At 41.8% G+C, this 144179-nt stretch overlaps 2 protein-coding genes, 1 long non-coding RNA gene and 3 pseudogenes across 3 annotated transcripts; 3 read left to right on the forward strand and 3 right to left on the reverse strand.

Moving 5' to 3' along the window:
* Window positions 1–2172: 2172 nt before the first annotated feature.
* LOC150039288 (uncharacterized) lies at window positions 2173–6316 on the forward strand. Its single transcript, XR_016534390.1, has 3 exons — window positions 2173–2358; window positions 2917–3002; window positions 6179–6316. It is a non-coding gene; the product is annotated as an uncharacterized LOC150039288 (long non-coding RNA).
* Window positions 6317–38273: 31957 nt separating this feature from the next.
* LOC150039289 (ral guanine nucleotide dissociation stimulator-like) lies at window positions 38274–42531 on the reverse strand. The gene is made up of 3 exons (XM_090327802.1): window positions 42296–42531; window positions 41168–41282; window positions 38274–39184 (listed from the first exon to the last, which is right to left on the reverse strand). The coding sequence occupies exons 1-3, from the start codon at window positions 42494–42496 to the stop codon at window positions 39024–39026; spliced, it is 477 nt and encodes a 158-aa protein (XP_090183928.1). The 5' UTR covers window positions 42497–42531; the 3' UTR covers window positions 38274–39023.
* A 56-nt stretch (window positions 42532–42587) lies between these two features.
* Window positions 42588–48352, reverse strand: LOC150039290 (ral guanine nucleotide dissociation stimulator-like). The gene is made up of 7 exons (XM_090327817.1): window positions 48110–48352; window positions 47291–47506; window positions 46857–46960; window positions 46323–46407; window positions 43431–43552; window positions 43138–43233; window positions 42588–42834 (listed from the first exon to the last, which is right to left on the reverse strand). The coding sequence occupies exons 1-7, from the start codon at window positions 48350–48352 to the stop codon at window positions 42588–42590; spliced, it is 1113 nt and encodes a 370-aa protein (XP_090183943.1).
* Window positions 48353–68106: 19754 nt separating this feature from the next.
* On the forward strand, window positions 68107–69016 carry LOC150039291 (RWD domain-containing protein 3-like; annotated as a pseudogene).
* A 659-nt stretch (window positions 69017–69675) lies between these two features.
* On the forward strand, window positions 69676–85109 carry LOC150039292 (fibroblast growth factor 3-like; annotated as a pseudogene).
* Window positions 85110–100726: 15617 nt separating this feature from the next.
* LOC150039293 (vomeronasal type-2 receptor 116-like) lies at window positions 100727–113183 on the reverse strand (annotated as a pseudogene).
* Between the last annotated feature and the right edge of the window lie 30996 nt (window positions 113184–144179).

Consider the following 144179-nt stretch of genomic DNA (forward strand, 5'->3'; position numbering starts at 1 on the left):
TTCATCAAAGAAACAGCAGATTTGATTAGAAGAAAATGTAGGTTACATGCTTTGTCTTACTGACTTTGTGGTTGAATGAAAGAATTCCTTATCCTCAATCTTCATCTATAATCCTAGAAATTTTCCACAGAACAGAAACAATCATCAAAGGGCAAATAAGAACTTGTATTTCTCCATTTAGTAATTCAATCTTTAAAAATTAATTGCTGTATATTTCCCTATTAGGAAATTTAAATCCTGGGGACTGCTCCTAACTGATTGTACTAAAATAGAATTCCCTTTTCCCATACTCATGTCAGCTTCATGCAAATGGATCTGAGAGTGCCTTTAAAATAAAACCAGCTGGAGTCTCTGCACTTATTTATGAGTCCAGTTTTCTAGGCTTAATTTTGATTTATAACTACTGAAATTACATCAGGCATTTTCACTGCTTCAAAAAGTGGCTCTGATTTTACCAATGTATGAGAGAGACTGGAATTATTTACCAACATATTGAGTTAGGAACATTTCCTCTCGGTACAGGCAAAATCTATAATGTGCCTAGTAATTTATTGTTTTTAGTGTGTGTGTGTGTGTGTGTGTGTGTGTGTGTGTGTGTGTGTGTGTGTGCAAATACTAGGTCTTGAACTTAGCCTGGATGCTTTCTCTTAGCTTTTTTATTCAAGGCTACCACGTAGACCCCAGTTCTGCTTTTCACCTTTGGGTTGTTAGTTTCAGATGAGTTTTATAGACTTTTCTGCCTGGGCTGGCTATGAACCATGATCCTTAGAACTCAGCCCCCAATGGAGCAAAGATTACAATTATGAATCACCAGTGTCTAACTTAGAATATATCTTTATGTCCATGTTGTACTTGAATTTCTAAGTATGATTGTGTTATCTCCAGCAGCTGTGAGTATTAGATTTTTAAAATCCAACTAGAAGGAATCAAATTACTTATTTTCCACCTTTACTAAGTGACTTCAAGGTTATAGCTATTAAGGGTTTCAGATAAACATTTGACATGCCATCTGGTGGCAGTGCGCAAAGGATATACACAAATATCCTTGCTTTATGTTCATGCTGTCTTCACTACAGGTAATCTTCACCCAGTGACATCCTGTTAAGGAGAGCAACAAGTCTTTTGCTTGTAGCCAAAGTCAGTATTCTATTTACCAGATACCAAATTCACAGGAGATTAGTTAAAGATGTTTTGTTTTGGGAAAGGAAGTGGGACATACATAGACCAATTGCTTGCATTTTTTCTCCTAGCAATAACTATAATTACTTAATTAATGGTAAATTGTAATTAATAAAAAGTAAAAGTTATAGGGGACCAAGACATGTGAAAGGGTATCAATGTATGGGAATTAATGCACCATCTATCTGGCAAATATCATGTAACCCTTCTATTAATTACAATAAAAAATATACGAAAAAAGTAAAAGTTGTACAAAAAGTGAAAGTCAACTTTGACTAATAAAATATTCTAAATATGATAGTTTTCAAGAGTTCTGAGACATTGTAAATATTAGTCAACACTGTGGAACTTTTATACCATCTGCTCCCTAAGAGTATAATGGTCCCCTTGGATCCTAATATAGCTGCCCTTATGCAGCTCTTGAAATGTCTTTTTATTTTGCCAGTCCTTTTACTCAGGGCCTAAGCACTGTCCTTGGGCTTTCTCAAGGCTAGAGCTCTACCACTTGAACCACAGCACTACTTCCGGCTTTTTCTATAACATGCTGGCTTCATGCATGCTAGGCAAGCACTCTACCAAAAGGCCAAATTCCAGGCCCTTGAAATCTCTATTTTGTGCAGACTATTTTTTTTTTGGTTGGTCATGTGCATAAACTCTCGGCCTAGGTTCTGTCCCTGAGCTCTTCAGCTCAAGGCTAGCACTCTACTACTTGAGTCCTGGGTTCCTATGAATATAACTTTTTGTGATTAAAGTCACTTGAAGATGTAGTTAATATTATGGATGTGAAAATAAGAAGAGGATCCCACTCTAGTGGGATCCATCTAATGGCACAAAACAGAGAAATGTTTGTGGAGTTCAGAGAGATTCAGAAGGCTATGGAATCAGAGAGATGTAAAGAATAAGAGGATGTTGACTTGTTCATGAGGGCAGGTATGAGAAAGGACATGAAAAGAAAGGAGGGAAAGCAATATGCAGCTACTGATGATTGCCAACAAGAGTGTAGACCTCAAGGTTTAAGTAGACCTTAGGGCCTGAAAGGAACTAAATTTAATCATAAGCTGAATGACGACACAAACTAATATCCACTCCTCATCTCCAGGATGGAACAGCTTTGCCACCATCTTGGTACCAAGAAAGGACCCACCTTAGACACACTGTACCCAGACTTCTGAGAGTGCGGTAATATATTGGTATTGCTTTAAGATATGTTTGTGGACATTTTTATATAAAAAAGCAGGAAAGTAATACATGGTATGTCCTGTCCATAGTATATTATATTCTTGTTTTCCTTATATCAAAGAAAAACAGCCTGTGCTCTAAACTCTACATGGCATTCTTCCAGTCATTTTTTTCTGCTTTCTTTGGTATACCAGTTATACAGATAGTAGGTACATTCTGTGATTAACAAATACAGGCAGTACTTATCATTTAAAAGAATCATTGTTTCCTCACATTTTCTAAAGCATCCTTGAGTATTTCTTTACAATGACTTCTTCATGCTTAAACATTTTGGTTTGGTAAAGTTAGAAGTAGATCCAAAGGAATGACCAAACCTGAAGGCATTTAAGCCATTAATAGCATCAAATGACATTGCTCCTCCTATGCAGCTTTTTGGGAATGTAACAAGCTCTGATATTCCGGTGAGCCTCATGTAATTTAGTTGTCAAAGAGATGAAGCATAACCCTTTTATTTAATTTATACAAAATCAGTATCGACTTGACTGTGTCCTTTGCCAGGCCAATGGCAATTTTTCCCGGACAAGATAGTTGGTAAATGGTGGAGCCAAACAAAGAATAAAAGAAGACTTCAGGGGAGATAAAAGGTAAGATCAAAGGTTCCCTGGGACTCCTAAGTTTAAGCCATCTTTTACCTGCTATTAAGCTCAAAGTTTCTGTGACCTTGCAATACCAATAATAACAGCACCAACTTGAAAAGTCCTTGGAATCCTCCTATTGCAGATACCATTAACTAAGTGCTAGCAGAAAACAGATTTTATTCTCCCTGTATGTCAATTTGTTGGGTAGATCTTGGAATTAAAAAGCAAAGATTGACAAAATGTATTGATCTTTCAGTCTCTTTAGAGAAAAAATATTCAAGAATAAATTCGTATTTTGATGCTTAAACTAAAAGGTACCTGAAGAGCAAGACTCAAGCTAAAAATCGTCTCTCAAATTGTCCAAACCTACCCCTTCCAGTATATTACAGAGAAGAATAAAACCTGGTCCTAACTAAAGATGGCTATTTAAAGCCCAAATCTCACTAAATTAGTGCTAAATAAGCACTTCTTCCTATAGGTAAACTGTCTCAAAGTTATTCATCATAACTGGTATTGCAAAAGAATTTTTTTGGAATAGGGGGAATTTCTAACATCTATAAGGTTTTCTTTTGTATGAAAATACACAGAGAAAAGTTTTTCTCTCATAATTTTTTTATCAGTCCAGGTTTCTTTTTTTTCTTGCCTTACTACCATCCCTTATAATATATATATTTATATATATATTACATATATGCATATATACATATACTCATATATATTATAGTTATTACTATTACTTTCCAGATCTTCAAACACATAAAATTATCTCCAAATGTATTATTGTCATCTTTTTCCAAAGGGAAAGGAAGGCAACAGTAGCTCACACCTGTAATCCTAGTTCAGGAGGCTAAGATCTGAGGATCATAGTTCAAAGCCAGCCCAGGCTTGAAAGCCCACGAGATTTTTTTTTCTTTTTTTTTTTTTTTTGCAAGTCCTGGGCTTGGGCTCAGGGCCTGAGCACTGTCCCTGGATTTTCTCAAGGCTAGGGCTCTACCACTTGAGCCACAGCAACACTTCTGGCTTTTTTTTTTTTTTTTGCTACATATGTGGTACTGAGGAAGCAAACCCGGGTCTTCATGCATGCTTGACAAGCACTCTACCACTAGGCCAAACTCCCGGCCCCAGATATTTTAATTGTGTGTGTGGTTTTTTTTTGTTTTGTTTTTGCCAGTCCTGGGCTTATGCTCAGGGCCTGAGCACTGTCCTTGGATTTTTCTCAAGGCTAGAGCTCTACCACTTGAGCCTCAGCACCACTTCTGGCTTTTTCTAAGTATGTGGTACTAAGGAATCAAACCTGGGTCTTCGTGCAAGCTAGGCAAGCACTCTACCACTAGGCCAAACTCCCGGCCCCCCATGAGATTCTTATTTCCAGTTAACCACCAGATAATTGGAAGTGGTGCTGTGGCTCAAGGGTTAGAGTTTTAGCCTTGAGGTGAAGATTTCAGGGACAGCACCCAGGCCTAGAATTCAAGCACCACAACTGACACAAGAAAAAAAAAAGTGGCAGTTGTTAGGACAATTGCAGAGATTAGGATTCTTAGGTTCAAAAAAATTAAAGAAACTTTCTTCGGTGCCTCTTCAATGATTGAATGCCTCCAGTAAGTCATTAAACCCTGAAGGGAGGAGAACACGATTTTTGCTACCTACCTACCTAATTCTGCTTGATATTACAGTTATACATCTTCCACTTAGAATTTGCATACTGACTGCTCAATCATTTCTACAGAATCTCTCAAAGGATCTCAAGACTTGGTCATGTTTGGATTGTGATATATCTGACAAATAGTTAACATAAAACAAATAATTGCTAATAATGTCTTCAACTGTATAACCAGTGATGGAAAATGATAACTACATTTCCAGAATTCTTTAATCTAGTTTTAAAAAGCCTACACCACAGAAAAGAAAGCCTAATATTATCTTGAAAAAAAGCACCACCTGGTTCCATGACTTTTAGAAAAGGACACATTCTTAGAAACTTACCAAGTCAATGGTGCTGTGGCCCAAGTGGTAGAGCACTAGCTTTGAGCTGAATTACTCAGGGACAGTGCCCAGGCCACGAGTTCAAGCCCTACGACTGGCAAAACAGAAAAAGAAAAAAAACAAAAACAAAAGAAAACTCACCATGTCCACTACCGTTTTGCACAAGCACTAAAATATGAGGAAAGCCACTAGGTCAGTGCTTCTCAAACATACTGTGCATGGAACTTATTTTTCTATTAACATGAAGCCATCCTAGAAGTCATCTTTGTGAATCATTCTACAGTTAAAACTGTCACCAAATATATTTGTCACGAAGGGTACTTCACACTTAAAAGTATTTTTTTTTCAATTGTATCCTGTATGGCTTATAGCACAGACAACAAGAAACATCTGAGAAAACTACAAGCATAGCCAATTCACAAGCTCCACAGAATTATATAGTATAACAGACATGGTTATTTTTCTCTGTGTAATCTATACACATATAGACTTACTGAATTTATGATGATTTAACCTCTATTTTTTCAGACTAATGAATTTTAACCAGTATTTCATACATTTTTCCACAAAACATCCCTTAGGATGAAATCATGCATTCATGTATTGATATTTTACCTATTTATCCACAGATAAATTCACCAGAATATACCATAACCAATATGTTTTACTTGGTGAATAGGACTGTCTTTATGCAACGTACCATATAAAAGTAATATTTATTTATTATCCAAGTTATAATTATTTCCTAAATTTTGAAAATTGTCATTAATTTCTTCTCCAGAATTCCCTATTTTTTTGTCTAATGCCTCTATCAAACCAAGTTAATTCCCTCCACTCCCCAGTTGTAAAAAGGTATAGTAAAGAGATGCCTAAATCTACACTAAAATGAGAAAAAAATTTAAAAGAAGAAGAAAACAAAGACCAACAGTCTCAATCAATATTCTCAAATATTGTGTTAAATCTCTTTATTACAGTTCAGATTGCTCATTTCATTTATTTGTACATAAGGTAGATTTTGCAGCACAGCAAACTAATAATAAGAGATAAATCTTCACAAGGACAGTTTTATGAACAGTGGCTCTTCCATGTAGATGATGAAAGAAAAGCACACAAAACTCCTAAGAGTGAGGATAGACTAGGGGGACAAGAGGAAGACTCAAGTGTACCTGTCAAGAAATTAATCATGTTTTACGCTGCAGGTGAGGATTTTCTGAAGATGGCTACAGTCGTGCATTAGGTTGATTGACTTCTGGACCACAAAGTCTGAAATATCCAGATGGCAGCTCAAGGAATGGGAAAATTGTGGTGCAATAATCAATTTCCAGAAAGGAGGAAAAATAAAGGTAATTTCAAATTGTCTCATACAATTTTGTGAAAGCCTTCTCATAGGGATTGGTTTCATTTGAAAATGAAAATGATTTGTGTTGTTACTAAAATGATAACTTATGAGGAACATTTATTCATCACATATGTGTCTATAAAACACAAACCTCCTATGAAATGATGATTCCTAGCATAATTCTATTATAACTCATAGGTAAATAATTTCTAATGTGCAATAAAATGGTATTTTGATAAAGATATCCAGGTTGTGGAACTTGACCTCTGGACCTGGGTGTTGTCCATGAGCTCTTCAGCCTACCATCTATCAACCTACCATTGAGCCAAGCCCCATTTCATACTTTTCTAGAGGGTAATTGGAGCTAAGAGTCTCAGATCCTTTTGTGCCCAGGCTGGCTTTGAACCTTGATCCTCAGACTCCTGAGAAGCTAGTATTACAGGTGTGAGTCCATAGGTCCAGCTCAATAGAAAATTTAAAAGTCACATTTTGTTTTTTCAAGCCTGCTTGATTTACAGTGTTAATAACCTAAACTTCTAGTGTGTGTGCGTGTGTGTGTGTGTGTGTGTAAGTGAGGGATGTTCCTTGACTTTGATCTCCGGACATGGGTCTGTCCCTGTGCTTTTTTTTTTTTTGCTCAAGGATAGATCAAGAAGCTTGAGCCACAGCTCTACTCCCAAATCTAATTTCTTATTTAATTCATCCTATTCTTTCTGCCTCTGCTTCCACCTCTTCCAACTTTCTTCTTCTTCCTCTCCTCCTCCTCCTCTTTCTCTTCTTTCCTTCTCTTCTTTTGTTTTTTTTAAAGAGTCTCTTTCTGTTATTCAGAATGGCTTCCAGTTGATTCCTGGGCTTAAAAGAACCTCTTGTCTTAATCAACTGGATATCTGGGATTCAGGTATGTGCCATCATGCCTGACAGGTGGTCCTTTAAGCTCTATTTTATTCATAGAAATTAGTGAATAAATCCAATCCTTTCAGTGGATTGCATTGAACCAGACAGATAGTATCAACAGTAATAATAAATTAATCAGGTGATTGAGTAGTTTATGGTATGGATGGTATGTGAGGCTTTACACTGGGACTGGTCTTAATTAACAGTATATTCTTGAAACTGTCCTAAAAATTGAATAAATTGGAGATTTCCCACTTGGTAAACAAACTCTTTTGAAAACATTACTCAAGATGAACATTTATTTTAAAAGCAATTTTCACAAACAATAAACACACACACACATATATATATTCATTGTAGCATATATTCAATATACTAAATATTTAATCTATTTTGGTGTCCCATTATTTAAACATACTTAGTCAAATGTCTAAGTTTCCTATGAAGTCTGTAATATTCCTATAAGTGAGAATGCTATAATGTTTGAATATTTAAAATATCAATGCGATAGCAGATGAAAAAGACATAATGGAACTTAGCTTTTTTTCTTTAAATAAGAAGCAAAGGACCATCAGAAATAATTGTTAGATCAGATTCCACCTATTTTTCTTCATTCGTTAATGTATAGTCATTTTTTTTTCTTTCTTGATAAACCATGAGTTGGTAATAGCCAATTTATTTCATGGCACGTTTCAAATGAAGTTATATGTGGCTTATCTTGTATTTATTTTGCACTGGTGTATTGAACATGTTTTCCATGTTAAATTTGAACTGTCATTCCTACTGAATATGTACTGCTGTCTCTAATGTCTCCCATCTTAAAGCTTTCATTTTATTACCTGAATATTTTCTGAGGAGAGAAAAAAGTAAAATAAGCATGTGTGCATTAGCATGGCTTTACCTTTGAGCTGCCTTGCTGGTTTCATCACCTTTGGAAGGAACTGCATTTCACACTTAAGCTGTTCCACTGCAGAATGATAAGTGAGAACCATCCTGCCAATATTCACAGCTATACAGAAGACATCCAGGTACACCTGTCTTTTGAATCAGAACCTAGCTAGCCCCTCTCACATTTACAGAATTGCTTTGGAGAGGAGTTAAACCTGGATGACTTCCAAGCTAGTTAAAAATAATTCTGGGAGGAAAAGTGCAGTGTTGGTGCTCGGCAATAGAAACATGAGTAATGTTCAACGGCAGCAGATTCCTTTCAGACTGTTAGATGCTCATTTCAACTTCTAAATTTCTTGCAGGAGTTATCTCGTATTTACAGCTTTCTCCTGATAAACATATTGAAAATGCAGTCAAACAGCTTTTTTATCATTTCAAAACTCGAGCTCAAATTTAATCTTGCTGCCCTGATGGAGCCCAGGAAGCTGCTAGGGCACTTCCATTATATCCAGTCCTGACTACAAAACTCCTAGTCATTCTTCACAGCTGTGACAGCATCATTCATTTAGAACAATGGGATCGATCTAGAAAGAAGCCAGGGGCAATGAACTCTGGGTATCCTATAGAAGAGAATATCCTATCTAGTTGACAAATGCTTCCCTCTTCATCCTTTGCCTAGAGATAAAGTATCACATCACTGGGACGTTAGCTTCTAGAAAATATTACAGATTTTCTTGAGGCTATTAAAATTGATTACATTTAAATCTCTATAAACAGGTATATAGCTCATAATCCCTAGCCAACTAGGTTAGAATTGTCTATCATTAATGTGCATCTTATTTCAGAAAATAGATTGCTGAGCACTTAGTTTTGCATAAGAATTTCAGGTGTGGTAAAAAAGTAATCTATTACGCTCTGATTTATATAAGAACAGAAGACCTAGCCAGGCACTGTTTCCTGTAGTTGGTCAGGAAGTGAGATCTGAGGATCGTGGTTTGAAACCAGACAGGACAGAAAATTCTCATGAGACTCGTATTTTCCATTCTCTAAAAAAAAATGAACTGGAGCTGTGGCTCACATGGTACTGTGCTAGTCTTGAGCAAAAAAGCTCAAGGACTGAGCACATGCCCTGAGTTCAAAGTCCAAGACCAGCATTGATACAAAAAATTAAAAAAATAGGAGACTATTTTTTTTTCCTTTTTACTATTAGGGTTTGAACTCTGGGCCTGGGCACTGTCCCTGAGCTCTTCAGCTCAAGGCTAGTGCTCTACCACTTGAGCCACAGCCCACTTCTGGTTTTCTTGTGGATAATTGGAGATAAGGGTCTCATGGACTTTAGTGCCTGGGCTGGCTTTGAACAGCCATCCTCAGATCTTAGGCTCCTAAGTAGCTAGGATTACAGGTATGAATGAGCCACCAGCACCCAACAAGGAGACTCTTAAGATAATCATGATATGGTTAAAAAGTTCTTAGGTTTGCCATGACTCTTGTACATTACAAGTGATATTAATAAAATTGATAAAATTTGATAAAAAGCCTGTAGATTTGAAAGAAAATTAGATATAATGATTCATAGTACAGGTTTCACAAGCCCTTATAGGAAGAATAGGCTTGCATGTCCCTAGATAATTTAATACGATGTTCATAAAAATATCAAAATAAGACTAGAAAATGTTATCTAGAGGAAAGCCTTATTTTCCTGTAGCCAGCCACAGCCTGTAAAGCTGGAAAAAAGGTATGAAGCCATGCCAAGGAGAAAGAAAATCTGTAGTGATGAGCAGGACCTGATCTGCTGTCTCCATTCTACTTCCTGTGCCCTCTTTTCACTTTGCTTTTCTTGACCCCTGATCACTAAAATAAGATACTAGGGTAGGGATGCAAGGTCAGATGGTAAAAAGATTACAGTGGCCAGAGTCAAAACCACTAAGTGGCTTAGCTCAAAGTTAGACAGCCTTCTTAGAATCAGCAATAGATGTGGAGAAATGAATAGACCTAGAACAAATCATGTTAATGGAGGTTAGGCAAGTTCAGAGACCCAAACGACACAACTTGTATCTCACATGGGGAAGCTAGGTCTAAAGTACACTGGGACAAGACTCAAGTCATTCCCACACAGTGAGACAAAGGCAGATAGACTTAAGAACAGAACACAAAGGTACCATGGCCTATGTATCTCTGAGCACATCAAGTTTTTATCTAAGTGAGCTCCAAGAAATGGAAACTAGAGATTCTTTTCTTTGTCGCTGTTTTAAGTTTTCTCTTCTTTTTGTCATATGTTCATTTATATGTCATTGGGAGGGTAAGGAAGTGAACCAGTGCAGCAGTGGTAATCACTAAACACTACGTTGAAAATGAACTAGACAACTTGTGGGTGGGGGTGGGAGGAAAAAACTGAGAGAGAGTGAAGAAAAGGGTGAGATTGTCCAAAAGAAATGTACTCACTATCTGATTTATGTAACTATAATCTCAATTTACATCACCTTTATAATAACAGTAAAAAAACAATCTGTGAGAGGAGTCTGTGCTGTGAATACAAATGCTCTACCAATATTAAATCCTTGGCTAGTTTCAAAGGATTTTCCTCTCAGGAGCCTCTGAGAGAGGACATCATGCCCCCTCTCACTTTCTCACAGCACCTGCAGATGGCACCAGATTTTTCCATGGGTAACTCCTCTAGGCTCCATCATCAAAGGCCTATGGATTTGTTTATTTTTGAACAATGATTGCTAGGCATTGAAGTGCCACCATAACATGTATATTTTTTGCTATTAAGAGGATTACCTTCTAGCAAGAAAAAAATGTGTATATAGTTTTTTAAAAGACCTGCAATTCCAGACATTACAGTAAAGTAGAAACAGATAACCACGTGGAAGAGTACAACAAGGTCTACTACACTCCAAAGCGTCAGAAGACTTTCCTAAAGAAGTGGTTTATTAGGCATGCCAAGGTTATTAATCCCAGTGGAGCACATGAGAGAAGGGCCCACATTGGAAAACAGATTGCCACTAACAAGCATCCACAGGGTAACAAATATAGACCAGAAGTTGGTTAGTCTACCTGGGATCTACAGAAACAAATTGGGAAGAATGAGAACAAGTAAAAATACCTAGGATTACCTCTTACGTGGGATCCTTTTAAAAATTGATCCTGTCTAAATTCTGGACCCATTGGCCAAGGATTATTGTTCTATGGAAAAGGAATGAACTATTGGCCTATGTCCAAATATTACATTACTTAAATATTCCTAGAGGATTCAAGTGCTGGCATCTTGTAGAATACCCTAGAGTGGATAATAAGACCACAAGACTATTAAGAGCTAGGCTAGTATGCTGGCTTGTACATCAGTTGTCCAACAATGAAATTCCAGAAGATAAGATTTGTGTTGATACATCTAAAACCATACTTTCACTGATCAACAACTCTGGAAAAATCTAGGCACTTTAATTTAGAGCTTAGAAATCACCTACTAGAATATTCGCAACAACTAAATGAAGCCCTCCTATTTAATTAAAGGTTATTGAAGCCTGGGAAAGCAGAAAAAGTCAACTGCTAACAAATTTGCACAGTCATAAACAGAATTTCAAAAGGTGTTTGTAGACTTATAGTAACACAGAAGGGCCTTGATAATTGATAAAGCTTCAAAAGTAGAAAATTTTATACTCACACCTTGCTCATGTAATGTATTACCTCTGGGCATCTGAAGAGAACAGTTCAGTTCCCATTGCTATAAATATATATTTCTTCTTTCATGAGGTATCTTCCACCATACACACACACACACACACACACACACACACACAGACACACACACACACACACAGTGCCTTCATTATTTTTCTGTGTTTGTTAGTTATGATCTCTTTACTTCTCAATATACCACATTATTAATATTTTTCTACTATCTTAATCTTAGTAGTTTATTCTTTGAAAAGGATCAGGTTTTTAAATTAATGCCTAGTTGACATTTTTAACCTAAATATACTTCCCCATCATTATAAAAATTTATGAAAAAACATTAAGCTATGCCAAAAATAAAATAAAACATTTTGCTTACATATACTAAAAAATACATTCAATTCTTTTTTGCTGACTGAACAGGAAGGATCATACTTAATTTTTCTATTTTTTTTTGTTTCTCTACTAGTGTTTAGCTGACTGTGTTAGTCTGGTTTAAAAGTTTTAAATAAGTTGTTTTTTTATATCTCCAATTCAGTGTCTTATACCACATCGACTGTGATGACAATCATACCAAACACATTAAATTACAACCAGGAGCACTAAATCTTTGGAATCCTATACCTTGGAAGAATCTGCAATAACAGAGAGTCTCTCTGTGGATGTTGGCATAAACATAATAAAGCAAATAATAACACAAAGCATAACATTATTATGAAAACTTCTATGTACTTGTCTAGCTTGTCTTGACTTAAGACTCCTGCACTCTCCTGTTCAACATCACTTCATAGAAAACACAAGCTTTCCTTGTGACTTTTCTCAAAATTAGTAGGTGTCAACTTTGGTAGGATTCAGCACTGCTTGATACTTAAGGACAATTGAAAGCCCATATCTAAGTCCTACCTCCAGACATCCACCATCGGCCTGAAACATTGTTTCTATGCATGCATGTGACCCCATCCTTCAGACAACACACAGGGATCATCACTTACTGCTTTTCTCTTCTGAGTGTGTCCCCAGAAGTTGTGGTTGGGCAATAATCCCCAAATCAACCCTGTTCTCAGGTGAGCTCTTCAAACTCATAAATGAACTAGTGCTATTATATTTAAAGGTTTACAGAAAAGAAATATGGCATGTTTCTTCTGACACTTGAGCAAATAACATTCCTCCTGGCTTAACCACTCAAAAAATGAAAGTGGAGCTGTGACTCAAAGTGGTAGAGCACTAGCATTGAGCAAAAAAGTCAGGAAAAGCACCCAGGTCTTGAGTTCAAGCCCCATGACTGACAAAAACAAAAACTCTTTCCAAGGGGAAAAAGTGGGAGAAAAATATGGGAAGGGGTAACAATGTTCAAGAATGCACCTTGGGTTGGGAGTTTGGCTTACTGGTAGAGTGCTTGCCTAGCATGCACAAAGACCCGGGTTCAATCCCTCAGTACCACATAAACATAGAAAAAAACATAAATGGGGCTGAGGCTCAAGTGGTAGAGCTTTAGCCTTGAGAAAGTCCAAGGACAGTGCTCAGGCCCTGAGTTCAAGTCCCAGGACTGGCAAAAAAAAAAGAATGTACCCACTACCTGATGAATGTAACTGTAACCCCTCTATACATTACCTCAACTATATTAAGAAAAATCATTTCCACAGGTCAAGTATTTACCATAACATTTTTGTAGTATTAATTCATTTTCCTTTAGAAATAAAGAGCATACAAGGTCTTTGAAATTCTGCTAATATTTACACTCCTTGGATTTCAGTTCTATTAGTATTTAATAATTTTTATTTATTTATTATTTATTTATTTATTTTTGCTAGTCCTGGGCTTGAGCTCAGGGCCTGAGCACTATCCTTGGACTTTCTGAAGGCTAGAGCTCTACCACTTGAGCCTCAGCACCACTTCCAGTTTTTTTTGCCACAGGAGTCCCCTTGAGCAGGCTCCTGGTGCAAGTAGCCACCGCCCCGCCCCCACGCAGGGCGCAAGGGGCGTGGCCCAGGGAAGGGGCGTGGTTTTTTAGTCGCGGGGTGGGTGAGCCCGGAATTCACTCCTCCTGAAGTCAGTTGTCCCAGGCCGGCTCCCCAGTCGTCGGTGCAGCCTGCCGCCCCGCGCCCCATGCCTCGCGCCCCACGCCTAGGAGGTGGTCCGGGTGGACCTGGAGAGCGGGAGGGCCGCCCGCCGCCCCCTCTCCGTCCGGTCCAAAGCCGCGGCCACAGCGACCCGTGCAAGCGCAGCCAGAGGGCAGGTAAGGACTCCGGCACGGCCCCGCGGGCGGGGACTGCCGACCCCGCTCCTGGTGGCGCTGGGCCCAGGCGCCCTGCTCAGGGAAGGCGACTCTCCAGAGTCGGGAAGTTGGGGAGAAACTTCTCCCCTCCCCCGGCCCAGCGGGCGCGTGTCTTCTGCCCGCTCTACCTGCTCGCCGCGGCCGCGGTCCCCGCCCCACCCCGGGCTTCCCGGTCCTTGCTCGCGTCCTCCGGGGCGTCCTGTGCCCACCCCGCCCCCGATGAGGTGTGCGTGTTGGTGGGGGAGGGAGGTTGGGTGGGAAATGTGTGTGTGTGTGAGTGGGGGAGGCGTTGAACCTTCATTCGGATCCCCGAGCCCGATCAGGGGTCGCGGGGAGCGGCTCCTTTCTGCCCTGGAGAGTGGACGGAGGTCCGCGGGCCGCTGAGCTCAGGGGGCCACGGAGCCGTGGCTGGGAGGACCTTGGCGCGGGGACGAGCGGGGGTGGGGGGAGCTCCGGGCGGCCCGGGTTGGATAGAAAACCGCCACCTGTGTTAAGTGTTCCTTTGTTTTGCCTGGGGGTGGGGAGATCCACCCTTCCACGGCCACTCGAGCGGCACCGGGCCGCTCCGCCGCCTCCCCAGGCCAGGCAGAAAAGCCCACCAAATACCATCTCCAAAATTACCAGCAAAAACCTAGACTGGAGACATGGGTCATGTGGTAGAGCACCAGAGGAGAAAGCAAACCAAGCCCAAGTACAAGATGCTAAGTTCAAACCACAGGAAAACAAATAAATAAACAAAACCAACCAACCAAACAAGGCAACAGCAAAACAAAACAATCCTGCTTATTGAAGAAATTTGAGGGTGATATCAGCGGTTATATTACTGTCCTACACTGCTATAGTAAAAGACCACACGTAGGTTGGCTTGAATAACAGAACATTATTTTTTCACTTTGGGAGATTGGAAGTTCAAGATCGACATGGCAGCAAGTTTGGTTTCCTGTGAGGTATCTCTCATAGTAAGGTGAAGAAGACATTTTATTTTTTGGCCAGTCTTGGGTTTGAACTCAGGGCCTGGGCACTGTCCTTGGGCTTTCTCAAGGCTAGTGCTCTACCTCTTGAGCCACAGCACTCTTCCAGCCTTTTCTATGTATGTAGCATTGGGCCTTCGTTCATGTTAGGCAAGCACTCTACCACTGGCCCAGATGACACGTGGCTCTGTCGTTGCTTTTTCTTGTCAGGGTAATATATAGAGGGGTTACAGTTACATTCATCAGGTAGTAGGTACATTACTGCTCTCACATTGACACCCCTTCTCATGTTTTTGTCCCCCTCTCCTTCCCCCCACCATCTTGCTATCTCTTTGTGTGACTTTTCCCACCCTTCATACGCCTGTCTATCTGTCTATCTCTTACTCCTACATATACACAGAGTTGTAAGAGCTCATGCCTGACAATAAATAAATTCTGATGTCTCTTTCTCTTCTTAAAGAAGTTTGATTTCCTTCCTTCCTTCCTTCCTTCCTTCCTTCCTTCCTTCCTTCCTTCCTTCCTTCCTGCCCTGTGCTAGACTCAGTTTCAAACTGTACCTGTTATTTCTGCTCATTGGCTAGCACTCTGTCAATGGAGCCCTATCTCCAATCCCTGGATTATCTTTATTTAGCATTTATTTATGGAGAAATATTGCTTCAGAAAAAAAATGTGAGTTTTTCAGTTTTGGGGATTCAGAGATTAAGAGTAGATTAGTTAGGATAAACTAAGCTATATTGAAGCAACAATTAAAAAAATGAGTATTCATTTACTAGAAGGGTTGTCACTCATTCATCAGCATGGGTCATTTTTCTATCACCATGGTTTAGTTTTTGCCTGTTCCAGAATTTTCTATGAATGGAGCCGTATAATTCACGTTCTTGAGTTTGACTTCTTTTGCTCACATAATGATTTTGAGATCTATCTATCCATCCATCTACCTAGCTATGTATCTCTATCTACCTACCTATCTATCTATCTATCTATCTATCCATTCTTCTGTCCACATCCATCTATCTATCATCTCTATTATTGATATATGTATATATCATTTATCTATCATCTGTCTGGCTGTCTCTATCTCAATCATATAATCTACCTATCTATCCTTTTTCTCTATCATCTATCTCTATGATCTATAGTTCGTTCTTTTCAATTGTTCACGCATAGCATGCATTAATTGCAGAAGAATTAACCCTATGCTTATCATTATAGAGTATGAGTATGATATTAACCTTTGGCTAAAGCTAATGTATGCATGTAATAATTGGGGGATAAACATTTTACAACTGTGTGTGTGTGTGTGTGTGTGTGTGTGTGTGTGTGTGTGGTTATGAAGCAGGAAATGTGAGTCTGCCTGCCTTGTGTAGTAATACTAAGCAGATTTATAGTTTGTACCCAATTTTGGAATCTGGAGCATATTGAATCGACAGTATGAGTCAGAGTTGCCACTGTAATTTGCCTACCTAGCCATCTCACTATAAGAGATTCCTGTTCTGAACTAGCCTTTGGTGCCCTGGTTGCATACACACAAGAGGTGGTTCAAAAACTGGAGACAGACAAAACTGGACAGCTCAGCTCTTCTGGGGACATGAGGTCTGCTCTTACAGTTTTATGACATTTGCCTATAGCAATGTTGTTGCCTGATTATAAACCAAATTTTGTGCACACTTTTAGCAATCAAAACACTTAAGATAATTAACATGTTGTTAGCATAATGGAACAGCATTCCATTGCATGAATATAGTATAATTTGTTTATCTGTTCTCTTTTAGATCAACATTCCAATTTTTGGCTCTCACAGATAATTGTGTTGTGGAAATTCTGGTACAGATCGTTTGTTGTGGATTTAATGCTTTGGGGTTTTGTTTTCCCCTCAGAAAATACAGGGGGAGGGAAATGAGGACAAAAACATGAGACGGGGTATCAATGTGTGAGAAGTAATGCACCTACTACCTGACGAATATAACTGTAACCCCTCTAAACATTACAATTAAAAAAAAAGAAAGAACAAATACAATAATCCTAATTCTTAAAAAAAGAAAATACCTATGAATTTATGTGAGTCATCTATAATGCTAAAACAAGAGTCAGTGGCTTAAGATAATGTGCATTTATTACCCTACTCTTCTGTGGATCAGAAACCTGAGTGTTCCCAAGTGGGTATTCTGCTGGAGAGTTTCTGACATAGCTTTGATATGTCCCCTGCGCATGGGGTCTTATCTGAAAGTTAAATGGAGAAAGATCTACTTCTGTGCTTACACAATTGTTAGCAGGATTGAGTTCCTTGAACGCTATTGACCTAAAGGCCTCTCTGGCAGCTGGCTGGAGGCCAACCTCAGTTCTTGGTCAAATGCACTTCCGTAAGAGGTCAATTTGATTTATGAAGGCATAATGCCAGGAGAGAAGGCCCTAGGGAGAGCCTGTTAGCAGGACGAAAGTGACAATCTCTTGCTAATCTTAGAGGCAATGACTTGTCAATACTGCTGTAGCCTTTTATTAGAAGCTAGTGACTCAAGTGGGGAGGGAATAGTCTCTGAAGACAAGGGATCTTTTTAATGGCTCCCCTGCTATAAGTGTTGATCTTGTAAGTCACAGAGTAGTGTCTCGTAAGGAACTCCATAGAAAAGATTACAAGTCAGAAAACAATAAAGATGCCTACACACTCATGTTCATTGCCACACCATTTACCAGAGCCATGTTAGGGCAAATAGCCCATATGTCCTTTGTTTGCAGGAAAATAGATGAACCTAGAGACAATTATGTTGAGTAAAATAATTCAGGCTCAGAGACGGCATGTTTCTCTCACTTGTAGAAGTTAGATTTAAAAATATGAATGTATATGAAAACACATACGTGGCTACATGCATGTATACTGGGTCAAACTGATTACGGTATGGTATACTTGGGGTGGATTTTTTTTTTATGGTGCATGTGTAAAGACACAATGAAGAGACAGGTAAACAGAAGGAATACCAGAAGCTGATACTCATTTTGTGTGGAAGGACAGCGGGTTAATGAGAAGGGCCCGATGAATGATGAAACGAATGACGGGTGAATTTGGTCATAACATTCACCATATATATATGTAAAAAGCCTGCTGAGTTTTTCCTCTAAAGTATTTTTTTTCTCATTCTCACCAGCAGTGTATGAGAGATCCAGTTGTTCTGTTCTTTCCAATATTTTATATATTTTTTCTTTCTGTTTTTGGTTGGTCATGGGGCTTGAACTCTGGGCCCAGGTGTTTTCCCTAAGCTCTTTTGCTCAAGGCTACCACTTTGAGACACAGCTTTACTTCTGGTTTTCTGGTGGTTCACTGGAGATAAGAGTATCTCAGAACTTCCTTCCTGGGTTGGCTTTGAACTGCTATCCTCTGCTCTCAGCCTCCTAAATAGCTATGATTACAGATAGGTGTGAGCCCACCCGTGCCTGGCAATTTTCTGAAGTTTTAGAATTTCTTTTCTAATGTTGATGAATTCATCACTTCACAATAACTTATTTATCTTCATTTACCTCAACTCATGAAAATAAGTGTTCTAGAAACTTTGCAGTTTGTTTTCTGTTGAGTTGATGTTGAAGTATGATATGAAGAAGAGAGAGAAGGTTTGTTTTTTTTTTAAAAAAGTCTCTTAGGTATCTGGTTATTTGAACACCCTTTATTGGAAAAATTACATGGTATCAAATTCCCTTCACTCTTTGTCAAAAATCAGTCAGTTCAACTGAGCACAGATGGTGGCTCACACCTCTAATCCTAGCTACTCAGGAGGCTGAGATCTGAGGATCATGGTTCAAAGCCAACCCAGGAAAAGTCCATAAGAATCTTATCTCCAAATAACTACCAGAAAACTGGAAGTGGCACTGAGGAAGTGGTAGAGCTCTAGCCTTGAGCTAAAGAGCTCAGGGACAGTGCCCAGGCCCAGAGTTTAAGCCCCACAACAGACAAAAAAAGGAAAGAAAAAACATGTTGAATTAATATTGTAAAAACAAACATCCTTTTCTTTTTCCTTTTTTTCCCCCCTCTGTCTTAGGTTAGAAGTGCAGCATTCTTTGGGGGCTTTTTGAGGACATTGGTTTATGGCATCTCTACCACAAATACTAATGTGTTAGTGCTCAAGTCTGTCATATAAAATGGCTTAATATTTACCTATAATTACGCATTCTCCTGGAATCTGGATATAGAGATATAATTCTGTTCAGCTCCTTCAGTACTACTACATATCTTTCAAGTGTATGAATACCATGGTATTAATTAGATTTTTATAGGTATTCTCAACCAGACTGAGGAAATATTCTAATCTTATAAAGACATGTGTGTGTGTGTGTGTGTGTGTGTGTGTGTGTGTGTGTGTGTGTGTTGGTCTTGGGACTTGAACTCAGGGCTTAGGCGCTGTCTCTGAGCTCTTTTTGCTCAAGGCTAGAGTTTTCACGCCTGGGCTGGCTTTAACCGATGATCCTCAGATCTCAGCTCCTTGAGTAGTTAGGATTCTAGGTGTGAGCCACTAGTGCCTGCCTATTGTGGTTTTTTTTTTTTTTTAGTATCTGCACAATATGAGGAGATGAGTTCTGTGTACTTTTTTAAAAATATAAATCATTGTGTTCTGTTTCTCTCTGTATTATTATGATAAGTGTTTGGTAGTTTCACTTTTCATAAAAAATAGCTTTGGCTCTGTTTAGTTCTCTAGTCTCTGTATTTTAACAAAGTACATTGCCTTCTGTTCTTATCTGTGTAATTGCATCCTGGTAATTTTCAATTTAAATGGTAAGTTTTGATTATAACTGTACACCTTTCTTCTCTTCTAACATAAGCATTTGAAACCACAAATTTATATTGGTAGGAATTGCACAAAGTTCAGTTATGTTGTATTTTTCATGACTTGTTCTTCCATAAAATTCTAAAATTCTATTTTTCCAACTTTTAAAGAATAACTTTTTTTATTTGTCTTTAGTTGTATAAAGGAGTTGCTACTCAACAAAGCAGGTGATGAATTAGTGCATCTTAATCAATGTTATTCCTTTCAACATTCTCACCCACCAGTCTTACCCCACCCCTTCTCTTACTTTTCTCAATTTTGTAGGATATCCATTGATTTTTTTTCTTTTTTGCCACGTAACACAGCTATTTATATTTATGTTTCTTTTATTCCTTTTCCTGGTCTGGGGGCTTGCACTCAGGACCTGGGCCCTATAAGGTTTTATTGTGCTCAAGACTAGCGCTCTATCACATGACCTTTAGCACCACTTCTGGCTCTTTCTGAGTAGTGTACTGAAGATAAAAGTCTCACAGACTTTCCTACCCTAGCTGACTTTGAACCACAATCCTCACATCTCAGCTTCCTGAGTAGCTAGGATTACAGGCGTGAGCTGTGAGCATTGACTTATTTATGCTTCTATGTTATGAGCTGTGTTGCTCATTCAACATTTCACACTCACTGGACACACCCCTTCCCTTATTTTTCCTTATTTTTCTTCAATTTTGTGGTATATGCAATGAATTCTCTCCCCTTGCTCTTCCCCCCGTTTTCTCCCACTTACCCTCTTCATAAGTTAAATTTTATTTCTTTTTACATTGTATTCTTCTCGATCTCAGAAGTCACTTAGAAGAGTGATGCTTACTTTCAGAATGTTCAAGCGTTTTCTAGGTAATACATGTTCACACTTTCTAAATTAATACCGACGCAGTCAGAGAATGTATCATATATGATCTTATTTGTGTCTGAATTTGTTTGCACTTGCCTTATGACCCAGATTGTGGTCTATCTCTGAGATTTTTTTTTCAATGTTAATTGAGATTTTTTTTTAACTGCACTTCAAATGCCTTGCGTGTTCTGTAGCCATTGTGTGAAGAGCTTTCAACATAATTACTTTAATGTGGTTGGCTGGGTTGTTAGAATAAGTTATGTGTGAACTGATGCTCTGGTCTAGATGCTCTATTAATTACCAAGAGGTGGAGTTAATATCCTTTGATGTGACACCCAATTCATTTTACCTTAGGTGAATCTATCTATCTATCTATCTATCTATATATATATTTAAAGTCTTTTTGGTAAGTTAGCCATTTTTTCCATCTGAATTATACCTATTTTTCCCCCTGTTCATTCTTTTTTTTTTTCTTTTGATTGGTCAGGGGCTTGAACTCTGGGCCTGTGTGCTGTCCCTGAACTCTTCAGCTCAAGGTTAGCATTCTACTACTTGAGCCACCTCCAGTTCTTTTGGTGGTTCATTGGAAATAAGAGTCTCTCAGACTTTCCTGCCCAGGCTGGTTTCGAACCACCATCCTCAGATCTTAGCCTCTTGAGTATCTAGGATTATAGGTGTAAACCACCAGTGCCTGGCTTATTCTGGGCCTTTTGTCATACTAAACAAGGAACAGATGGTGGCTGGGTGTCCCTCCTCTGGAATCTGGAAGTCTATCCTCATGGCTTATTTACAGAAATTGATATCATTGTTGAGTCAGGACATCAAAGCAGTTACCTATCACCAAATCTCCTTCTGGGTGGTAGAAAGACCTTCGCTTGCCACTGGGGCCTTTTAGCCGCTTCTTGTGGTGACACAGATGAAACTCATTTTCCCAACAAATAAGAATCTAATAGATTGGATCTTACCTAATTATGTATTCTGCATTAAGCTGCACCTCTTCCTCCCTGCCCGATGCTGCTGGCATAATTAAACTTAATGCACTTTTAATGATGTCTTCTTAATTCCAGGAGTCACATGCAATTAGCATCAAGCAGGGAAGAGTGGTAGCAGGGCCGAAAACCATTCTACCTCAGGTGCCCTAGAAGATTCAAGTTCAGCTAGGAATGAATAACAGAGCTCTGGGTTCAGAAATGTTGGCTTGCCAGGGGCAAAGATGGCTTGTAATGCTTACATATCCTAATTTGAGTCAATAACATAACATTTTTTTTTCCTAGCGGGGCTTAACTTTAAGGCCTCTGGTCATTGAAACTGGGATGTGTTGTTGGCTCGGAGTGATTAGTTGGTTAATATAGGAATGGTCAGAGAGAAAGAGACACAACTAAATAAGGACTTAGGTACTTCCTTTTCAACTAATAACCCCTCCCTACCTCTCAGAAGCCGCCAGTCTTGGGGCTTGAACTCAGGGCCTAGGTACTGTCCCTGAGCTTCTTTTTACTCAAGGCTAACACTTTACTACTTGAGCCACAGCTCCACTTTCTGCTTTTTCCACTTATGTGGTACTGAGGAATTGAACCCGGTGCTTCATGCATGTTAAGGAAGTACTCTACCACTAAGCCACCTTCCCAGCTCCCAATTTAATAGTTTTTATTTAACATGGTCTCCCTATCCCCTTGTTTTTCTTCTACCTGTGACTCTATTTTCCTCCCAACTAAAAACTTCCAAAACATGGGCCCAGGTTGGATGTCCTCAATTTTTTTTTCTCTTCCACTTAATTGCTTTTCCTAATGCTTCCAACACTGCTTTGCGGCTGGAGAAATCAGATATCCTTCCCCATTTAGTATATTATTACTATTATTGTTGCTGTTTTCTTTTGTGTAGGGTCCTGGGGATTGAACTTGGGCCCTAGGCCTGATTCCTGAGCGTATGTACTGAAGGCTAGCACTCTACCACTGGAGCCATAGCTCCCATTCCTGGGTTTTGGTGGTTAAGTGGAGTCTCATGGACTCCCCTGCATGGGCTGGCTTTGAACTAGGATCCTCGCATCTCAGTCTCCTGGACAGCTAGGATGACAGGCCTCTGGCACTCAATCACCATCAATCACATTGTGTTTATCTTCATCCTATGAATGTATTGGATTAAGCCACTAAGCCAATTATTAAGCCATTTTTAAACCATCTATGTGCATCTCTGGATAGTGCTGTGTGTGTGTGTGTGTGTGTGTGTGTGTTGCTCCTGGGGCTTGAGCTTGGGACCTGCATGCTATCCCTGAGCATTTTTATTTTTTTTTTGCTCAAGGCTAGCACTCTACCACTTGAACCACAGCTCAATTTCTGGATTTTTTAGTAGTTTATTGGAGTCTCACAGACGTCCCTGTCAAGGCTGGCTTCGAACCATGATCTTCAGATCTTGTGGGTAGTTAGGATTACAGGTGTGAGCTGAGGATGCGTTTTTTTTTGGGGGGTGGGTGCACTCTTGAATTAAGTGTGCTAGTATTTTGTGGAGAAATTTTGCATCTGTGTTCATCAAGTATTGGTCTTTAGTTTTCCTTTTCTTAAAAAAAATAAATTGAATGCTTACCTGCTTTATAAGAATATTAATGGCTTATCAGAATAGAGGCAGAGTTATTTTCGTTTTCTTTTTTTGTGGAATAGAGAATAACTATAATTCTTTTAAAAATGTGTTGTAGAATGTAGCTATAGATCTATCATGATACTATTTTTAAGTGGAAGATTTTTAATTACTGCTGTATCTATTACAGGTTATTAGTATGTCGTCCTCGTCTTCTTCTTCTTCTTCTTCTTCTTCTTCTTCTTCTTCTTCTTCTTCTTCTTCTTCCTCTTTCTCTTCCTCTTCTTTTTTGTCAGTTGTGGGGCTTGAACTCTGGGCCTGGGCACTGTCCCTGAGCTCATCAGTTCAAGGCTACTACCCTAGCCCTCAAGCCATAGTGCCACTTCCATTTTTTGTTGTGGTTAATTGGAGATAAGAGTCTCATGGTCTTTAGTGCCTGGGCTGGCTTTGAACTTCAATCCTCAGATTTCAGCCTCCTTAGTAGGTAGGATTACAATCATGAGCCACCACACCTGGCTCAATTTTCGATTTCTTCTTGATTCATCTTTTTTTCCCCCCTTTTAGATTTTATGTGCGATTCCATTTTGTCTAGCCTTTTCAGGACTTTTAAAGTCTCATGCACTTTCCAGCACAGGCTGGCTTTGAACTGAGATCCTCCAGTCCCAGCCTCCTTAGTAGCTAGGATTATAGGCATGAGCCACCAACACTGGGCTAAAAAGAGCTTTTACTGTTTTCAGTTAGCCACACATTTGTGTATTTTCTACTATTCTTGTTCTTGGATCTTTAGCTTTATTCCATTATGCTCTGAAAAGCATGACTTCAATTTTAAAAACATTTATTGATACTTAACCTTTAATCTGTCCTTTGCTGTTTGATGGCGTGTTCTATAAATATTTTGTGAAGTCTACTTGCTCTAGAATGAACTCAAACCTGATGAATCTTGGTGGAATTTCTGTCTCCGTGATATACCCATTGTTACAACATTAGAGAGCAGTATCCCATGATAAGAGTAAGAATAAAAGAGGCCGGGAGTTTAGCCTAGTGGTAGAATGCTTGCCTAGCACGAATTATTGAATCATTAGCTGTTTTAATGCAACAACCCCCTCCTTATAAAAAAACAAAACAACCTGGCTAAGTACTGTGGAATGCATCTTTGTCCCACATACTCAGGCAGAAGGATGACTTGAGTTATGAGTTCAAGATCAGTCTGAGCAGCATAAGGAGATTACTGTTCTTTTTTTTTTAATTTTAAAGCCAGGTGGCTCACACCTGAAATCCTAGCTACTCAGGATCACTACTCAAAGCCAGCCTGCCCAGACAGAAAAGTCTGTGAGATTCTTTCCATTTAACCACCAGAAAAAATCAGAAATAATGCAGTGGCTCAACATGGTAGAGCGCTAGACATGGGCGCAAAGAGACTCAGGGACAGTTCTCAGGTTCTAAGTTCAAGCCCCACAACCAACACAGCACCACTTCCAGGTTTTGAATTGTTTATTGGGAATAAGAATCTCATGGACATTTTGCCCTACCTGGCTTCGAACTGTGATCCCCAGAGCTCAGCCTCCTGAGTAGCTAGGATTCCAGGTGTAAGCTCTCACGCCCTGCACTGTTTTTTTTTTTTTTGATGGATTAGATACCCCTTTTTCATCGGCTAAATTCAGCCCCACAGCCACATCTAGGCCATCAGTAGGTGTGGCTAGGAAAGCAAGAAAATGGATTTCGATAAGCAGCTTGTGGTCCCTATCATTTGTTAGAAATATAAAAAGAAAGAAGGTTACCTGAAACGATTTTTCCATTTTCTAAAATGAAAGAGACACTATTATAAAATGTGGACTTTTTTTTTCACATTTTTGTACAACTCACTCTTCTCTTTTTGGTCTTAAATAGACGAATTTCAGAGGCAAAGAGCTCTATAATTCTATTACCCATAATTTATAGATAAGGACCCAAGGAGGTTTTTCTCAGAATAAGTCGATCTCTTGTTGCGCTCTCTTTTAATCTCCTCTTCAAAGGAATATGTAGTCAGAGATGTCTTCCGATGTTTGTATGTTTAAGATTTTAGGCACATTCCACAACTGCTCAGAGCACTGGGAAGGGAACATACATTACTCACAAAGATTCTATTTTATCTTGAACAACTGTCTACTCATAAAAACCTAGTTCAATAAACACTAATTAATGGTGGGTATTGGTGGCTCACACCTATAATCCTAGCTATTTAGAAGGCTGAGATCTGAGGATCCTAGTTCAAAGCCAGCCCTACGTGGGAAAGTTGGTGAGAGTTTTTAATCTCTAATTAATCACCCCACAAAGCTGGAAGTGAAGCAATGGCTCAATTAGTAGAGTCTCAGCCTTGAACAAAAATGCAGAGGGATAGCACCTAGATCCAGAGTTCAAGCTCCAGGACTGTTACACACACACACACACACACACACACACACACACACACACACACAAACACACACACTCAGAATCAAAAGAGCTGGAGGCGTGACTCATGTGGTAACTGTTTAGCAAGCATAAAGCCTGAATTTAAACCTCAATATTGCCAACCTCTCCGTTCCCTCTACAAAAAATCATTTTATGATTCCTGAAGATATTATGGGTTGTAGTTCTTTGTGCCCAAACAGACAAACTCTTGAGCAGAAGTCACCCACCATTCCTGAGAGATATGCTAAAAATGCCTGCCATGTGTTCAGGATTCAGGAGAGTGTGTGTGTGTGTGTGTGTGTGTGTGTGTGTGTGTGTGTGTGTGTGTGTGTGTGAGAGAGAGAGAGAGAGAGAGAGAGAGAGACAGACAGACAGACAGACAGAGAGACAGAGAGACAGAGAGACAGAGAGACACAGACACAGAGGGAGAATGTTAGTATTTGTTAGTATTTGAACTTAGAACCAGTGCACTGTCCCTTAGCCTTTTTTGCTCAAGGCTGGAACTCTACCACTTGAGCCACAGCTCCAGTTCTGGCTTTTGTTGATTAATTGGAGGTAAAAGTCTCACAGATTTTTTTTTCTGCGTGAGCTGGCTTTGAACCATGCTCTTCAGATTTCAGCCTCCTAAATAGCTAGGATTACAGGTGTGAGCCACCAGCTCCTAGCTGGTGCCAGGTTCGAGGGATTATGGAAAGTGCTGAATTACAGCTTGGTCTTGCTGGTCTATTTGTTAGTATAATTTATCTCTATCAGCTTTTCTCTTTATAAACTCTGTTGGCCTCTATTGCCACTGTCAAATCTTCATGAAATTTATATATTTAGTTTGTTTCTCTCCATCAAAGACAACATAGATAATGCAAAATTGAGCATTAGCAGCATGTGTGCAGTCTGATAGAGCACAGGAATAAATGTGAATAAGAAAAAAATCCCTCTCTTCCTAGAAATGTGTATTCTTTACCTGACTTATGGGCCCGCTAACCTGCTTAACCTCTCTGCCTATCACCTTTTATAATCACAATAAAGAGAGAGAGAGAGAGAGAGAGAGAGAGAGAGAGAGAGAGAGAGAGAGAGAGAATATATATAGTGAGAGATCCTTTGCTAGTATTCTTTATTCCAAAGGATGTAGAAGATAAAATTTTATGGACAGAGAGCAGCTCCTTGGAGAACTTTATTTATTAACTTCCTTAACATCAAATCATTTTTCAAGAGCTTTCAGTTATTTATGACTTAACACTCACAGCACATCAAGAAAACCAGGGACCTGGTTGGTAGGAAGGCATTTTTTTTTCCCCCTCCAACAGTGCAGAAGATAGAGGCTAACCGAAGTCCTTCCTCTACGAAGTGGATTTCAACAGAAAAAGCTTTGACTTAGTCAATCACCTTGAAACCAGTTGATAGGCCACCAAAATGACTACTTAGAGTTCAAATACTGACTTCTTTTTGTTGTTGTTGTTGTTGCTTTAAGTCAAATTTAATTAATTAATTTTTTGCAGTAGCCGCAGACCCCGCCCCGTCCCCGCCCCGCCCCTGCGGAGGGCGCAAGGGGCGTGGCCCGGGGAAGGGGCGTGGTCTGAAGTCGCGGGGTGGGAGAGCCCGGGAATTCCCTCCTCCTGAAGTCAGGCCTCCCAGGCCAGATCCGCAGTCATCGCTGCAGTCTGCCGCCCCGCGCCCCTGGCCTAGGAGGCGGTCTGGGTGGAGGAGGGAGAGCGGGAGGGCCTCGGCGTCTGCTCCGCGCGCTGCCCCCTCTCCGTCCGGGCCGGAGCCGCGGCCACAGCGACCCATGCGAGCGCGGCCGGAGGGCAGGTAAGGACCCCGGCGCGGCATGGCGGGCAGGGAGGGCCGACCCCGCTCCCGGCGGCACTAGGCCCAGGCGCCCTGCTCCAGGAAGGCGACTCTGCAATCGCCGCTCTCCACCGGCCCGGAGTCTGGAAGTTGGGGAGAGACTTCTCCCCTCCCTGGCCAGGCGGGCGCGTGTCTTCTGCCCACGCTCCCTGCTCGCCGCGGCCGCGGTCCCGCCCCATCCCAGGCTTCCAGGTCCGCCCGCGTCCTCCGGGGCGTCCTGTGCCCACCCCGCCCCGACGAGGTGTGCGTGTGGGTGGGGGAGGGAGGTTGGGTGGGCAATGTGTGGTGTGAGTGGGGGGCGTTGAGCCTTCATTCGGATCCCCGAGCCCGATCAGGGGTCGCGGGGAGCGGCTCCTTTCTGCCCTGGAGAGTGGACGGAGGTCCGCGGGCCGCCGGGCTCAGGGGGCCACGGAGCCGGGCTGGGAGGACCTGGGCGCGGGGACGAGCGGGGGTGGGGGGAGCTCCGGGCGGCCCGGGTTGGATAGAAAACCGCCACCTGTGTCAAGTGTTCCTTTGTTCTGCCTGGGGGTGGGGAGATCCACCCTTCCGCGGCCACTCGAGCGGCACCGGGCCGCTCGGCCGCCTCCCCTTGCGTTCGGTGTCGTCCACATGGGTCAAGGAAATTTTGTGTTAAAAGTGTGTGTGTGTGTTTTCTTCTTGGTAATCGCTTCCAGCTTTTGCTTTATTGGGCAGAGTTGTTGTAAGGAGCTCCTGGAAAATCGTGTCTGGTGTGGAGGGATTGCTTTAGTGTGTGTGTTGTGAGTGGAGTGGACGCGGCGCAGTTCAGCCTGGGTTATTGTCTCAAAATCCATGGAACCAGTCATGGAATGACGGGCAGGCTGGTCACCTTGTAAGCTGCTCAGTGAAAAGTCTTCTGGTAGCACTGAAGCTAGCACATGCATGCCGTTTAGTTCGTCTGCTGATGGGGGAGGTTGTCATAGGTAATTTCAAGAATGTAGGCCGTGGTCGTATAGACGTGCATGGTGGTGCTCCAAGTGTTTATACCATTCACTTCCTAAGAGTTAAATTACACACTTAGGAAAATACTGCTCAATGTGGGCATGTGACTGTATTTGCGAGAAAATACGTATTAAATCTAGGATATCAACCAACACAGTGCCTTGGCACACAGCAGACAGGAAACATTTTGAGTGGAATACGTAATAAAGGAATGTCTTGAACTAGAAGCCAGGGTTCCTCTGTCCTTCACATACATTCGTACATTATACTTTGAGACAAAGTTACATTTCACCAAGGCCAATTTTTTAAAAAAAAATTATGTGCGAACCCTGCCATATCAACATTTAGTTTTATCAGAATTTTTAGACACTAGCTGAACCTCAGTGAAAAATTGATATGCTTGTTGAGGACACAGAGGGTCCTAAATTTAGAAAAAAAAATAAAACCCCAACCAATTGCTTTTGGTCGCAATCGTAAACACAAGACTGTTCATATACATGTTTCAAGGATAAAAGATGAAAGGGCTCCTAAAATATGTACTTAGTTATAACTACCATAATGTTATAATAGCTTTAATTTTCCAGTTAGTTTTGCTGCCTTCATAAACCACAAAATGGACTCCTTTCTGTTTGACCGAAAGTGAAATTACAGCGTTTATCTGTCTTCCTGGGATAGGTGGAATTTGTCTTATGGTTAGAGTATATATAATATTAATACATTGTTGGGGGAAAATGTCTAGTTCAGGAATCCTGAAACTGAAAAAAAATCAGTGTTTATATAAATGAATTTGTATCTTATTATATGTAGTAGTAAAAGAATAAATATACTAAAAGAAAAGCAGTGACTGAATAAGATACTTATTACCAATCCAACTTGTTTATTCATGGTTCATTTTCGTGGATCTTAAGTTATACATACTTTTTATATGAGTAATTTTTTTCCTTAAAAATATAATTAGCTCTTACGTTGGGCACTGGTGGTGTAAGCCTTTGGTCCTAGCTAGTCAGAAGAATGAGACCTGAGGATCAGAGTTCAAAGCCAGCCAAGGCAGGAAATTCTGAGCAGACTCTTATCTCCAGTTAACCAGTAAAAGCAAGAAGTGGAGGCATGGTTCAAAAGGTGGAACACTAGTCTTGAGTGAAAAAGCCAAGTGAGGCCTTGCCCTGAATTCAAGCCCTAGCAAAAAAACCCAAAAAACCCACACAAATATATTTAGGTCTTAATCTAGTCAATCAGTTCCGTGAACATCCCTTATTAGTCCAATTAAGAAAGAAGCCTTGTAAAACATTTTGAAAAGCATTGTTAAGATTTGCTGTCTAGGAATATACATCTGTCTGTTAAGAGATACAATTTCAATGAAATTATGCCTTTATAAGTTAAATGTTTGCTGTCTTGGAATGCAAACTTGGGTGGCAAGACTACATTAAGAAAAAAAAATCTGCAGGAAACTTATTTCATTAAAAGATAGGTTAGGAAGAAGAAGGCTGTGATTGCTATGTTGTTTCTGAAGTGGCAGGGTGTTTTTGTTTTTCCACCGTTTGTTTTTTAACCTAGTTGTGGTCCAGTGGAGTTGGCCTTTGTGTAATGCATTGAGCCGAATACGTCTTATGTGTGCTTTTCTGTATCTGGGCTTTATTTTAGGTGGAAGTTTTCTTTAAAGAATATGTGTAATGTATATAAGATACTTGGATTAAGAACTAAGTGTTTGGTGATTGGATTTAGAACTTTGGTGGGGCTTTACTTTGCCTTAGGGGTAGACTTAAAAAAAAATGTTGTCCTTAATGTACTATGTTGTCTCTTATCTCCTTTGCTGTCCCTTGGTTATCTCATATTGGTATAGTATCTCCCTTTGTTATCTGATATATTGAATTTATTTGTATTTGCATATTTGAAATTTGATAGGGAAGGGGGGAAAACCAAGATGAGTGGGGGGTGTGGGGGGGGAGGGAAATGGGTACCAAGACATGTGAAAGGGTATCAATGTATGTGATTTAACGCACCTTCTATCTGGCAAATATCATGTAACCCTTTTACTAATTACAATAAAAAAAACTGAAAAAAAAGAATGAATCCAAAAAAAAAATGGTTGGGATGGGGTAATGTATTGAGGGGTTACAGTTATGCCCGGCAGGTAGTGGGTATATTACTTTTTGAATTTTGATACCTCTTCTCATGCTTTTCTCCCTCTTTTGCTCCCCAACCCCCTCCAAGTCATCTTGTTTTTCCCCCTTTCTTCCCTATTTCAAATAAATGCATACAGTAACAACAGGTAGGGTTAGGTTTATTTAATGTTAATTTTTATATACCATTTAATGTGTATAATTGCCTTGAAAATGCTATGTACTCACTTCCAAATGTATAATAATTAGAGAATTTCAGACAAGATATTTGCAATAAAGTTCTGGGTTCTTTTAGGATGATAATTACTTGACTATTTTGAGAGTAGACACTAGGTTTACTTACTTTAAATGTAAGTGAAAAATAAAATAAATACTGTTGTGTTGTCAAATACCCTGTTTTTCAGAAAACTGGTCAATATATCAACACGGCATTTTGGCATCACAGGAGAAATTTTTTTTTACATTGGTCCACTTTTAGTTTTCTAGAGCAGAATGCTTTTAGACCAATAAATCCAGCCTTACATTTGACATTTGACATTGATTGTTAGGAAATTCTGTGAAAAATAAGTTGTCATTACTTAAATTTTATGAAAGTGTATATCAGCGCAAGGAAGATATACATCTTCCTTCAAGGGATATGTTTCAGAAGGAAGCAAATGACTGTATGGTGTTAGAGTTTCAGAAATGCAGATGGAAAGACTTAGAAAAAATCATATTAAGTGAAGTAAGCTAGACTCAAAGGAACTTAGGCTCAATGGTTTCCCTCATTCGTCATAATCAGTAGAAACCTTGGGCTCTCCTAGCAGAGATCTGCAATAGAGCAAAATCTTGATACATAAGGCCATAGAATGTGAAGCTAATTGAAAGGACCTCCAGGATATTGAAACAAAAGCCATATAATGAATGATTGTTGTCTTTTTCTTTCTTTTTTCATATTTTTATTACAATTAATAGAAGAGTTACATTATATTCACCAGATAGAAGGTGCATTACTTCACAGACATGGATACCCTTTGTCATGTCTTGGTCCCCATTTCACTCCCCCCACCCCCATTCCTTCTTTTTTTAATGGTTGTTACTTTTGTGTTGCTTAAGAAGTTTGGGCCTACTGTCAGGCCACAAAGATGGTTTGAGTTTATTCAAAGAGCTTGATTACCTTACTACTTCATTCTGGTACTAGGGCTTAAACTCAGGGCTAGAGCTTTCATTTGGCTTTTAAACATTTTTTTTATTGTTATTATTAAGGTCATGTACAGAGGGATATCTCACGTGTGTGTGTGTGTGTGTGTGTGTGTGTGCACATGCATGCGTACAATGGTAGTGGAGCTTGAACTCAGGGTCTTGGCATGTCCACTAGCATTTTTGCTTAAGGCTGTGTAGGGAGCACAATAATGATACAGATAAGCTGAGAAGCATAAAGGGGTTTTATTTCTCCAGTACTAGTTCCATAGTACATTATTCCATTACCATCCAGTAGGCGGCGCACCTCACCCACCCAATGCAAGGCTACCCAGCCTCCTCCTACCTGCCTGTCCCAGCCAGGGCCACTCACTTGGTCACACAGGTTGGCCTGCTACCACTTGATCCACAGCTTCACTTCTGGGTTTTTGTTGGTTAGCAGGAGATAAGAGTTTTATGGACTTTTCTGCGTGGGCTGGCTTTGACCTTGAATCCTCAGATCTCAGGCTCCTGAGTAGTTTAGGATGAGAGGCAGGAGCCATTGGTGCCCAGCTCAGAATTGAATACTTTGGAGTAGTTTTAAGTTCACAGTAAAATTAAAAGAAGATGACAGATACTTCCTATGTCCCTACACAGGCCCAGTCTCCCCCACAACCAACATCCCCTACAGAGGGGTACACTGTGAGAATCAGTGACATACACCTCCCACTGGCATCCATGTCTCCAGAGACTGCAGAGTGTGGCTTATTTGCCCTGTTGTGTCATATGTGCACTGTGGTCCTGGGCCCAGGCACAATGTCGTGTGCCAGTCGCGTTATGTTTCATCAGGAGTAATGCCAATGTTATACAATCCTTTGCTCCAATATAGACTTGGCCTAATGTCTCTACATTTTGGTCTATTTTAAATCTCTGCTAGGAGAGCCCAAGGTTTCTACTGATTATGACAAATGAGGGAGACTATTGGGCCTATGTTCTTTGGTGTGTGGCTTACTTCACTTAATAGGATTTTTTCTAAGTCTTTCCATTTCCTTACAAATGGGGTGATGTCGTTCTTTCTGACAGCAGCATAGAATTCCATTGTGTATAAATACCACATCTTGTTGAGCCACTCATCAACTGAGGGATATCTTTGCTACGGTAAATACTGCTGCAATGAACATCATTGTGCTATTGGATTTAGTATGCCCTTGTTTCTGGATGGTTGGGTAAATGCGAAGTAGTGGGATTGCTGGGTTATAGGGGAGCTCTATGTTTAGTCTTTTGAGGAACTGCCATAGTGCTTTCCACTCCCACCAACAGTGTAGTAGTGATCCCTCCTGGCCATATCCCCTCCAGCATCTGTTGTTATTAGTTTTCTTGATCCTGGCCATTCTAACTGGAGTGAGGTGGCATCTTAGAGATGTTTTGATTTGCATTTCTTTTATGATCAGAGATGTTGAGCATTTCTTCATGTGTCTTAGGCCATTTTTGTTTCTTCTTCAGAGAAGACTCTCTTTAAGTCTTTGGCCTATCTAATTGTTACAACTGAGGGAAACCATGGAGCTTATTTTTCTTTGGGTCTGGCTTACTTTACTTAATATGATTTTTTTCCAAGTCTTTCCATTTCCTTACAGATGGGATGATGTCATTCTTTGCTCACACTTTATGAATGAATGAATGAAGGAAACACTTTCCCCTAATGACCTACGATACGTAGTACCATGAAAGAGAGGTGCATCAGAACATCCCTGTCATTCAGCTCACCTTTTTCTTAGAAACATTTCAGAAAGATTTCCATGTAGTTGAGGGTTGACCCTTCTGCAATAATATTGCTGGCCTCTGCAGACCAAATCAAGGGTATTCTGGATGCTCTGCCACTGACTTGATACAGGTACCCATGTTAACAAAAGGGTATCACTCCAACATGACTCAAATTTCCTGTACCTGCCCATCTTGAATTCCCTTTGATAGTTCAAGCCTATTTACTGAGACTGGACCCTGTGGAGTGTGAGATGGTATGGTATGTGAGTGGTGGTGGGTGGAAGACTAGTGTGGGAGGAGCAGGAAATTGGAGACCCTGGGGATGAGATTGTAGCATTTTCAGTTGCAAAGCTGTGCAGCCAGGATAGCTTTGTGAGCTCTGTGGGTGAGCTCTATTATCTGGTTCTTCCTGGAAAATCCCTGTAGTTAAAGAGCTGGCAGAGCAGCTCTTCCACCATTATTAAAGAGGCCAGAATTAAATCTGTGTGTATGTGTGTGTATTTCTCACATTAGTCACTGGTGAATGCTAATGGTCTTTCAAGTCTCAAGCCTTCAGAGAGGGGGTACAAATGTGTTTCTTGGTGACCCTTAGCATTGTGGTAAACTAAGTGGTGGTGGGTCCTTTCTTGTCTCATGAGAATGTCCATCACTGGATGACTTGCAGTTGTTGGAAGCATCATTTTAATGATGATATATAAGGAATTATTACTATTTTGGGGTGTGTGTATGTGGCAATCTTGGGGCTTACTCAGGGTCAGAACAGTTTTCCTTAGTTTTTTTTTTTTCACCCAAAGGCTAGGGTCCTAACAACTAAGGCAGTCCTCTTCTCCTGTTTTTTTTTTCAGATATTTTTATTGTAATTAATAGAAGTGTCACATTATATTCACCAGATAGAGGGTACATTACTTCACAAATATTGCTACCCTTTCTCATGTCATGGTTCTCCTGGGTTTTTAATTGGAGCTAAGAATCTCATGAAGTTTTCTGTCCAGACTGACTTTGAATCCTGCTTCTCAGATCTCAGACTCCTGAGGAGGTAGAATTCCAGGCATGAGCCACCAGTGTGCCTGGATTAAGACTTGTTATTAACCACATTAGAAATGAGCTCCTCAGCCCTCTTCTCCAGGTGAGAATGAGTTATGGAACATGAAGCTTTCAGAGGCTGCAGGGAATTATACCCTGGTTTGAGGTTGAGAGGTCACCAGAAAACAGGGCTATCAGAGGTAAAGGAAGGTGGATAACATTTCTCAGCAGAAATACAAATTTAGTTCCACCACATTCTTGACTTCAGTGTATTTATATATACTGGACATTTAGAGTTTCAGTTAATAACATTGATTTGTCATCTCCCATGGAACAGGAGAATGGGGTTGTAAAGGCTAATGAAGCTAGAGGACAACTGAGCAGTAGGCCACCTACCTCATCTAGATGATTCATTGCATTGCAGTAAGGTAAATAAGTACCTGTAAGTAAGTACTGAAGCTCCCGGGATTTCTGCACCTGGCTCTGCCTTCTGCTGGCTTGCAGCACAGTGTCCTCTCTCTGCCCTCACGTTAAGGGTTAGACTACACTGGGTCCTTGCAATTCAATGCTTGGAGCATCTGAGATCCTGATCAGAGGCCACTGGTGACCAATACCTGTTCTGCAAAGGATGAAGTGATTCCTGGCTTCATTTTACTATTTGTGGTTCTCCAGTAAAGTGGAACGGCTGAGAAGCAGGCCACGGGACAGCTGACCTGAGGTGTTGCCAGCACCAAATGACAGCTTTCTAGAGAGGATAGTGGTAATGCTGCATCTGGAAAGTTCTCAGCTGAATTTCAGCTGAACAGATGCCAAAGGCCAGCCAGTTTCTGGATGCCCTCTGGGGAAAGGGCAGCCAGTCAAATTATAAAGACGAGACAGGGCATGAATGAGCACAAACAAGAGTAAGCCATTTCCATGAAGTCAGGGAGATGCCAGGAGAATAGAAAAAATGGTGCTGGGGGCAGAAGGCATGGAACTGAGTCTCATAGGCTTTCCTTATCCTTGGCTAGCTTCGAACTGCAGTCCTCATATCACAGCTTCCTGCTTAGCAAGGATTACATGTGTGAGGCACTGGTGCCTGCCTTACGTTGTATTGTCTATTAAATGCTCTAAGTGGCTTTTCTCATGTCTTCATTTTCCCCAGTTCATGCATGTTTGGCTCTGTTTATCCTATATCCTCTACTAAGGTGTCATTGATATGTTGGTCAAAGGGAATAATAAAGACGGATGAGAGGATTTTTTTAAACCAAACTTTCAGGCACCCAAGGGTTCTCATAGTTCCTTTGACATTTGATCAATTTATATTCATATTAGTTGGAGCTCAAATATTAGGTCACAGCTACACTTCAGAGTAGGTTTTCTATTTTCTCCATTTCTAAACATCCAGTTTATTACTATCCATAGACTCTGTTTTTCTCTAATGACAAAAAACAACAAGCTGCATAGCAGGGGCAGGGACCTTTTAGAATGGACACATACGTAGTTTGACTAAGATACTCTTTCGTGGAGCAAGCATGGATCTTTAAAATTGTTTGCACAGCTATGTTGTAAAATGGTAGTAGACAGAGCTGTCTTCATTGCATATCAGATTTGACCTGATGTGTGTGTGTGTGTGTGTGTGTGTGTGTGTGTGTGTGTGTGTGTGTTTGTGTCCCTTGTGTGGAAATAAAATTTAAACATCCCTAATTCTTTTTTTAAAGCATCATTAATTCTTCATTCTAGCATTAGAACTAGGTGGGCACCTGGCTTCCCAGCCCGTGCCAATATTTCAGCCTCTCCTGAAGCTAGATGTGACCAGGTGACTACGTTTCCTCCAACAGAATGTCATCGAAACGTTCACAACCTCTGCGACAAGTCCTTGGAAGGAAATTGCTTGCCTTCCCTTTCTTTTCTTTGTTTCCTTTTGGCTCCAGTTGGGATGTCTGTTGGCCAGCTTGTCTCAGGGTAGATGAGGAGCATATTGCAGGGAATGAAAGGGCCACGAGAGGGGGGCCTCCCTTGGGGTTCTTAATTACCGTTCCTGTTGGTGATCACCCTCGTCATCACGACCATCAGATCAGAGTTACAGGCAGCCAGATAGGAAGATGGCAAAGGCCTTATCTATCCTGCCTGTTCTCTCTTAAATCTTTTTCCAGAATTTGTCACTAAATATTCCCACTTGATTGATCAGAGTTTAGCTGTATGTAGTTATAGAGTGACCCAGATAAAAGTAAGAATTGTTTTTAACTAAGGAAAAGAAAGAAGTGTTGAGTGGACTTCTACTTAGAAAACTCTTATCTAGATCAGCAGTGGAAAACAATGGCCTACAGACCAAATCTACCCACAACCTTGTTTTATTATTATTGTTGCAAATGCATTGTTATTGGAGCAAATACATAAGCACTCATTATACATGTCATCTCCAGCTAACTCCAGGCTAGCAGAACAAGTATACCAGAGAGCAAACGGACCCTGGGCCTAACCTGCTTACCTTGTGCCTAGAGTATCCTGGAATCACAAACCTCTCCATCTTAGCCTTGTGTGCTAAGATGATAGGCAGAAGTCTCCATAGTCAGCTATGTATTAAAGAAGAGGTCTCATAAACCTACATACTCAGAATAGCTGCAAGCTACCATTCTCCCAAAGTCCACCTCCCAGGTACTAGCAATACAGTCATTATAATGCCTCAATCCAACTGATTTTAACTTAACTGAGTAACTAGTGCCTCACTCCACACATGACCCTTGCATGGAGAGTCACTGCTTTTGCACCCTCTTACAGGAATGCTCTAATTGAGTTATTTGTGAACCAACACGGTTGCCATCCCTCCATATGTCTTTGTCATTTCCCTATGAACAGGTGGCTTCTTTCTGCAAATTACTGTCACTCTTTGCCTGTGGACATTTTTTTTTACCTATAGTAGCATGCTCAGCCTACTTAAGGGGCAATCTGGAAGTCCCTTAGGCATTAATGCTCCAGGACAGCCCTTAAACAATAATGAATATGAGCTATTACATAAAATATCCGAGCTTCCTTACTCCTCTAATGGGTCAACTCTGAGATATGTCCCAGAATAATTCTCTGTTTGTGTCTGTCTCTCTGTCTCTGTCTCTGTCTCTCTCTCTCTGTCGCTCTCTCTCTCTCTCTGTCTCTGTCTGTCTCTCTCTCTCTCTCTCTCTCTCTCTCTCTCTCTCTCTCTCTCTCTCTCTCTCATTTTCTTCATTTCCTTCCCCTTAGTGATTCTTGGAAGGACCTACTTTTAGTCCAGTTCTTACATCTGAATCTATTTCTCCATGGATAAAACTGAAGCAGGGATAGGAGTTTGGTCTAGTGGTAGAGTGCTTGCCTAAGCATGCACGAAGAACAGGGTTCGATTCCTCAGTACCACATACATAGAAAGAAGGTGGAAGTGGTGCTGTGACTCAAGTGGTAGAGCTCTAGCCTTGAGAAAGCCCAAGGACAGTGCCCAGGCCTGCCCCCCCTGACAATAGAAATGAAGGCAGTAGCTTGTCACATTTTGTATCAAGGAAAACTAATATGACTGATGATTTGCATCTTTTTCAGGGAAATTGGATAAGCCTTTGTTCAGAGTCCATCTGCCTGAGTTAAATACTGAGCAGGAGCTGGTGTTTTTCAGAACAAACCCCAAAGTAATAGATGGTAAGTTGGTTAAGCAGTCTGATGTGTATTTAAATTTTGTTAGAAATATCTTCCATCCTGTCAGATGGAAGACTGTCTCTGTAACATAGAGATAAAAGAAGAAAAGCACAAGAACCAGAGCAGAGAAGAACAAGAACTTTAATTAAATGTGAACATTCAAATCTAACTTATCTTTCTAAAAAACCCCTCCAGTCCCATTAGTATTTTACTTTCTGACATGTACACAAATATTCATTGTAAATAAATCATATACAGAGCAAGGGCCCATGCTTCCTGAAATTCCAATCTTCAGTGGTCTCCAATGTCTGTGGTACTGCTCTGTGAAATGGTGTTTGCATGACCTTGACGTGAATGATGGGCCAATGAGTCTGCATGTGTATGTAAGAATGAGTTCTGAGGCATTTTCCTCCACACCACAGCTCTGCAGTGTGTGGTTTCCATCACTTGATGAGTCTCAATCAAGCCTCATGGCAGAGGCTTGGATTTTGGTGTAGCCTAACAAAGATTAGAAAGGCTGAGGGTCGCGAATTGTCCTTTGGTGAATCTTTGAAGAACAGAACTATGATTTTGGGAGTGGAAGAGCCAAGTGCACAAGTGGTGATGACCTGTAATAGAGTCCAAAATGTCAGGTGATAGTGTGGTGGGTACAGTTGTCCTGTGATGGCACAGGGTGCCCGAGGCACTCAGGGAGTCCAAGGAGGGAAGGGGGAGTTTGGCTAATGCAAGTAGCCTGGGCACAGCAGGGTGGTTTTGTAGGTGGAGTGTGGGTATCCTGGGCTGGAGTAAAAGAAGGTGCAGGGTGGCCAGGGCCACTCAAGTCATCATGGTCAGTAGGACCCAGGGAGGCATGCGCACGTGGAGCTCTCCTTAAGCCTTGCTTCCCCTCCTCTTCCTGTGGAAGAGGCTGAAGCTGGATCTCTGCTTGGCAGGTGTCCTCCGGGGGAAGGTGTACTTCCGCAGCACCACATGGTAGACGTCCATAGTCTTCAAGGCATAGAAAACGTTGGCATCATCAGGAATCCTCAGCTCTGGTGGAAGAGGGACACAAACCTTAGCTGTCCAACCTGGGGCTGAGACCACTGCCATTCCCATGCACTTAGAGATCAACTGTGGGTTAGGACCCCGAATGCCTCCAATCTCTGATTCCTGCATGGGAAAGAACTGCGGAAAACTCCTTTCTCAGAGGACAACTTTGGACTGCAGGTCCTGCCAGGTCAGGGTGAAGGAGGCACAAGCTAATCCCGTTCTGACCTCACTGCTGCCTTATCAGCATCACAGACACAACAGGCTTTGCAATGTGCAAACCAGCTCTCCTAAGATTGTCCTACAAACATGGACCCTCAGGACCACAAAAAGCAAGGCCTAATTCAGGCTTCTTGCAGTGAGTTCCAGGGTCCTCTAAGACCATGTGCCCCAAGTAGACTGTAAGTCCTGCCTTTGGCCTTTAATTTCTCCCCAGTCTCCTCTGTCCTGCACTCTTTGTGAGAGGGAAAACCCCATGCTGCCAGCATAGTGGGAATGGTCCCAGAGGTAGGAAGGAATTCAGAACACATCCTTCATGGAACTTGTGATCTGTCATCAATGCTGATCAACTCCACAAAGAACTGGACAGATTCTGCACCTCATTGCAAAGACAAGACAGCAACACTACTGTGGCTCATTACCATTTGTGTTCCAGGTATACATGAGTCTTACATGAGTCTGACTCCTCTTACCATCTGTGAGTCTGTCTCTGTCTCTTTTTTCTTGCCGGTCCGGGTCCTTGAACTCAGGGCCTGACCACTGTCCTTGGGCTTTCTCAAGGCTAGAGCTCTATCACTTAAGCCTCACCACCATTTCTGGCTTTTTTCTATGTATATGTGGTACTGAGGAATCAAACCCGCGTCTTAGTGCATGCTAGGCAAGGACTCTACCACTAAGCCAAATTCCCAGCCTGTCACTGTCTCTTTTGCTACTTCAGTCTCTGTCCCAATCCCTGTCTCTCTGTCTCTATCTCATCTACCTAAGCTTTTGGCTAGCTTTTCAACTTATATCTTTTATGAGTAAGTCAAATTTTGGTTCACTTATCTAACTCAGTGACTCGGTTCTCCCCCTGACCTGTTTGTTCAAGATAAGTGTTGTGCCACTGGCGCCATATGATTTTTCCTGCTTTTACTGTGGTTGATAGGAAGAAAGAGAATCACAGACTTCTAACCCAGGCTGGCCTCCAACCTAGAGCCTCAGTTGAGCCTCCTAATGAACTGGGTTTGTAGGCTGAGTCCTAGGCACCTGGCTTCTAACTCATTTGGAAGAAAAACACATAGGTAGGGAATATTGGGAAGTTGCCCATGAGTTCTCAATAGCTCTTTCAGGGCTTGTATTAGTCCATGATATAGGGTAAGTGGTGTTTGGAGGCATAGTTTTAATGGTGTGGGAAAAATGCAAGGGTCTCAGGAACTCTGGGCACACACGTTACAACTAAGTGACACTCAAGTGTCAGGTATTTTCTGAAGCCATGTGTTCACATTGGAGAATGACAAAGTCCGTTCTGGGAGCAAGCCAGCCATTCTGTCCTATGAGCTGTATTGTCTCCAGTCCTCACGGATGGTCTCTACACTGGCTACTTCCTCCTTAGCCAGGGCAAGAACAAGCATGTCCATGAGGGCAATAGCTGTGCAGCAACCAGGGCTGGCTTGGGCCTGGTGTCTAAGGCTGCCCTTATGCTGCCATACCCTGATGGAGGGGTTGGTGGGTGAGGACACTCTCTCCTGCCAAACTTCTTCTTTTTTTGCTAGACCTAGGGGCTGAAGTCAGGGCCTGAGTACTGCCTTGGGGCTTTCTGAAGGCTAGAGTTCTAACAGCACCACTTCTGGCTTTTTTACTTTTTTTTTTGTTTTGCCTATGCATATATTTCCAAGGAATCGAACTCTGGTGTTCTTGCATTCTAGATGAGCTCTCTACCACCAGTCCAAACTCCTGGGTCCCTGCCCACCTACTTATTTGCCTGTCCTAGCTATTGGTTTAGGACTCACTTTGATCCTGTGTGATGATCTGCACCAGCTCTAAGTCTTCTGGCTTGTATCCACGCACCTGGAATTTCTTGATAGCTTTCACGATGACGTCTCGGGTCTTCTCCTGGTTGGTCACCTGGGTTGGATCAGGAAACAGGCCTTGAGGACTGGGTCCCAGGGGTCCCTCCCTGAAGTCAGTATCCAGGGCTTCTGTGGAACCATGTTAGTGTTAAACATGAGAAATGCCATGGGGTGTCATGGGTGTGTTTTAACCCTTCCTTCCTGAAGAGGAGTCCATGCATTGAAGTTGGTTATTTAGTATTCTTAGTAGAGTTTACCAGCTCTTCCTGGATCTGCTTTCAAATTTTGGGCCCCTGAGATTTAGTGGAATACACAATAAACTCCAGAAACCCCAGGCAAGGGAGGAGCCAGCCAAGTGCCCAGTGCCTGCTCCTAGCCAGGTCTGGGGTGAGTTGGAGGATGCAGTGATGAACGACACCCCGTGGAGCCTTGATCAACTCCACTAACACTGAGAGTCCAGGAGAGAGGAAGTCGTTGCCTCCCCAGATGACTGCTCATGACACCCATTCTCCTTCCTGTTGGTGAGAGGACTGAACCAGATGCAGACACCAGACCCAGCATGAGGAAGGAGGGGCTCTGAATGTCATCTGCCCAGTTGAGTAGCTAGAAGAGCAGACATCTCTCTCTCCTGTGAGGAGTTTACTTTTGAGCAGATCTTTTAGCTCCATCATCTGCAGCACCCTGCCTTAGACATTCCTCATCTTCCCAGAACATAGGATCCCTATGTCTCGCTGTCCTCCAACCCAGATGTGATTGTCAGAAGAGCCTACTAAGTAATGTGCGAGGATTGTCTGTGAGACAGTAAACAGTCTCAACTGGCAATCGTGTTCATTCACTACTAATCTTGTGATCAAACACCAGCCTTTAGGTTGTTTCCTGGGGAAAGTGAAGTATCTAAACTATGCCCTCCAGAGCCTAGGATTTCCCCAATCTTTGTCCGCATTCTTCCTCTCAGTCCTCCTCACTGACCCTGCCTGAGGATCTATTCTTGCCTGGAGACTGGGCATAATTTTCCCTCCCTCTTTTTTAGGTCAGAAGAGCAGAAGGAAATGCAGCCGCCCACCTCACCTCAATGCTTCTGCATAGACGTCTGTTTTCCACAGGCAGCACCACCCTGATGACACACGAGTCTCCCAGCCTGAGATGGGGAGGCACGGATGAGCTGTCACTACTCTGCCCTGAGGTGCCGCTGTGAGTGTTGGCTGAATTGGTGTCCATTGTGCTGGTGTCTGTGGGTGAGGATTGGCTGGCAGAGGCCAAGCTGGTCATCCCAGTGGACCGGGAGGAGGATCCCTGGACCTGTGGATGACAGCAACATCAGGAGAAGTCCAGGTTTCCAACCAGGTCTAGGGCTTTCCTCTCAGGCAGTGCAAAGAGGACTATGGGCAAGAGAGGAAGTCATCTTTTTCGGGTCTCCTGAGGATGTTTGTGAGATGCTCCTGAGGAGCTCTGGGTAGGAGCTGGAGGAGGGAGCTGACTGCACATTGCTGTCTGACTGCACTGCAGTGGTGTTTGTGCTGCTCATCTCAGGGCCACTCTTGTCCTGGTCCATCCACTTCAATTGGGAGCTGCCACTGGTACTAGGTGCAGCACTCTGGGTCTGGTGGCTTTAGAGAGGGGTCAGCTTACTGAAGGAACTTCTCTCAGGACACACACAAGACCCTAGACCTCAAACACTGGGGACCCGAATCTCCACTCCATGATCTGGGTCAGTTAACATTTTCCCATTCCCTTATGTGATGGATGAATCACAGAGACAGAACTCAGTGTAAGCAGAGGGGCAGACACCCCAGAGAACTGAGTGCCAGACCTGGCTTCTCAATGGAAATGTCTCATCCACAGCCTGTCTCATTCCCACACCCATCCCATCATCTTCCCTGGTTCTTGCCCATCAGTGGCCAGGTCCTTACTTCTTCCAGGCCTTCCAGATGCTGAAGCGCTTCTTGGTCGGAGGGCTTGCAGTGTCATTCTGTCCCGGAGGCTCCAGTGCACATGACAGGTCATAGCTAGGCAAGGGGTGTGAGGTGAGCTGACCAAATTGAAGCTTGGGACCTCCCAGATTCTGCTTCAATTCTGAGCCTGCCACCCACCTGGTCACTGCCCCTAGGTAGTGTAAGTCCTCAAGTCCAGACATGTGACACTCAGGATGGCACCACATCCCAGTGACAGGCGACTCTCCCTGTACTAGTCCCTCCCAGCTCACCTGGCCTCCTCGCTGAGCCGCTCCAGGTCTCTGAACCAGCCTAGAAACTTCTCGTCGGGGGTGATGTGTTCATAGCTGCAGCTTTCCTGTAGCTGCTTCAGTTGCTCCATGATTGCATATTCCTGGCAAGGGAGAGCATGAGGTGAGTGGAGGGCTGTGCTGTGATGCCCAGGGAAAGAGCATTCACCAGGCTTTGCTCTGGGAAGCCTCAGTGCATCAGGGTGCTGTGGCTCTCACAACTGTGTCCACACTCATTCACAGGAAGCTCTCCTCTCCCACTTCACATCCCCACCCTGTCGTCAGGAAAGATCTGCACTCTGAACCAAATTTCCCTACCGGTCATGGTGACTGAAGCTGACTCTGCTGCTGGTCCCCATCCAGCCAGGAGGGCACCTGAAACTCACCTTTCTCAATTTCTGAAAATGGATGACTCCCTCCTAGAAGGCAGAGAACAATGTGAGGAGAACCCCACCCTTCCTCCCTTCAGTCCTCCCTGTCAGGGGCTGGTCCTCTTCCATGGGACAGAGGGCATCTACATGTGCCTGTGAACCAAGTCCTAGATGGGACCTGGACACATCTCCAAAGAGGTTCTGGGATCATCTTGTCCAAACCTTTTGAGGACATGGGGTGACTGAGGGCTCAGCTGAGCCGGACTCACTGGTGCTTGCTTGGCCTGTCCTTTGCTTTCCATTGATCCCAACTGCCCACTGTGCCCAGAGGAACTTGAGTCCCAGTTGTGCTATGTGCCCTAGCTCCCTATCCCAGCAGCTCTGGATATCCCTTCTTAAGATGGATGCAGTGTTATCTTAAGAAACTCTTCACTGTGCCATAACTCAGCACACAGCAGAAGACTTTCTGTCCCAACCCCAGCAGCTCAGTGATGCCCAGACTACTCACATCCAGGAAGTCCCTAAAGGCCGTGTCGATCATTCGGAAGTCTCCCAGGAAAGTTTTCAGGTAGGGCACAGTGCCCTTGATGTGAACCTGTGGAATTGGATGGGTTGATGTGCCATGGCCTAGGACCCCATTGCAGGCCTCCCTAGACAGCCTCCATCCTCACAGGGCCTTTCTTATCAGAGTCACCTGTTCTGGCCAATCTGTTAGAGCCCCTTCTCTGCACTTGGGATAATAAACAGTATAAGGGTGGCATTGACACCTCCCCAAGTTAAGGAGCCTCTGAAGGCCACCTGCCACACAGGCTTTGCCATGCTCTGGCTTCTCCTCCTCCTTTGTCTCTGGCAGCCACTCAGGACAAGGGATTATAAGAATCAAATCCCATGTGTATGGAGTTATTTCAGGCAGGGGAACAAGAGGTAAGATGAGCAAGCAGACCTCTCTTCTCTTCTCTTACAGGCATTCTTGGTGCATTCAGGACACAGTCACTCACCATGTCCTCAGCCTGCCTCTGGCCTCTCTTGGCCTTCTTCTCCTTGGGGGCAAAGTCACCAGGCTCCTGTCACAATGGATAGCAGAACTCCTGAGACATGTGTCCACTCAACCTTTGTCCCTGACCTGAGCATGGATGGTGCCAAAGCTAGTGCCACCTGCTGCTTTGTTCTGGTTAATTCTCTGCCTCAGCAGATCTGAGGGATGCCATGCACTGAACTGGCCTCTCTCTGCCTGCTTCCTTATCTGCAAACTCTGCAAATAAATGACGTTCCTCTGAGCGCTATGGGATCCACTGGTTTCTCCCAATGTTGGTGCTGCCCTGAGTCTCTGTGCCTATGCCTTCTCTGGACTCCTGGAAATTTCTTTCTCCTCATTGTCTCATCAATCATCCAAATTCCTCAGTCTTCATAGGTGACAGGAGGGGACCGAGGAATAGGAAGGGATGGTGGCCTGTCCACTTCACTGTAGGCAATCATAGAAGAGACACTCTAACTCTGTGAGCAGGGTGCAGTCAGTGAGTGCTCCCATAATTGTCATGGGCCGGAGGGTAGAATAGTCCAGGAGGGAGAGGATTATGGACTTTCAGCTAACTTCCTAAAAAAAAAATTCTGGATTTCCTCACCTAGGGCAGGGGCTCTGAATCATGAGAAAGTTTCTTTCCCACAAAGCTCTTCCCTATGTGTCTGTGCCCTGGCAGAAATCTTTCTCTATGCATCTGGGTGGGGAGTTCCCCAGATATACTGTAGTGGACAAGCGGGTCAAGGCATTGAGGAGTCCAGTCTGCAGCCCTTCCCACTGAGGCTTCTGGAATCGTGTGTGAAGGAGCTCAGTATGTTGGAATGTAGAGGTAGATACATCTTTTCCTTTCTTGATTTGTGTGGGTGTCTCTATCGGAGCGACTAGTTCACTTGGGGGGTTTCATGGTTGAGTCTCAAGGTTAGGGCTCGCAGTCATGTCCAGCTGAGATTTCAGGGCTGAGTGAGCAGTGCCTGGCCTCCCTTGTCAAGAAAACCCCCAGCCACCTTCAGTTCCCCTGTCTAGTCCTTCTCTGTGTTTGTATGGCGGTGAGCAGCATCTGCTCTAGGGAGAACAGAGAGACCCAGTTCCTTCAGGTAGACATCCTGGCTCTGAATGTTAAGATCCAAACCAAGTGTGTGCTATGTCTGTTTGGCTAAAGGACAGCTCTGAAATATCCCATGGCAGAGCAACTCACTCCTGAGCAGTGCAGCTGACTTACATACCAGGTACTCAAGAGCCTGAGATCGGAGGATCCCAGTTCAATCCACAGTCACTGAGTCTGTGAATTACAATCAACTCCAAACGTGGAGTGGGCTTGGGACTGAAAATGAAGAGCACTGAGTATTAAAAACGGTGGACAACAGCCATGCCCTGAGTTCAAGATCCAGAATGGAGAGAAAAAAAAAACGGGAAAACATTTCTTTTTGGAACTGGATCCCACTTTTGCCTTCTTAGCCCTGTTCTTTCTGACCCCTTTCTCTCTACCTGAAAGAGTAGCACTTTGGTCCAGAAGTAAGAGCATGAAGGAGAAACGATCTCGGAGAGTTTCTCATAAATCTGCATGCTGTCTCTGTAGGAGGGACAGAGAGAAGTGACAAATGGGAAAGTGAGAGAGAAGGGAGACAGGCTTGGTTTTGTTTTAGAGCCAGGCCTGCAAGTTGCCTGAACAGGAGGTTTTCAAATGATTGTATGAAGCTCCCAAGGACCCAGGAGCTGGAAGCAATTTATTCTTCATGTCCCAGTGGAGTCCAGCCCAGTTGTATTAGACATCTGTGCTTGGATTTCCTTTGGACAGAAATGTAGAATTACCACAGAAATCCTGGACAGCTCCTCTGGGTCTCTGTCCAGCTTCAGTGAGACATTGCACTGAACATTTGCTGGTGCCTGAACAGGCATAATGCAGGCACTGTCCCTGTTTTCCTGGCTAGCAGCCCAGGTCATACAGGCTTGGCTCTGGGGCTGGTGGTGAAGCTGGCTAGTCCCTGTGTGTGCACAGCTTCTGTGGAGAGAAGGACCCACCTGGAGACCTCTTGCCATGTGCTGTCCAGGCGCTGGATGGCTCTGCTGTGCAGAGCAGAGAGGATGGCATGGAGGGAGGAGAAGTTCCTGAGGAGTCTGCATTCCTGCATGGGAAGGGTGTGTGAGCCTTGCATGCTACTGCTGCCACCTGATGCCTTGCTGGCTGGGCTAAGCCAGGGTCAGTACAAGGATTCTGGGGAGCTGCTTACAGGGCTTCAGAGGGGAGAGAGGGCTGACCAGGCCTGGGTGAGCTTGCCCCTGAGTCCTGAGTGTGAGGAAGGAGTGAGCACCATTGCATGTGTGATATGTGGGAGTCCAGACAAGATGGCCTTGGGCAGGAGGCCCTGAAGTCCACACAGGGCTCTGAGCACATTGGAACACCTCAGAATATAAGACCCTGAAGGGAGAGTCTCTAGGCAGCAGTTGTGTCTTACCATGGCCACCGAGATCCAGTGCTCTAGCACCCTTGCCCTGGAGCAGGGCTGCATGCTGTGGTCCCCTACGCAGGTGGTGAGCACGCAGGAGAACACCTGGTCAAACTGTGTGAAGGTGGCCCGGATGGTGGGGGCCAAGTTCTCCATGTCGTGTCTGTCCTTCTGGGAAATGGCAGAATGCAGGCAGTGGTGGGGCACCACCTTCAGGAACAGCTCCTGCCAAAGGAAGGAGTGCCTCATTGCCTGGCACACAGCACAGTGCCCAGCCCCAGATAGGGTCCCGTAGTTGGGCTGAGAACTCTGGCTGTGTAGGGGTCTCTGAGGCTTAGGCATGGGTTTGTAGGGATGTCATGCCGTTTCGCAACCCTGGAGGGCACCTGAGTGTCCCTACCTCATGTCAGGGTCTGCTGTGCAATGTGACTCTTCCTCCTTGGCCTAGGCCGAATTTCTGCCCTCCCCAAGTCCCCCCATGCCTGTCCTTTGGTTCATATCCACAGATGCTGCTTCTGTAGCACTTTCTGTTTTCTGCACTAGGCTCTGGCACACACACCAGAATCCTCATAATTGCTTGAGCTCATGTGGTCCCTGCCAAGTGCCGAGGAGCTGCGATTCTGGCTGCACCTCTCCACGCATAGCTCCTGGGACACAGAGGTGTCATATACACTTTAGTGTCTGCATTTAAAGAGTGTTGCTAGGAAGCTTGAGCCAAGGTGAAGCTCAGGCTGGAGGAAAGCTTGGGCTCTAGGGGAAGGAGAAGGATGAGAAGGCAGCCATGCAGAGAAGGAAGCCCGGTCCACCCCGCGCTGCCCAGGGCCTCACCGAGTCCATCCTGGTGAGCTGCTCAGCCACCAACAGGGGAGGGAAATCTAAGACCTCATTCTTCTCCTTGTTCAGTCCCTCCCCTGTGCTCCCTGAAGAAGGACAGGAAGATCCTGTGAGGAAAGCATGCCGGGTCCTATTTTGATTCTCCATAAAATAAGGGATCCCACCCAAGCTGTGGACCAGGGGCCAGGTTGGTAGTTCCCAGGATATGGATTCCAGGGTCCCTTGGGAGTCTACCATGAGGCCAAGTTTCAAACTGGCTCCCAGTCAGCAGAGCAAAGGAGGCTGGTACTGCAGGTGACATAGCCTCAGAGTCCCGGGAAGACATGGCTGCCACCCACACCTGATGCTGCTGCTCCCATCTCGTGGTACAGTAGAGTCAAGGCTGACTTTGGGTGTTGGTCTAACCCTGGTAATGTTCCTGCAATTAGGCTGCACACCAGAGCTTGGAGCTCAATGCTGCCCTCTTAGACAAACACTGGGCTAATGCTAGACCTGCAGGAGAAGACAAGGCCCACTCCATGGAGGATTTGTCCTGAGTCTTTGAAAAGAGAATAAAGACCCTCTTCCCTTTGACTTCCCAACCTGGATCCCTCTACCCATCCTCATTTTCAACTTCTCTGCACAGTCTCTATGTTCCAGCGTGTTTCTTCTTCCTGGCACAAGGCCTATATTAGAGCCTTCTCCACCCTCTGATGGCCCACATTCATCCCGCCTCTTTCCTCTGTCTTCCCACCCAGTTTCCACACCATCAGGCTGTGTCTGGCTGGGCTCTTGGGCCTCCATCTGATCCAGGAGCCGTTGTGCACGGCTTTCTACGTGTGTTCCAGTCATGTGCCTCTTCAGGTGAGCCAGCAACTGCTTGAGGCAGGCAACGTGTGCAGGCTGGCAGAAGTCCTCCCAGTACTCGTCCAGCCACATGTCCAGGATAGAAGAGAGGGCACTAGGGGCAGATTGGGGGCAGCAGAGTCAGAAACCTGGCCAGCGGCTACCCCAGACACTCTCAGCACTCATTTGAAATATGGACATCAGTATCTCCCCAAGCCAAGCTTCTTTGGTGGTGGAGGTAGTGACAGTGCTCAGGAACCAAGGAAGGATTGAAGGGAATTCCAGGGAGCCAGCCCCCAATCATGGGAGGAGCAACTCTCCCCTCTCCAGGGAGCTCCCCATACTTCTGCAGCTCTCTAGTCCCTCCCCACTGCATGGAGTCTCCATGGGGTCTGTTGCATGCCTGGCATGAACTGGCTGCTGGTGCACATCCACTGGTGACTCTGCTGCCTCAATTCCAAGAGCCACACGTGGGCTATCTCCCCACCTCACTGTTCTCTTGGTGACCCAGCCAGGCCTTCTACTCTGCCAGCCTTCCTAGGGTCAGCAGAAGTCCTAAAACATGACATCAATGCTCTAATCCTGTTTGCGAGGCCATGGTGAGGACAGGCAAGGCTGGGCATCAGGGGCTGTGGAGAGGATGGGTTGGCACAGGGCTCAGCTCTCCCAACAGCACTGCCGGTCATGGGTCAGCCTCCTCCTGCATACATGTGCCACACTTCAACCCTGTGGGGAGAACGTCAAGATCTCTGGGATCCTGAGCTCGCCCACCACGCTACACTCAAACCTGGCTCCACTGTGCACACAGATGCCCTCCTTTGAGAGCAAAGTCCACTCACTTTCTGAGTTTGTCCTGTGGCATGCCATCCTGGCTGGAGAAAGGCAGGATTTCATCCTGTGTAGAGGAGTCCTTGAAGGCCTCACCTCTACTGAACCTGTGGAGGAATTGCACAGTTACTGGCTGTCTCTTCCTGTGTTTTATCCGGCTTGCAACAGTGCGGCTTATTTGTGCTTTCTCCCTACAAACATGTCCAGACCCGGAGGGGCTTCAACCTATGTGCAATGGAAAGGGACAAGCCTTTTCTCCCTTGAGAATCCTGTGGGCCGAGGGTCTCCCACTCTGCCTTCAGCTATCCCTGCGCTATGTGTAGTTGAGGAACCATTCTCCAAACAGGGAAAGTCTGCTTTGTCTGAGGGCTCAGAGCTTGGAGGCAGAAAGCTGTGTCCTGAGGAAGAAGGTCACAGGACTGAGCCTATACTACTGGGGAGCACACAAGGCATTTCCCATGGCCCTGGCATAACCTAAGGTGCTTCTCTGCCCACCCCCACTCCACAGGATCAGAGTAGCCCTGAGAGTTGTGCAGGTCATTCCCAGGGTCCCGTGGAGAAAAAGAGTCCCCTGCCCTTGCAGTTGCTACTCACGTTTGGAAGAGCAGGTCCAGGACGTGTTCGGTGCTGGTGAATTTTCGGTAAGTGGAGAGGAAGGTGGGGATGAAGAAGTGTTCCACGGTGAGCTGGGCAGGCACCAAGTGTTCCACCAGCTGCTCCAGGGTGCCTGCCCAGCAGCCCTCGTCCTGGCTTGGAGCTTCATCCTGGAGTGGGACCAGGGGAATATTTTAAGCTGAAACTAGGGAACCAAAGAGGACTGTGACATACAGTCCAGGGAATTACATTAAAATGACTTCCTATTCTCTCTATGTATGTCTTGCTGTCTTTGTCTCTGTATCTCTCTCCCTGACTCTCTCGGTCTCTCTGTCTTACTCTCTTGTAACTCTCTGTCAGTCCTTCTGGCTCCATGTCTTTCTGTCTGTCTGTATGCCTCTCTCTGTGTCTGTGTCTGTCTTTCTGTCTGCCTTGCCCCCCCATCTCTCACATACACACACACACACACACACACAGACACACACAGACACACACACACACATACAAATGAGCTGGTAATGACTGGAGACTTAGATGTGGTGGGCTTTCCAGCCACTTACTGGCCTGGGCCTCCATGTCACCTGTGGGGTCCAATGACCCAGAAGTTTTCACTGCCAGGATTGGCCTTGTTTGCACACACGTGTGCCAGGCACCCTCTGCGCTCTTCCATGGGGCCTGAGACTCTCCCATTTGAGGAAAAACTGGCAAACATCTCCTGAACGTCTGCTAGCCACACAAGTGAGTTGTGGGGGGTTTGTGTTGACTGTGGGTGCTGGGATACCAAGGTTCTAAGTTCCATTGTGAAGGCAATGAGGTCATTTGTGGAGGTCCCTTCAATTGACCCCTTCCTTCTGACACACCCTCTCCAAAGGTCCCCTTCTCTATCCTCTTGCTGGCTCCGAGCAGGACATAGCTGTCCAGTGTTACCCCAGCACCTCAATTCTATGGTCCCGGGGTAGACCTATGTGGAGTAGACACCACCATGGAGGAGACACAATTGGGTTCTTAGCCTCACGGGACCCAAACTTAAACCCCTTTTCTCTCAAGTCCCACTCTGCTCCTCACTTGTCTTCTAAGACACGAAAGGGAAACCTTAAGATGAAGATTCCTGAGAGATGCTATGGATTCCCCAGTGGTCAGGCTTCAGGGTCAAGTCTCACCAGTTGCCATGCTGCAAGTAGAAAATCACGGAGGTTCAGGCCAAGGTGCTCTGTCCCTGATACACAGTTGTTGTCTACACAGGGCACAACCCCTTCCTTACTGGGACCAGAGGATTGACACCTGGGTAGAGCTTGGCTGAGTGTGGTCTCAAGGGAAGTGTGACTTCCTCATTTTGTGGCAGTCAGCAGTGGGTTTGGGGAACACTGTATTTCAGTATGGACCTGTGCGGCCATTTCTTGGTCTGGGAAGTGTGTTGTGTCATGTCTCTCCAGCCACAGGGACCTCTTTTCTAACCTGCTCCTGGACACACGTGTGCTTCTGCTGTCTTCCTGGTGTCTTCATCGCTCCCCCCACATTCTCCCACTTATTCCTAGAGAGTTTGGCAGGGGCCTGAGAGGCTGAATGGACATCTGCCCTCAGGAGTGAGGTGGAGGACTGGACCCCTCCTTCCTCCAGCTTGCAGAGGACCCCATGCAGCCCGCAGGCTCTCCCAGCTGCGGTCACATAGCTTGGATCCCATGAGCACCTGGGTATTGTCAAGGTCTCCAACCTTGCCCTTCCTGTCTTTAGGAATTTGTACTCAGGACCTGGATCTTGTTCTAGAGCTCTTTTTGCCTAAAGCTAGAGTACTACAGCTTTAAGCCCCAGTGGCTATGTGTGAGGAACATTTCATGGGGACTTTTCTGCACAGGCACCGTGATCCTCTGATCTCAGCCTCCCACCAGCACCAACCAGGCTCTCACTGTGATTTTTATCCCTATGTAAAGAAGTTACATTATTTTCACAGATGCGTAGAATGGTTACAGTTACATAGGATATGTATTGAGTTCTTTTCCTTTGGTCCAGTGTCATTCCTTCCGCAAACTATCAGTTTCCTTCTTCTGCTTCTACATGTGACTTGTCTAGATTTCTTTCAGTACAATGTCTATTGAACATCAGTGATGAACATTTTCACACTTTTGTCCTGAGTTCTATGTTCCTACCCAAGATAGACATCAAAACAAGTGTACAGAAAGAAATAAGAAAACAGAATCAGCAAAACCCCACAAGAAAAAAATGTTTTTCTATACAGTGTCGTTCATAGAGATATGTTTCTGAGTACCTATATATACCTGTCTATTTATATTTATATTTATATATATATGGCAAACAGATTAGTATATGGGGTAATTGTTTTGTCAGATGTTTCAGCCTGGTCTTCACAGATGATTTAGTTGGGTTAACATTTACTTTGCTGAGAGTAGATTGTTAACATCTGTTGTTGAACGGATCCATCGTCTTTGGGTAGCCTCAGGACACCGTTTTAAAGTATAATAGTTGATTCATTGGTTTCTGCATCAATATTTACCTCTTCTTGAGTGTTTTCCCCTTAGATCATTCCCTTCATTAATATGCAGTGTCCTTCATTATCTCTTTCTACTGGTTTGAATCAGAAGTCTATTTTATGGTGTAACCTCATAGAAACCCCACATTCAGCCAGATATGAGGAATGATGTGCATGTTTGGTATTCTTTTAGGCTATTTGTGTATCCTAACAGTGGATCATTGTTGGAGAATGTTCTGTGTGCAGCTTCTTGAATGTGAGTTTCATGGTCATCTGGTGACATACTCCTTTGAGGCCTATTAGCCCCATTGGCATTATTTGAATTCAGAAATATGTTTGTCCATTTTCTGCAGTGAAATCACTTTTCTAGCAATTATTGGACTGCATAGAAGTCAGCATTACAGGACATCATCAGACATGGAACATCTGTCCAAGAATGAAGCTTCTTTAACAGTGGAAGACCTACACACTGAGGAGAGTCATTAGATCTAGGGATGCTGGAATTCTTGACTACATAGAGCAGCTGCTTTCTATCTCCACTATGTTACATCATACCCTTGAGTTTCTTGAGAACACTCACACACACACACACACACACACACTTATATATACTTATATATTTGTGCATCTCTCTCTTCTATGGCTATATGTAAGTAATTGTCAGAAGCCTAGACTGAATTGCCAAATCTAATTTTGCTTTTCTTTTACCAGTCTGGATATCTTTAAATACATGCTTGGGAGCTGTCCTTAAACTTTACTTTTTCCTATGGCTAGAGCTCTAGCATTTGAGCCACAGGGTCACTGCCTGCTTTTTTGGAGCAGTTATTTGGGGTTTAGTGTTTCCTAGAGATTCTGGCCAAGGCTCTACCTCTTGTTTCTCAGCACCTCTTTGCAGGTTTTCCTGTTTCTGTTGTACTGTGGAGTTGAACCTAGGGATTTGTGCATGCCTGGCAAGCATTCTACCCCTAGGCCACATTCCCGGCCCTGTGCATTTAAATGGAATACCATGTGTTGTAAGTCCAGTGTATGTTCTCTGCAATTCCAGTGACATTTTCTGAGAGGCTGCAGTCCTGTGTGGGTGGGTGACCACGGGTCTCTTGAACCTCATGCCTATGGGATGACCACCATTCATAAGGAGGATTGGAGCAAGGTACTCCTATCCCATTGAGTGTCCTCCATACTCAATCATGTACCAACGACGAGTCCACTTATTGAAGAAAGAACAGTGATTAAGGTTTACAGGTTCATGGGGTTGTCTATCTTAAGAATAAGGTCTCGAGTTCAATGCATAACAAAAACAAGCAAACTAACAATCCAAAAATCATCTGTCCTGCCTTGCTTTGATTCATTCCTTTTCTAAGATGAAAGAAACACGCTCATATAATGAATGATTGTTGTCCTTAATGTACTCTGTTATCTCTCATCTCCTTTGCTGTCCCTTGGGTATCTCATATTGTTACAGTATCTCACTTTGTTTTCTGATATATTGAATTTATTTGCATTTGGTTATTTGAAATTTGATAGGGAAAGGGAGAAAACCAAGATGGGGGGGAGGGTAGTATGTACCTAGACATGTGAAAGGGTATCAATGTATGTGAATTAATGCACCTTCTATCTGGCAAATATCATGTAACCCTTTTATTAATTGCAATAAAAATATAAAAATACGTAATTTGGGTGTCAGGATAAGTAAGTAAATGAATGAATGTATAATAAATAAATTAATTAAAAAAAAGAAAGTAACAGGCTCAGTGATAGCGGCTTATGCCTGCACTCTAGCTACTCTGGAGTCTGAGATGTCAAGGAGATTCAAAGGCAGCCTATGGAGGAAATTCTGTGAGAGTTAAAGGTCCAAGTATCCACGTGGTACCATAGGAACGTGTGTCTCATGCGGTATAGTACTAACCTGAGACAGGAAAGCTGAGGGACTCTAGCAAAAAGAACTTAGCCCCTGGCAATGTTTGTGTTCCCTTAGGATGACTTTCCCCTGGCCTTCCCTTTTGAGAGCAAGCATACTCCTTATGTTTCATCCTGAGTAGTGTGTCATCACATGTTTACACGAGTGTGGATTAGCCAGAGAGTCAACGAATATGAGTACACATCTCTAATTTTTGTTTGTCATTCATTTAGTACGCATGCACATGACTATTGACAAAGCATACTTAACAGCTCTATGCTAAAAGAAAAAGGCACGTGGAATATGCGAACATAGGGTCAGGTGAATTACTTAAAGAATTATTAACCACACATACACACAAGCACAGACACACACACACACACATAGGGAGAGGAGAGCCGTTAATGACCAGGAAATTTACATATGTTCAGCTACCCAGACTCTCACTGCCCTGAACCTCCCCATGTCACCTGTTGGGTCCAGTAACAGCATCTCCAGAAGTGTCCACGGCCAGGCCTGGCCTTGTTTGGACAGACGTGGGCCAGGCACCCTCTGTGCTCTTCCATGAGGCCCGAGCCTCTCCCATTTGAGAAAAATCTGGCAAACATCTCCTGATCGTCTGTTAGCCACACAAGTGAGCAGTTGGGGGCTTGTGTTGACTGTGGCTGCCGGGATACCAAGGTTCTAAGTTCCACTGTGAAGGAAGTGAGGTCATCTGTGCAGGGCCCTTCAGTTGAGCCCTTCCTTCTGACACACCCTCCCCAGATGACCCCTTTTCTCACCACTTGCTAGTCCTGAGCATGACCTCATCCATTCAGAGTTTCAGCCACTGTTCAATACTACTCTCCCCAGGTAGCCCTGGGTGCAGCAGCCACACCACCTTAGAGGAGATACAGATGGGCTCTGTGCCTCCTGGTGCCCAGTCCTGTATCCCTTTAACCACAATTTCCAATGTCCTAAGCTGGTGACTTCAAAGAGATAGAACAGGGCAATGGTAAGGAGAGGAGTCATGTAAGATTCTATGGGATGCCCGGTGGACAGGCCTCAGGGCTAAACTCCACCACGTCCCAAGCTGCAAACAGAAAAGCACTGAGGCTCAGCCCAGTATGTTCTGGCCACTGACAGAGTCTCTCAGTCTACAACCACAAGACCGTCCTCACAGGGCCCTGAGATGGAGGCCTGGCTGAATCCTGTCTGTCTGATGGAGTTAGGAAAATTTGATTTCGTCCAAGTGTGTGGCTATCAGCAGTGGGTTAGGGGACACTGTATTTCAGCTTGGAAAGGTGATGTCATTTGTAGGCCCTATGATATTCCTTGACACCTGTCCCTTCATGTCCCCTCATCCACACTGACCTCTGGACTGGGATGCTCCTATTTATGCCTCCAATGGAGCTTGGAAGACAGATATAAAATTGTTAATGTTTGTGTTCTTTCCTGGTGCCAGTTGTGAGGCTTACATTCTGGTTCTGGGTACTGTCCTTGAGCTTCTTGGCTCCAGGCTGGTACTCTATCACTTCAGCCACTCTTCTACTTTTGACCTTTGAGTGTCAGGAACTTTTCTTCTGGAGACGGCTTGGAACCTCAGTCTCCACATCTTAGCCCCTGAGAAGCTATTAGTACAGTGGTTCCTCATTGGCGCCTGGTTTCTATCATGAATTTTCACTGTTGTGTATCACATCTCCTTTTCCTTTCAACTGCTGGACCCACTGTTGTTGTCGTGACCTTCCTGACAGGCCAATATCTGAAGGTCCTTTCGTGGACTCTATGTCATAGACCTTCGCGTGGCCTGCCGAGGAAAATACAAGCAGTGATGATGCCATTCCATTCCCTAGGATTCTCCTCTCTGCTGCTTGTCATGAGCCTGGTCAGGTCTGGAATACTTTTCCTCTCTACGTCCATGACGGACCTGATATAGCCCATGAACACATGGCATCAAGTTTTTCCAGTGCTTTCTTGGATGTTTGAACTCAGGTCTATGTTCTTCCACTGGTCCTCAGTGCTGGGGTAATTGAGGAGTGAGGGAAGAAATTAGGTCACTGTGAGTGTGTCCTTAAATGGGATATTGGGATGAGGGGGTCTTGTGTCTCTGTTTCTGTCTTTCTCTGTCTCTCTCTCTCTCTCTCTCTCTGCCTCTCTCTCTGTCTCTCTCTCTGTCTCTCTCTCTTTGTCTGTCTGTCTGTCTCTCTCTCTCTGTCTCTCTCTCTCTGTCTCTGTCTGTCTGTCTCGCTCTCGCTCTCTCTCTCTCCCTCTCTCTCTCTCTCTCTCTCTCTCTCTCTCTCTCTCTCTCTCTCTCTCTCTCTCTCTCTCTCTCTCTCTCTCTGTCTCCCTCTCTCCGTATCTCTTCCAGACCCTGTGAGGTACTTAGGCCTCCCCTTTTAATTGTATTCTAATGTCAGGGAGATGGATGGGGGATTACAGTTACATTCTTCACACATTGGTACATAACTTCTTGAACACTGATTCCCCTTCCTATGTTGTTTTCCCATTTTTCTTCCCGCAACCTCTACTCAATCATTTGTGTTTCCCCATTCCTTCTCTATTTCAATTAAACAAGTAAAGTATATAAAATATACCATAGGCCTCCTCTTCAACTACATGGTGTTATCTTGATATACTGTGCACAAAGCAATATAGCCAACAGGTACATTGACCTGAACCATGAGGCAATATAAACCGTTTTTCCTTTTCAGTGGGTGTTCTCAATTGTTTGGGGACAGGTATCTGACTCTCCAGGTGAAGTGAGTTTTCCATTGAGATGCCTACAGGAGGCCTTCAGGATCCCAATCAGACAAGATCAGAAAAAACAAAGACTAGATACTCTATATTTCAAGCACTGAACGTACACAGCAAGGGATATGAAAATTACAAGAGACAAACTGAAAGAAACATGGGAACATCATTTCAGATTAATAAAGAAAATGATCTCTTAAGAAGTGTTAACAATTTTTACACATGTAGCTCTCATGTTGGTGCATCTAAACTAATGAAGCAAACAGCACTGCATTTGCTAGTGCAGATGGAGTCCAACCTAGTGTTAGTTGGGTGTGGTGATGCCTCAGTCTCCAACAGGCATGATACCCAGACCACTCCTGGACTCAAAACATGAACCAAGAAACATCAGAATTGAATGGCACTATGAACCAAATGGACTTAATCGACAGATACAGGCTATTTTTTTATTTTTTATTGTGATTAATAGAAGGGTTACATTATATTCACCAGATAGAAGGTACATAACTTCACAAACATGGATACCCTTCCTTATGACATGGTCCCCATTTCCCTCCCACTCTCCCCCCGCTTATCTTGACTTCCCTCCTTCCCTATCCAATTTCAAATAACCAATTAAGCACATATAAAATATATCACATAACAAGGTGAAATATTGTAACAATATGAGATAACCAAGGGATGGCAAAAGAGATGAGAGATAACATAGTACATTAAGGATAACAGTCACTCATTTTATGGCTTATCCTGGAGGTCCTTACCTTTAGTGTCATACTATTTGGTCTAATGTCTCTAGATTTTATTCTATGGTAAATCTCTGCTAGGAGAGCCCAAGGTTTCTACTGATTATTACAAATGATGGAGACTTGGTGTTCGATTGATACAGACTGACTTACTTCAGTGTTGTCCCACCATACCTTATATGATGTAGATTGTTATGCTTTGTTCTTTAGGAAAACGTATTTTTTATTTTATATTTATTTTTATTTCATTGTATAGAGGGGTTACAGTGATATTCGCCAGATGGAAGGTGCTTTACTTCTCACACACTGATATCCTTTCTTATGTTTTTGTCCCCATTTCCCTCCCACACCTCCTCACCTCATTTTTCCCCTCCTATTTCAAAGAAACGAGTAAACATCTTTATAATTCACCAGGTACTAAAGTGGGATAATGTAACAATAAGAGATTAACCAAAGGGCAATAGCGAGGCCCCGCTGCATGCCTCCAGCTCCTCCTGCAGCCACTTGGTGCTCTTGCAGGGCATGGCTCCAGGGATGTCAGCTGCAGGCACCGCGCCCGGGCCGGGCTCCATGCCTGGCTCCATGCCCGCTCGGCTGTCCCCGACCCCCATGCTCCCCGGAGCCAACATGGGCGCCGCCCTTCACGGGGGGACGCGCAGCTGGGTTTTCATCGGGAGCGTTGTGGGGGGGGAAGGCGGGGCTGTGGAGGACGGGGGACGACCCCGGTCCCTGGGTGCCCATCTCTGGTCCCCGGGTGCCCAGGCCGCGGCAGACGCCCCACCCCGCCCCGCCCCACCCCAAGCCCTCCAGAGAAGATGCTTGGCACCAAGCCCGCGGAGCCCTCCCCGCTTTGTCTTCTTGTGTCCAAGTCAATGCTCTCTCTGAATGTTCTGTGTGGTGGTGCATCATGCATGAACCTTTGCTCAGGGTTGTCATTGGTGAAGTGGTTTCACACAGTAGTCAAAACTTGAGGTGCTGTTGAATCACTACCATGCCCTGCAAGGGGGCAGAGTTGCAGCCTTTTTTTATATTGCCTGCCTAAATTTGAAGTATTAGAAGAAATTGTGCCATGGGACAAAAACTTATCGAGTTTTGAAAAGTAATACAAACAACAGAACTGCAACACTATTTTTAAAAAGATGATTGAGTTAAAATTATTGAACCATTATTTTACACCTCCTTAAAAAATATTTGAGAAGAAGGTACATGCATTATGTGTCACATTACTGGGCAAACTGTTCAAATATTTTTTTTAAACTTCCCTGTATAGAAAAAAAATCATTAAGGATGTAAAAGCCATGCTTGCCTATTTGCTGTATACATGTAATGAAATTGTAGGTAAAGTGTAGTGCATTGAAACAAATGAACAAAAGTAGAGACTTTTACTATACAAGGGTGCTGGTGCAGAAAAATATATATATATATATTTTTGGAAATGTAGCATTTTATACTTTCAAGTGTTATTAAAAAAAGAAAAAAGAACAAAGAAACCCTTTATTTCATGAACTAATTTTTTCTGGTGGTTGTCAAGAAACAAAAGACCAAAAGAGCCTTTTTGTCTTTCTTTTTTATTTTTTAAGTATTGGAATAAGTCTAAAGAAAAGAAAGTGCCTTATTTTCCTTCCTGGTCATTTAGTCAAGTGTCTTGTAAGATCAGCTCCTCCCTCAGAGTAAAAGTGAATGCATGCTACTCAGTCGCCCAGTATGTGAACGAAGATAGGAGGGAAGGTGAGAGTTGATGCTTTGAATTCTACAGTTTGTGCCATGTTACCTGGATGCAAATTTGCCAAATCTGATACTGTGAAAAAAATTCATACCTTTCCTTAGGTTTGACTAGTAAGTTTTAAAATGTCATTCTTTTAAAAATCATAATTGAGTACTTTGTGTTATTATAGTCTGTACTATTAGCCCAGAGGATTCTAAGAGAAAAATTATGTGAGATCTGCACATCATTTTACAGGCAAAATTAGAGCTTTATTTTCTTCAGAGAAGAGGGGATATCTGGGATTCTTCTTTTTTCCTCTTATTAATTGGAGATAATAGTCTACCTAGCAGACTTCGTCACAGAAATGATCCTTTGCGATTTTCATTCTGAAAATGTTTCTAAGTGATCCACATTTAATCAGTCTTTATCTCCTACCAGATAACTTGTCCATCACTTTGCTGGCTTTAGTAGTCACCCCTACACACACATTTTTGCCCTTCCTTGTTTTTTAAACTTTCAAAGAATGTGAAAAACTAGCATCATTGTGCATAGAAATATGGAACTGAATTTCAGTTTGAGCTTCCAGTTTCTTGTGAAGTTCAAACCATTTTGTACTTGAAGTGATTTGTGTGCAAAGCCTTCATCTAAACACTTGAGTAAATAACCATGAACCGCTCAGTACCAGATGTGGCAAATCTCAAGTGACGGTGGACCCTTAGCTCATCAGCTCGGCCCTCTTCTATACCTTCTCAGCTCCACAGTCAAGGTCAGCAGGAAGCCTAGTGGGCACCTTCAAGGTGACCTCTATCATCTTGTCTCACTTGGAACCGTTTTCAGTTTATTTACTATGCGATAGACATTGCTTCGAACTCAGCTAGCTTTGGTTTTGATTTATTTACAACATATGCTGTGCCATTTTGGTTTTTATTTTGTTTCGTTGGTTAAATAAATTTGCGACACTCAAACACTTGAGGTGATAGTAACAAAATAAACCAGTATTTGATTCAGTTTCATCTCAACTGTTTTGTACCTGGACATTTTAGATGTTTATCAAAGGTCTTTTATGGGGAAGAAAGTAAATGTATGAAACAATAAATGTGTGACATTTATGAGTGATGTTGGCTCTGAACAAACTTTTGAAAACTTAGTAGACAAAATTTTGGATCAACTGAAAAAAAGCATGACTTTTGAAATCTCTGAATGCCTTGGTTCTCAGTATTATCATTCTTTATTGAATTTTTTTCTTATTAAAGTATGCAGTTTTTAAGACTGTTTCTGACAGTATTATGTAATTTTTTTAGTGTGGGTAGATGGGAGTGTCGCTTGTATGTTACCGTACAGCTGACATGTATTTTTTGTCTATTTTTTATTATCTTAATAGTTTCATGCTATGTATGTACCATAACCAACCTATTGCCTATGAAAACATGTAATGTATTTACAGCCATTGTTACAAGTTTATAATGTATTTTTCTATCTTGTTTTATATGTATGTTATATAACAGTCAAAAAGAATTTTTTTCTTGATTGAGAAAAGGATACAAATGCAAAATCCACAATTTTGATAACTGAAAATTGCCAATTGTTTTGCAGTACTTTATAATGCCCCCGCTGTGAAAACAGAGTCCCTCCTCTTCCCCCACCACACTCGCTGTTGTAGTTGTCCTTTTGCTCCTGCCTTCTCCCCCTCAAGTTCTTGAAATGAGCGGTACCTGGGGAATAACATGAGGAAGTCACATGCACTGTCCCTGAGTGTGATGTGTGCAGTTCTTGGTGGCTTCTGAGCACAGGATGGAGCTTGGGATGACAAGAATCACCCTGTTCTTTACACGAGTGGAGCCTGATATACCTCTGGACAGAAGGTGAAAAGGCCTTTACCTGCCTCCTACATATCTGAATGGGCATGGGTTCTCTGTGTCCCTCTAGTGCTTCCTAGTGCGATTCAGATAAGTTCAGGACCCTAGAAAGAATGTCAATCACCTTGAGAATTTGGAAAAGGTTTTGCTTAAGGTCTCAGACAGTGAGGCCACAATGGAGAGAAGGGGGTGTTGATGAGAGGGGAGCTTCTCCAGGCCCCACTCACAATTCTGCACACCCAGCTGTTGAAGGCATGGACCAGGACAGGCATTTTCACAGCCCGTGCCTCTGCTCCAGCCTCAGGCAGTGTGGGTGTTGTCCCTAGCATGCTACTTCCCAGGATTCAAGCAGATTCATGTCGGGGCACCAAATTGGGCCAGATCCTACCCATTGTGTCCAGCTGCTTACCTGCTGACCAGCAGGGTCCGTATGTGCTGTGTGGTAGTGAAGGTGTGGAAGGTTCCCAGGACTATTGGGATGAAGGAGGCATCCCGGAAGAGCAGGGCAGGCACCAGGTGCTCTACCAGTTGCTCCACTTTGCCTCCCCGCAGGTATCCTGCCTTGCAGGGATCAGCAAGGCTTGGGGCTAAAATCTCCCCATACTGGGGTGAAGAAGGAGAAGCAATGGGAAAAGGCTCCTGGCCATACAACAGCTTGGGGCACAACCCCTTTCCCTCCCTCACACACACTCATGTACCCACATCCCACCCAGAATGCAGACACTCATGCCACACAGTAGTAGGTGTGTGGACTCCTGTCCTTCCTGCGCACATGATTCCTCCATACACCTGTGGGATGCAGGGTGGGTTTCTGAGCAGGCCACCAGGCCAAGGCATGACCCATTGTCTGCCAATGAGATCAAACTCTCCAATTTGATTCTGTCTGTGGAATATGGGACAGCAGCAAGAAAACATCCTGGTGCTTCCGAAGTTTGCACACAAATGAGCTGGCTCAGCTGCAGCGCAATATATGAGCTGCTAAGCAGTGCCCCCATTGTTGCCTGGCCCCCCCTTTTTTTGTCCTGTCATCTCTTTAGGTGATGTCACCAACCATGCCCCCCAGAGCCTGAGCCTCACACCTGACCCCTCCAAATGTCCACTGGCTGCTCCCTGGGACCTCTTGCAGGTCAGGAGGAAAACTAGACACAGTCCCCTCCACATACCTTCCCACGGTCCTCTGTCCAGCAAATGTCCTGGTGTTGAGGACATACTTAATGGCTTCCGGCCTGGCACAATCAATCATCTCAAATGTGTTTTACACTACTAGTGTTAGTGCTTTGCTTCAGTCCCCCAGTCAATCCACTTTGCAGGGATTCCACTTAGCACCTGCTTGTGAGGGTGAGGATGTCATCCACTGAATAATACCCTGTGTCCTTCCTAGGCTTGTGAACACTGAGAGCTGCTGTCAGCCTTTATACTGCCTCAAGTAGAGATGTGGTCTCTGCATATTCTGTCTTGACAGAGAATAAATTTCGTTCGTATGTGTTGTGACAAAAAGGAGATAGAGAAGCTACTCACATCCATGTCCTGAGACAGGACATGCCACAGGAATCACACACATTGTCCTTTGCCAGAGGCCAATGGCTCACACAATCCTAACTGCTCAGGAAACTGACCTCTGAAGAACATGTTTCTGAGTCAACCTAGACATGAAAGTCTATGAGAGTCTCATCTTCAATTAATCAGCAAGAAGTAGGAAATTTGATTCATGGCCAATGTGTTGGATTAGCAGGCTTGAGCATAAAGATTCAAGACCCATTGTCCTATTCAAGTGGCAGAACCAGCACAGCAAGAAGTACTACATGGGCATGTATCTGTGATGTCTGCATCACTTCTTGCGCAAGGCAGATGAAGGTGACTCTAGGTAGAAGTGACAAACAGAAATGGAACTCTAAGACAGATATAAGGTATCCACATGAATCCATTCACTGGTACACTCATAGACACACACACACACTCACAAGCAAGCACGCACACACACAGAACTTTGGTAAGTATAGAAGAATAATGAAAATGATGAGAAGGTAATGTTCCCTTCAAAGAGCGACACCTTTGCAATCCCTTCACCCAGAAGAAATGGCAATACAACTGGATGGACAGAATTAGTTGGATCTGTAATGAAAAAAATGCCATCACCCCTCCCTGTATCTTAGCAATTTATATAAAAACCACTTCCTTATTCCACAAAATACAGATGACAAGAGCATCTTGGTCTCCTTCTTATATATGGTAGCAAATACAAACAAAATTTGGTGGATTGTGTAGTGCTTCATTGTATCTGTTACCTTGGGATTCAGCCCTGAGTGGAAAAGCCCTGTTAAGAAAAGAAATAAGGCTATATAGTAGGAAGCTAATTGAAAAGACCTCCAGGATATTGAAACAAAAGCCATACAATGAATGACTGTTGTCCTTAATGTACTATGTTATCTCTCATCTCCTTTGCTGTCCCTTGGATATCTCATATTGTTATAGTATCTCACTTTGTTATCTGATATATTGGATTTATTTGTATTGGGTTATTTGAAATTGGATAGGGAAGGGGGGAAAACCAAGACGGGGGGTGGGCGGTGGAGGGGAGGGTCATGGTGACCAAGACATGTGAAAGAGTATCAATATATGTGAATTAATCCAACTTCTATCTGGCAAACATCATGTAACCCTTTTATTAATTACAATAAAAAATAAATATAAAATAGGGAACGGGGGAAAACAAGATGAGGGGTGGGAGAGGGGGAGGGGGGAAGGGAAATGGGGACCACGACATGTGAAAGGGTATCAATGTGTGGGAAATACGGCACCATTTATCTGGCAAATACCATGTAACCCTTCTATTAATTACAATAAAAAATACAAATAAATAAATAAATATAATAAAAGAAAAGAAAAAGCAAATAGTAAGATGGTTGACATTTGTGAGGAACTTGAATCTGTAGGTAAATTTGTGGATGCTCTGCAGTTGTGAGAATACATATATGGCTTATGCCAATAGAAGATCTTGGGAGGGTCTTATACCACATTGGAATATTTCAGGAAAAAAACAGAGTCATTTCATTATGTTTATAAATTTCTTTTTCTGAAGACACCTGTCTTTGTCAAGGGGCAAAGTGGGATGGGCAATGAGGGGCACAGGAGAGCCTTCCATACCCAACAGAGACAAGAAAGGAGGAGGGTGCCTCCGTGCTGGGAGGTCAGGGAAGTCCAGAAGAGGGAGAATCGTCCAGGAGATTAGGTAAGGATGAAGTGAGAAACTGAGGAGCAGGCAGAAAAAAACATCAGAAATAAACAGACTTGAGGTGGAATGATGACCCCAATGATCAACAGTGTTCCAGGAACTAAAGTGCCATATCTGTAATGCTTTTTCCCAAAAAGCCCTCCAAGTCCATCTAGAGCAACACACAGCACAGAGTGATACACATCTCCTGACTGGTGAACTCAGGGAGATAGTAGGAATGTCAGCATTTGGTAAGTTCCTGTTGGGGAGAGGTCCCTGAGAAGCCCACTTGGGACTGGTGACACACTGAGACCAGCTTGTGCTGTCATAAGATGTGGGACCCTATGGAAACACTGGGTGAGGGCAGGCAACCAGCTGCTGGCTCTGGGTGGAAAGACCTGCTCCAACACAATCACTCAGGACTTCTTTAAACACATAGCCCAGAAGGATAAGGGTTCAATGGATGAGTGCATAGGTTGAGGGTAGGCCAAGAAGTTTTTTATGGAAATGGAGACTTAAGTACAGGGAGACAAGGAGTCTAAGAGAGAGCTAAAGGAGGGAGCAGGACACAGAACCAGCCCTGATGCACAGAGCACCAGTGCACACACAAGAGGCATGTGGTGATTGTTGTTCATTGGCAGCATTCCAGCACTACAGCAAGTACCTGAGAGAAGCCAGGCCTATGGAAGAAAGGCTTGCAGGGCCTCATTGTTGTGGGACTTCTCCCCCAGGGTCAGTTGGGCCTTGTTTCCTGAGCCACCCTCAGCTCTGGAAGGTTCTTTCAGGATTAGCTGTCATGGAAAAGTCTGAATCCACATGAAGCTGAATGGACACAGAGAAGAACCCAGAGGGTCCTCATTCTTCCTCCACTGCTCAGAGACATTGTACACTGGTAGATGACCCACGTTTGGACCTTGTTCTGCAGGGGGAAGGGAATCCCCGTCGTTAGGTAGAGAATTGATTGGCCTGGACCCTGGAGGACCCACCCCGGAAGTCCACTCTGCTCCTCCCGGATCTCCCCGCCCCTTCCGCTGAGGACCCAGAAATAACGGCTCCGCAGGTCCAGTGACTCAATGGCTGACAGCGCGGGTCCGCACCGCCCTGGACTCCCCTTCCTCCCTCTGGAGCCGTCCACGCGGGTCCTCCTGGGCTAGGATGGGGAATAGACTGGAGGGGAGGTGAGCCCTGTCCCGTCCTCCCCAACCCTCCTGCCTGTCCCCTCCATCCTCCTCCGCCGACCTAGTCACCTAACCTCCCACTGGGTTTCCCCTCTGAACAGTCCCACGACCTCTTCCTGGCACCAGGACTGGCCCCGAACCTCCACTTTGCACGTGGATGTGTGGAACATTAACTGAAACCACACCCTTGATAACTATGTCCATGGTTGAATAGGATGTAAAGCTCAGAAACATGTTGGCCTCCCACATCTAAGACATTGTGCTCTTTTACCACGTGTATTTATTTTTCTTTAAGAGATGAATACTTACAATGTATTCATAAGCAGGAGCTATTACAGTATGTATGGTTTTTCATCCCTCAGAAAATCAAATTCCAAAAATATATATTGCAATTATTCCTTACAAATAATCTCATGGAGTTTTAAAATTTTACACACTATTCAGTCTGCCAAATTATACAGCAGTTATCTCCAACACAGAGGCAGATTAAGTCATCATATACAGTATACTATAGACATAGACATTTCAAATATACTATATTAGCCAACGTGAACATTTCCTAGTTAAGTAAGAATCCCTTTCTTTAAGTTACTTGTGGCATGGCTCTGCACTGGATACAAAACAATGAGGATTTAAAATTCAGCACTTGCAGCACTCGGAGTCTAAGTCGGTTAAACTGTAGGTTTGTTCATGGATTCTTCCATTGTCATTTGAGCTTCTCTTCTCAACCAGCTGCTGTCCCTAGTGGAGACACTAGGAATTGCATCCTCTACACTGTCTTCCCTCTCTCTCCTCTTTCTCTCTCTCTCTCCTCCTGTAACACGTCAGACTCTTCAATGGCTTTGACAGCTATTTTCTTGGATGTTTCCTGAATTTCTCCACCTATTATAAACTCATCAAGGATAAAATATGCCTTTTCAAAATTAAAGATGATACCCAGCTCGCAGACCTTTTATAAACAAGTTTGAGCTCCTTCCAGTCAATGAAACTGCTTGTTCGATGACCTCGAGAGAGAATAATCTGATCTATGGATCAGGCAGTATTTAACTAGTCACATAATATGCTATAGCTTACAACAGCCAATGAGGTAAATCTATTACAAGTGCCATATATCACACAATAATGGAAAGAAAAGTTTCAAGAACTTACCAAGTACTAGACAGAAGTGAGTAACAAAGCAGGGATTTGCACCCAGGCAACTTAAACCCAGACTCTAAGCCTCATAGTTGCTGTAAATCCTGCTCAGCCCAATTATTCCTAAGCCATGCAGCTTCATATTTGTTCTCATAGAAGGCACTGAGGATTTTGGGGAATAGAATATTGTCCTATTAATCTTTACATATCCATGACTTAGTGAAATGTACAGCTCATATCAAGAATTTAGTACGTATTTTTCAAAAGTGAATTAATTTCTGATTTGGGCATAAAACATTGGGAAAACATCACAGAATGCTGTACTGACTCAATAAAATTTAAGTGGCGTCCACAGTATTTTCTACGATTTTTCTCACTCTACTAGTAACTTGCATTCCCCATCAAATAGTGGAATTAGGAAGTCCCATGCTGTGGTTCATGTGATAATCTACTAAGCAGGAGGCTGGGATATGGAGGATGAGAGATTCAAGGTCAGGCAGAAAGTTCTGTGAGTTTGTCTCCAAAGTGGCCAGCCAAAACTGGGATATATGGCTCAAGTATTAGAGTGTCAGCCAAGCAAGCAAATCAAGAGAGCATGAGGTCCTGAGTTCAAACATTAATGAAATAGCCAGCAAAATTAGGATATATGGCTCAAGTATTAGAGTGTCAGCAAAGCAAGCAGGTCAAGAGAGCATGAGGTCCTGAGTTCAAACATTAATGAAATAGCCAGCAAAAATTAGGATATATGAGTGGCCGTGAGGCCGCGCTGCTCCCGGCCTGGTGACAGCGGCCGCCGGAAGCGGACATGGCGGCGCTGGTGAGCGACGAGCTGGAGGCTTTGGCGGCGATTTTCTGCGGGCCCCACGAGTGGGAGGTGTTGAGCCGCTCAGGTGAAGACCCCGGGCCATCAGCCTAGGGTGTTCTCCCCGCGGCCCGGCCGGGGGCCCCGCCCCGCGCCCCTCCCCCCTGGCCCTGGCGCTCCGAGACCCAGGCTCCTTCCCTGAGGCCTTGAAACAGAATCCACACCAAGGCTGAAGGACTTGAGATGTGGATATACCCTGAGAGTCGGTATTCCAGTTACCTGTCACCTACCACTTGTGCCTGCCCAGGATCTCAGTTAACTCTGAACTCCTGACCAGGGCCCAGTGGGAGACTAGGAAGGACATGCTACTCGAGCAAGCAGAGACCCTCCTGTCAGAACCTATGGTTCAGGAGTGGGTCCTCTGGTGTCAGCAGAATCTCCGGCATATCCTCAACCAGCCAGAACCCAGAAAGGGCAGCAGCCAGGATGCTTTTGCAGTCAGCCCGACCATGGATGATGGATTGTGGCTGGCTCTTTTGCATCTAGATCCTATGAGAGCAAAGACTAAATACATCAGAACTGTGCAGAAATGGGCTTCTGATTTAAGGCTCACAGGAAGACGGATGTTCATGGGTAAAATAATACTGATTTTACTGCAAGGACACAGAAGCAACATCAAGGAGTACCTGATGCTGCAGAAAACCTCCAAAGTCGATGTGGACTCAAGTGGAAAGAAATGCAAAGAGAAAATGATTAGTGTACTATTGGAAACAAAAGTACAGACAGAACACACAAGGTTTCTGGCATTGGAAGTCAAAGAGTATTCAGTGTGGGATGACTTACAAAAGGAATTTGAAGCTGCAGGACTTCAGAAGGTTTTCCCCGAATTCGTGCTTGGGCTGGTGAAATAAAATGAATGACAGGAGTCTGGATCAAACAGCAGGGCTTTGTTGATGCTGTTGCCCTGGCTTGGTGGAGGGGCTATTGAAAGAATTATAAGGAGGCAATGTTAAGGTTTCTCTCAAGTACAGTCTTTCTCATTCTGGGACAAAAGCTGTGTTTCATAGAATATACGCAGGAAAATGCCTTCCATGTCCTAATTTTTGCCAGGGAAAACTGGGCTTAACAGATGGAACTTTATTTAAAAGATAAAGAGATGAAAGCAAAAAAGCCTTTGTTTTTTTCATATATTTTTATTCTAATTAATAGAAGGGTTACATTATATTCGCCAGATAGAAGGTGCATTAATTCACATACATTGATACCCTTTCTTATGTCTTGGTCCCCATTTCCCTCCTCCCCCACCCCCACCCCTCATCTTGTTTTTCCCCCTTCCCTATCCAGTTTCAAATAACCAAATACAAATGTATCCAATATAGCTGCTTTTGCGCAGCAGCGGAAATTTCACCGCTCCCGGGCTCCTGGGGAAGAAATTAAAGTCAGTGTCTCCCTCTCCCCCCCTCTCTCTCCTGCTCTCTCTCCCCCTCCCCTCCCCTCTGCCCATCCCCTCCCTGCGCCTTCCATGGGCACCACGCAGGCCGGCAGCCGCCTCGTGGCGGGCGCGATGCCAGGATGGGCCTGATCTGGCTCCTGCTGCTCAGCCTGCTGGAGCCCGGCTGGCCCTCGGCGGCCCCGGGGGCGCGGCTGTGGCGCGATGCGGGCAGGCGAGGCAGCTGCGTGTACCAGCGCCTAGGCGGGGCACCCCGGCGCCACCAGCTCTACTGCACCACCCGGTACCACCTGCAGCTGCACCCCAGCGGCCGCGTGGACAGCAGCCTGGAGCACAGCGCCTACAGCTTCCTGGAGATCACGGCTGTGTAGGTGGGGTCGTGGCCATCAAGTGGCTCTTCTCTGGACGGTACCTGGCCATGAACGAGAGAGGGCGGCTCCACGCTTCGGAGCACTACAGTGCTGAATGTGAGTTCGTGGAACGAATCCACGAGCTGGGCTACAACACCTACGCCTCCCGCCTGTACCGCTCGGTGCCTGGCGGGCCCGGGGCCCGGCGCCACCCCAGTGCCCACAGGCTGTGGTACGTGGCCGTGAATGGCAAGGGCCGGCCACACCGGGGCTTCCGGGCCCGCCGCACGCAGAAGTCCTCCCTCTTCCTGGCCCGTGTGCTGGACCCCAAGGACCACGAGAGGATGCGGCTACTCCAAGGCGGCCACGGCGGCAGAGGCAGAGCCGGGGGTCAGACAGACAAATAAACAACAAAAGGAAACCCATGAATCATGGGTCTGGAAAAAAAGTACAAACTAAAAACACAGGAAACGAACTCCATAAAAAAGACAGTAGTGAACGCTTTAAGTCTGGATGACCTGAGTCATCCAGGTCCACTCGGAGGCCTTCAGGATACCAACAGGCAAGATCAGCAAAAGGACTAGACTATATTTGAAGCACTGGATATGCAAAAAAGAGAATATGAAAACTGTAAGAGAAAAATGGAGAGAAGCAAGGGAAGGCCACTTCATATTCATAAAAAGAAAGATCTCTTAATAAGAGATAACAATTTTAACATATATGCCTCTCATGTTGATGCATCCAAACTTAGGAAGCAAACAGTACTGCATTTGCCAGTGCAGATGGAGTCCAACATAATGTGAGTGGGGTGCTGTGAGACCTCAAACTCCAATAGGCAGGATATCCAGACCATTATTGGACCTCAAAACCATGAACCAAGAAACATCAGAATGGAATGGCACTGTCGACCAAATGGACTTAAGAAACCATTGCACACTACTTTATCATCCACATGATACAGTCATCCCGGAAATCCATGGAACTTTTTTCAAAGTAGATAGTGTTTTAGGATAGTAAGCAAATACTAATAAATAGATGAGAACAGAAATAATTTACTTTCTTCTTCCTGATAACAATGCAATAAAACTTGAAGTCAACTGCAAAAAAAGCTACAGAAAATATTCAAGTGCATGGAGACTGAGCACATATGATTCAATGGCCAGAAGAATTAGGAAGGAAATCAAGAAATCTTTAGCATCTAATGAATATGAAAGCATAACTCACAAGAGCCTCTGGTATAATTCAAAGGAAGTGCGAGGGGAAATGTTTCTAGCTATGATGCTAGAATCATTAAGACATACATAAAGGTGACTATGTAAATAAAGGGTGATTTCAAGGAAAGAACATAATGATACACCTAAACATGGCAGGAAAATTAGGAGGCAGAAAGCAATGATGATTGGGGAGACACGAATGAAAGCAGGATAGACTAAAAATAGAAAGAATTAACGGAATAAAACTTGTAATGAAAAGATAACTAATATCGACAAAGCCCTAGATAAAAACTAACCAAAATAAGGAAGAAAAAGACCCAAAATGGAAAAAATTGCAAGTAAAAATGGAGATGTCACAGTGAATACCAGTGTACTTTGAAGACTATGTTCTAATAAATTGAAAAATAGAGAAAAATTTGATAAATTTCTAGATGCTGTTGATTCTCCAAGGCTAAACCAACTAGATAGAGAACCATTTAAACAGAGTGAGAGCAATAAGGTTGAAATCGTAATACTCTTCAACATATGAAGTCACAGGATTAGATCCACTCAGTACTATTTTCAATATTGAATACTGGCATAGTCGTTGAACTCTTGCTGGCACAATAAGTTGGCTATGTCCTGGAGAACCTTCAGAATTCAGACCACAAGCTGACTATCTGAAACATCAACAATTTTTCTTATACTTCACAGTTTGGTGCCAAGTCAGACAACTCTTTTTTTTTTTTTTGGCAGGGGCGGGGGAGAATTCATGGAGGTCACTTGATGGTGGTTAGGAGGTTTTGTTGGAACATGGGCTGATCTGAACAATCTAAGACAACTTCACTTGTATATGAATCCTCCTTTGGTCTCACTGAGTCTTGTATTCTACTCCATTCATCTTTGGGTCTAGTTTTGTGCCAATACAAGCTGTTTTTTTTTCTTCTTATTATAGCTCTGTAATAGAGGTTGAGGTCGGGGATTATAAACCCACAAGCACTGCTTTTTTGCTTAGAGTTTCTTTGGCTATTTCACATCTTTTTTGTTCCATATGAAGGTTTGGATTGTCTTCTTTATCATTTTAGTAGCCTTGAGACAATAAAGGTAAGAGGCAGTGCCCAGTTCCTGAGTTCAAGTCTCAAGAAGAGCAAGAAAGAACTTAGCCACTGTTAATGGGTATTACACTTCCTGGTGGCTTTCACCTGGATTCCCCTGAGGAGATCTAGCCCATTCTTTATGGTGGACAGCATCGTGCTTATGTTTAGCTAGTGCCCTTCATCCAAAACTAAATCAATCAATAATGGCCTCAAGAGCTTGGTCCTCCATAATGTCTCCTACTGTGCTGAGTCCAGTGATTGTTACCACAGACCTATGACAGTGAGTCCACATCTGTCCTTCAGTGTGCCATTCCATTTATGAGCATGCCCTTGACCTTCTAAAAAGCATAATTCTTGACAGTATGGTGAAATGAAAGCCACATGGAATATAAGAATATCCTTGAATAGTGTGTGAACTGAAATTTCCCAGTGTGCAACTTTGCAGTGCACATGTTGTTTAGGGAGACAGTCACATTTCAGAGTATTAGAATACAGCTTCATGTATTAGAAAAATGGAGGAGAATGGAAACAGAATAGGCTGGACTCAATCATCAACAGAACGGGACATGAATTGGGGAATAGCAAGGGGCAGAGACCTACCCACAGGACTAGAGGTTGAGCAAGGGACTGGGTTTGGGGTAGGCCTTTATAGGGCTTAAAAAGGGAGCAAACATTAAAAGAGGGGTAATGGTCTGTTGGAGGTGCAGGGTGATGTGCTTGTCCAGGCCCCCAGTGGAATTTTCCACCTGTAGTGTGGGGGCCATTATCCCCTGGGGACCTAGGACAGAATCACCTGCCTGCAGACAAGCACCTGAGCATGCACCTGGTGCCTTGCTTGACCAGGAGGAATTGAGCAGCACTCAATCCTTCACCAAGCTCTGTGAGATCACCTCAGCCTCCAGTCCCGTTTTTTTGGGCCAGACCTGGGCCTTGAACTCAGGGCCTGGGCACTGTCCTTGGGCTTTCTCAGGGCTAGAGCTCTACCACTTGAACCACTGCACTATTTCTGACTTTTTGCTATGTATGTGGTACCGAGGAATCAAACCCCGGTCTTCGTGCATGCTAGGCAAGCATTCTACCAGTAGGCCAAACTGTCAGCCCCCTCCAGACCCACTTTGTGGTAGAGATGTTAGTGCAACCTCAGTGCAGTGAAACTAAATTGAACCCTTGCTTAGTGGAAGGAGGACAGGCCCTTCCTTCATTAGAGTGAAGAAGGTTGGCAGCCTTTGCCGTACATACATCAAATCCACTGAGCATCCTGCCAGCTTCCCAGGTCAAAACACATGAAAGAGCACTGTCTTTGTAACAGTAGACATGAAAGAAGAAAATCATGACCAGAGTATGGAACAAGAATTTTAATAGAGTGTGAAAATTCAAACCTTACAGTTCCTTCTGAAACATCTCCCCAGGATAATTCGTGAGCTCTGTCCGTTTTGGCATGTGTCCACATATTCACTCAAGAACTGGGACACACACCAGGGCCCACACTCCTGAAATTCCAATCTTCAATGGTCTGCAGTGTTTGGAGTGCTGCTGTATGAAACAGTGATGGGATTGGCTTGACCTTGACACCATTAATGGGTCAATGAGTTTCCTCTACATGTGGGTAAGAATGAGATCTAGCAGCGGCATTTTCCTCAACACCAGAGCTCTGCAGTGTGTGGTTTCCATCACGTGGTGAGTCTCATTCCAGCCTGATGTCAGAGGCTTGGATTTTGGTGTAGCCTAACTAAGAGTGGAAAGGCTGAGGGTAGGGAATTGTCCTTTGATGAAACTTTGAAGGCCAGAACACGGATTCTGGGAGTGGAAGAGCCAAGGGCACCAGTGGCGGTGACCTGTACTAGAGTCAGGTGACAATGTGGTGGGTACAGTTGTCCTGTGATGGCCCTGTGAGTACCTGTGCCCAAGGTACTCAGGGAGTCCCAGGAGGGGAGGGGAGTTTGGCTAATGCAAGAAGCCAGGGGACAGCAGAGTGGTTTTGTAGGTGAAGGAGTCTGGGTGTCCTGGGTTGGAGTTAAAGACAGTGAGGGGTGGACAGGGCAACCCAAGTCATCACGTGCCCAGCCCATGGCCAGTCAGACCCAGGGATACATGGGCACGTGGAGCTCTCCTTAAGCCTTGCTTCCCCTCCTCTTCCTGTGGAAGAGGCTGAAGCTGGATCTCTGCTTGGCAGGTGTCCTCCGGGGGAAGGTGTACTTCCACAGCACCACATGGTAGACGTCCATGGTCTTCAAGGCATAGAAAACGTTGGCATCATCAGGAATCTTCAGTTCTGGTGGAAGAGGGACACAAACCTTCTTAGCTGTCCAACCTTGGGCTGAGACCACTACCATTCCCATGCACTTAGAGATCCACTGTGGGTTAAGACCCTGAATGGCTGCAATCTCTGTGACTCCTGCATGGGAAAGGATTGCAGAAAAATGCTCCAAGGACAACTTTGGACTGCAGGTCCTGCCAGGTCAGGGTGAAGGAGGCACAAGCTATTCCCCTTCTGACCTCACTGCTGCCTTATGGGCATCTCAGACACAACAGGTTTTGCAGAGTGCAGATCAGCTCTCCTAAGGCTTGTCCTACCCCAAGCAGACAGCAAGTCTTGCCTTTGGCCTTTTATTTCTCCCCAGTCTCCTCAGTACTGCACTCTTTGTGAGAGGAAACCCCATGCTGCCAGCATAGTGGGAATGGTCAGAGGCAGGTAGGAATTCAGAACACCTCCTGCATGGAACTTGCATTCAATGCTGGTCAACTCCACAAAGACCTGGGCGGATTCTGCACCTCATTGTAAAGACAACACAGCAACACCACCATGGCACAATTGCCTTTGGGTTCTAGGGATACATGAGACTGTCTTCTCTCTTGCCATCTGTTACTGTCTCTGTCTCTTTTGCTACTTCTGTGTCTATCCCTGTCCCTGTTTCTCTGTCTCATCTATCTAAACTTTTGGCTATTTTTCAACTGATATCTTTTGCAAGTAATCAACTTTTGGTTTACTTATCTAACTCAGTGACTGGGTCCTACCCCTGACCGGTTTGTTCACTAAGTGTTGCACCATTGGATCCACAATGCCTTTTGCTGCTTTTGCCATGGTTAATAGGACTAAGGCTAGAGCCTCAGATTAGCCTCCTAATGAACTGGGTTTGTAGGCTGAGTCCTAGGCACCTGGCTTCTAACTCATTTGGAAGAAAACTCATAGGTAGAGAATATTGGGAAGTTGCCCATGAGTTCTCAATAGCTCTTTCAGGGCTTGCATTAGTCCATGATATAGGGTAAGTGGTGTTTGGAGGGATAGTTTCAATGAACTGGGGACGATGCAAGGGTCTCATGAATACTGGCATACACTTTACAACTAAGCAACACTCAAGTGTCAAATATTTTCTGTAGCCAGGTTTTCACATTGGAGTACGACACAGTCCCTTCTGGTGAGCAAGCCAGCCATTCTGTCCTATGAGCTGCATTCTCTCCAGTCCTCATATATGGTCTCTGCACTGGCTACTTCCTCCTCAGCCAGGGCAAGAACAAGCATGTCCATGAGGGCAATAGCTGTGCAGCAACCAGGGCTGGCTTGGGCCTGGGGTCTAAGGCTGCCCTTATGCTGCCATACCCTGATGGAGGGGTTGGTGGGTGAGGACACTCTCTCCTGCCAAACTTCTTCTTTTTTTATTGTAATTAGTAAAAGTGTTACATGATATTTGCCAGATAGAAGGTGCATTAATTCACATACATTGATACCCTTTCACATGTCTTGGTACCCATTTCCCTCCCCCCCACCCCCCCCACCCGTCTTGGTTTTCCCCCCTTCCCTATCAAATTTCAAATATCCAAATACAAATAAATTCAATATATCAGATAACAAAGTGAGATACTATACCAATATGAGATAACCAAGGGACAGCAAAGGAGATGAGAGACAACATAGTACATTAAGGACAACAATCATTCATTATATGGCTTTTGTTTCGATATCCTGGAGGTCCTTTCAATTAGCTTCACATTATATGTCCTTATGTATCAAGATTTTGCTCTATTGCAAATCTCTGCTAGTAGAGCCCAAGGTATCTACTGATTATGACGTATGAGGGAAACCATTGAGCCTAAGTTCCTTTGAGTTTGGCTTACTTCACTTAATATGATTTTTTCTAAGTCTTTCCATTTCCTAACAAATGGGGCGATGTTATTCTTTCTGACAGCAGCATAGAATTCCATTGTGTACAAATCAACAAATCTTGTTGATCCACTCATCAACTGAGGGACATCTAGGTTGGTTCCATATCTTTGCTATGGTGAATAGTGCTGCAATGAACATTGTTGTGCTAGTGGATTTAGTATGCCCTTGTTTCTGGATGGTTGGGTAAATGCCAAGTAGTGGAATTGCTGGGTTATAGGGGAGTTCTATGTTTAGCCTTTTGAGGCACTGCCACACTGCTTTCCATAGTGGTTGAACGAGTTTGCACTCCCACCAACAGTGTAGTAGTGATCCCTCCTGGCCACATCCCCTCCAGCATCTGTTGTCATTCGTTTTCCTGATGCTGGACATTCTAGCTGGAGTGAGGTGGAATCTTAGAGTTGTTTTGATTTGCATTTCTTTTATGACCAGAGATGTTCAGGATTTCTTCATGTGTCTATAGGCCATTTTTGTTTCTTCTTCAGAGAAGATTCTCTTTAAGTCTTCGGCCCATTTTTTAATGGGATGGTTGTTACTTTGGAGGTTAGTTTTGGAGTGATTCAATTTTTTGAGTTGTTGATATATTTTAGATATGAGTCCTTTGTCCGTTGTTTGGTTGGTGAAGATCTTCTCCCACTCTGTAGGCTTCCTGATTAGTTTACTATCTATGTCCTTTGCCATACAAAAGCTCTGCAGTTTAATGCAGTCCCACTTATCTAGCCTTTCTCTGATTTGTTGGGATTCTTGGTCCTTATTAAGAAAGTTTTGACCTGTGCCAAGGAGGCCTAGTTTATCTCCTATTCCTTCCTGTAGAGTTTTCAGTGTGTCAGCTTTTACCTCCAGGTCTTTGATCCATTTGGAGTTAATTCTAGTGCAAGGTGATAAAGAAGGATCCAGCTTTAGTTTTCTGCAGGTGCTTAACCAGTTCTGCCAGCACAACTTGTTGAAGAGGCTGTCTTTCTTCCATTCTATTTTTTTGGCTCCCTTGTCAAAGATTAGGTGGCCATAGGTCTGTGGTTTAATATCTGGGTCCTCAGTTCTATTCCATTGGTCTTCAGGCCTGTTCCTGTGCCAGTACCAAGCTGTTTTGAGAATTATAGCTCTGTAATAGAGTGTAAAGTTTGGAATTGAAATTCCTCCAGCGCTGTTCTTTCTGCTAAGAAGTGTTTTTGCTGTACGGGGTCTTTTATTATTCCATATGAAATTTTGGATTGCCTCTTCTATTTCTTTAAAGAATGACATTGGGATGTTGATGGGTATTGCATTGAATTTGTAGATAGCTCTTGGCAAGATTGTCATTTTCACAATGTCGATTCTTCCAATCCAGGAGCATGGGAGGTTTTTCCATTTCCTTAGTTCTGCTTTAATTTCCTTTTTTAGGGTTTTAAATTTTCGTCAAAAAGGTCCTTTACATTCTTAGTTAAGCTAATTCCTAGGTACTTTATTTTCTTTGAGGCTATTGTGAAAGGAGTTTCTTTCCTGATTACTGCCTCGTTCCTCTCACTGTTGGCATAAAGGAAGGCAATTGATTTTTGAGGGTTGATTTTATAGCCTGCTACTCTTCCAAAGCTTTGAATCAGCTCAAGGAGCTTGGGAGTAGAGTCTATAGGATTCTTTAAATACAGAATCATGTCATCTGCAAAGAGGGATAGTTTTATTTCCTCTTTCCCTACTTGGATCCCCTTTATGGTTGCTTCTTGCCTTATTGCACTAGGAATTCTAGTACTATGTTAAAGAGGAGTGGAGAGAGTGGGCATCCTTGTCTCATTCCTGATTTTGGAGGGAATGGCTTTAGATTTTCACCATTAAGTGTAATACTAGCAGTGGGTTTCTCATACACAGCCTTTATTACATTGTGCCTCAGGATCTCTTAACTTGCTGCCTAATACTTTTATTATGATAGGCTTAGTAAAAACAGTTTTAGGCTGCTTACTTTGTGCTAAGAGACATGTGGATCATTATCTTTATTTACTGGTTGCTTTTCTCTGTGTTTAGAGACTTCTGGACGGCTATCTTGACAAAGTTAATCTGTAGACTGCTCTGCCTTATGCTAAGGAATGTTTGAACTGTTATCTCGACAGGTTTACTTGCCCCATGTCCTGTTTTCTCAGGCCCCGTTTCTTGCTTACCATGATAGTCTTGCAAATTAAAATTTGTGCTGTGCTAGCCCCTGCTGTAAAGCCTTATAAAAACCCCCTCTGACTTTCAATAAACAGACCTTGATCAGAACACTGTCTTGGTCTCATTTCTTTGTGTTTGTCTGTCCCACTTATTTAGGTATGGTTCCCTCTCGGGTCTCAGTTGACTGAACCCTGCGGGCCAGGGCAGTTCTGGAGCTCTTTTTGGTCAAAGCTAGAGTACTACAGCTTCAAGCCTCATGTCTACTTGTGGATTTTTCAGTGGTTATTTGAAGAGAAAATTTTATGGGGCCTTTTTTGCACATGCTCTCTTTGAACAGTGATCCTCTCAGGTCAGCCTTCCACCAGCACCAACCAGGCTCTCACTGTGATTTTTATCCCTATGTAAAGAAGTTACCTTATTTTCACAGATGAGTAGAATGGTTACAGTTATATAGGACATGGATTGAGTTCTTTTCCTTTTGTCCAGTGTCATTCCTTCCACAAACTATCAGTTTCCTGCTTCTGTTTCTCCATGTGACTTGTCTTGATCACTTTCAATATAATGTCTATTGTGTATAACTGGCGAACATTTTCACCCATTTGCCCTGAGATCCATATTCCTACTCAAGATAGACACCAAATCTACCATACAGAAAGAAATAAGAAAGCAGAATCAGCAAAACCACACAAGGAAAAAAATATTTCCCATACATTGTAGTTCATTGAGATATGTTTCTGTATACCTATATATCTATTGTATGCCATATATATAATCATAAGTCTATAGCTATATATTTATGTATATATATATGGCATAGAGATTAGTATATGAGGTTATTTTTGGTCATATGATTTAGACTTGTCTTCACAGATGATTTGAGTTAACCTGTACTTTGCTGAGATAGGAGTATTAACATCTATTGTTGTATGGGGCTATCATATTCAGATAGTCTAAAATTCTGTTCAAAATGTACATAGGTGATTCATAGGTTTGTGCATCAGTATTTACCTCTTCATGGGTGTTTTTCTTTGGGATCATTCATTCATTAACATGTAATGTTAATGAACGTGCAATGAGTGTGTAATTAGTGTGTAATGAGTGTGTAACAACAAGGAAACTCCTACTTCAGCAGGATGTGAGGAATGATGTGCATATTTTGGTATTTGATTAGGCTATTTGTGTATCCTAGCAGTGGATCACTGTTGGAGAATGTTCTGTGTGCTCCTCCTTGAATGTCAGTTACCTGATTGTCAGGTGACATATTCCTCAGAGGCCTATTAGCTCCACTGGCATTATTTGAATTCAGAAGTATGTTTGTCCATCATCTTTGCCGTAGAAAGAATCACCTTCCTGGCAATTACTTGGACTTCACAGAAGTCAGAATTACAGGACATCATCAGACATGGAACATCTCTATAAGAATGAAGCTTCTTTAACAGTGGAAGGGCCTACACACTGAGGAGAGTCAGTAGATCCAGGAATTTTTGGAGCTCCCGACATCACAGAGCAGGTGCTCTTTTATCTCCAGTCTGTTACATTACAGTTCTTGAGTGTCTTGAGAACACACACACTCATATATATTTATACTTTGTTTGTGTGTATTTATCTCTATATGTATATATGTATGTAATTCTCAGCCACCTAAACCGAATTTCCAAACTAATTTCGCTATTTTTTTTTACCAGACTCATTTTTTGAAATTTAGGCTCTGGAGCTCTCTTTAAACTTTTATTTTTCATATGGCTAATGCTGTACCTTTTGACCCACAGTGTCACTTCCTGCTTTTTCTCAGCAGTTAACTAGATATTAACTAGTGTGTCCTGGAGATTCTGGCCAAGGTCTACCACTTGTTCTCAGCACCTCTTGCAGGTTTTCCTGTTTCTGTGGTCCTAGGGCTTTGTGCATGATTGGCAAGCACTCTACCACTAGGCGTCACTTCCGGGCCTGTGCATTTTAAAGGAGTACCCTGTGTTATTAGTCCAGTGTTTGTTCTCTGCAGTTCTGGTGGCATTTTCTCTGACAGGCTGCAGTCCTGCGTGGGTGGATGACCACGGGTGTCTTGGACCTCATGAGTATGGGATGACCATTCATAAGGAGGATTGGAGCAAGGTACTCTTATCCCATTGAGTATCCTCCATACTCAACAATGCACTAAGAAGGAGTCCACTTGTTGAAAAGCAGTGAAATATGATTAATGTTTACAGGCTCAAGGGCCTGTCTCTCTTATAAAATAAGGTCTGGAGTTCAATGCCTAACTAAAAAACAAACAAGCAAACAAACAATCCAAAAATCAACCATCCTGTCATGCTTTGACTCTTTCCTTTACTAAGATGAAAGAAACAGTCCCGGGGACTGTGGCTCATACACAGTCACTTTAGCTACTCTGGGGTCTGAGATGTCAAGGAGATTCAAAGGCAGCCTGAGGAGGAAATTCTGTGAGAGTTACATGTCCAAGTATCCACCAAGTACCATAGGAACGTGTGTCTCATGCGGTATAGTACTAACCTGAGAAAGGAAATCTGAGGGGACTCTAGCAAAAAGAACTTAGTCCTTGGAAATATTTGTGTTCCCGTAGGGTAACTTTCAACCGGACTTCCCTTTGAGACCAAGCATATTCCTTATGTTTCATCCTGAGTAATGTGTCATCACGTGTTTATACTAGAGAGGATTGGCCACAGAGTCAATGAATATGAGCATATATCCCCAATAATCATTTGTCATTCATTTAATAAATTTGTACATAATTTTTGACAAAGCATACTTCACAGTTATATGCTAAAAGAATACCCAAACATATAGTAGTGTGACTTAAAAATTATTACTCACACACATGGACACACACAGAAACACACACACAGACACAGACACATACACACACATATACACACCCACCCCCTCACAAACAAATCACACTGGGAAAGTAGGACTGGTAATGTCCAGGAGATTTAGATATGTTCAGCTCCCCAGACTCTAACTGCCCTGAACTTCCCCATGTCACCAGTAGAGTCCTATGACAAAATTTCCAGAAGTGTCGGTGGTCAGGATTGACCCATTTTCAACACAAGTGGGCCAGGCACCCTCTATGCTCTTCCATGAGGCCTGAGCTTCTTCCATTTGAGAAAAATTGGGCAAACATCTCCTCAACATCTGCTAGCCACACAAGTGAGCTTTTGGGGGCTTGTGTTGACTGTGGGTGCCGGGATACCAAGGTTCTTAGTTCCATTGTGAAGGAAGTGAGGTCATCTGTGGATGTCCCTTCAGTTGAGCCCTTCCTTCTGACACACCATCCCCAGATGAACCCTTTTCTCACCACTTGCTAATCCTGAGCACAAACACATTCATCCAGTGTTTCAGCAACTGTTCAATACTACTTTCCCCAGGTAGATTTGGGTACAGCAGCCACACCATGTTGTTGGAGATACAGATGGGTTCTGTGCCTCCTGGTGCCCTGTCCTGTACCCCATTTACCTCAATTTCCAGTGTGCTAAGATGGTGACTTCTAAGAGATAGAACAGGGCAATGGTAAGAAGAGGAACCTTGTAACATTCTATGGGATGCCCAGTGGACAGGCCTCAGGGCTGAAGCTCCACCATGTCCCAAGCTGCATACAGAAGAGCACTAAGGCTGAGCCCAATGTGTTCTAGCCACTGACAGAATCTCAGTCTACAATCACAAGCCTGTCCTTACAGGGTCCTGAGAATTGAAGGCTGGGTAAAGCAAGTCTGTCCAGTAGAGCTAGGGAACTTTGATTTCCTCCAATGACCAGGTGATTTCTTTTTTTTTTCTTTTTTTTGCCAGTCCTGGGCTTGAGCTCAGGGCCTGAGCACTGTCCTTGGACTTTCTCAAGGCTAGAGCTCTACTACTTGAGCCTCAGCACCACTTCCGGCTTTTTTCTATGTATGTGGTACCAAGGAATCGAACCCGGGTCTTCATGCATGCTAGGCAAGCACTTTAACCACTAGGCCAAACTCCCAGCCCAATGACAGGTGATTTCATTTCCAGGCCCTATGATATTCCTTGAACACCTGTCCTGTCATGTCCTCTCATCCACACTGGTCTCTGGACAGGGATGTGCCTATTTATGCCTCCAGTGTAGCTTGCATGACAGACATGAATGGTTGTTTTTTTGTGTTCCTTCCTGGTTCCAATTGTGAAGCTTGTGTTCTGGAACTGGGTATTGGTCTAACACTTCTTTGCTCCAGGCTGGAACTCTGTCACTTCAGCCACTCTTCCACTTTTGGCTTGTTAATGTCAGGAACTTTTCTTCTGGAGATGGCTTGGAACCTTGGTCTCCACAGCTTAGCCACTGAGAAGCTATTGTTACAGTGTGTCCCTATTTGTGCATGGTTTCTATAATAACTTTTCATTGCTGTTTATCACATCTCCTTTCCTTTCAACTGCTGGACACATTCATGTTGACATGACGTACATGACAGGCCAATATCTGAAGATCATTGCACTCACTCTACATCATAGACCTTCCCATGGCCTGTCGAGGAAAGTACAAGCAGTGATGATGTCATTACCCTCCCTAGGATTCCCCTCTCTGCTGCTTCTCAAGACCCAGAATCAGTTCTGGAATACTTTTCTTCTCTCCTTCCCTGATGGACGCTTATAGAGCCTATCAACATTAGTACACCATGGATTATTGATAGATTTTACGGATTCTATGACTCCTAGTACAGCATTCAACCACTCAGTTGGTCTCTAACTTTGTAGATAATCAATGGAGTGTGGCCTATAGTCTTTTTAGATTCAGCTGGGACACTTGCATGGAGGAGTCCTGGGCTAGTTTGGAAAGTTCAGGGCCCACAGGTATGGTGTGGTTCTAGTCTATACCCATGGATTTATCTGAATGTTGCAGTGATGAAAACTGTAGGCTTTCTGGGTACTAGTTAATCCCAACTGTAATCCTAGTTACTCAGGAGGCTGATATCTGGGGGTCACATTTATAGCAAGCCCAGGCAGGATGGTCTATGAGACACTGACCTGCCATTAATCACCAGCAAACAAGAGGTTGAGCATTGGCTAGAGTGGTACAGCATTTTCCTTCATTGATAAAGCTCGGGATCAGCAATTTGTCCCTGAGTCCAACCCATAGGGTAGGCTCAAAACCAGACAAAAAGACCAGTAAGCATACATGTAATCATAGCTATTCAGGAACCTGAGGACTATGGTTCTAAGCCAGGAAGAGTAGAAAAATCTGTGAGGCTCTTATCTCCAATTAACCAACAGAAAATCTGGAAAGTGAAGTGTGGCTCAAGTGAAAAAATGCCAACTTTAAGAGGAAAACCCAGCAGAGAGTAGAAGACAACCTGTCAAGGATTCTGAATCATCTAGAATCATCCCCATGACTCGAGATCCTTCATCTACTCACTCCTACAAAATCCTTTCTGCCATGCAAGGGGAAGTCCACTGCTTCTAGGAATTTAGTCACTGATGTGTTTGGGCTTTCTTTTCTATAGAGAAATCAGGAGAATCAGCTTGGGAGAATCAGAGGAAAGCAAACATGAGTTTTCTTCCCAAGTCTAGGGCTCAAGGAGACCTGGTGAGCTGGGAACCATGACTTCGTGATTTCAGATCCTTTCTGGCTGTGACAAGACCAAATCCTAACTGATAATGGATTTGTCTGGGGCCTGAGGACTTGTGGGATTCTCTGCAGTGTTAAGCCAGGCATTCTGACACTGGAAAATGTGATGAGCACAGGAACTTCTGTGAAGGAGGCCAAGAGTTCCACTCAATGGAGCATCTAGGAATCTGTGTATCTGGGATGTGGTGGTGTAGGCATGAGGTGAGTCCAGATTCAAGGTTGTAATTCCGATGATGGTGCCACCGAACCCAGCCTCTGGAGCCCATCATGGATTTTTTTTTTAATCACCAGAACAATATATGTTTCTAGAGGAAGATTATTGGCAAGGTAGCCAGTATGGGGACATGGAGATCCAGCTTTCATCTAATTGTCCTGGGGATGTGATTTGGTGCGATGAGGAAAGAGCTGATGAGGTCTGGGGAAAGGAGAAGTGATGGAGGGAAAGTGGTTTGGGGTCTGCACATGCGCGTTCAACCCTCCTTGATCTTTGTCAGACCATGTTCAGCAAATGTAGATGGTGGGGAGCTTGGCCTCTTCAAAGATCCCATATGCAAACTCAAGGGAGGAGTTGACAGTATCAAGGAAAATGACCTTCAAGTCTTTGCACAGTATCCTTAGCCATTGCTGTCATCACAGTCCATGTGACAGAGCAAATATGAGACTATTGATGTAGTTATTCCAGAATGAGAGACTCTAAAGGTGCATTAAACAGCAGGTTCTAGTTTGTTGGCTCTCAAACTGGCTTTTGGGGTCCCTTAGCATGCTAAGAGGTAAGGATTGGTGTCCTGTGCCTCGCGTTTCCACAGGTGCCATCAGTGGTAGTAGAAGCTAAAGTGTTGGGAGGATGGGCAGGTTGCCATGAATGTGGAATCACGTCTGGTTCTGAGGATGTGAATTCTCCTCAACTGCAGTCATCCCCACACATGGGTGTGCCTCTTCATTGTGTGGATCTGAAGGGAGAATTAGGAGTTGTCTATCTTAACCCCTTCCACTATCAAGGACAAGCCCATGCACACCTTCTCCAGGGAACCACAGACTCATTGTAAGCAGGGTTCTGAGAGAAGGCCTCTTCAGAAAGGATCATTTCCAAAGAGGATAGAATGCTTTCATTCTGTGAGGCACTTCACTAGTTAGCTAGGTAAATTTGGAGATGTATACCATATTTGTCTCATTTGGGAAGCTCCCACAGGATGTTGTTGGAAGAGACATGGTGATTTCCCAGTAAATATTACCTTTAATGCAAACTGTTCCTGATAAGAGGAAATGGAATAGATCCTCCTGCCTTCCAGTTTGGGCTTTTAAATAGCCAGTTTCCACTGCTTAAAACTTACAAAACAAAACATACTTTCTTCCTTCAATTCTTCCTTTCTTCCTTCCTTCTTTCCTTGCTTCCTTCTTTTTTCTGTCCTTCCTCCATCCCTCCCTTGCTTCACTGCTGTCTACCTATTTTGCTCTTGTCCATCTTTCCTCCCTGTCTCCTCCCAACTCCCCTCCCCCCCTCTCTCTCTGCTTTGCTCCTTTTCTCTGTCTTCCTCACTCTTCTTCCTTTCTTTTTGATGTCTGTTCTGGGGCTTGATTAAGGGCGTCTTGTTCTTTCTTTTATCAGGGTTGGCCCTTCTTACTTGATCTGTATCTCCACTTCCAACTTGTTGGTGATTACTTGTAGACAAGACGTTCCTGTCTGAGTGGGTTTGAGCCAAGGCCTCAGGTATCAGCCTCCTGAGTAGCTAGGATTTCCAGTGTAAGCCTCCAGCAATTGTGGCTGAGATTGATGGTGGGGCAAGTTGGCCTACACGTGTCCTGTGCTGTTCTTCATCCTTCACTGAATGGTCATCAGGTCACCTGTTTGAGCATTTATTTGGGATAACTTTCCCGTATATTGATTGCCAGTCCCTAATCTCACTTAAGGGGGATGGTGCTCTCTTCTTAATAGGAAACACTCATAACACAAGCTATTGAGGGTTTCTGTGAATGGAAGTTCAAAGTCAATCTGGACAGAAAATTCTTGAGAGCCCTTCTTCAATTCATGAGCAAAATGTTAGACTGGAGGCAGATTGAAGTGCTAGAGCAGCGGCTGTGAACTAAGAACACACACACACAAAGACATACACACATAAACTGAGGGAAGAAGGAAAAGTCTGGTGTGGTGGACTCCTCTGTGAGTGGCCTGGTAGATGTCCTGGTCACCTTTCTCTGGGGATGAAGTACTGGGGATGTTTGGTATCCCATAATGCCATCCTGCCTTCTCCATGCTGGGATCACCTGCTTAGCCCTCTCAGAAAGCACCATGTGATCTCCAAAGCACACTCCTCATCTGTCTCTGACTTCAACTCCTGGAGCTCACAGCAGATGTCAAGATTACTACAGTGAGACTGTGAACTCATACATTGTAGGACCCAACGCTGTCCCCAAAGTCAAGTATTTCTAATATTCACCACATGTGAAAGCCTTTGTGCTCACTGAGATGTTAATTTTAAAATTGTTTATCTCAGGCTGAATATGTTTCTATGAGTTTGTTTATAGTTACAAAACCTTTCATTTCCTAAATGTGTACCTGGATGAGCTCAGTGTGTTTTTGTAGTATATAAGTTCATTTTAGCAGTATAGAACATCCCACGTAATAGTAAAAACTAAATTTCAAGTTTCTATGTTTTTAAAGTGCTCTGTGTGCTGATATAGTAGAAATCCATTCTGACCAGTAATTTTACAAAAAAGACATCACTTAAGCATGGGTTTGTTCAAGTATGCATAGATTTAAACATGCTAAAATCTAACAGCAGCACTAGCATACATAATGGAAGATGGCAGAGATGGTGAGAGGGAATATCAAAATGCCAGCCTATAAGGTAATAAGAGCATAAACAACGATTCTGCATGTTCTGATAACATTTGTTGGATGAAACAGGAGTAAAAGTAAGATAGGTAATTCATTCCTTATCAAAAATAAAGCAGAAGTCAAGTTCCAAATGGTAAGAGATTGTACCAAAATGTTGAGAGATTTTTTGGCTGATAGGTTGCTTCTTTCATGCTGTCCTCACTGTCTGCACCAAAGTCTTTCCCTGGTTTCAGGATGAGTGTAATATTACCTTCATAAAATGAGTTTGTTATTGCTCCTTCTGCTTCTATTTCTTGGAATAGTTTCAAGAGTATAGGTGTTACTTCAACTTTAAATGTCTTGTAGAATTCCGCAGTGAAACCAGCTGGACCTGGGCTCTTTTGGTTGGCATTTCCAATTGCTTCTGCAATTTCATTGTATGAAATTGGTTTGCTCAATTTGTTTACCGCTTCATTGTTCTATGTGGATAGCCTATATTATTTAAGAAATCATCCATTTCTACTAGATTTTCTTGTTTCTTTGAATATAGGACCTGGTACTATTTATTCATAATTGACTGAATTTCTTGGATATCGGTTGTGATTATTCGCGTTGGGTCTCTAATCTTATTTATTTGAGTCTCCCCTTTCCTTTTTTTGATTAATCTTGCCAGGGTCTGTCAATTTTGTCGACTCTTTCCAAGAACCAACTTTTTGATTTATTAATTTTGTGTACAGTAGATCTTATTTCAATCTCTGATATTTCTGATTTTATTTTTGTTATTTCTGTTGTTCTAGTTGTTTCAGAATTAACTTTTTCTTGCTCCTCTAGGTGCTTCAATTTCTTCCTTAGGTTATTTACATGCTCTTCTGTCCTTTTAATATGGGCTCCTAGTGCGATAAATTTGCCTCTTAGAACTGCCTTTGCTGTGTTCCAGAAGTTCTTTTGTGATCTCTTGATTGTCATTACATTCAAGAAAATTTTGAATTTTTTCTTTGATCTGATCTGTAACCCAGGAGTTATTCGAAGTGTGTTGTTCAGCTTCCAAGTGTTTAAATGTTTTTTTGACTTTTACAGCATTGTTCAGGACTAGTCTGACTCCACTTTGATCAGATAGAACATATGGGATTATATCAGTCTTCTTGTATCTGCTTAAGTTTTCTGTATGAAATATGATCTATTTTGGATTGTGTTCCATGTGCTGCTGAGTAATATGTAAAAAGTTTCGCTCTTGGATGGAAGACTCCATGTATATCTGTTAAACCCAGATGGGCTATAGTGTCATTTAAGTCGATGGTGTCTTTGCTTAACTTTTATTGAGCTGACCTGTCATTTGGTAAAAATGGCGTATTGGAGTCTCCCACTATGACTGTGTTTTAGTCTATCTTGTTCTGTAATTCTAAGAGAGTTTGCTTGACAAATTTGGGTGCTCCCGTGTTGGGGGAGTAAATATTTATAACTGTAATATTGTGGGTATGAATTATACCCTTTACTAATATGTAGTGGAAGTCTTTATCTGTATGTACTGATTTTACTGAGAAGTTAATTTTGTCAGAGATTAAGATTGCGACTCATGCTTTTTTGCCTGGTGCGTTGGAGTGGAAAATTTTTTTTCCACCCTTTCACTTGGAATTTGTTTCTGTCTTTGTCTCTTGGAGGCAACATATGGATGGGTCTTATTTCTTAATCCAGTCTGCTGTTCTGTGTCTTTTGATTGGATTGTTCAGCCTGTTCACATTTAGGGAAATTATGGAAAAGTATTCGGTGTCCTTTGTCATCATTTAATTTTACTTCTGAATTTCTTTCTCTCTTCCCCCCTTTTGTGTTTAGTGATTTATAGGTAATTGCTTCTTGATGGGAGTTCTAGCTGTTCTGCAATTTGTTCTTGATTGTTTAATATTTTTTTGTAATGTTGGGTTAGTGTGCATGTATTCATATAGCTTCTCTTTGGAATGAAATATTAGTGTTTCACCCTCAAACGTAAATGCTAGTTTTGCGGGATAAATCAGTCTGGGTTGGCAGTTGTTGGTCTTCAAAGTATGGATGATGTTTTTCCAAGCTTTTCTTGCATTTAGGGTTTGTGTAGAGAGGTCTTCAGTTATTCTATTTTTTTTCTCATTGTAGGATAGCTCTTTCTTTGTTTTTGAAGCATTTAAGATCAGCTCCTTGGTATTCAGGTCTAGTGTCTTTACTATGATATGTCTAGATGAGTTCCTTCTAGGATCTTGACTGTTTGGAGTCCTGAAACCTTCAATAATGTATTTTCCCTTATGAGGTTGGGGAAGTTCTCTGCTATGATTTTGGTGAATAAGGGTTGCAGTCCTTTATCAAGGTACTCCTCCCCTTCATAGATCCCTATGATAAGAAGATTAGATTTCTTGGCTGCATCTGCCAATTTCTCTTTGGTGAATTCTCACTGATTTCTCCAGGCTGATGATTCTCTGTTCTAGCTCTTGTGTTTTATCTTACATTCCTGATGTCCTATTCTCCATCTCAGTCAATCTGTTGCTTAATGCATCCATTTTTGCTTGAATTGTGGACACTGAGCTGGATGTCTGCTGAGAGGGTATTAATCTTTTCTTCCTCTTCTCTTTTGAATTCGAGGAGCTCCTTGGTAATTTCCTGCTTTTGTTTTTGGAATTCTGCTTTAATCTCTTTTTTCATGTCCACAATCATCTCCTTGAATAGAGTCATGTTTCATGTTTCTTCAGGTGTCATTTCTTGAGATGGTGACATCTCTCCTCACTCTTGTTTCCTTTTGCATTTTGTGTGGGACTTTGATTATTTACATATGTCATAATTCGTCGTTGTGCTTTCCGAGGCATCGAGGACTGTTGTTGTAGGTTCGCTCTGTGGTGGGTAGGTGGTAGTCTTTACTTGGTTTGGGACTGGTGGTTCTGGGAATCTGTGTATACATGTGTTTCTCAGCCAAATTAGTTCCACTGCTTACTAGGTCAGAGTTTGCAGCGTTTACAGGTGTTCAGCCTGTTTCCAGAGGCTGTGTGTGGTTGCACGGCTAGCTCTCAGCCCAACCAGTGGCCCCACAGTGTGCCCTAGGATTGAGCTGCGAGCTTTGGTCTCAGCTAGCCCCATGGATGGCTAGTTTTCCTGCTCTGTTCCTAGGGTTGGGGCCCTCCCAAGGCCCTGGTGGTTGGGATTTTCCTGGAGCTCTCAGCTAAATCAGTCCGACTGGTTTCTGTCCTCTTCCCAGGGGCTGGGCCCAGCTGAGGACATGGGCTCTGAGGGAGGAGCTGGGCCTTTCTGGCTCTCAGAGGGCAAGCTCGACCCCTGATGATCTGCCCTTCAATTCCCTGCTGTGTTTCAGCTGCTTTGGCTGAGAGTCTTTTTGTGACTCTTGGGTTGCCCCTCAATGTTGTCTTGCTGGAGGCACCCAAGAGTAGGGCCCCCCTCTTTGGTTTGGGGCATTCAGATGATTGCTCCTAGATTCCCATACACTGCCACCCATTGTTGGAAGGAAGGGTCTCAGCCCCCCACAGTCTCCAGTTTCAATGGCCTGGGAGAGGAGGCTGTTGGGTAGGTGGGAGCAGGGACACCTCTGCCCCCTTTGGTGGGGTGCTAGGTCTTAGAGCCCACCCAACTGTCAGTCTCCAGTCAATGGCTAGGGGAAGGGACCTGTTGGGGGAATGGACAGGATTCTGTATTCCTTCCCCCCTGCACTTGCCAGTCTTTCTTGGGAAGGGTGGGAGGGGTCTGGGTTAAGTCCTGTAGCTTGCCACCAGCTCTGCTTTCCCGATGGCTTTGGGGAACCCACTGGACTGATTACTCATCTCAGTTTGGCTGTGAGCTGCTCTGCTGTGTTAGAGGGTCGTTTACCTCCCCTTTGGTTTCCACCGCCATCTGTGCTGCTAATGTCAGGACTGTGTGGGTTCCTGTGTCTGGATTCTGCTGCTTGCTGGCGTTGGTGGAGGATGGGGCTCCCTGGGGCAGCGCCCTCTGCTGAGGCTTTCGTGGCTTGGAGCTGGCAGCGAGGGGTGGGGGAGTGGTCCTCGTGTTTAGGGTTCTTTGAGAACATTGGATATAAGTTTCATCTGGATGTCTTTTCCAATTTGTGTACTTCTCCATTGCTTCTTGAATATGTAGTTGTGGGTTTCTTAGGCTAGTTGGCTCGTAGGATTCCCTGATTCTCCTTTTTTTTGTGGGAGAGAGCTAGGCTGGGTCCCTATTGTCTTGGTGCCATCTTTCTCCCTCCTGACCTTCGTTAATTATGTTTATTAATTGCATTTGTATAGCATTTAAAGGACTCTCCTCTAGTTTTGCCATTGATTGCTCCATTGCCTGTTTATATTGGGTGGGAGATGCTATTCCTTGATTTGCCATTTTTCTTGAGTTTCTTTTTCTGCCCATTTGAAAACAGGTGCAAGATTAATACTGCAGAAGATTGCAACTTTTAAGATATAACCAACCTAGAACTCTTTAGCTGGCCAGACAATAGATGCTCAAATTTTAGATTGGTATTAGCACTCTCTCTCTCTTTTTGTGCACTGACAGGCAAATCCAATATCACCATCCATCACCATTTTACGACCAAAAAAATCAACCCTTCAGTCCAATCTCTATTGTATTTAAGTCCATCTGGACCTACAGTATAATTGAAAACCTAGATATATAGGATTGCTTAACAGGCATCAGTTGTAGATCCATGCACTATAAAAGTTGAATGATGAACACAAAACCAAAGATAGAAAAATAGTATGAAAGACAAGAGGCGAGGTAAGAAAAGAGTAATGTAGGAGTGTAACATTAATATAGTAATGAAGAAAAGGGATAGTGTAAGGATAACTGACCGAAGTTGGTAGAAAATTAAAATAGTTGAGTACAAAATTTAGAAAAAATAAAACATGAAAATAAGAAGAGTAATAAGAAGAATATATAGAGAAAAGAGGAAGGTATATATAGGAGAGCTCATTGATAAAAATTTTAAAAAGTAAAAATAAACAAAAAAGAAAAATAAAAACATAAAAAAGGTGGGGGGACATCAGACACAATTGTGAGTTCTTAGACAAGAAATGCTAGGGTAAAGAACCAACAGATTAAAAAGCAGGTGACTGTATCAATATAAATATCATTTGTATCCAGTCTCTACCCAGTGCTGTCACTATGTTTCTAGGAACGACCACAATGACGGAAGGAAAGCAGGCAGGGAGGTTTGGGTGGGGGGAAAAGGAAATAATCATAACATTAAAAAAAGCAGGTGGAGGTAAAATGGAAAAAAAAGAACATTAAAAATGCAAATGAAATACAGTAGAAAAAAAGGAAAACAAGAAAGAAAGAGAAAAAAAGGGTATTCTTCAGTTCGTTTTATTTTTTTGGGGGGTGGACAGGGTAGGAAACTTGTGTCTCCACTAAATTTGGGATCCAAACCCTTCAAAAAGTCTTTTTCTCTTCCGATTTGGCTTTGAGGTGTTTCTGATCACTTTGCTTGATTGGGCAAAAAAAAAAAAAGCGGGTGGAGTCACACATGGCTTTGTTTTTTTTATTTTATTTTTCATTTATTTATTTATTTATTTATTTATTTATTTATTTTTTATTGTAATTAGTAAAAGTGTTACATGATATTTGCCAGATAGAAGGTGCATTAATTCACATACATTGATACCCTTTCACATGTCTTGGTACCCATTTCCCTCCCCCCTCACACCCCCCACCCCTCTTGGTTTTCCCACACATGGCTTTGTTTACCAGGACTGTGTCCCGCCCATGGGAAGGAATTTCTTCTAGGACAGATGGTGGCCTGGCTAAGTTGCCTCTGGGAAAACCTTTGCCCTTTTGAATGATGGCATCGTCAGCATACTTCTCAGGCTCCAGTTGTTTGGTAGGGTCTTTGTCAGCAGCAGTCAAGATGGCACTGCTATACAAAAGCTCTGCAGTTTAATGCAGTCCCGCTTATCCAGCATTTCTCTGATTTGTTGTGATTCTTGGTCCTTATTAAGAAAGTTTCGACCTGTGCCAAGGAGGCCTCGTGTGTCTCCTATTCCTTCTTGTAAAGTTTTCAGAGTGTCGGCTTTTACCTCCAGGTCTTTGATCCATTTGGAGTTAATTCTAGTGCAGAGTGACAAAGAAGGATCCAACTTTAGTTTTCCGCATGTGCTTAACCAGTTCTGCCAGCACAACTTGTTGAAGAGGCTATCTTTCTTCCATTCTATTTTTTTGGCTCCCTTGTCAAAGATTAGGTGGCCATAGGTCTGTGGTTTAATATCTGGGTCTTCAGTTCTATTCCATTGGTCTTCAGACCTGTTCTTGTGTCAGTACCAAGCTGTTTTGATAATTATAGCTCTGTAAGAGTCTAAAGTTTGGTATTGAAATTCCTCCTGCGCTGTTCTTTCTTCTAAGAAGTGTTTTTGCTATACGGGGTCTTTTATTATTCCATATGAAATTTTGGGTTGCCTCTTCTAACTAAGTAGGAAGCCTACAGAGTGGGAGAAGATCTTCACCAACCATACAACAGACAAAGGCCTCATATCTAAAATATAGGAACAGCTCAAAAAATTGAATCAATCCAAAACTAATCTCCAAAGTAACAACCATCCCATGAAAAGATGGGCCAAAGACTTAAAGAGAGTCTTCTCTGAAGAAGAAACAAAAATGGCCTAGAGACACATGAAGAAATGCTTGACATCTCTGGTCATAAAAGAAATGCAAATCAAAACAACTCCAAGATTCCACCTCACTCCAGTTAGAATGGCCAGGATCAAGAAAACTAAGAATAACAGATGCTGGAGGGGATGTGGCCAGGAAGGATCACTACTACACTGTTGGTGGGAGTGCAAACTCATTCAACCACTATGGAAAGCAGTATGGCAGTTCCTCAAAAGACTAAACATAGAACTCCCCTATAACCCAGCAATTCCACTACTTGGCATTTACCCAATCATCCAGAAACAAGGACACACTAAATCCACCAGCACAACAATGTTCATTGCAGCATTATTTACCATAGCAAAGATATGGAACCAACCTAGATGTCCCTTAGTTGATGAGTGGATCAACAAGATGTGGTATTTGTACACAATGGAATTCTATGCTGCTGTCAGAAAGAATGACATTGCCCCAGGGAAAGACTTAGAAAAGATCATATTAAGTGAAGTAAGCCAGTCTCAAAGGAACTTAGGCTCAATGGTTTCCCTCATTCGTCATAATCAGTAGAAACCTTGGACTCTCCTAGCAGAGATTTGCAATAGAGCAAAACCTTGATACAAAAGGCCATATAGTAGGACGCTAAATGAAAGCATCTGTAGGATATAGAAACATAAGCCATATAATGAATGATTGTTGTTCTTAAGGTACTATGTTATCTCTCATCTCTTTTGCTGTCCCTTAGTTATCTCATATTGTACAGTATCTCACTTTGTTACCTGATATATCGTATATATTTGTATTTGGTTATTTGAAATTGGATAGGGAATGGGGGAAAACAAGATGAGTGGTGGGGGTGGTGGGGAGGGAAATGGGGACCAAGACATGTGAAAGGGTATCAATGTTAATGCACCATCTATCTTGCAAATATCATGTAACGCTTCTATTCATTACAATAAAAATATATGAAAAAAATTAAAAATTAAGAAAAAAAAGATGGCACTGCTCTCCGCTAGTGGGGGAAGGGATTCCTTCCCAATGCCATTCTGCGAGCAAAAGTGGAAACGTCTCCACAGAAGTACTCACAAATTGCTGGATTTTCTGGTTCCGTGAAGCTGGCTGGCCCGCGCCATGACCGGGTGATGGCTCTGGACTCACTCATGCTCTGTCTGCCTCTGGAGCTGGCAGGTCTGCGCTGCTAAGAAGCTCTGTCTGCTCAGGTCCTGGAGTGAAGCTTTGTCACTTTGGCAGCTCCAAGAAGCTGGCGCTGCTCCACACTGTCGCTGTCTTCTTGCTCTGGTTTCCTGCTTTTCTCCTCTCTAACAGATCTCTGTGGTACTAAAGCTTACTAAGGATGGATCTTTGGATATGAACTTTTTCCTACGATGCTAGAACTTGTACATTGGAGAGAGCTCCGAAAGACTCACACTCAACCACCACCATCTTCCATCGATCCCCTTCTAATAGACTTTTGAAGTTGATATTCCTCCAGCTCTGTCCTGCTAAGGATTGTTTCTGCTATTCTGAGTCCTCTGTTCTTCCACATTAACTTTTGGATTGCTTATTCTATATCATGGAAGGATGTTCTTGAGATTTTAATGGGTATTACTTTGACTCATAGAACACGTTGGGCAGGAAGTAATATCATTTTCACAATTTTAATTTTTCCCAATTCAGGAGCATGTAAGGCTTTTTCAACTTCCTTGAATCTGCTTTAATTTCTTTTTTCAGGTTTTGAAAGTTTTCATCATAGATAAGCTTTACAACTTTGGTGAATTTCTAATATTTTATTTACTTATTTATTGTTATTTATTTATTTGCAGGGCTTGAACTCTAGGCCTGGGTGTTGTGCCTGAGCTCTTCAGTTCAAGGCTATTGCCCTACCTCTTGAGCCACAGTGCCACTTCTAGCTTTATGGTGGTTTTTTTGGCAATGAGTCTCATGGGCTTTAGTGTCTGAAGTGGCTTTGAACCATGATCCTCAGATCTCAGCCTCCTGAATGGTTTGGATTACAGGTGTGAGCCTCTGCCCCTAGCTTTTATTATTATTAATATCATTGTTTTTTGAAGCTACTTCAGCTTCTTTTGTCTCATTATTCGCATACAGTAAAGCTACAAAGTTTTGTATATTAATTTCTTTATTTATTTTCAAATTGTATTTTATTATCAGGGTGATGTACAGAGGGGTACATATGTACATTAGTTCTTGAACATTGATACCCCTTCCCATGTTTGTCTTCCATTTTCACTCCCGCCACCCCTAGCAGTCATCTTCTTTTTATCCTTCACTTCCCTATTTCAAACAAACAAATAAACATATACACAACGTACTAGGTACCAAAGACAGATACAATAACAAAGTGAGATAAAGCATAAGGGGAAAAAAGAGAAAATACATAACTTCACATAGTACATTAAGAGAAACAAATAGAAAGACAAACCTCTTGTTTCCATACCTTGGAGTTCATTTTGGGAAGCCTCATTCGATATGGCTGTATATATATAGCTTTTGAGCTGCTGTGATCCTCTGCTGGGAGTGTTGATTAATTTTATACACTGCTCTCTTGTCAAAGTTTCAGATGAGCCCATGTAATTTGGAGAGGAGTCTTTGGGGTTCTTTAAATCCTCAGTCATATCATCTGCAAAAATGGAGCATTTTACTTCCCCTTTTTGTATTTTTATCCACTTTATGGCTGCTTCTTCCCTTAGTGCTCTGGCTAGAAATTCCAATAGTAAACTTAAGAGGAATGGAGAGATTCATCGTCCTTACCTTGTTCCCGATTTTAGCAGAGATGGCTTTTACTGTTCACCTGAAGTATCATGCTGGCTGTGGGTTTCTCATACATAGACTGCACTATATTGAGGAATGTTCAGGGAACATAGATTCCTAGCTTCTCCAGAGCTATTTTTTTTCGCTAGTCCTGGGGCTTGAACTCAGTGCCTAAGCACTGTCCTTGGGTTTTCTCAAGGCTAGAGCTCTACAATTGGAACCTCAGCATCATTTCTGGCTTTTTCTATGTATGTGGTGCCGAGGAATCAAACCCTGGTTTTTGTGTATGCTAGGCAAGCACTCTCCCAATAGGCCATATTCATAGACCCTGTGTGTATTTTTTTAATTCAGTTTTATTGTCAGGGAACAGGAAGTTCATATACAGAAGAATTACAGTTACATATGTAAGGTGGTGAGTACATTACTTTTTGAACATTGTTATCCCTCCCATGATTTTCTCCCATTTTCCCTTCCCCCCAATACACACATATTTGCCCAGGTTTGCTCTAAAATATGGTCTATTTTGGAAAATGTTCTATGTGATTCTGAGAAAAACATATATTCTGGTGTCTCTGGATGGAATGTTCTGCTGATTTCTGTTAGGTCTAGTTGGTCTATGCAGTTGTTCTGTTCTGAAGTTACTCTGTTGAGTTCTTTTTCCAAATGTGGCAGTGGTGTCTTAAAGTCACCAACAATCACTGCCTTTGGATCTAGGTATGTTTTAGTGTAAATAATGTTTAATGACACGGGTGCTCCAGCTTGTGCTGTATAGATATTTAGTATGGTTATCTCCACCTGTAAGAGAGATCTTTTATTATTATGTAATAACCTTCTTGGTCTATTCTTACTAATTTATATTTGAAGTTAACTTTATCTTATATTAGAGTTGCTACCCTGGCCTGTTTATGGACATGGTTTGTTTGATAAATCATATCCCAGCAATTAGCTTTTATAATATTTCTTTTGTGAGGAAGATATTTCTCTTGAATGTCTCAAGAAAGATACGTCTTGCTTATTGATCCAGCTATTCAGTCTATGCCACTTAATTGGAGATTTAAGTCCACTAATATTGAGAATAGGATTGAAAGTTTATAGTTCCTATCATTTTGTCTATTTTTAAGGGACTGTGTCCATTCTTGGTATAATTAGGTGGTACTCTGCATAGGTGTCGTATCTCTGACGTTTGTGTTGATTTTCAATGTGTAGAACATCTTGAAGAATTTTTTGTAATGCTGGTTTGGAGGAGATAAATTGCATCAATTTTTCCTTGCTGTGGAAAGTTTTCATTTGTCCCTCAGGTAGGAATGAGCACTTAGCTGGGAACAGTATTCTTGGTTGGTAGTTACTTGTCTTTAGTGCATGGCCCAGAAACACACAAAAAATCAAAGAAATGTTCTACAAATGACACTGTATTTAAACTGCATTGCTTCTTTATGGCAAAGGATATAGGTAGCAAGATAAATAGAAAGCCCACAGAATGAGAGAAGATCTTTGCTAGCCATACAATAAATGAGGGTCTCATATGTGAAACATACCTACAGCTCAAAAATTGAATCTCACTAAAACAAATCCAGAACAAGAGAAAGATAAATAACCACTGACATATAAGATAAGTACTTGTATCTTTTATAGCAAAGAAGAGGGATTTCCTATGATGTGCACTTTGCTCTCTACTGTGAGCGGCTGCCTCAGGCTAGAACTGTCATACCAGCACTTAAAAAGAAATGACAGTGATACAGACAGGGACATTTTCTTTTGTAATAGGAATCAGGTAGTTTGCTAGAATATCTTGAAGTTATGTAAGTCCTTATGTTTCTTTGGTATACACATGTATTAGTGAGACACTCAATTACAGACCAAAATGCCAAGAATATGCAAGTGCACAAGTAAACAGAACTCTCCTGGGCAGATCCTCTTCTCCCATATGGGCTCTTGGATAGTGCTGAGCTCCCTGGACATATCTGGGCTGTTGAGAATATGTGACATAAAAGAATGACACAAGGATTAGTTGGAAACAGCAACTACTACATCACAGTACTTATGCACGTGCGTGTGCGGGTGTGTGTGTGTGTGTGTGTGTGTGTGTGTGTGTGTGTGTGTGCCCATCCTAGGGCATGAATCAATGCCTGGACACTGTCTTTGAGCTGTTTTTACTCAAAGCTAGTGCCGTGTTTCTTGAGTTACAGCTTCTCTTCCAGCTTTTGGCTGGTCACACAGATTTTCCTGCCTGAGATGGCTTCACACCTTGATTCTCAGAGATCAGTCATGTAAGTTCTTATGATTACACACATGAGTATCCAGCTTGCAAACAGAATTTTATCAATGCTTTCAAAATATAGGTTTTTCAACAGAAAGTTGTCAGACTGCTGGCCTAAGGGCCTTTTAGGGCAGATCTCATGACAGTGACTCCTTCTGATTTTAATAACATCACTTCATTGTCTGCAATGACAGCTGAAATGGAGGAGATATGGGAAGGCTGGAGTAAAGAATTCACCGACTTGGAAAGACAAGCTGTCTCGAAGGAAATGGAGTCCTAGGCAGAAGAAAATCAGTCAACAGTACACAGAAGTTAACATAATGAAATTGAACGGTTCCTGGTGTAATAGGGATAGAGTTCAGTGTAGAGGACACAGAGAATGTTGATGTGTCTACCCAAACTTCTCTCACTCATTACTGTCCTCCTGACTCTCTAGCCCAACTTGTCAAGTTCATTTCTAGTGTCGCCCTGGAATTGGTTCACTCTTTGTCCCAATGCTTCCGTTTCTTTCTGTAGACCATGATTCAGAGGCAAAATCCAGCCTGTTTTGATGAATAAAGTTTTACTATAAGACATAAATAATCATTTCTTATGGCTATATTTTCCTTGTTCTCTTCCTCTTCCTCCTGTATGTCTGTTTATCCAAGAAATTCTCTCTTATGTGTCATAAATTCTCTTCCTGCCTGCCTGCCATACTTCCAGTTTTGTTTCAACATATAAGTTCATCCATGTGTACATTCTCTTCATTCCTTCACTGAAGAGAAAGGAGTGTTGTCTAAGTTCACTGAAATCTCATCAGAGAAGAAATTAGCAAGGAATGCAAAATGGTACGCAAAAGCACTGCAATCTAATATTCTCCCAATATTTGTCACAAAATGAGGACTCATATTTTAATGAATAATATGAAAATAGTCCTAATAATGAAATTCCTCATATAAATAAGATCATGGAAAAATCTCAATATAAACTAATAAGTATTTTGATCATATATTGATTAACATACTGAGTTACTAGACATACATGCAGTATAATTACATTTTCATTTGTTAACTATATGCCTTCAAAAATAATATGGACACAATATGTTTGCAACATATTCTTATATTTTGTATGACATATTTATTTAATAGAAATATACAGTTTTTTAATTAGAAATATAAACATGAAAAGAGTTCAAAGTCAGCCTAACCTGGAAAGTTCATGAGACTATTATTTCTACTTCAACACAAACAAGCTAGAAATGGATTTCTGGTCATGGTAATGGAGCCTTAAGTGCATAAGCTAAGGCAACAAGTTTAAGGATACATGAATACTTTTAAATAGTAACAGAAGAATCATGGGAACAAAATCCAACAGACAATAAATGATTGCAACTGTGTCCATATTTCATAAATATGTAATTTTGTAGAAGTAGTAAACTCAGTAAATCAACATATTTGAAACAATAACTGTTTTCCTTATCAAATTAAGAGATTTTGAATGTGACGGTTAAAAATGCTCATGCTTCAACAAATTGTAAATGTGGCACCATTACAAGACATGCTCTCATGTATATTTAATGAACACATTTCTATATACCAAATAAGGAAGAGTTATTAAATAACAATAAATTAGAAGGCCTGTCCAGGAAAAGAAGAGCAGTCTATGATGTATTACATACTTTAACCTTAACAGAAATTCAAATATTTTATACATTGTAATCCTAAAATGAAGACTATTCTTGGAGTGTATGGACACAAGGAGATATCCAGACAGACATGCAGAAAAAAGGCCCAGAAAAGACACTCAAGATTAATACAAAAGGAAAATCCATGACTTAAAATATAGAACTTTTGAACAAAACAATCTCTTAAGGACCATACCGAAAAGTAAAACTTTGTGAAGAGGAAAATTTTAAGGAAATGTATTAGATATCTATACGGCAGAGAACTCTGCAGAATGGAATTTGCCATAATGGAAAATTTAGAAAACTGAGAATAGACAACATTGAAAATTAACATAGGAGAGGAAGAGAAGATCAAGTGCAGGGTAAATAGGAGGAATAAAAATTATATAAAAGTATTTGAATTTAAATTGTGATCACCGCCACATGTGTATAAAACTGCCTGAAAATTGAGAAATAGATTCTTACTCAGTGAACTAAATATCCCAAAATACAAACTAACAATGGAAAATCCTGAATATTTAAACCGCACAATCTATACATCATGAGTTTAATCATAAGAAAGCTAATGTCTACTACTATGTCTTTTATCCCTGAAGCCATGCAGAGACATTTTATGGGGTATTAACATGATAATGTAACACTTTGGGGCAAAAATGCAGCCCAGGAGGCCTGCCCCAGAGGCCAAGATGGAGAAGACCTCCACAGCCACCATCACTTTCCCCTTGGCACTGTGGTAGACAGGCAGGAAGGTGAGCCACACACTGCAGAACACCAGCATGCTGAAGGTCAGGAACCTGGCCTCATTGAAGGTGTCAGGCAGGTTCCTGGCCAGAAAAGCTGCCATGAAGCTGGCCAGGGCCAGGGAGCCCAGGTATCCCAGGACACAGTAGAAGGCAGTGAGGGAGCCCTTGTTGCACAGGATGATGATGTGGCCATGTTCAGAGTGTGCATCTGTGTCCACAAAGGGAGGAGAGCTTCCCAGACAGAGGCCACACAGACTCAACTGGATGAGGGTGCAGATGGGGATGATGAGATTAGGAGCCCCAGACACCAGCAGCCGCCTCATCCTTCTCCCTGGACAAGTGGCCTTGAAGGCCAGGACCACAGTCAGCGTTTTGGCCAACACTGTGGAAACAGCCACCATGAACACAACTCCAAATGTGATCTGCTGCAGGATACAGGTGACTGTGTTGGGTCGGCCAATAAAGAGCAAGGCACAGAGGAAACAGAAGATGAGGGAGATGAGCAGGATGTAGGTGAGAGCCCGGTTATTGGCCTTGACAATGGCAGTGTCTTGGTGTTTCACAAACATCCCCAGAACAGCAGCAGTGAGCATAGAGAAGCAAAGAGCCTTGCAGGCCAGAGCCATGCCCAAGGGATCTCCAAAAGCCAGGAAACTTGCAGCTCTCAGGAGGCACTGATCTCTCTGTGTGTTGGCATACTGATGATCTGCACACATCACACACTGCTCCATATCTGGAGAGAAGTGTAATCTGCCATTAATCAATATTGTGGGCTTCATTTTCTTCAAAGAAATTTGGAAAGTATTCATTAGATATAGTCCTGATATGTCAGTATTTCCTATTATAAAAGCATTTCAGTTTCTTTTCTAAACCATAAACACCCCCCTTAGATATTCTTCTTTTTTCAGAGTTTTTGTTCAACTTGCTTTTTCCTTCATTGACTATTCCTTGTATTTATAATGTGCCTTTGGGATATCCTAATCTCCTAACTGCTATTTTCTACACATTTTCTCACATACTTTAACATGTGGAGCTCTGTGTTGTTCTGCAATCTAATTGAAAATTTTAAACAATACAGATTATGTATATGTAACATGTTAATTTTATCCCTGTGGCACATACTTGAATTCTTCTCATTATATTTTCATTTGCAATTCATTTATGAAGCTGTAGGAACAGAAAAAGTACTCTTAGATACTCTAAGACGTTTCCACTTCTAAAACTGTATCCAAATTTCCATGCACTTGCTATGTGGCAAGTGCAGAGAGAAATATACATGTTATATTACAATGATTTGTGAAAACCAAGAAATCAGCTACAGACCTATGGCCACCTAATCTTCCATAAGGAAGACAAAACAATAGGATGGAAAAAAAGACACACTCTTCAACAAATGGTGCTTGGCAGAATTGGATAAGCACCTGTAGAAAGCTAAACGTGGATCCTTATATGTCACCCTGCACCAGAATCAATTCCAAATAAATCCAAGACTTGGAGGGAAAGTAGAAACCTGAAAACTTTATAAGAAGGAATAGGAGACACATTAGGGCTCCATAGCACAGGTTGAAACTTTTTTAACGAAGGCTAGAAACACAGGATATAAAAGGAAGTTTGGACAAATGGGACTGCATTAAACTGCTGATCTTGTGAAAGGCTGAGGACATGGCTAGAAAGATAAATAGAAAGCCCACCTGGTGGGGGAAGAGCTTCACTAGCCATACATCAGAGAAGGGCCTCATATCTAAAATATAGCCAGAGCTCAAAAAATTAAATCTCTCAAAAACACACCCTCAATGAAGAAACCATCTCTTTTAAAGGTGGACTATAGACTTACAGACGTCTCTGAAGAGGAAATAAGAATGGCTTACAGACACATAAAGAAATGCTGTATATCTCTGGCCATAAAAAAATGCAAGTCTTACCCATTAGAAATAAGAAGCATTTCTGAATGTAACTTTGTCTGAAATAGACTAGAAAATATTACTAAAATAGATAATTCAAGCCCTTGGTGTATCACATTTCAAATAGCAATAGAACCACTTGTCAATATTGAATTACTAACAGAGGGAAAGAAAACAAGCTGTGCAATCATAATGTACAAATTTTTCATTGACTTGGTTGGACTGAGGAAAACTAGGAAGAAATGCATCATTTTTTCATAAGTCATGGCTTTACCTGTCTCATTAGCAATCTCATTGTGTGGGCAAGAGGTACAATCAAAGCAACAGGCAGCCTTTCCCTCCTGAGGAGATTTCCTGAATCCAAGACCACAACTCTCACTGCAAACAGAGTGAAGAGTCTGGGGAAAATTAGGGTTTGTCAGTAATTGTGCAGGTTTACAGAGCTAACAATCCAGAGATGCAATGTTAGAAAGAATTGGATTAGTAATCTTAATGTTTTTATGTAGCTATGTGCAGTCTGTGTAGCTATGTGAATTCTGTTACAAACTACCTATCTCACAATTACCATAGGCTTATGTATTACAACCTTGATTTCTAGCCTATTAAAATATTGACTAGTATGGTAATTTTAAAAGGTGGAAAATAATGGTGAGGAAGTCAGTCCTAGTGCAAAGCCCTATAGAATTTCTTATATTGCTGTCACTATCTGTTATCACTACACATCTGTGAAGTGGAGAATAGCACGTAGGAAGTCCTCCTTTTCATAGCATTTTGAGAAGCCCAGGCCCATCGTATTTTCCTCTTAGTTTAACCGTGGCCATGAAGTGAGCATCTTCTCAGAGCTGCCTTCTATTTTTTCCTGTCCCCAAAGGTGCCTAAGTCAGAGGTCAACTAAGCATGGAATGAACCTTCCATAGAAGGGAACAAAGTAAACCTTTCAAGCACGTAAAGGGATCCTCGGGTACTTGATCACAGTGTAGGAAACCTCCTAGAAAGATATAGTGAATATTGTATGGCCATACTCTAAATCAGTATTTAGAAACACATTTAATCTTTCATTGCTAATCCTGGGGTTGAACTTCAAGGTCTGGGCAGCTTTTTTGTTGTTGTTTTTCTCAAGGTTAGCATCTACTACTTGACCCACAGCTCTATTTTCAGCTATTTTTTGATGGTTCATTGGAGAATAGAATCCCATAAAAGTGTCTCTTTTGGGTGACCTTACACAATGGTATTCAGTTCTTATCTCTCTGAGTATCTAGAGATAGAGGAGAAAGTTGCTGGGACTCAGCCAGCTATAAGTTTAAAGGAACATGTTTGTAAAGATAAATAGATAGATAGATAGATAGATAGATAGATAGATAGATAGATAGATAGATAGATAGATATAGATATATGTCTTTAAAATCATTATGATTAGATCAACGCACCTCTGTAGTTCCTATGGCCCACTCTATCATATCTTCAGATATGATAGACCTTCAGGAAAATTCCAGATGTTCAGAATGTCGTACTCTGGCTCTAATTTCTTTTTCTCATCCAAAATCACTTGATCTCCGGCAGGATTGTAAAACTGGATATTCTTCAAAAAAGGATGCAGCTAAAATGGATGGAAAATATCATGGTGAAGAACATTCCAGAATGAAAGCTTAAAACCTGAACTAAGGAAAGCTCCTGCAAGGCTGAGTAGCTCACACCTGTAATCCTAGTAACTCATGAGGCTGAGATCTGAGGTCTGCAATTAAAAGCCAGTCCAGGCACTAAAGATCAGGAGACTCTTACCTCCAATGAACCACAAGAGAACCAGAAGTGGCACTTTGTCCCAAGGTGTACGACAGTAGCTTTAAGCTGAAGAGCTCAGGGTCAGTGCCCAGGCTGAGTTCAAGTCTCACCACTGACGGGCCACCAAAACTGAAGAAAGAAAGAAGGAGAGAAGGAGAGAAGGAAAGAAAGAAAGAAAGAAAGAAAGAAAGAAAGAAAGAAAGGAAGAAAGAAAGGAAGGAAGGAAGAAAGAAAAAGGAAGAAAGGAAGGAAGGTAGGTTCCTGTTTATCCTTAACTTCTGATTTAGAATTCAAGGATAGTTCAGATATCTAATAAAGAATTCCAGAAGGAAATCTATGGGGAAATGAAAATGTTTTGAATCCTGGTTACTCAGAAATGGACTATAAGGCATGGGAAGGGATAACAATGTTTAAGAAGTAATGTATGTACTTCCTAATGAATGTAACTGTAACCCCTCTGTACATGACTCCAACGAGAAAATGAAAGAAATAAAGAAAGGAATTATAAGGCGTGCTTTGAAGAGAAACTAATGCCCAGTGAATACCAGTGAATGAATCCATTCTGAGTTGTCTAGCTACAGCTTGTAACAACCACTATTTTCACGAATATCTATAGATTGAACCTGGTAAACTCTTAATACCAAAGTTGAATGCAACTAGATGACATGAAAAGATTAAGGAGAAGACATGTATAATTCTGTTCATCAAGACATCCTTTGCTAGTGCTGAAGATATGTAGGGAAAAGCTAAATTTACAGATTTGAAAACATTAGATATAAGTATGTGCAGAATATGTGCAAGTAAACAAATTCAAAATCTGTGTGGGGGTGATTCACACCTGTAATCCTAGGTATTCAGGAGGCTGAAATCTGAGACTTGAAGTTCAAATCCAGCCCAGGTTCATATGTGATACTCTTGTCTGTAGTAAAGTACTGAGAAATAGCCAGAAGTAGTGCTGTGACTCAAGGGGTACAGTGCTATCCGTGAGCACAGAGTCCCAGAAACAGCACCCAGGCTCTGTTTCACACCCCAGGACTGGCCAAAAACGCAAAAAAAGGAGGAATTTATGCAAAGGAGTAGACATTATATCCTTTTTACAAACCTTCTATTTCATGTGAGAAGATATAACCACAGATTTGTAGTATCACACACATTTAAACAAAATAGTTTTCTGGAATTTGGAAAAACATCTCAAATATTTATTTTCACAGAGTGATGAGACACAATCTAGGAAGTATCTTTGCATATAGTGTGTACCTTGTAACATAGACAAATTACCTGTTCAGTGAAAGACACTGTCCCTTCTCTCTTTCCAGTTGTTTGAACTTCTGTTTGATGAAGCAGCATCTCATGGAGAGCCTGGGCCACTGCATACACAGTGTTGTAGATGGTGTAACTGTCTGCAGACATGGTCATGTCAAACATATGCCCTGGCAACAAATCCAAGGAGGCGTCAGGAGGACAACTGTCCCATGTCACACAGTCAGACTCAGAAGCTGAGCAATTAAAAGAGAGAAACCACAGCTTGGCAAGGAAAAAGTCTTCAGGGTATTTAGAAGGGTTAGCTGCCTTGGCAAAATCTGTGAATCCAGAAACATCTGCATGATGGTGTGAAAAAATGAGAGGCACATGCAATGAGCCTAGCATGAAATAGCTTCTTTTCATGGTTAAATCCCACTGTGAGTTCATGATACAAACTTTGCCTTTTATTACATGTTGCTCAATACATATTAGCAGAGCTAGTAGGGACTCATTATCACCATATATGATTAGGACATTTGCTGAAGACTTATTTATCTGATTATATACTGCCATTAAATTGAATATATGTGACAAGTTTTGGGTTAAGATCAGTAGTTCATAGGCCACACAAACTCTGTTCTTGATCATCTCTTCTTTCAGTTCAGAAATAATCCACGAACCATTCTCATCTTGTGAGGTCAGCAGCCCCACCCAGGTCCAGCTAAAGTGGAGCAATAAGGAGACCATGGCGGCAGCGATTGATGTGTCCTTCTTGGCCATCTGATAGAGAGCAGGAAACTTGTTATGGTCACTCAGGGCATGATCAAAAGGCCCAAAGGTTAGCTAAAGTGGAAGAGAATTGTATGCTTTATAAATGAAAAGATTGCCATCCATCACAGTCTCAGTCTTGAAGTATTAAGAACCAGTTGAAGTAGATGGGAGGTAATTTTTATTCCATTTTTTGATTCATTTTTAAGAGTTGTATAATATATCAACTTATCCCTAAAGTGCCTTTTGATTTTTCTCAGTTGCATCAACTCCTCCCATCTACATCAATCTCACCCACTCCCTAGTTTCCCAATTCCATTTTTCACATATGTACATACAATGTTGTGTTGTTTTTCCCATGCATCCATCCCTTGTTCCTCTTCAAACTTTCCTTAACATCTACCTTTGGCGTGTATTCAGCTTTGTGGTGTGCATTATGAAGATTGTCTATAGATCAGTAAGGTTTCACTATGAAGTTTGACCTCTATGTTTACCATACTTCAGTCAGATTGATCATGTCTATATGTACATACTTACATGCATGTTTCCTTTTCAATTCAAACTATTTTTCCTGTTTTAGATTTCACTTTCATTGTGATAGAATACTTGCCTCTATCTTTTTCTCAGCCTAAATAACTTTATACAGCATATCTTGCATTCTTGTGTGTATTGTGTGTATATATATATGTGCATGCCTGTACAAGTGCACAAACTCAGAGCCTCCTGCACATACTTGGCTTTTTCCATCAAGAGCGCTGCTCTGCACATTCAGCCAGACATCCTCTTCTTGAGTTTTGCTATTTAATTGGAGATAAGACTCTTGAGTAACTAAGATTACTCCTGTCAGCCACCAGTACCATACTCAACATATCTTGACATTTGAAAGTCATTTTCCATTTCCTTGTTTCTGTTGAAGAAAATTTTTGAATAATCCATTTGCCTGACAAATGTTTCCATCTTGCTTTCCAGACAGAAGGAATATACAGATCCCAATATATTTGAGTCCTTACTTGTTAATATCACAAAATTTGATAGGTTCATAAATTCATTCTCTTCCTATCAATATAATTCCCAAATTGGATTTTTTATATCCATCCACCCCTCCAACATTCACCTGTGGAAACCTGTAGAGTTCCATCACTGTTCCAATCTCAGCAGACATTATTCCTAATGGTCCTGTAATTGCTGCGATAGACTTACTCTCTCTCATACAGGAGTAGTTTGGAAATGTATATTTCCCAAAGAGCCAAATGAAGTGATTCTTAAATACGCCCCAATATGCATGGTGAACATTGTAGACATCAAATCCCAGAGAGAGGTTATATAAAAGATCAGGATTTTTGTTGATCTCCTCAATAGCAAAAGCCAAGGCCAAAACCGACTGGTAGTTCTTGAAGATAACCCTGCATAGTGAGTGAACATAGACACTGAGAAAGAGTATATCAAAGCTCATGACATGGATGAATATTTATTTTTTTGCCAGTAAATTTGCTAGAACATTCCCCTCATTGGGATGGAATGAAAGTGTAGTGTCTTATGCTGGTATATAGGGTCAGGTACAGACTTGAAGGAAATTATGTCTTGCATGAGATTCAAAACTTATTTAAGCTGAGAGAAAGCTTGCTTTTCCTTACTGCCCAATTCACCAAACAAAAGGTTGTTGTCCATTAATTATAGATTAGAATTTCAGAAGACATCAGACATGCTGTTACCTTTATCTGAGGAAAACCAGCTCAACCTGTGGAAAAATTAGTCCTTCACTTAAATCAGCAGGTATGTGTTATGTGTCATCTAACTAATGAATGTTCGACTTAAGAGCAACTTCAGAAGCAAAAGTTCATGTAAGGAAGATTCTATAGCAAGATCTCCTCGCAGACCCAGCGTATTCAACAACTCTTCCAGCAATATCAACTAGAAGAAGAGCTCAAACACAAGCTGCTGAATTTCTCTCATATTCCTGTAACAAAATCAAAGAGGTACATCCAAGTCAAAGAACTTCACCCTGGAGAGAGAGGCTCCAACTTGGATGAGGAAGAAATATTGTAAGCAAGCTATACATGGGAATTTCAGTGCCAAGGTCAACACACGGTAAAAAGATGCTGAAGAGAATGAATACTAAGGACTAAAAGTGATCAAAGTACCTTTCTTTTTTTCTTCTATCTTTCTTTCTTTCTTTCATTCATTCATAATCCAGGATATGATAAGGATACCTGCTCAGCCATGTTCATCTTTGCACTATTCACAATAGCCTAGTGATGGAAGCACCCCAGATGCCCCAATACAGATAAGTGGATTCAACAAATGTGGTACATATATACAGTGGAATTCTACATAGCCAACAAGATAACATAATAGCAGTCTCTGGCAAGTGGATGAAACTAGAGTAAATCATGTTGAGCAAGATAAGTCCAGACAAAAGGAACAAAAGGCGCATGGTCTCTTTGACATGTGGATATTAGATCCAAACAGTACAAGAGTGATGACTCTATATTCATGTATCCAAGCTTATGGACATTGTCAATAAGCACAACTATACAGACATAAATATCTATGATGGGATATATACTCTATAGATATAATGTTATATAGATTGATAAGTAAATATGACATACAAACTCTCAGCTTAACTTCAATTATGTTCTAAAATCTATATACCAGTGATTACATATAGAGTTTTCCTTCTTGAATACTTATTTGTTAAACATGGCATTTGGAATATGATGTAAAAATCAGTGCTAATAAAATCTTTCCAAGAAAAAAGTAACAATGTAGGCATGATGGAATTACATATGTTCATCATATAGAAAAACAGAAACAAGACACAGCAAAACCAGTACATGTAAGGAAATAATTAAAATTAGAGGAAAATTAAAAGAATTAGAGACTAAATAAAAAACCACGCAGAGAATATGCAAAATGAAAAGGTGGTTCTTTGAAAAAAATTGGTAGGCCTTTAGCAACATAACTAAGAAAAAAAGGGAAGCCACCCAAACAAATAAAAATCCATATGAAATAGGAAACATCACCACAGACTCAAGCAAAACTCGAGAATATTAAATGGGAATACTGCATAAGCATCTGTGACAACAATTATGATATACTAGTCTGACAGAGATGGGTATATTACTAGAGAAAATAACAATACCCAAACTGAGTCAGGAAGGCATAAATCAGTTAAACAGACACATCACACGCCATGATATCAAATTGCCAATAACAAACGTCCCTTTTACAGCCAAACTCTTCTTATTTTACTTGTATTATATTGTTAGGGTGAGGTTAAGAGAGGTTTCAGTTACATTTCTCAGGTAGTGGGTACAACACTTGTCCAACACTGATATCCTTTCTGATGTTTTTCTCCCATTTTTCCCTCCCCCACATACCTCTCAGTCATCTTGCTTTTCACCTTCCTCCCCGATTTCAAATAAACAAATAAATGTATGTACAATATATCAGGTACCAAAGTCAGGTACAGAGACAACATGACAATATGAGATAAACCATAAGGAGAGTAACAAAATGAAAGAGAGAGAGAGAAAGAGGGGGGGAAATAACCTCACATAGTAGATTGAGAACAGCAAACACACAAACTAAACTTTTGATTCCAGATCCCAGAGTTCATTTTGCTTCTCCTCATCCTTTATGGCCACATGTACATAGCTCTTTACTATTGTGATCCTCTGCTAGGAGAATCCTGGATATGTGTTACTTACTGCACATGTGGGAAACCAAGAAACCTATCTTCCTTTGGGTCTGGCTTACTTAACTTAGTATGATTTTTTCCAAGTCTTTCCATTTTCTTACAAATGGGGCAATGTTATTCTTTCTGATGGCAGCATAGATTTCCATTGTATATAAGTACCACATTTTCTTGATCCAATCATCTTCTGAGGGTCATCTGGGTTGGTTCTGTATCTTAGCTATGGTGAATAAGTCCAGCCAAATTCTTGGAGACTTTTAAGGGAGAATTATCACCAAATAGTTCTCAAACTCTTTAATAAAATACAAAGGGAGGAAATACCACCAAATTCATTCTATTAGCCAAAAATACATTTCTTTCAACTGCTGAAGGACATATTGAGAAAAAGAGAACATTAGAACTATTTCCTTTATGAACACTGATGCATCTCTTCTCATCAAAATGCTGAGAAGTGGAACATAACAACTGGTGGAGAAAACCTTACATAAGGATCAAATGGTATTCATTCCAGGGATGCAAACACAGTTTTCATCTGTAAGTTAATTAATATATTACAACCCATCAACAGAAGCAAGGACAAAATGACATAATTATATACAAACCTACATGAAAAACCTACAATCAGCATGATGTTTAATAGTGACAGTCTAAAGTCATCTCCCCCCAAAATCAGCAACATGATCAGGATGTCCACTCTCTCCACTCCTCTTCAGCATATTACTGGAATTCCTAGCAAGAGCAGTGGCAAGGAGAAAGTCATTTAGATAATCAAAGTAGGGAAGGAACATTTAACACTCTTTCTTTCTGACTTAACATAGAGCTCTCCTATGACACTGCAATTCCACTCCTTAGTATTTATCCAAATGCCCAGAAACAAGGACATACTAAATCCACTAGTACAGCGATGTTCATTGCAGCACTATTTACCATAGCAAAGATATGGAACCAACCCAGATGCCCTTGAGTAGATGATTGGGTCAAGAAGATGTACTTATACACCATGGAATTCTATGCTGCCATCAGAAACAATGGCATTACCCCATTAGTAAGGAAATGGAAAGACTTGGAAAAAATCCTATTAAGTGAAGTAAGCCAGACCCAAAGGAACATAGGTTTCATGGTTTCCCTCATTTGCAGTAATTAGTACACATCTAGGACTCTCTTAGCAGAGGATCACCATAGATCAAAAGCTGTGTACATATGGTCATACAGGATGAGGCTAAAGAAAATGAACTCAAGGACATGGAAACAAGATATTTATTTTATTTTTTTGATACTTTTTATTGTAATTAATAAAAGGGTTACATGATATTTGCCAGATAAAAGGTGCATTAATTCACATACATTGATTGTTGTTCTTAATATACTGTGGGAAGTTATTTCTTATCTCTTTTTCCCCATATGGTTAATTTCATGTAGTTATTGCACCTGACTTTATTTCTTGGTATATTGCATATGTTTGTTTGTTTATTTGAAATAGGGAAGTGAAGGGGGAAACAAGATGATTGGGAGGGGTTGGGGGGAAATTGGAACAAGAACATGAGAAGGGGTATGAATGTTTGAGAAGTAATGTACCGACTACCTGATGAATGTAACTGAAGCACTCCTATAATTATCCCTATAATAAAACAAAAAACTCTCTCTTCTCTCTCTCTCTTTTTTATAGATAATGTGATCCTGTCTGTAAATATCCCCAACATCTCCTCCTGAAAACTACTAGAACTGATCCAGAGCTGTGGGGAAAGAGTCAGGTAAGAAATCAATCCATAAAAGTTATTAACAAGGGCAGGAATTTGGCCTAGTGGTAGAGTGCTTGCCTAGCCTGCACGAAGACCCGGGTTTGATTCCTTGGTACCACATACATAGAAAAAAACCAGAAGTGCTGAGCTCTAGCCTTGAGAAAGTCCAAGGACAGTTTCAGACCCTGAGCACAAGACCAGGACTGACAAACAAAAAGAATACTTTTCTTTTTGAAAAATATCACTCCTTCCCTTGCTTTCTCTATTTTTTCACACATCCCTACCCACAAGTATACAGTTCATTTTAAATATATTGTTCAGTGATTACTGCTGCTACATTTATTCATCCTTTGTCCCACAATTTCTCTGCACCCTTTACCTCCTAAAGACACATGAATGAACAGTAAGGAAAGGAAAAAAGAAACACCATCAAAGAAAAAAAATCTCTTCTTTCCCTTTCAGTGAGTTCATGTTCCTAAATATTATTTTACATAAGATGCACACTGATTTTTTCCTACCTTAGCTAGTTTCAAACCTTGCTCCTCAGATTTAAATCTAATGAATAGTAAGAATACAGAATGATCCACAAGCATTCAATAAGAAACATTATCAATGTCCTGAAAGTATTGCTGCTCGTAAAAAAAAATTCTGACACTTGGTCTAGGGGTGAAGAGAATGTGGCTGCAGCCTTTTAGATCAGAACAAGAGGCAGTGACTCAGGTTGATTTTTAAGAATATCACTTCATTTTCAGCAGTGACAGCTGCAATGCAGGAGATACAGGGATGCTGGAGTAAGGTGAAGAATTTACCAACCTGGTGAGAAGAAGCTGCAGGGAAGGAAATGGGTGTCCTGTCCTTGTAGCATGCAGAAAATCACTGCACAGTAGATGTAAGACAAAATAATGAAACTGAGCTGTTCCTGGTGCAATAAGAATGGAGGTCAGTATAGAGGAGACAGAGAACATTGATGTGTGCACTCAGATTTCCCTCAGCCCTTGACCATGCTCAGAACAAAACAGGAAAAGGGAAGAAAATGATGAGTTACTTACAGCTTGTGCTCTTCTTGACTGGAAGCATCGCTGTTACCATGTTCTGTTCCCAAAGTGTAGAGAGGGAAAAACCCAGCAACCATCACATCTCCATCCATGTGTGCTTTGTTCTTCAGGGTAGAAAAGCAGCTGGTGCCAGCCAAGGACCTGACAAGGTGGGGAAGCTGGAGGAGAAGGAGTATTAAAATCACAGGGCACATCTCTGAAGCATCTGCTAAGCTGCAAGTCTGACTGGGAGTGAGGCCCAGAGTTTCAGGTATGTATATTCAGATATCTCCTTCCATGTGTATAAGTGTCTTTTTATTGATAGAGATTGGTACTATAGCCTAACTTTTATCAAAGCCAGTTATTGGTCTCCCGAAGTTATGTGCAAAACTATTTCCTGGGGTTCTACATCTGTGGCCTTCATCCAGGAGAACACATGAGCTAGAAAACATGTTTGTGGATTGGAACCTCAGGTGTTATGAGTTCATCCAAGACCAAAGAGAGTGAGGCCCCAGAGACAGAGTTAGCTCGGATGATTTTGTTGTTCATCGTCTTTGTCAGGAAACTTGGCCTGAAAGCCATTTGGGATGATGCAATTGGATTGCCTCAGCCTGAGCAGGAAAGTGCAGGGTGTTCTCATCTCCAATTAACCACTAGAACTTTGAAAGTGGAGCTGTGGCTCAGTGGCAGAGCACAAGACTTGAGCGCAGATCAAGGACAGGTGAATCCTATTGGCCCACCTTCAAGAATGACTCAAATATTATACAAGAGACTAAAGCCAAGTAGTCTCCTAATACCCTCATCAAATATGTCACAGAAATGAGGATTCTTTAATACCAGGAAGGAATATGAAGAATAAGATCATTAGAGGCAAATATTTTCTCCTAATTTGATAAACATACTGAGGATATTGCAAACATAAGAATACATTTTCATGTGCTAAATCATACCACCCAAAAGGCAACATTAATACATTTTCCCTAAAACATTGCTATAGTTCCACAAGAATCAATGAATATCAGATATTTAATCAATCATCATATTAATAATATGAAACAGAAAAAGAGAAAATGATGAATAGAATAGAAAGAATTTCCATTATGTGAACATGTGTGATAATCTTAGGATTCTATAAACTAGCATCCAATGAATTTGTTTGAAATGCTTTCCTTAATAAGTTATTTGAGTTGTTGGAGATAAATATTTTTAGGTTATTAGCATAGACTAAAATATTAATTGATAATGTGATAAGCAGTTTCTATAAATGGTATTTAACAAGTATATTTGTGATAAAATAAAGGGTACTTTTTGAAGTATAAGTTGAAAAGTTTCCAATCATAGTTGAGCAGATTAGTACTATCTTGCTTGAATAACTTTCATCAAGTAGTAATCCATAAATTCATTTTATTGTGTGACTGAATTTAGGAGAACTTTTGTAGAATGTACCCGACACGGCTGGAATTCTATTCTTATAATGTATATTTTATTGTAAACGTGCTGAACATAGGGGTTACATCTATGTCAGTAAGGCAATGAGTACATTACTTTTTTAACATTGTTAGCCCTTCCCTCAGTTTTTCCCCTTGTGCCCTGTCTCCCCTAACCCCAAGTGTCAAGTTCATTTCTAAAACAGTGTCCAGTGACTTTCACTGTGGAATTGGTTCACTCTTTGTCCCACTGTTTCTGAGATTCCTTTGCCTTCCATAATTGATAAACCTTTTTACATGGCAAAAGGAATAGAAATAAATAAAGTGACAACAGGGAATAAACCAAAGGAAAGAAATGAAAATTAAAAAAGAAAAGAAATACCTGCACAAATTACAATAAAACCCCTCTTGTTTCCTTTTCTTAGATTTCATTTTGGTCTGCATCATTTTATATCATCATATGTACATAGCTATTGAGCCACTGTGATCTCTACTAAGAATACCCTAGACATAATTTTGTTATTATAAATGAGGGAAATTGTAGATTTAACTTCTGCACATATATAACCGATTCTGCCACTATTATTCGTTGAAGAGGCTGTCTCTTTTCAATCCTATGGGTTTTTTTGCTCCCTTTGAAAAGTTTAGTGACCATACATCTGTGGGTTCATTTCTGGCTCTTTTATTCTTACTGTTACTCCTCCGGCCTGTTCATGGGCTGGTACCAAGTTCTTTTTATAACCACAGCCTTCCTATTGACTTTTGAAGTTAGTATTGATATTCTTCCAGCTCTGTCCTGCTAAGGATTGTTTCTGCTATTCTGAGTCCTCTGTTCTTCCACATTAACTTTTGGATTGCTTATTCTATATCATGGAAGGATATTCTTGAGATTTTGATGGGCATCATGTTGACTCATAGAACATGTTGGGCAGGAAGTACTGTCACTTTCACAATTTTAATTTTTCCCAATTCAAGAGCATGTAAGGCTTTTTCAACTTCCTTGAATCTGCTTTAATTTCTTTTTTCAGGTTTGGAAAGTTTTCATCATAGATGTGCTTTACAACTTCGGTAAATTTCTAATATTCTATTCTATTCTACTTTATTTATTTATTTATTTTGTTTGTTGGTCATAGGGCTTGAACTCTGGGCCTGGGTGTTGTGACTGAGCTCTTCACTTCAAGGCTATTGCCCTACATCTTGAGCCACAGGGCCACTTCCAGCTTTCTGGTGGCTTATTGGCAATAAGTTTCATGGACCTTAGTACCTGAAGTGGCTTTAAACCATGATCCTCAGATCTCAGCCTCCTGAGTGGTTTGGATTATAGGTGTGTGCCTCTGCCACCACCTTTTATTATTATTATCAACATTAATTTTTGAGGCTACCACAAGGGTTTCCTGATTTCAGCTTCTTTTGTCTCGTTATTTGCATACAGAAAAAGCTACTAAGTTTTGTATATTAATTTCTTTCTTTATTTTTAAATTGTAGTTTATTGTCAGGGTAATGTATAGAGGGGTTACATTTATCAGGTAGTGGGTACATTAGTTCTTGAACATTGATACCCCTTCCCATGTTTGTCTTCCATTTTCCCTCCCGCACCTCCTGGCAGTCATCTTCTTTTTACCCTTCACTTCCCTATTTCAAACAAACAAATAAACATACACAATGTACTAGGTACCAAAGACAGATACAATAACAACTTGAGATAAACCAAAAGGGGAAAAAAAGAAAAGACACATAGTACATTAAGAGAAACAAGTAGAAAGACAAATCTTTTGTTTCCATATTCTGGAGTTCATTTTGGGAAGCCTCATTCAATATGGCTGTATATATACATAGCTTTTGAGCTGCTGTGATCCTCTGCTGGGAGTGTTGATTAATTTTATACACTGCTCTCTTGTCAAAGTTTCAGATGAGCCCATGTAATTTGGAGAGGAGTCTTTGGGGTTCTTTAAATCCTCAGTCATATCATCTGCAAAAGTGGAGCAAATTACTTCTCCTTTTTGTATTTTTATCCACTTTATGGCTGCTTCTTCCCTTAGTGCTCTGGCTAGAAATTCCAATAGTAGACTTAAGAGGAATGGAGAGATTCATCGTCCTTATCTTGTTCCTGATTTTAGCAGAGATGGCTTTTATTTTCATCATTAAGTATCATGCTGGCTGTGGGTTTCTCATACATACATTGCACTATATTGAGGAATGTTCCATAGATTCCTAGCTTCTCCAGGGCTTTTTTTCTAGATTTTTTTCGCTAGTCCTGGGGCTTAAACTCAGGGCCCGAGGACTGTCCTTGGGTTTTCTCAAGGCTAGCGCTCTACAATTGGAGCCACAGCACCACTTCTGGCTTTTTCTATGTATGTGGTGCCAAGGAATCAAATCCTGGGTATTAGTGCATGCTAGGCAAGCATTCTACCACTAGGACAAACTCCCAACCCCTCTCCAGATGTTTTAATAAAGGGCTTCAGGATCTATCTTGTCAAAGGCTGTTGTTTATTTTATTTTTTCATCTATTATGTTATTCATGTGTTTCTTACGTTGAACCATTTTGTGTGCCCAGAACCAATGTTTTTTGATCATAATGTATGATTTTCTTATGAGTTGTTGAATTCAGGTGCCCAGAATTTGAGAACTTCAGAATCAATGTTCATTAAAGAAATGGGTGTACAGATTTCTTTCTGTGATAAGGCACTATGTGTGTGTGGTTCTTGGCCAGTCCTTGAAGTCATGGTTTTGAGCTTTTGTAAGGCTCCTGTACTACCAGTTCATTCACAGCACCCCTTCTGGCTTTTTAAGTTTATGTGGTACAAAGGAATCAAATTTAGGTCTTTGTGCATGCTAGGCAACCACTCTTGCACTAGGACACATTGCTAGCCCCTGTGTGTATATTTTTAATTCAATTTTATTGTCAGCGAGCAGGAAGTTCATATACAGAAGAATTATACTTACTTAAATAAAGTAGTGAAATGTTCCATGTGATTCTGAGAAGAATAAATAATCTGGTGTCTCTGGGTGGAATATTCTGTTGATATCTGTTAGGTCTAGTGGTCTATGCAGTTGTTCTGTTCTGAAGTTTCTCTGTTGAGTTCTTTTTCCAGATGTGGCAGTCTTGTGTTAAAGTCACCAACAATCACTGCCTTTGGACCTAGGTATGTTTTTAGTGTATATAATGTTTGTTTGATGATATTGGGTGCTCCAGCTTGTGGTATATAGATATTTAGAATGGTTATCTCCTCCCATAGTAGAGATCTTTTATTATTATGTAATAACCTTCTTAGTCTATTCTTACTAATTTATATTTGAAGTTTACTTTATCTTATATTAGAGTTGCAACTCTGGCTTGTTTATGGACACTGTTGGTTTGATAAATTATATCCCAGGGTTTAGCTTTCAGAATGTTTCTTTTCTGAGGATGATGTTTCTCTTGAATGTCTCAAGAAAGGTATGTCTTGCTTATAGATCCAGCTAGTCAGTCTATGTCCTTTAAATGGAGATTTAAGTCCACTAATATTGAGAATAGGATTGAAAGGTTATAGTTCCTATCATTTTGTCTATTTTTAAAGGGATTATGTCCATTCTTGGTATAATTAGCTGGTACTCAGTAAAGATGTCATATCTCTGACAGTATCATATTTGCGTTGATTTTCAAATTGTAAAAAGTCTTGGAGAATTTTTTTGTAATGCTGGTTTGGAGGAGATAATTTGCATCAATTTTTCCTTGCTGTGGAAAGTTTTCATTTGTCCCTCAGGTAGGAATGAGCACTTAGCTGGGAACAGTATTCTTGGTTGGTAGTTACTTGCCTTTGGTGCATGGCATATATTAAAACTTTCTTAATACAAACCCAGAAACACACACAAAAATCAAAGAAATGTTCAACAAATGAGATTGCATTAAACTGCAGAGCTTCTTTATGGCAAATGATATAGGAGCAAGATAAATAGAAAGCCCACAGAATGAGAGAAGATCTTTGCTAGCCATACAATAAATGAGGGTCTCATATGTGAAACATACCTACAGCTCAAAAATTGAATTTCACTAAAACAAATCCAGAACAAGAGAAAGATAAATAACCACTGACATATAAGATAAGTACTTGTATCTTTTATAGCAAAGAAGAGGGATTTCCTATGATGTGCACTTTGCTCTCTACTGTGAGCAGCTGCCTCAGGCTAGAACTGTCATACCAGCACTTAAAAAGAAATGACAGTGATAGAGACAGGAACATTTTTTTTGTAATAGGAATCAGGTAGTTTGCTAGAATATCTTGAAGTTATGTAAGTCCTTATGTTTCTTTGGTATACACATGTATTAGTGAGACACTCAGTTACAGACCAAAATGCCAAGAATATGCAAGTGCACAAGTAAACAGAACTCTCCTGGGCAGATCCTCTTCTCCCATATGGGCTCTTGGATAGTGCTGAGCTCCCTGGACATATCTGGGCTGTGGAGAATATGCGACATAAAAGAATGGCACAAGGCTTAGTTGGAAACTGCAACTACTATTTAAGAGTAACAATGTGTGTGTGTGTGTGTGTGTGTGTGTGAGAGAGAGAGAGAGAGAGAGAGAGAGAGAGAGAGAGAGAGAGAGAGAGAGAGAGAGAGAGAGATTCCTAGGGCATAACACTGTCCTTGCGCTGTTTATACTCAAAGCTAGTGCCGTGTCTCTTGAGTGTCAGAGATCAGCCACATAAGTTCTTAGGATTATACACATGAGCATCCAGTTTACAAAGAGAAATTTAATCAATGTTCTCAAAAGATAGGTCTTTGATTTCATATATTTTTCCATATATTTTTATTGAAATAGAAAGGTTACATTATATTCACCAGATAGAAGGTGCATCACTTCACATATATTGATGCCCTTTCTCTTGTCTTGGTCCCCATTTCCCTCCCCCCACCTCACCCCTCATCTTGTTTTCCCCCCTTCCCTATGCGATTTCAAATAAACAAATATACATATATATATAATATATCAGATAACGAGGTGAAATACTGTAACAATATGAGATAGCCAAGGGACAGCAAAAGAGATGAGAGATAACATAGTACATTAAGGACGACAATCACTCATTATATGGCTTTTGTTTCTATATCCTAGAGGTCCTTACATTTACCGTCATACTATATGGCCTTATGTATCTAGATTTTGTTCTATTGTGAATCTCTGCTAGGAGAGCCCAAGGTTTCTACTGATTGTGACAAATGAGGGAAACCATTGAGCCTATGTTCCTTTGAGTCTGGCTTACTTCACTTAATATGATTTTTTTCTAAGCCTTTCCATTTCCTTACAAATGGTGCAATATCATTCTTTCTGACAGAAGCATAGAATTTCATTCCGTATAAATACCACATCTTGTTGATCCACTCATCAACTGAGGGACAGCTAGGTTGGTTCCATATCTTTGCTATGGTAAATAGTGCTGCAATGAACATCGTTGTGCTCTTGGCTTCAGTATGTCCTTGTTTCTGGACGATTGGGCAAATGCCAAGTAGTGGAATTGCTGGGTCATAGAGAAATTCTATATTTAGTCTTTTGAGGAACTGCCATACTGCTTTCTATAGTGGTTGGATGAGTTTGCACTCCTACCAACAGTGTAGTAATGATCCCTCCCGACCACATCCGTTCCAGCATCAGTAGTACTAGATTTCTTGATCTTGTCCATTCTAACTGGAGTGAGGTAAAATCTTAGAGTTGTTTTGATTTGCATTTCTTTTATGGCCAGAGATATAGAGCATTTTTTCATGTGTCTATAGGCCATTTTTATTTCTTCTTCAGAAAAGACTCTCTTTAAGTCTTTGGCCCATCGTTTAATGAGATGGTTGTTTCGTTTCTTTGGAGATTAGTTTTGGAGTGATTCAATTTTTGAGCTATTGATATATTTCGGATATGAGGCCTTTGTCTATTGTATGGTTAGTGAAGATCTTCTCCCACTCTGTAGGCTTTCTAATTAATTTGCTAGCTATGTCCTTTGCCATACAGAATCTCTGCAGCTTAATGCAGTCCCACTTATCCAGCTTTTCTCTGATTCATTGTGTTTCTTGGTCCTTATTAAGAAAGTTTCGCCTGTGCCAAGAAGACCTAGTGAATCTCCTATTTTTCTTGTAAAGTTTTCAGTGTATCTGCTTTTACCTCGAGGTCTTTGATCCATTTGGAGTTAAGAAGGATCCAATTTTGTTTTCTGTAGGTGCTTAACCAATTCTGCCAGCACCACTTGTTGAAGAGGCTTTCTTTCTTCCATTCTATATTTTTGCTCCCTTATCAAAGATTAGGTGTCCATAGGTCTGTGTTTAATATCTGGGTTCTCAATTCTATTCCATTGGTCTTCAGGTCTGTTCTTGTGCCAGTACCAAGCTTTTTGGGTCACTATAGCTCTGTAATAGAGTCTAAAGTTTATATTGAAATTCCTCCTGCGCTGTTCTTTCTGCTAAGAAGTGTTTTTGCCATACGGGGTCTTTTATTATTCCATATGAAATTTTGGGTTGCCTCTTCTATTTCTTTAAAGAATGACATTGGGATATTGATGGGTATTGCATTGAATTTGTAGATAGCCCTTGGCAAGATTGCCATTTTCATGATGTTAATTCTTCCAATCCGGGAGCATGGGAGGGTTTCCATTTCCTCAGTTCTAATGAAAGCCTATTGTGAAGGACAGGGTTTGTCCATGAGGCAGATAGATTCTGATTGATGGACAGCCAGTCAATGAAACAGACACAACTGTACAGTTGGAAACGGAGGTGAAGATACAATTGATGTGTTCCAGCTGCAGGCAGGAGGTGGCTATTCAAAAGGGAGCCTGATACTTTGCTTCCCATCTTTGTTCTTATAGGCCAAGAATACATCCTTAATTAGAAAACTGTAATTTGGTTCCACCACATCCTGACTAGTATAGTTTTCTATATTCTTTCATTGTTTCCTACCCCATTCCTTCATTGTACATAAAGGAACTGGCATATGTGCACAAGCATATTGCTTTTCTTTTTTAACTAAATGGCAAATGGTATATTTTAATTGACATCAAATGGATATGGGATGGGGATAAATACTAGTTCTCTGAAAATATCCCCCTTTTCCATTAGTGGCATGCTTACTCAGCTTTTATTTTAATACTGCAGTAAGATACTTTGCTCTCACTGTTTTAACAAAAAAACCAACAAAAACAACAAAAACCCTTGCATACCTTGTTTTATTGTAGAATTTTAATGTTTTCCTTTATCGTCATAAAACCAAGGACAATTTTTGTACGTAACTATTCTATGTAGGGCAAATCTATCTTTAAGTAGAAATAAATTACTGTTTAAAAAAATCCTAGATTTCCCTTCAAGTCAAGTGTCTTGTTGTTTAAACAAACTGCTTGTTTAAAATGAAAACAAAAAAGAATAGAAAAAGGAATCGTGTCAATTTTCTTGCTGAATACAGAGACAAATATTCTCAATAAAATATCTACAAACAGAACCCCACAATACATTAAAAAGTCTACATACCACAATTAAGTTGGATTCATTCTACAGATTCAAGTATATGTCAACATATGCAATTTAATAAATACAATACATCTCACAAGCAGACTCAAGTACAATCATGGAGTGATGATTTTCACAGGCGCAGCACAAGCTTTTGAAGAAATTCAACAAACCTCTTTGATAAAAGCTCTGCAGAAATTAGGGATAGATGATGTAAATGTAAATACAATAAAAGGTAAATATGTCAAGGCTATGAATGGTATTAAATGAGGAAATAGAGAATTCTGACCTCAGAAGCCAGGAATGAGATAGGTCCAGGCTGCTTTTTTCATACAACACATTACTAAAATTCCAGGTTAGAGGAATAGGTCAAGAAAAAAATAATATTTCAATAGAAATAGGAAGCAAAACATCAAATGATCCCTATTCACTGATATTATGATCTTCTACTTACAAGGTCCTTAAACATATACCAAAATGCTCCCAGCTCTGAAAGACTCAGTTGGCATTGAAGCTGTCTATAAAATTCACAGGAGTGTCCAGCACTGGAGCTCATGACTATAATGGAGGACAACACCTAGGGTGGGTGGCATCAACTTACGTTTGTCTAGTGTTCTTGATTCCCTCAATAGCGGGTTCCTGCATAATGTCTCCTCCTATCTTGAGCCCAGTGATTGTTATCCACAGTTCAATAACAGGGAATCCACATCTGTCCTTCAGTGTGACTCTTGCTGGCATAATAAGTTGGCTATGTCCTGGAAAAACTTCAGTATTCAGTACTCAAACTGACTGTCTGAAACACCAACCATTTTTCTTATACCTCACAGTTTCATGCCAAATCAGACAACTCTTTTTTTTTTTCAGGGAATTCGTGGAGGTCACTTGATGGTGGTTAGGAGGTTTTGTTGGAACGTGGGCTCATCTGAACAATCGAAGACAACTTCACTTGTGTATGTATCCTCCTTTGGTCTAACTGAATCTTGTATTCTGTTCCATTCATCTTTGGGTTAGTTTTGTGTCATTACAAGCTGTATTTTATTGTTGTTATTATAGCTCTGTAATAGAGATTGAGGTCAGGGATTATAAACCCACAAGAACTGCTTTTTGCTTAGTTTCATTGGCTATTTGACGTCTTTTTTGTTTCATATGAAGTTTTGGATTGTCTTATTTACCATTTTAGTAGCCTTGAGACAACAAAGGTAAGTGGCAATGCCCTGTTCCTGAGTTCAAGTCCCAAGAATAGCAAGAAAGAACTTAGCCACTGTTAATGGGTATTACACTTCCTGGTGGCTTTCACCTGGATTCCCCTGAGGAGATCTAGCCCATACTTTATGGTGGACAGCATCGTGCTTATGTTTAGCTAGTGCCCTTCATCCAAAAATCAATCAATCAATAATGGCCTCAAGAGCTTGGTCCTCCATAATGTCTCCTACTGTGCTGAGTCCAGTGATTGTTACCCACAGACCTATGACAGTGAGTCCACATCTGTCCTTCAGTGTGCCATTCCATTTATGAGCATGCACTTGAGCTTCTAAAAAGCATAATTCTTGACAGTATGAAAGCCACATGGAATACAAGAATATCCTTGAAGAGTGTGTGAACTGAAATTTCCCAGTGTGCAACTTTGCAGTGCACATGTTGTTTAGGGAGACAGTCACATTTCAGAGTGTGCTTCATGTATTAGAAAAATGGAGGAGAATGGAAACAGAATAGGCTGGACTCAATCATCAACAGAACAGGACATGAATTGAGGAATAGCAAGGGGCAGAGACATAGCCACTGGACTGGAGGTTGAGAAAGGGACTGGGTTTGGGGTAGGCTTTTATAGGGCTTAACAAGGGAGCAAACATTAAAAGAGGGGTAATGGTCTGTTGGAGGGACAGGGTGATGTGCTTGTCCAGGCCCCCAGTGGAATGGTCCACCTGCAGTATGGGGGCCATTATACCCTGGGCCTGTAGGTCAGAATCACCTGCCTGCAGACAAGCACCTGAGCATGCACCTGGTGCCTTGCTTGACCAGGAGGAATTGAGCAGGACTCAATCCTTCACTAAGATCTGTGAGATCACCTCAACCTCCAGTCCCATTTTTTTTGTGCCAGGCCTGGGCTTTGAACTCAGGGCCTGAGCACTGTCCTTGGGATTTCTCAAAGCTAGAGTTCTACCACTTGAACCACAGCACCATTTCTGGCTTTTTGCTATGTATGTGATACCAAGGAATCAAACCCCGGTCTTCGTGCATGCTAGGCAAGCATTCTCCCACTAGGCTAAATTACCAGCCCCCTCCAGACCCACTTTGTGGTAGAGATGTTAGTGCAACCTCAGTGCAGTGAAACTAAATTGAACCCTTGCTTAGTGGATGGAGGACAGGCCCTTCTTTCATTAATGTACAGAAGGTTGGCAGCCTTGGCGGTGCATACTCCAGCTTCCCAGGTCACAACACATGGAAGAGTACTGTCTTTGTAGCAGTAGAGATGAAAATAGAAAATCATAATGACCAGAGTATGGAACAAAAATAATTTTAGTAGAGTGTGAAAATTCAAACCTAACAGTTCCTTTGAAACATCTCCCCAGATAATTAGTGAGCATTGCACTTTTTGTTCTCTGCACTGGCTGCTTCCTCCTCCGGCAAGGCAGGGACAGGCATGTCCATGAGGGCAATAGCTGTGCAGCAACCTGGGCTGGCATAGGGACTGGGGTCTGAGCCCTCTCCTTATTCTGCTGTGCCCTGATGGATGGGGTTGGGTGTAAGGGGTCTCCCTCCTGTCCACTTTCTTCTTGCTTGTTTTATCCTTTTTTCTTTTTGCCAGTACTAATGGCTTAAGGTCAGGGCCTGAGCACTGTCTTTGGGCTTTCTCAAGGCTAGAGTTCTACTACTTGAGCCATAGCACCACTTCTGGGTTTTTGTCCTATGTATGTGGTACCAAGGAATTGAACCCAGGAATTTGTGCAAGGTAGGCAAGCACTCTACCACTAGTCCAAACACCTGGACCCCTGCCCACCTTCTTATTTGCCTGCCCTTACTACTGGTTCAGGACTCACTTTGATCCTGTGTGAAGATCTGCACCAGCTCTAAGTCTTCTGGCTTGTATCCACGCACCTGGAATTTCTTCATAGCTTTGATGATGATGTCTCGGGTCTTCTCCTGGTTGGTCACCTGGGTTGGATCAGGAAACAGGCCCTGAGGCCTGAGTCCCAGGGGTTCCTCCCTGAAGTCAGTGGCCAGGGCTTCAATGGAACAACTTAGTGTAAAGCAAGAGAAATGCCATGGGCTGTCATGGGTGGGTTTCAACTCTTTCTCCCTGAAAGAGGAGTCCATGCACTGAAGATGATTATTTTGTATTATTTGTAGATTTTAGCACCTCTTCCTGCATCTGCTTTGTAGCTGTTTACCACTGAGGGTTAGCAGAATATGTGTGTATGATGAAAGAATACACAATAAAATCCTGAAACCCCAGGAGAGGGAGGAGCCAGCCAAGCGCCCAGTGCCTGCTCCTAGCCAGGTCTGATCTGAGTTGGAGGATGCATGGGTAGACGAAACCACGTGGACCCTTGATCAACTCCCCTAACACTGAGAGTCCAGGAGAGAGGAAGTCATTCTCTCCCCAGATGACTGCTCATGAAACCCATTCTCCTTCCTGTCGGTAAAAGGACTCAATCAGATGCAGTGTCCTAGACACCAGACCCAGCATGAGGAAGAAGGGGCTTTGAATGACATCTGCACAATTGAGGAGCTTCAAGAGGAGAAAGCTCTCTTCCTAGTGTGAAGTTCGCTTATGCGGTGATCCTTTAGCTCCATCATCTGAAGCCCCCAGCCTTAGACATTCGTGTCTTCCCCAGAACACAGGATCCCTATGTCTCCCTGTACTCCAACCCAGATGTGATTGTCAGAACAGCCTACTAAGTAATGTGTATGGATCATTTCTGAAACATTAAACTGTCTCAACTGGGAATCATGTTCATTCACTACTAATCATCTGATCCAAATCCCATTCTTTAGGTTGTTATCTGGTGAATGTGAAGTATCTAAACTATGCCCTCCAGAGCCTAGGAATTCACCTTTTTCTTCAGTCCTCCCCTCACATCTCCTCACTGACACTGCCTAAAGATCTATTTTTGCCTGGAGTCTGGGCATAATTTTCCCTCATTCTTTTTCAGATCCAGTTATGAGCACTTCCCTCTGTGTCTTCACCATGCTGTCCTTCATCCCTCACTAGAAGGCCAGCAGCAGGAGGAGAGGGAAGGCCCATGAGGAATCACTGTCCTCTGTGTTTGGGAGGGGGAGAAGCAGAAGGAAATGCAGCCGCCCACCTCACCTCAATGCTTTTGCATAGACGTCTGTTTTCCACAGGCAGCACCACCCTGATGACACACGAGTCTCCCAGCCTGAGATGGGGAGGCGCGGATGAGCTGTCCTTCCTTTTTCTTCTTTGCTCCAGCCACTCTTCCACTTTTGCCTTTTTAGTGTCAGGAACTTTTCTTCTGGAGATAGCTTGGAACCTCTATCTCCTCATCTCAGCTACTGAGCAGCTATTACAGTGGTTCCCTATTGGTGCCTGGTTTCTAATATCTTTTCATTCCAGTGTATCACATCTCCTTTCCTTTCAACTGCTGGACCTACTCTTGTTGACATGCCACATTTCCTGACAGGCCGATATCTGAAGGTCCTTTCACTGACTCTGTGTTATAGACCTTCCCATGGCCTTCCGAGGAAAATACAAGCAGTGATGATGTCATTCCCTCCCTAGGATTCGCCTCTCTGCTGCTTGTCATGTGCCAGAGTCAGTTCTGGAATATTTTTCCTCTCTACGTCCATGACAGACCTGATATAGCCCATCAATGTTAGCACACCATGGATTATTGAAGCTTTTCCAGACTCCACGACTCCCTGGTACAACATTTGATCTGTTGAGGATTTTACTGCATTTCCTGTCTACCTTCTCAAATGGAATACCTACTCTGGTGTCTTGGTTTGAAAATGCAAATGTATGAATATGGCTTTGGTATTTTTATTTTTGTATGTATGCAGCTAATATCATTTTCCTAAGTGAAATAATCCAGAGATATAAAGACAGATGCACACATACTTATGTTTAGAAAATGTGTCGATGTTCCTGCAGAGAAAAGGTCAGGAGTTAGTGGAGATTAGAAAAATAGTTGAGGTGGGATGTTGGAAGAGAATGAATAATTTTTGATGTTCCAAAAGACATTGGGCAAACTGTGAATGACCACAATTAATGTGTATTTAAAACAAAAAATCTGATTGAGAGGACTAAAATTTTCTAGTACAAATTAATAAATATTTGAGGTGATGTATCTTTCAATTTCTAGAATTGACCAATACACACTGAATAAATGTGTATTAATGTTACACTGCACTCATGATTGGATTTAGTTATTGAGTTGTTATGACATTTTGGATATGGTTTATTGCCTTTCTTTTCTTTTTTTAATATTTTATCTTTGGGGTAATGTATAGAGGGGTTACAGTTACATTCGCCAGATAATAGGTGCATTATTTCTCACACATTGATACCCGTTCTCATGTTTTTGTCCCCATTTCCCTTCCCTCAACCATCTTATTTTCCCTCTTTCCCTTTCCCATTTCAATATACAAATAAACATGTATACAATATACCAGGTAACCGAGCCCAATACATTCACAATATGAGATTAACCAAAGGGCAACAAAATGTACTATGTACTACTTTATTTCTCTTGTCTTGTATTGCCTTTCTTATCTATATTGGTTGTTTCTCTACATTGGAGTTTGTACACCGCTTGGGTGAATTTGTCTTTTAATTCCATTCAGGGGAGAGAGAGAGAGAGAGAGAGAGAGAGAGAGAGAGAGAGAGAGAGAGAGAGAGAGAGAGAGAGAGAGAGAGGGAGGGAGGGAGGGGGATGGGGGAGGGAGGGGGAGGAGGGAGGGAGAGAGACAGACAAAGAGAGGAGGGTGTGACCATAATAATTGCAACAATTAAAAAAATGAACCAAACATTTACATAAAATAGGCAACGTCAGCTAACTCCTCAGTGAAATTGCAAAGGGATGGAATTTGGGTTCTTAAACTAAACTAGAAGCTTATCATTAAAAATTAAGATGAGTGCAGTGGCTTAAGGACTTAATCCTAGCCACTTGAGAGAGGGTGATGAAACAAATGTAGTTTGAGGCCAGCCTAGCCTAAAAGAAATTCACAAGACTTTATCTCAAAAATGAGTTGGCACAGTATTGTCTGCCTGTCATCCTGAGAGAGAAGGAAACTCATAGGAGGATTAAAGTCCACATCGGCAGGCAAAGGTATGAAGCAAAACCCTACCTCAATAACAACCAGTGCAAAAATAGGCTGGCAGAGTGAAGTCTTGCTAACTTTTGGCCAGGGTTGGACTTACAGTCTTCCTGAACCCTAACTCCTGAGAAGCTGTCATTCCAGCTGTAAGTCCCGATATCTGGCCCCAGGAAACCTTTATTTTCCCAACTAAGCCTGTGGGATATGGCTTTCTGCTTCTGTCCTGAACCACTCTATTAGTTTTGTAGGAGAATGGCCAATAAAGCAATCTCCCAAGAACATAGAACTAGGTCATTGGTAGAGGAAACAGACACCTGCAAACTCTCTCAGATCTTTGTTTGGGTTCCTGTCTTCGTTTAAGTCCTGTGAGGTTCTTGTAGAGCATAGGACATATGAGCTGTGTTTTGCAGGCAGTCCTGACTCAGGGTATAGTACAGACAACATGGGGAATGGATTAGAGCCTGCTTCTCACAGTATATTTTAGGACTTTGGGGCTTTGTCTGTCAGAGTTGTGTGCACACAATGGGCTTGTTTATACATCAGCCCACTTTCCCAGAGAATATTTGTAAGACTGACATGAGAGTTGCCATCTCTTTCCTCTCTCCTTAACTGCATTGTGAAATGTATGCTCAGTGGAAAGTTCTTCAATCACCACTTCATCAAGCAGCTCAGCAGGCTAATTTTCCTCTCCACTGGTCTCTGCTTTGTAGATAATCACTGAAGCATGGCCTATATTCTGATCAGGTATAGCTGGGAAAATTGCCTAGAAGAGTCCTGGTCCAGCTTTGAATTTCAGGGTCCTCTGACATGGTGTGGTTCTATTCTATATCCATGGATTTATCTGAATGTTGCAGCGATTAAAACAGTAGGCTTGATGGTTACTAGTAGCTCACAACTGTCATTCTAGTTATTCAAGTGGCTGAGATCTGAGGGTCACTGTTTATAGCAAGCCCAGGAAGGATGGTCTATGAGACTCTTACGTGCCATTAATCACCAACAAACCGGAGGTTGAGCAGTGGCTGGAGTTGTACAGCTTCGCCCTTCATCAAACAAGCTCAGGGACAACTCTTTGTTCCTGAGTTCAAGCCCTAAGATGGATACAAAAAAATCAAAAGACCAGTAAGCACCTATAATCCTAACTATTCAGGAGGCTAAGGACTTTGTTCAAAACCAGACATGATAGAAAAATATGTGAGACTCTTATCTCCAATTAACCAAAAAAACCCCACAAAAAACAAAAAACAACAAAACAAAATGGAAAGGGAGGTATGGCTCAAGTGGTAGAGTACCAGCTTTGAGCTCCTGCCCCAACTAAGATCACAAAACTCTAAATTCACACTCCAGTATGAACTCAAAACAACAAGAACAAAAGCAAACAAAGAAAAAAAACAGTAGGAAAAGACTGTAATCACATTAATTTTGCCTTCTTAATTGTTCTCTGCAGTCACCTGACCCAGTATTGCTGTGATTGTCCTCTCTGCTGAACTCAGTGTGCACTAGGGAATGAGCTGACTGAAATCTGAGTAAGGGCAACAGCTGAAGAGTTTAGCATTTGCCCTGTTCAGATGTTTTTTTGAGTCATGAATTCCTCTGGAGTCCTTTACACAGGTGGAAAGGGAGAGGAAGGATAGAAGTGGAAAGAGAAAGGGTGTTTAGAATCGTGGTTGCACTCTGCCCCCTGGTGGATGAATGGATAAGGAACATCTCGTATATGTACACAATGGAATTCTATGCTTCCATCAGAATCCCATTACTCCTTCCAGAAGGAAGTGGAAAGACTTTGAAAAACACGTTAGTCAAAGTAAGTCAGACCCAAAGAAACAGGCTGCATGCTTTCTTCCTTTGTTATAATTAGACGATTCCTATAAACCAATAAGAATTCCTAATGGATAGTAAAAGACAAAAAATTATACTTGGACAGGATTAAAGAGGACTTTAAATATTCACACAATGACAGAAAAGGGGGATATTATTAGGAGATGATTGCATGGTCACAAGAGCTATGTCCTTATGATCATATAAAATGATGTTTATTGAAATGAACGCCAAACAATGGAAAGAAGAGGATTTTTATTATTCTGTTTGCAGTTAGTTTTCTCCTTGTTCTTCGTTTTTTAAATTTATTTTTAAGTAGTTGTACTAAGGAGTTGTCATTTAACAAGTCAGCTTGTGAATACATGTCCTGATCATGTCCCTTCCTTACTCACCTTCCCTCACTCTTCTTACTGTTTTAGAAATTATATTGGAATCCTGAGCGCATTTCCTCCCTCTTCTCTTCATTCATCTACTGTTGTAACCTTCTATGACCAGGGACAAGACAATAACAGACACCAGGACTGGACAAGTGAAGTTTGGGGCTTAAGTCTTCTACTTCAGTTGTGGTCATTTTGATCCATATTTCTGTGACGAGGCAGGGGATATCAAGACAGAAGGGCTTGGTGAGATTAAGCTATTCATCTCATGGTGGCCAAAAAGGAGGCACAGAGAGAAAGAGGGAGAGGAAGAGAGAAAGGAGGAAGGGAGAGGGAGACAAAGTTACCCTTATGATAAAAGATATTCCTCCAATGATGTCCTACCACCAAAAGTTTCCATCACTTCCAAATAACACCATTAAATAATGAACCCATTGAGCTAAGTATGGTGAAAAAAATGACTATAATTTCCGTACTCAGGAGGCTGAAGCAGGAGGTTTTAAAATTTAGATCCAACTTGACTTACATAGACAGTTCCAGGTGAGCCTGGACTACATACATAGTAAGACCTTACCTCCAGAAAAAAAAAGAAAAGAAAAGAAAGAGGGGCTGGGAGTTTAGCCTAGTGGTAGAGTGCTTGCCTAGCATTCATGAAGACCCAGGTTCGATTCCTCGGTACCATGTACATAGAAAAAAGCTGTAAGTGGTGCTGAGACTCAAGTGGTAGAGCTCTAGCCTTGAGAAAGTCCAAGGACAGTGCTCAGGCTCTGAGCTCAAGCCCAGGACTGGCAAAAAAAGAAAGAAAAGAAAAAGAAAGAAAGAAAGAAAGAAGGAAGGAAGGAAGGAAGGAAGGAAGGAAGGAAGGAAGGAAGGAAAGAAACAAAGAAAGAAAGAAAGAAAGAAAGAGAAAGAAAGAAAGAAAAAGAATCACTTACTGGAGATCAGAGCTTCCATGATTCAATCACTTGTCAAAGTTTGATCTATTAGCTAGTTGAGAACCAAGCCTTCAACACATGAGATTTTTGTGAGTATTATACTGATGGCCACCTTGGGCCATGCAAAAAGATAGATACAGAGTCCTAGCCTTGAGCAAAAGTTATCCAAGGACAGTGTCCAGGCCCTGAGTTCAAGCCCCAGGACTGGCAAAAAAAATAAAGAAAGAAAAGAAAAAAGAAGATAGGTACAGTCATCGATCCGTGCTTACCCTGGAGTTGCCAAATGGGTATAGATATTTTATATGAAAGCAAATTTCAGTTCTGTCATGATTATCTGCTATTGTATTGGGCTGAATCTAATTCTGATGAATACAGATTTGATTTCTGGTGTTACAATGCCTCTGCATATTTTCAATACCAAGTCAATGATTTATGAATGATACATTAATCACAATAAGGGCTTCATGAACCATTCCTAGGCCTTGCTTCAGATTGTCTCTGTAGCAAAAACAGGAGTCAGTTTGTGGTTGCGAGGTTTAACCATTTCTCTTGAAGTGAGTGTGAGGTTTTAATGCAAAAGCTATGGGTTGCAATTTGGCTACAAGTCCTTCACGTCTGTGAAAACAAAAAGTGAACCTCTCTGTCTCTGTCTCTCTGTCTCTGTCTGTCTCTGTCTGTCTCTCTGTCTCTGTCTCTGTCTCTGTCTCTCTCTCTTCTCATCTTTTAATCAGCTTATGACTGTGTAATTTAAACTCCAAATCAGGATCTGAGTAAATCATGCTGCAAACATAAAAAAGAATCCTTTAACAAGTGTAACTAAGCATCAAGCAATACCTGGCTTGAAAAGCTGGTTTTTATTGCTGGTTGTATTTTATTTTCCTCATACATTATTTCTGAATGTCTAAAAAGCCTGGCTCGTTGAATTGGGTGTTTCTTTCCCCAAGTAGGTTTCTGAATTGTAGGTTTAGGTCATAAAATCCTAGGCATATGTCCTTTCATCACAGAATAGCTGTTCTGGGGAAACAGGACATTATTATCTGGAAAACCGGTGTTCCCAAGTTAGGGTTTGCCCAGTATCCTCTCCCTTTGTGGAATCGCCGGGCTCAGCCTTGGCTCTGTGTGCATCCTGCCTTCCTTCAAATAGTTGGTCTCCTGATTGCCTTCAGGGACACTAGAGCTGTTGAATACCGGATGCTAAGCCCCTGCTCTCAGAGGTTTCATTCTGTTCTTGTCAGAGTCTCATTGGCGCTTAAAGTACTGTCATGTATATACCTTTAGGATTTGATTCCATTTGACCCATCTAATAAATGAACAGCTGACTCATGGTGTGTCCAACTACGTCTGCAGTGGCCTTAGCCTCATATCTCAGTGCTGCTTGGTCTACCCCAGGGCATGTTTCTAGCAACTTGTCATTGGCTGTTGAAACACAGGCCATCCTGGGCCATCCCAAGGGGGCTTCTTGCCTTGTAATGTTGAGGTAAGTGACCCAAGAGGTCTCTCTTACCAATCTAAACCATCTTCCTGATAGCATCGCCTCTCCTCCTGAAGGAGCCTCTCCATTTTGGCTAAACATTAGGAACTTAATATTTAATGTTAAAAGAGAAACTGTTTAGAAAGTCTAGGAACTGCTCATGTGCCTTGTAGCAATTATGAGAGTCCCTGAGCCCCCCTTAAACAGAGAGCTTTGTTCTTTGAAAGCAATTACCAGAAGTAAAAAAAAAAAGCAAGAATGCCAGGAAAACTTTTAAAAGGCACATTTGCAGGAGGAAGGCTGGAGTTCAGGCTGGCTATGGGTAGCTGGATTTCCAGCCATGAGCCTTCCATGGAACAGCTGAGCTCTGAATCTCTCTAGGCCTTAGCCCCCAACTTCCCAGAGAGCAGAGATCAATACAGATAGATACTTTTTTGCGTTCCAGTCCTGGGGCTCAAACTCAGGACCTGAGCACTTCCCTTAGACTTTCTCAAGGTTAGAGCTCTATCATTTGAGCCACAGCACCACCTCTGCCTTTTTCTATATATGTGGTTCTGAGAAATCGAACCTGGGTCTTCATGCATGCTAGGCAAGCCCTCTTCTACTGGATCACGTTCCTGGCCCCAGCTTTTTATAGTGTCAGTACTGGGTTTTGGACACAGGGTCTGAGTGCTATCTCTATCTAGTAATAGGTGCTATTACTTGATCCACAGCTCCATTTCTCACTTTTTGGTGGCCCCAGACTGGCTTCAAACCTCAATCCTCAGATCACAGTCTCCTGACTAGCCACGGACCTGAGCCTCCAGTGCCTGGCTAGTTAGACATTTTTGCCAGTGAGATAGGTGTGACACCAGAGGAGACAACAGTGTGGTGAGGTGAAGTGATTTGTTTATCGCATAGACATCATCTTTATTAACAAGCTCTACTTAAATTAGACAAGTAGAGGAACTGATTGATTGAGTCATCCTTTATTCACAGGAGGTGGGGGGAGAGGGGCACCCTCACTTTCTGGCAGTCTCAAGTACTCATTGGGCTCCATACTGCCTTTTTCAATGCTCCCTAAGCCACATGATTGCAATGGGGTGCACCCTTCAGCTGTTCTGGCCGAGCATACTAGCCATGCTCTCCTCCCTCTTTCCCTTGTCCTGGGTGACCTGCAGCCAGAGTAGCTTTCTCACACAGCTGCAGTCTACCTGTGCCAGGAGCTGAAAAGCAAGGCTTCGAGTCAACAGTTCAAGGTATGAAGGAAGAAAGGGCCCTTCCCTTCCCTTCCCTTCCCTTCCCTTCCCTTCCCTTCCCTTCCCCTCCCCTCCCACCCTCTATTCTAGCATCCTGCCCTACCTCCTCTTGTTTCTTCCCATCCTCTTCTATTTTTAACCTGTTCCCTCTTCCATTGCTTAGCTTTTTCACTCGAGGCTGGTGCTTTACTACTTAAGCCATACCTCCACTTGAATTTTTTTGCTGGCTAACTGGAGACAAGAATCCTACTGTTCCAGAAGTAATGTACCCACTACCTGATGAATGTAACTATACCCCTCTATACATCACCCTGACAATAAAAACAATTAAAAAAAGAATCATCTATTTTTCTTCCCTGGCTGGATTTGAAGTTTGACCTTCAGATGCCCTCTACTTGAACTGATAGGATTCCAAGCTTGAGCCATCAGTACCAGGCTCATAATTTCTTTTTCTTCCTTTATTCCTCATTCTGAGACAGGTGTTGACTTTTTCCATGTCAGAGGGGCTAGACAGAGATTTGATTTATTTGGGGTAGGAGAAAGGAGTTTCTTTCTCTTTGTATTTTATCAGTGAGATCAGATTTATGCATGTGCGAGGTGCTGTTTTACAAAGAGCAAAATTATGAAAGACTTCTGAAAATTTATTTTCATCCATCTGAATATACATGATTCATTTACTTAATTAAAAATGAGATCATTTGTAGAACTTTAACACTTTTGCACAACTCCTTAATAATAATAATAATAATAATAAATGATATCATATTCAACTTATATGTCTATAATATGTCATGTGCAGATAACATTATAAAGACCTTTTCATGTTTATGTCTAAAGATTATCACAGTTCTTTTAACTGTTGCATGGGGCGATGTACAAATTTACTGTTGTAAAGAAACATGTCCCTATTGATATATAAATTGGGCCTTAAGTTAACAGGTCCATGAAAAATAGTACAATTGGTGAAGAAATACTTCTAGAGTTAGATAAAATATTGATTATAAAATAAAGATTATAGGTAAAATAAAGATCATAGGTTTGAAGAATTCTCCCATTTGAAGGGTGTGTGTCTCAGGAAGATACATGTAGATAAAAATAACTAAATCTCATTTCTAGTTTTTTATTTTCCTGGACCTGCGCCTTGAACTGAAGTCCTGGGTACAGTCCAAAAGAAATTGGAGGTAAAAGTCTCATGGACTTTCCTGCTTGGGCTGGCTTCAAACCATGATCCTCAGATTTCAGCTTTCTAAGCAGCTAGGATTTCATGTGTGAGCCATTGGCAGCTAAATTTCCCCTACATTTTTTTATTCATATCAGTTAGTTGTGGGGTTTCATTTTGACTTCTTTACATGTAGACACAATGCACCTGGATGACAGCCACACACTCTGTCACTCTCTATCTCGTAACCCCTTCCCCAACCAATCACAATAGGCTTCACTGTCTATTGTCTATATCTAAATACTGAAACCGATGCCAAGAACTGGAGGCTAGTGTCTCCACTCATAGGGGCATTAAACAAGCTAGATAACTAATTAATGTAGCACAAGAAAAAGAAATAGGTTTGGAGATCAGGTTAAGTGACACATAATCTTTGAGACCCAGGGACTCAGACTCAATCTGGCAGATAACACCCTCTCTGGCTTTAGGGCACAGTGCCTCCCCCCACACCCCCCTTATTTTTGGGTGCAGCAGTGAAGGACTTCAAATGAGACAATGGAAGAAAAACAGATTATCGAAGATGGAGACAAAAGTTAGAATTAAAAATGTACATTTCAAATGATTGTTTTAAAGATAAATCAACATTACATATAAAACATATATTAGTAAATGATTTTTTAAAATGTTGACTCTTGAAAGAAATGTCTCCTAAAGTAAAATTTCCTTTAACTTTATAGAGCAAGAGGATCTTTCTAAATGTCTGCATAGTCATCTCTTTAAAATTAAATTCAGTAAAACACATAATAAACATAGCATATCATAGGCTGGGAGTTTGGCCTAGTGGTTGAGTGCTTGCCTAGCATGCACGAGGACCTGGGTTCGATTCCTTGGTACCACATACATAGAAAAAAGCCAGAAGTGGTGCTGAGGCTCAAGTGGCAGAGCTCTAGCCTTGAGAAAGTCCAAGGACAGTGCTCAGGCCCTGAGCTCAAGCCCAGGACTTGCAAAAAACAAAAACAAAAACATAGCATATCATAAATTACAAAATTATATAATTAAACAATACCCAGGGGATAGAAACAATTAATAATACCTGGACATATCTACTTCTTTTTTTCCTTTTGTTGGTCCTAGGATTTGAACTCAGGGTCTGGGCACTGTCCCTGAGCTTCCTTTTGCTCACGGCTAGCACTCTACCACTTGAGCCACAGAGCTATTTCTGGCTTTTTGGGGGTGGTTTATTGGAGATAAAAGTCTCATGGACTTTCCTTTCCAGGCTGGCTTCACACTGCAGTCCTCAGATCTTTGCCTCCTGAATAGCTAGGCTTACAGGGGTGGGCCCGGGTGCCTGGCCACATCCTAGTCCTCATGCCCCTGGAATGTCAGTGTCTTGTACCCTTCTGGAAGTCCTTTTGGCTCTGGGGTCATTTTTATCTAAGAATGAACTGTATATGTCGATATTTATTTTATATATTTATGTACTGATGCTTTTGCTTCTTTGAATAGATTCCTAAACATGAACTGATTGTATATATCTACCTGCAAACCACCCTTCAATCAAAAGCTTAAAAATATGCATTATGGACTCTTATGGTAGTATTAGTACAGGGTGCTCCATTAATACTACTTTAATCAAGAGCTATGTGCATTTCCTATTCTATATTTCTGACTTCACAGATTCTTCCTTGCATTCTATCCTTTCTGCCTTTCTCTCTCCTTTTCCTCTCTCCCTCCTTTCTTTCTTTCTGGTTTTTTGCCTCCTTCCCTTCCTCCCTCCCTCTACTTCCCCCTCCCTCTCTTCCTTCTTTCTCTTTCTTTCTTTCTTTCTTTCTTTCTTTCTTTCTTTCTTTCTTTCTTTCTTTCTTTTTTTGTTTCTTTCTTTCTTCTCTCTCTCTCACTCCTTCCCTCCCTCCATCTTTTTCTCCCTTCCTTCCTTCCTTCCTTCTTTCCTTCCTTCCTTCCTTTCTTCCTTTGTTTCTTTCTTCTCTCATGCTTTCGCTTGACTTTTATGCTCAAGGCTGGTATTCTACTACTTCAGCCATACTTCCATGCCCAGATTTTGGCTGGTCAATTGGAGATAAGAGTCTGTCCGATTTGTCTACCCTGGCTGATTTCAAATGTCCAATTCAGGTATCAGCCTCCTGAATAGCAAGGATTATAGGCATGAGCCATTGGCACGTGGCTATTTATCCTTCTTTAATACATTTTCCTAATCTTTATCTGTGTCATCTCATCATTTAAAAGTGCTTTCCATCATGGAATGGTTTAGTAAAGGCTGACCATTTCTGTTTGGTGTGATGATATGACCGACAATGCACCCACATGTACAGCTTTTTCTATTCACACCTGTACACAAGGGGAACTCTTGGATTAGCTGATGTGATAGAGAATAAAGGTCCCCAGGCTGCTACAATAATGACACATTCAAGTATAATCTGTGTTTTTTTTTTTGAGCACAGCCTTGTGGATATTTGGGGTCTATTTTCTGGCTAGAAGTCCCACTTCTAGGATGTAACTTGAATTGAACTTACTACAAATTAGAAAAGGATTAATACATTCTGATCTCTTTCTTCCACTGTACATTTGAAGCATCTTTGTGTGCAGTCTGCAGTGCTGACAAATTCCATGGTTTCTTTGCTGCCAAATTTCACTGGAATTTGGAAGAAGATGGATCAGTGAGCCCAGAGGGCCCCAAAGAGACTCATTTGAAGTAAATTTGACTTACAATCTGGAACCATTCTGCTGTTTCGATCGCTAAATCTGGTTATTACACAGAACTGAACTCACGTGTATGAGAAAAAGCAGGAAAACACACGCATGCTTGATGGCTCTTGTCTACTCCTTGAACTTTGGATTTGTATTGAGCTCATTGTTCCCAGAAAACAACTCCACCTCCCGCCATATTGATTTCATGTCAGGGAGCAGGCTGTGGAATTGGATTCGGTACTGTTTGCCTCTGGTGTCTGAGGTCCATCTTCCAAAACCAACAGGGTGAAAATAAAGTCCTATGTGTCACTTTTCCAGAAAGCATTTGGCCTTTTTATATTTAAAGTTGGCCTAGTTTAACCAAAAAGTAAATAAATCAGCCCTTTGTCACTCTGAAGAATTTGTGTTCCTCCTTGGAAAACACCTGAATGCCTCCAGGCCTCTACTGGTCACCCTGGCAAAGAGAACCTGATAGAAATCTAATGCCACAACTCTTTTCTTTTAAAGCATGGAGTTATTTTTTTTAATGGTGATCTTTTCTTAAGGTGACTAATCTAGCCCTTTAAACTTAAGGGGAAGAACTTGATTCCACACATTTATTGCTCGTTGCTAATACTCAATGTGACAATATGACCTTTTATTTGTTATTTGGCCAACATATTGGAATCCCTGTTAGGAGTTTATTCTTTCCACCATCATAGATGACTCATGTGAGGTCCAAAGCAAGCAGCTTTGGGACTGCACAGCTGTGACCTATAATTTTAACACTCTCTCTCTCTCTCTCTCTCTCTCTCTCTCTCTCTCTCTCTCTCTCTCTCTCTCTGTCTCTCTCTCTCTCTCTCTCTCTCTCTCTTTCATTATGGGGCTTTAATTCTGGGCCCAAGACCATTGCTCATCCCCCATTTCTGGTATTCTGGTGGTTAATTGGAGATAAGAGTCTCATGGACTATTTTGCCTGGGATAGATTTGAACTGCGATGCTCAGATCTCTCAGCCTCTTGAGTAGCTAGGATTTCAGGTGTGAGCCACTAGTTCCTGGCTCGCTGTTGTTTTCTTAAGCTCATGTCCACTAACCCACTCTTCTGAAGCATTTGATGGATGTGACCTGATTAATCCCACAAAATGACTTCTAGTATATATTTCGATTCCTTCCCTAACAAAGAATCATGCTTCTACTGTGAAGAACAAATAGTGGCTCCTCTTGCCTGTTGAAGATAACCTATTGGCTATTGAAAGAAGTAAAAACAGAGCCTGAATCAGGGGATGAAGTGGGAGTCTGAAAGAATCTATTAGACTGATAATTGAAGAACAAGCCATCTCTTCCTGAGTGGTCCTATGTATCCTGGAAGTTTTCCTAAAAAGAGTGGTACTTTGGTGTTTATTCAGAGTCTATTGACTCTGAAGGCCTGGGATACACACTTCAGGTTCAATCTAGATAGCAGTGCAATCAAACACTTGCCTGACTCACAATGTACAAGATAATAACATTTTACTAAATGCCAGAACACATGTACAATGTGCAGAATGTAATTAGTATGAATATCCTTATACTGGAACTGAACAATTCTATTGTCATTGTGCTGTGGAAGGCATGCCATTCTTCATGTGTTTGTGTTACTAGCTATATGGAAGTATCACGAATAGCATAATGTACATAAGTAAATTATGGTGAAGACTGTCACCATAATCCCAGCTACTGAGGAGGGTGAAATCTAAGAACTATGGTCAAAGCTAGCCTCCTCAATGAAATCCATGACACTCTTATATCCAGTTGGCCACCCAAAAGCAAAATAAAACAAAACAACAAAAAACAAACAAACAACAACAACAATAACAAAAACAGATATGGAGCTGTGGCTCAAGTGCTATGTTAGTAACATTGAGCAAAATGTGGAGACAGACCTTAGGCCCTGAGTTCAAGCCCCACATATCAACACAGAAAAGTAAAGTAAAACAAACAACAACAAAAGACAAAAACAAATGATTATTGTTGTTCTTAATGTACTATGTTATTTCTCATCTCTTTTTTGCCTCTTGGTTAATCTCACATTGTTAGAGTATCTGACCTTATTATCTGGTATATTGTATATATGTTTATTTGTTTATTTGAAATATGAAAGGGAAGGGGGGAAACAAGATATGGGGAGGGATGTGGGGAGGGAAATGAGGACAAAAATATGAGAAGGGGCATCAATGTGTGAGAAGTAATGCACCTTTTATTTGGCAAATGTAACTGTACAATAAAAAAGAAAAAAGAGAGAAATGTTCAAGAAGTAATGTACCCAGTACCTGATGAATGTAACTGTAACCCCTCTGTATGAAAATAAAATAATTTTTTTAAAAAACCAACAAATTATTATGCAACTGCTTTGAGTATTTACAATCTTATACATATTATCATTATTTCAGAGTGTACATCTAGTTATATTTTAAAAATGAAACTATAGTGGATTGAACTTCTTGGGTTTAGTGACTTTGTACTATATCTTTCCTATTGTATTTGGTTTAATCTTTTATTATTTTGTTCATGATGGCCCTAGGAGCAATAATCTATTGCATATGTGGAATATATGTGCTTGTTGGTGGGTGTGGGTGCATTCCATATGACCCAGGAGTCTGGGAAGCTGTTCCACCCTGGAATTTATTTATTTAGTATTATTTTTTTGTCTGTTGTGGGGCTTGAACTCTGGACCTGGGTGCTGTCCCTGAGCTCTTCAGCTCAAGGCTACCACCCTACCCTTGAATCACAGCGCCACTTCCAGTTTTCTAGAGGTTAATTGGAGAGGAGTCTCACGGTCTTTGGTGCCTGGGCTGGCTTTGAACCCCAACCCTCAGATCTCAGCTTCCTGAATAGCTCGGATTACAGGCATGAGCCACCATGCCCGGCCCACCTAGGAAGTTTTCATAAGCATATTCCATGAGGAATTTGCTCAACAATGTTTTTCTCATAATGTGACCCTAGTGTTAAGCAATGTGAGAACTGCCATAAAATAATTACTGATATGGCCAGTGCTCCCAAGAAAGGCCTAGTGTTCAAGTCCTGATCTAGACAACAGCCTCAGGAAGGATGGTCTAGGGAACCAGGTTTCAACTGAGATGGAAGGAGAAAAGTTTCATTTCCCCACTGGTTTCCCTGCCTTCAGTCAGGGAAACCACAAGGAGCCTGTTGGGCTGAGGTTGCCACTGAAGAGGTTTTTAAAAATATTTTTTATTGTAATTAATAAAAGGGTTACATGATATTTGCCAGATAGATGGTGCATTAATTCACATACCCTTTCACATGTCTTGGTCCCCATTACCCTCCCCCCACCCCCCATCTTGGTTTTCCCCCCCTTCCCTATCCAATTTCAAATAACCAAATACAAATATATCCAATATATCAGATAACAAAGTGAGATACTGTAACAATATGAGATAAACAAGGGACAGCAAAAGAGATGAGAGATAACATAGTACATTAAGGACAACATTCATTATCTGGCTTTTGTTTCAATATCCTAGAGGTCCTTTCAATTAGCTTCATCTGATTTGTATTTTGTTAGGAACTTTGTCTCTTCCATGTGAATAGGAAAAGCAGCAGGCCAAGAGAGCTGTTGGGAGCAGAACTGAGAGGCTGTGGGTAGCAAACATGGATGCTGCAAGGATGAAGATAGTGAGAACTAACAAAGGAAAACTTAGAAAGGAAAATCCCTACGAGTCAGAGATGAAACATCGGCAGGCAGGAGAAAGGAGGGATGGAGATTGACTACCAGGTTTTAAGTTTCTCCAAATGGTTGAGTGATTGTTTTACTCATCCTGGAAAAGGGCTATTGGAGGAGGAGGAGGGATATTACACACTTTATATATTTTGATGTATGTGAAGGTGTCATATGTCTTTATGACAGCCTGATGGAGACAGTCAGAAGGCAGTAGACCACTTACATAGATGTACACCTCGGTAGAGTGATAAATATTAAATCAAAAATTTAGAATTAAGAATTTCACAGCTATAGATATTTTTTTTGTGGGTCATGGTGCTTGAACTCAGCCTGGGCACTGTCCCTGAGCTCTTCAGCTCAAGGCTACCACCCTACTCCCTGAGCCAAGCCCCACTTCCATTTTCTAGAGGTTAACTGGAGATAAGAGTCTCAGGTCCTTTTGTGCCTGGGCTGGCTTTGAACCTTGATCCTCAGATCTCAGCCTCCTGAGTAGGATTACAGGCGTGAGCCACTGCACCAGCTAAGCTATGGATATTGTTAGAGTTTGAAATGAATGAACTCTGAGAAATTATAACATCTCATGATTGGGTAGGAAAACATGAGCCAGCAAAGGCAGAGAGGGAAAATGTAGGAGGAAAACCAGGAGAATATATTTTCTGGGAAGCCAAAGGGAGCTGGCATTTCCAGAAGAAGAGAATAATATTCAAGCCTGCCAATTGCTACAGATGTCAAAAGGGAGGACTGAGCCAATTCCAGTGGATTTAGCAGCATGGAGATTCGCCATCACCCCAGGAAGTTTGACTTCAGAAATTAAAGTCCAAGAACAGAGACACTTTTTATCCAATACAGGCTACAGGGTTACTTTTAGAACATTAACTGTAAATCACAGATAAATACTGACCTAGTTGATTCCACAGAGATACATGACAGGAATATTTTTTTGGAAAAGATTTGTAGCTCACTGGAAAAAAACAGTGAAATGTGGAAGCAAGTCAGAGTGCAGAAAAGAAGAGAGTGACCAGAAAGTTGGAAGATGAGGCTTTGGGCTGTTAGCTCATTATGACAAACCCTCAGTGCATCCATTGTCTAGGTAAGGCCAGTTTCTGGAGGTCCTAAAGCACTGGTACCATAAATTCTGCTCTTGAAGACAGAAGGGCTTGAAACAGGGCTGTATCCATTTTGCCATCTGGTCTTTTCTCTTGAAAATGAAGACATTTTCAACCTTTCATTTTTTTTCTCACTATTAAGGTCATTTGTGCTTTCACGATTTTAATAATTAGAGTCATTAAGCTAGCATCTCATTCATCCGATGAATAAAGCTAACTAAGCATATAATGTTTTTTTGTGTGTGTGTTTGAGATCAGTTTTGTATCTTTTACTAAGATGATATGTTTTGTGTTCTGCCTGGGCTTGTAACCCTGAAAAGTGTGAGAGTATCCCTACTGCTCAGAGCCGATGAAGTCATTTTCCCTTGGGGTTATCCGTGCACTATCCTGTGTTCTCTATAAACCCAACAGTTAGAACTTCAGAATAAACACAGAATACTCACAGCTGAGAGTCCCTCCTGTCACTGGGTAACATCCACTGCTAAAATGAGCATTTCTGTTTTCTTGTTTCATATGACATTCCACAGGAAGGGCTACTGGGTAGTGCATGGATGTTTGAACAAAATACATTGACACTGATGAAATTGTCACTTGATTATTTGTGGATGACTTAGTGGATTTCAACCTATGGGTGTTGTCTTTTGAGCTCAGTTTGGGACAATATTAGAGGAGTCTAACTGTACAGCAAAGAGAAGACACTCTAGGATACAGAAAATTCACTACTCTCTTAAAGAACAGGGACTGTGAGAATACCGGTATGATTATGACTGCTGACTCCATCTCAATGGAAATATTAAGTAGAAAGGCAATGGTAGTCACCTGTTTCCTATAGTAGCTGTGGGATAAATAATGGTGATTTAAGCTGATTCTAGATATGATAAAAAATACTAAGTTTAATTTGAAAGAAGCATTTAAGTTTTTTTTTAAGTCTGTTGAAACCAGTTATATAAGAAGTTAAAAAAGTTGATCCTTCAAGTCAGATATGATGGTATTTGTATAGCCCCAGCTACTCAAGAGGTTGAGATAGGAGAATCTCTTAAGTATGGGAATTTGAAGATAGCCTGGGAAATATAGTGAAATCCTGTCTCAGAAAGCAATGCAGTCAAAAGAAAACAAGCTAATCCACAACAGAATGGTGGTATAGTGTAATATGCATACATTTTATACATGAAAGACAAAACTATTTAGAACAATGATGATTATCTTTTTGCATGTCATGGGTACTTTTAAGAGTCTGTCCATCTGAATGTCTTCCCTTCACACTGAGTTCCAGGTACATTGTCCCAAATTGACTGGACTGGGTAGGAATGCTGACTGCAGCTGAACAGAAAGTACTTTTGTAGGCCCAGGATGAGCTGTGGAAGATACTTCCTGTAGTAACCAGGTAACACATGTTCCAGTTTTCCAATGTGAGAGACAGATGAGCAAAAACAAAGAGTA

This window comes from Megascapheus bottae, unplaced genomic scaffold (assembly GCF_031878675.1).
Source record: "Megascapheus bottae isolate mThoBot1 unplaced genomic scaffold, mThoBot2.hap1 HAP1_SCAFFOLD_40, whole genome shotgun sequence".
Lineage (NCBI taxonomy): Eukaryota > Metazoa > Chordata > Mammalia > Rodentia > Geomyidae > Megascapheus > Megascapheus bottae.

Bases quoted from the DNA above. Each gene is read 5' to 3' on its own strand.
- LOC150039289 (XM_090327802.1), bottom strand. From the start codon at position 42,496: ATGACCAGCTTGGCCTCTGCCAGCCAATCCTCACCCACAGACACCAGC. The intron at 41,283-42,295 runs GTGAGGTGGGCG...GATCCAACCCAG, and splicing joins GTCTATGCAGAAGCATTGAG to GTGACCAACCAGGAGAAGAC. The intron at 39,185-41,167 runs GTGAGTCCTAAA...CTCTTCCACCAG, and splicing joins GATCATCACACAGGATCAAA to AGCTGAGGATTCCTGATGAT.
- LOC150039290 (XM_090327817.1), bottom strand. From the start codon at position 48,352: ATGGTAGACTCCCAAGGGACCCTGGAATCCATATCCTGGGAACTACCA. The intron at 46,408-46,856 runs GTGGGTCCTTCT...TCCCTCCTACAG, and splicing joins ACATGGCAAGAGGTCTCCAG to AGACAGCATGCAGATTTATG. The intron at 43,553-46,322 runs GTAGAGAGAAAG...CTCCCTTGCCAG, and splicing joins CCAAAGTGCTACTCTTTCAG to GAATATGCAATCATGGAGCA.